Source organism: Argentina silus, assembly GCF_951799395.1.
Source record: "Argentina silus genome assembly, chromosome: 14".
NCBI lineage: Eukaryota > Metazoa > Chordata > Actinopteri > Argentiniformes > Argentinidae > Argentina > Argentina silus.
Genome location: NC_139668.1, coordinates 10,926,979 through 11,029,875, shown reverse-complemented (window position 1 = coordinate 11,029,875; position 102,897 = coordinate 10,926,979). Strand labels below are relative to the sequence as shown.

General features: G+C 43.0%; 10 protein-coding genes across 11 annotated transcripts; 8 read left to right on the top strand and 2 right to left on the bottom strand.

Annotated features, from left to right (window-relative positions):
- Nucleotides 1-599: 599 nt before the first annotated feature.
- On the bottom strand, nt 600-27,274 carry nectin3a (nectin cell adhesion molecule 3a; the record flags this gene model as incomplete). The annotated part of the gene is made up of 6 exons (XM_083685094.1): nt 27,163-27,274; nt 10,070-10,417; nt 6,162-6,461; nt 4,350-4,467; nt 4,037-4,188; nt 600-1,273 (listed from the first exon to the last, which is right to left on the bottom strand). Exons 1-6 carry the CDS (start codon nt 27,257-27,259, stop codon nt 600-602), a joined length of 1,689 nt encoding a protein of 562 aa, XP_083541220.1. The 5' UTR covers nt 27,260-27,274.
- A 4,145-nt stretch (nt 27,275-31,419) lies between these two features.
- On the bottom strand, nt 31,420-35,173 carry diabloa (diablo, IAP-binding mitochondrial protein a; the record flags this gene model as incomplete). Of its 2 annotated transcripts, none has more annotated exons than XM_083684634.1 (6): nt 31,420-32,411; nt 32,895-32,991; nt 33,588-33,698; nt 33,902-34,027; nt 34,399-34,531; nt 35,046-35,173. In XM_083684634.1, the coding sequence occupies 6 exons, from the start codon at nt 35,171-35,173 to the stop codon at nt 32,206-32,208; spliced, it is 801 nt and encodes a 266-aa protein (XP_083540760.1). In that variant the 3' UTR covers nt 31,420-32,205. The 2 variants fall into 2 exon arrangements, with proteins under 2 accessions (XP_083540760.1, XP_083540761.1); XM_083684635.1 differs by having other exon boundaries at nt 33,902-34,024.
- Nucleotides 35,174-40,782: 5,609 nt separating this feature from the next.
- On the top strand, nt 40,783-41,730 carry LOC310815357 (odorant receptor 131-2-like; the record flags this gene model as incomplete). Its single annotated transcript, XM_083685093.1, has 1 exon — nt 40,783-41,730. One exon carries the CDS (start codon nt 40,783-40,785, stop codon nt 41,728-41,730), a length of 948 nt encoding a protein of 315 aa, XP_083541219.1.
- A 10,184-nt stretch (nt 41,731-51,914) lies between these two features.
- LOC310815356 (odorant receptor 131-2-like) lies at nt 51,915-52,934 on the top strand (the record flags this gene model as incomplete). Its single annotated transcript, XM_083685092.1, has 1 exon — nt 51,915-52,934. One exon carries the CDS (start codon nt 51,915-51,917, stop codon nt 52,932-52,934), a length of 1,020 nt encoding a protein of 339 aa, XP_083541218.1.
- A 7,933-nt stretch (nt 52,935-60,867) lies between these two features.
- Nucleotides 60,868-61,884, top strand: LOC310815355 (odorant receptor 131-2-like; the record flags this gene model as incomplete). The annotated part of the gene is made up of 1 exon (XM_083685091.1): nt 60,868-61,884. One exon carries the CDS (start codon nt 60,868-60,870, stop codon nt 61,882-61,884), a length of 1,017 nt encoding a protein of 338 aa, XP_083541217.1.
- A 7,328-nt stretch (nt 61,885-69,212) lies between these two features.
- LOC310815354 (odorant receptor 131-2-like) lies at nt 69,213-70,081 on the top strand (the record flags this gene model as incomplete). Its single annotated transcript, XM_083685090.1, has 2 exons — nt 69,213-69,968; nt 70,076-70,081. 2 exons carry the CDS (start codon nt 69,213-69,215, stop codon nt 70,079-70,081), a joined length of 762 nt encoding a protein of 253 aa, XP_083541216.1.
- Nucleotides 70,082-75,635: 5,554 nt separating this feature from the next.
- LOC310815353 (odorant receptor 131-2-like) lies at nt 75,636-76,595 on the top strand (the record flags this gene model as incomplete). Its single annotated transcript, XM_083685089.1, has 1 exon — nt 75,636-76,595. The coding sequence occupies one exon, from the start codon at nt 75,636-75,638 to the stop codon at nt 76,593-76,595; it is 960 nt and encodes a 319-aa protein (XP_083541215.1).
- Nucleotides 76,596-78,192: 1,597 nt separating this feature from the next.
- On the top strand, nt 78,193-83,947 carry LOC310815352 (prolyl 4-hydroxylase subunit alpha-3-like; the record flags this gene model as incomplete). The annotated part of the gene is made up of 7 exons (XM_083685088.1): nt 78,193-78,380; nt 78,776-78,930; nt 79,242-79,465; nt 81,257-81,302; nt 81,485-81,645; nt 83,300-83,484; nt 83,941-83,947. 7 exons carry the CDS (start codon nt 78,193-78,195, stop codon nt 83,945-83,947), a joined length of 966 nt encoding a protein of 321 aa, XP_083541214.1.
- A 2,782-nt stretch (nt 83,948-86,729) lies between these two features.
- On the top strand, nt 86,730-87,689 carry LOC310815351 (odorant receptor 131-2-like; the record flags this gene model as incomplete). Its single annotated transcript, XM_083685087.1, has 1 exon — nt 86,730-87,689. The coding sequence occupies one exon, from the start codon at nt 86,730-86,732 to the stop codon at nt 87,687-87,689; it is 960 nt and encodes a 319-aa protein (XP_083541213.1).
- A 1,598-nt stretch (nt 87,690-89,287) lies between these two features.
- p4ha3 (prolyl 4-hydroxylase, alpha polypeptide III) lies at nt 89,288-99,576 on the top strand (the record flags this gene model as incomplete). The annotated part of the gene is made up of 13 exons (XM_083685086.1): nt 89,288-89,475; nt 89,871-90,025; nt 90,337-90,560; nt 92,126-92,275; nt 92,527-92,578; nt 92,761-92,921; nt 93,342-93,518; nt 95,288-95,352; nt 96,413-96,572; nt 97,277-97,339; nt 97,728-97,796; nt 98,357-98,453; nt 99,506-99,576. The coding sequence occupies 13 exons, from the start codon at nt 89,288-89,290 to the stop codon at nt 99,574-99,576; spliced, it is 1,632 nt and encodes a 543-aa protein (XP_083541212.1).
- Between the last annotated feature and the right edge of the window lie 3,321 nt (nt 99,577-102,897).

Sequence of the window (102,897 nt, the reverse complement as noted above, 5' to 3'; positions counted from 1 at the left end):
GGGATGAAGGCAGGGAGGATGAAAAAGGACACAAACTCCTAAAATCATATTGTTCCAGCAACGCTTTAGGACATGAATAATCTGAGCCTGAATAGATGAAACTAAGAAAAGATTGAGATTTAGTAATCCTATTTGCTTTGAAGAGGATACTAAGATAGACTCACATAGACTTTATATCTTCTTGCTCAGGTCACAACTTATAATGTTGCTATCTAAACCTATGACCATAAACTTAGCAAAATCACTCCCTTTTTTAATCATATCATTCAATCATTTTCCCTTTCACTTCTGAATGACCGTGGTGAAACCCTTCCCATGTGAAAAAGATACTGACATCAAATGCAATTTCAGCCTGCGATCATTTGTTGAGCTGCTACAACATCGTAACTCGCTCCGTATAGAAGTCCATGGGGGTCAATGGTTGTTATCACAGCACAACAATGAGCTTTCAAAAGTAAATTGCAAGAGCGACCCTGGAAATTCCCATCCTTGTGTAGAACTGTAATTTTATTGAACTGATATAACTCTTTTAAATAATATCTGTAATCTCAACGCCTATCTCAGTCCCTCTCACCAAAGGTAATTTTCCTGCTCCTCTCTCAGACGTACCACTCCCTGCGCGAGATCACAGACCCATCCATGTGGGACACATAGTCGCTGTCCGTGCCATTGTCATAGCAGTCCTCCGGGACATAGGGGGAGCCGTTGGTCACTGTGGGGGTGTGCACAGGTGGCCCGCTGGGGTGCATGGTGTTGTTGTGGGTGTTGTTATGGTGCTCAGGGTAATAGCTGCCTTCCCTTTGCCCTCCCCTGCGGCCGTCGCCCCAGTCCTCTCTTTCCTTGTGGTCGTTGGCGTAGTCGGGGTAGATGATGTCCACTCCACCCTGCTTGGGTTTCAGGTCCTGGCTGCCCTTGCTGCCGCAGTTGTCGTCCCCGTAGACCTCCTGGAGCTCGTGGGGCTGGAGGACGTCCAGCTGGGACTCCTTCTGCATGTCCGAGGGTCCCAGGTACTGCTTGGTATAGTAGTCGCCCCTGAAGGTCCGCCGCTGGCGCATGTAGCAGGCCCCGCCCAGGATCAGCAGGAGCACGAGGAATAGGACCCCACCCACTGCCCCGCCCACTATGGTGCCCAGGCTGCTGTCGGGCAGGGAGGCCAGGGTCGGGGAGGTGAAGTGAGCCTGCCGCTTGTTGGGGGCAGTGCTGGCAGTGTCTCCAGCAGTCTGCTGGAAGGGGGCCGATGAGGTGGTGGGGGCAGCCGTGGTGGGGGGAGGGTCTGAGAGGAGGAGGAGACAAAATAAACAAAAGTTGCTTATAAACTGGAGTTAGAACAGCAGAAGGACATTTTTTTTCTTACATGTATATTTTTATTCAATCACAGTCAATAAAATCTGAATGGAAATTCTGACATTTTTGTTTTCAAAGAGCACACTAATTAAAGCGGTAAAGTGGTTGGACAAAGACCAACGGCTCTGGAAAGGAGTGAGTGGCTCTAGTGAAAGTAGACACGGGGATATAAGAGGGACAAATAAAAGGTATGTGCCAGAGGCCATTGAGTCTGTGTGTGTGTGTGTGTGTGTGTGTGTGTGTGTGTGTGTGTGTGTGTGTGTGTGTGTGTGTGTGTGTGTGTGTGTGTGGTGTGTGGTGTGTGTGTGTGTGTGGTGTGGGTGTGCGTGTGTGTCTACAGTGCTCTGGGAAGTCATGTGAGAAGATGAAATGCTGTGTGATCGATGCTTGGTTCCTGCGTCTGATTGGTCCTTCAGCCTTCTAATGGCCTGTGATGGCACCCAGAGCTAGAGAGAGAGCTCCATGTATCCCCAGGTCAGGATCATCTCGTCTGAATAATGACCTTCAGTCTTCCCGACAAAAAGCAGTCTGACACCAGTAATCTCCAGAGAGGCACACTACTACAAAGCACTATGCTACACACGCCTGACTACAAAGCACCAGGCTAGGCTACAACCTGAACTAAGGGAGCTTTGCTTCGCTTGGCGTCTACACTTAGGACTGCTGCTACTGATCAAACGCACTGGTCTCAGCATAGCTGTAATGACTTCCTGCCCATTTACCTGACTGAATGGGATTCTAACTAACTTGCCATTATATCGCAGCAATGCCTGAGGGACCAGTGATAATGTAAAGGGGTGGGGGACGTGAGCAGGCAGCTCAAGGTCGGTAAGCAGATATATAACATCCCCCAGCTTGTCTCCCGCACCCCCTACCAAGGGCTCCTGCTGTGGAGGGATATGTATAGTATGTACAGTGGTAGGCAGAGCACCACCAGGGACAACAGGCGGCAGCTGGTCAGGAGAAACACCTGCAACCATAGCCCACAAGGGCATAGGGACAACTGGGTATGTGAGGCCACAGATCAAGAATTCATAGAATGGAGTGGACAGTCCCATTCATAATAAACATTCCTTGGAGGGTGTGTCTGTGACCATCTTTGGTATACCATTTGGAAGTTTACGTTTAAATACTGCATAGCTTTATTAACAACCAACTGGATTGACAATAGAATGGTCTGTCAAATAAGGCTTAGATGCCAGAGAGCGGTCCCCTCTTTGATCTCAATGTAAAACAGCCTATTTTCGATTTTCGCCATGATTGCTTTTTTTGTGTTTCAATAAACTTTCTAGTGCAGTACATGCCTGTGGTGTCTTTATTAAAATATGTACTGATCATTGTTGCCCAACAACTGCAAAAGTCATTAAAATACACTTGGCCTGCAACCTCAAAATGCTAGCTGGCTAACTGGTAAACAGTAAACTGTGATTGCGGGTTAGTCAGCTAGCATTGTGTTGTGGCAGGCCAAGTGTCTGGTAATGATTTTGCAGTTGTTGGACAACAATGATCGATAACTATTGTATTAATTGCCATGGTCTGAGGGGCGATGTCCGTTCTATGAATTCTATTCCTAATTCAACTATTGTAGTTGCTACTGTGGCTGCTTGGACATCTTATCTCCACAGGGGACGCGGGCAGCGCATATGCCTGACTCCTTGTGTTGGCGTATTGTAGAGAAGCCAGATAATTGCTCAGTGCAACTCCGTCCTGGACAGGATGTCAGCTATGCTTTAGTTTCAAGCGGGGCGGGACTCCAAACTGGGCCTACAGTATGTAGACAGATGGAGCATGACAGCCTGCTTTGGGGCTCCTCCAGTTTTCTCCTTTCGATGAGAAACTCGAGGAATCGCGTGTGTGTGTGTGTGTGTGTGTGTGTGTGTGTGTGTGTGTATGTTGGGGGGGGAGGGTTGTCAAAGATCAGCAGTCATTATGTTTGTATATGGATTCAAAGAAAAGGGGAAATGAAAACACAAGAGAGTTCAGTTCTCATGCTCTGTACCTAAAGAAGAATGGATCAGCGAAACATGTAAAGAGAGAAGAAGGAGGGAGAGGAGGGGTAGTGGGATGTTGCTGTGTGTTCCCTGCCCAGTGTTTGCTTCAGAATAGCCCAAGTAGAAAAGAAAGATTTTAGAAAAATGTATGTTTTGAAAGCTTTGGGGAAATCCTCTGTCTGTTTGGAGAGTCACACATACATTCTGAACAGATGTGTGTTCGTACTTAACTAAACATCATTAATCATCTCTTGATGAATCAAACACCGGCTACGATTACAGAACTGAGCAGGTCTTACAACATCCCCTTTTGTATCTGGGAATGTAATCCATTGTGTCCGACCCTGACACCTGACCTTGAACAATAAATAAACAGAACAGAAAAGGGTACATTGATACTGGGCTCTCTGTGGAATAGGCAGGAGAAAACCCTCCCTCGCCTGGCCTTGTATCGGAGAGAAATCCAATGTTGCCAAAACCACAACAGATGAACCTTTGGTACTGATACTGTAGCGCGTCTGTGTTACTTCCTCCTCCTGGAGTCTGGAATGTGCGTACGTCGAGTGGGATAGTTTCACCTCATATGGAAGCTTCACTCCGCTCAAAGCGTACACCGGAGAAGCTATCTTGGGCAGGTTTCCCTGAGGAAAAGACGTCCTCAGAACTCAAAGGAAGAACACGGAAGAAGAAAGAAATATCACCTTGTATCCAGATATGCACGTCTTGACTGCGCAGGCCAATGTCGTTCATCACTTCACATCTGTACACACCAGAGTAGTTCCTCTCCAGAGGGCGGGTGAATGTTAAGGTGCTGTTGGCCATGTCCACACCGTCAGGCATCGGTCCATCCATCCTGTGGGAAAATGACATAGTAAACCACAGAGAGAAAATGAATATGAAAATGCTTTGGAATACGGCTTATATATACGCCTTATTCACAGCTTAACTGGGTGAACGTTTTGCCAAAGACTAAAGCCGGTTGCCGTGGCTTTTAAAATAAGGTGGCCACCTCACCTGGTCCAGGAGAAGTGATGGGCAGGTGGGTTGGCTGTTGCTCCGCATTCCAGCTTCACATCATCCTGCCCCACGAACCAGTTCCTCTCATACCCCGTCACCGACACCTCAGGAGCAACTGCAGCACACAGGCAGCATGTGAGATGGTCGTATGAATACAGGAGCCAGCCCAACCAAACACGCAGAAACCACCACAGATCAGAGAATGACATGACAAAGCAGTCATCAAGGTACAAATATAAAACATGTCAAATCACATTTCAGGTTCTCTAGAATCATAATTGTTACCCAGACTACGTAATCCCTAATCCACAAGATATCTGAACCGAGCTGAGCTGAGCTGTACTGTGCTGGCTTGGTGACACATCCACCATAGGTTCTGAAACAGCGCTTGAAGGGACAGTGTGAAAGGAAAATATCCGAGCCAGCAGAGTAGGATTCAGGTGGGCCCTGTATATGTAAAGCCCCCGTGTTACCAGGTAGAATACATAGATTATAATTTCAAACAAAAAAAAAAGCCCACATGCACATGCATCATCACACCAACAGCCAATGTGACCCCTAGCACCATGATGACAAATGAGGCTTTCCTGAGGGAACAAAGCAAAGCAATGTAAGCAAAAAAAAAGAAAAAGAAAAGTGATAATAAAAAATGAAAAAAAAAGCAAGAGGCAAAGGATTCTAGGAGAGGTGAGGTTTTGTTCGCTGGCGGGATGAAGCCTGGACAACAAACAAACAGCGGAGCGAGGGAGAGCTGGAGCGAGCGAGGGAGAGCTGGTAAATGAGAATCTAAATCAGACAAGTCGGAGTTGTGCGTGGGGGGTAATAATCCATTGCTCACTGGACACTAGAGGTGTTACATATGAAGCCAAACAGAAGCCACTGGACTGTAATAAATGTTGTACGCTACACAATGACTCTGATATCCAATTTCTCTCCCCTTTTTAGATTTCTCGGGAGAGCACGAAACACAAGATACACGGGAACAAGCTCTTATGAATGCCTCCCCTTGACCTCAGGTAACTCCTCGTTGTGGTCATGAAACTGTGCTTCTTCCTCTTCGTTTTGCACTGTAATATCCCCCTGCCTCTGCATTTATTGAGCTCTGAAGCCTCTCTCTTCCTGATTTAACCACAGCTTTTTTCTGCACCCCTCCCCCCCCATTGTTATTGCTTCTGCTGAGGCATGATCAATATTTCATAAAAGCACCTTCATTAGCCAGCACTCACGCAGTCCAAACAGTTACTATCCACCACCAGTACAGCTTGCCAAGGAAGCATGCGTCAATGATTATGACATTAAGATGACTCTTAAATGGCCCTTTTATGAGCCAAAGGGGGGAAGATAGGGAGCAGCCTGGTCTGTGCATACATAAATCAAGCTATCAATATGGGTGGAAGTCAGATAATATACACAGTAGCCCTGCCCATCTCTGATAAATGTTAGCGGCGGGCTTTCTGTTTCAGAGAGTACGCTTAAGTGCTGTAGCAACATGAACAACAGCTGTTCTTGACAGGCAACTCAGAGACGACACATATACCAGGAAGTCCACCTAGCAAGCCCAAGCGACATCAGCAAGCAAACAAACTGAAACAAAATGTTTTGCTCTCTTTCATATGTTCATGGCCATGGTAAAGCACAACACCTGAAGCAGGTAAACCTCTGCAGCTCAACTGGCCTGGCTGCGGACCTGGATTGAAACCCAATCAAGCACAGCTAAGTATTTGAAATGTTTTCAAATACTACCTGGTTGGCTGTGTGTGTGTGTGTGTGTGTGTGTGTGTGTGTGTGTGTGTCCCCAACAACACTCACATTGCACGTTGAGTACGTAGGGGATGCGGAACTCCGTCTGCAGGGCCGGGTGGCGCACCACGCAGGTGAGGGTGTGGCCCTGGGCATGGCGTCGTGGCTCCCAGAAATAGCGGACATGGGTGGTGGTCGTGCCATTCAGCTCGTCCTGCGTCTGCACCTCAGAGCGCCCGAATAACTCCGACTCCCAGGAGACGTCGGCAACTGGGCGGCCGCGCTCTGCGATGCACATGGCCACCACGGACTCGCTGCCCCCATCCAGCAGAGCAGTGGAGCCTGCCGATACATACACCTTGGGCTCCACTGTAGAAGGGGAGAGGGACCGGGGGGGGACAGAGAGAGAGACACAGAGAGACAGACACAGAGAGAGAGACACAGAGAGAGAGACACAGAAAGACAGACACAGAGAGAGAGACACAGAGAGACAGACACAGAGAGAGACACAGAGAGACACAGAGAGAGAGACACACAGAGAGAGAGAGACACAGAGAGAGAGAGACACAGAGAGACACAGAGAGAGAGACACAGAGAGACCCATAGAGACAAAGAGAGACACAGAGAGTGAGGGGGAAAGTGGGAGAGAGAAAGAAAGGGGGGGGGGGGGTGAAGAGGAGAGGGAGAGGGTGGGGGGGGCAGAGATTGGGGTGGGGGTGGGGGTGGGGGATGACAAAATGGAAAATAGATTACAAAATGAGTATTGATCTTCTGTATAAGATGAATAAGTAATGCACATCATAAAACAAGGACAGGGATATGGACAGAGGGAAGTGGTTACAGTACACTCAGCTGCCACACAGAGAAGATTGATTTCCTGCATTTCACAGTACATTTCTATTAAAAATTGATGAGCCAAGCATTTTGATAATATAGGGGCACTTCAGAGGAACCTCAACCTTCGTTGTTGTGCTGGAGTTGTCAGATATGTGTGTGTGTGTTCGTTTGTTTGTGAAAGGGTAAAGTTCTGCAACATCGACCGTCACATTCGTACAATTACAAAGAATCTCTATGAACCAGCCTGGTATATGAAAGACTTCCCCTTCCTCCTTGTCCATTGCAATGGTTTACAGTACACACACTGAAACTGTGGTTATCTTTTTTTTTTATTCTCTAAAAAAAGGGTGGAATCCTAAAGTAACTCAAGATCCACCCACGTAACTTTGACATCAATTGACATCAATGCTAGACGTACGTGAACGTCAGAGTTACGCGAGCAGATCTTAAGGAAGGATTCCACCCATAATGACTATTCTAACTACTGGAGGTTTGGAAGACCTGGTTTGATAGGGCCCTGTCAGTCATAACAATGCTGTTCCGTGTGTGATTGTTTTGGGTGTGTCCTGAGCTGAGGGGCTGGGTTGCTGTGCAGTACTATTCACTGTTTTAAAGCTGGGGTCGCGTTACACAACCTTCCTGTAAGAGACTCTATGAATTACAGGGGGTCGAGACGTGACACAGATTCTCTCAACAGGGGAGCATAAACAGATCCATGTGAGAGGGAAGTGGCCAGTGGAACGTAGCCCCTCGACCTGTGCCACCAGGCAATAAAGCAGGACTTACACTTTTTCTAATGCACTGACTGACATCATAAAATAAGATAGAAGGAACCCTTTTATCATTGTAAGCTGTCCTTCTGAGAGACAGAGAGAGAGAGAGAGAGAGAGAGAGAGAGAGAGAGAGATCTCTGGAGTATCTCCCCCTCCTTCTGTGTAGGTCACTAACAGCTGCTTGTCCTCTCTTCCTAGTCTCTTCCTGTCAGACAGTCCAAGCATATGTGTGTGTGTGTGTGTGTGTGTGTGTGTGTGTGTGTGTGTGTGTGTGTGTGTGTGTGCGTGTGTGTGTGTACGTGCGAGGATTGGGGGGTACGCATCACCTTAGTCCCCCAGACAAGGCCGTCATCCTCCATCTGCCTGCCTCCCCCTCCTCACCCACCTCATGGGTGTCTCCTCTCCCAAAGACATATCTACACCAGGCAGGGAAGGGCAGCCTCTCTTTGCTATCCTGCGAAAATTCTTCCTGCGTCCTGCCCACAGTAGTTGTATTATGTTAGGCCAGGGGCATCCTGGTCCCCACCCCCTATCCCCTTCCCCTTCCCCTTGGGGACTCCCAACCTCAGCTCCAACCTACCTCAGAGTTATTATATCCTCAAACCTTCAGCTTTATTCTCCTCTCCTCCGTTGATGTCCGTTTTACTGCCCATGACATGCATTTGATGTGAGCAATAATATCCATATGGTAATATCAATAATATCTTCTCTTTTCAACTACTTTGATAGCCAAGTCAGAGTAAGGTACTTATTTGGAGGAGCTGTTGGGGAAGGAGGTATCTACAGATGTATCTTGGTGTGAGAGGGAGAGGGTAACGATTTCCCATCAGGCAGCCTTGGGAGGACCTGTGTAGCTCTGGCCCCATCCCACCACGCTGGGCTTCGTGTACTCTTACATAGCCGTCTGCCAGACCGGGGGAACTTAGCTACAAGCTGGACATTGGATTAGATCTTGAATTGTCTCACTAAAACAACTCTTAAAAAAACTAACAAAAACATTTGAGTGAATTTTACGCTCAACAAGTAAACAAGTTTCGCAATCTATCTGTAAGTTTATGTTCTCCAGTTTTAATGACTTTGGGAGCTGAATAGAGAAGATATTATTGCTCACATCAAATGCACGTCATGGACAGTAAAACGGACATCAGTGAGGCAGAGAAATCTGAGACTGAGAGGAGAATACAGTTTATGGTTTGAGGGTAATAGTAATAACTCTGAGACAGAGGCTGAGCTAGGGAGTTTGCCGCAATGTCAGGCACAGCTTTCGCTGACATCTTAATGCATTTTTTTTTCTATAGAAACTCTATAGGGCTCTGCAGTAGGTTTCTCACTTCAGTTGCAATTCAAAAGGTCATTCTAATTCCCTCAGTTTCGGTGGTGTATTATTCTCACCCTGCTCCTTCCCCATTGTTTTCAGGTAAGGAGAGGACTGCACCCCCTGCAACTGCATTTGTTTGGATCTTTTGTGTAAGCTTTGGAGAGGGTGAGAAAGAGAGATAAAGCGAGAAAGAGAGAGAGAGAGAGAGAGAGAGAGAGAGAGAGGAAGGGGGAGATCTCATTTCCTCGTTTAAGAAATCTAACGATTTAGATTTGTATCTTTTTTAAGTTTGAAAAGGCAAAGGAGTAGGCTATTGTAAGTAAAGGAACGTTTCATCGACTGCCATATGACTATTTGCTGTGTCTAATGTCTATGACACTAAAAGCAGAGCGCACTGTGTTAAGAAATGAAACACCACACACAAGGAGAGGTGGGCCTAGATGAAATGGAACACTGTGAAGACCCAGACACTGTCACAGCAGCACTAAAAAGGACATTACACTCAGTCAGTGAGTCCATGTTCCTCAGTACTATGACAGAGACTAGCAGAAGAATTCATTGCCTGAGTCTGAATTGCTATCCTATAAGTCAACGGGACACTGGAACAGCATTTCTGAGAAAGAACACGGCGGTTTTTCAAGGTAAAATCGAGCAGCGATACGGCAACATCCTGCAACAATGTCTTCAGGGGTGGCTGCAGCATTTCTCTCAGAGTGAGTGACATGAGGACAAGAGAGGCGAGCGGAAGGAAGGAACACACTGCAGCCAGGCCCGTTATGTACCGAGGCTTCTAAAGTAAATGTAAATGGCTTCCGTCCAGGCAGTAATTCAAGAGGTTGTAGATTGAGGCGCTTCGGAGAGTAATTCATCCCTCCAGGGCAAACGTTTACTAGCGACCCGAGCAATATTGTATCTCACCCAACCAACCAATCATCACCTTGTGATGGGGGGGGGGGGGGGATACACATGGGAAAACAAGCCAATACACAGGTACTATAGGTACAAAAAAGACAGGAGCTACAGAGTTCTCTCTGTACACACATACATACCTAATACGTTGACGGTGGTGGATGCTTGTGTGTTTCCCAGGGGGAAGGTAGCCACCTTGCAGGTGTAGAACCCAATGTCGGCAAAGCCCACCCCTTCCAGGACGATGGTGGCATCATGCACCGAGGGGGACAGGAAGGAGACGCGCTTGGCGTAGTCGGGGGCGATGGAGATGCCGAACTGGGGGTTGAAGACGGCCAGGGTGATGGTGCCCGTGGGCATGCGGCGCTCCCAGGAGCTCTGGGTCAGACTGAGGTTGGTGCCCACCTCCACCCTGCAGCCCAGCGTGATGTTCTTGCCCAGCACAGCACTCACTTTCTCAGGGACCAGCACCTGGTTGCTGCTCACACCTGCAGGGGAGGAGGGTACACCATCAGATCGGTAGGCTAGACATACTGCAGGCATGGGACAGAGTCGAAACATAGTACCTCTAACCCTTGCAATAAACTTTTGGAAGCATGTTAAATAAAAACAGCGCAGATTTATTGAACGTTTCCATCTGGGCTTGTTGGATACGCTCAGGCCTCATCTCTAAACAGAGAACCATGTTGAGACATCCGAGACATTGAAAACAGGAAAGGCAGTCGTCACCACGACTGAACCTTCCAGACAGCTGTCCTGATTAGGTACAGACTACAGTAGATACCAGATACAGCTTCTAGACTGGTACATTATCAACACTGTTGCTCCTGTGGGTATGGGTATACCTTAACAACCCTTCGTATGTGTGACTCTCTGAGACGCTCCGGTGGTATTTGAACTCCGTAGGGAGAGGTACAGTAGGTACAGCTGGTGAGGGAATGTGAGGGGGGTTTCGTAGGGAGAACTGTCTATGTCTGGGCCACCCCTCGATGTGCTGTTTTAACTCTTAATAAGCAGCACACACACAGTCTCCTTGTTCACCACAGGACACTCCGACCATCCTGGTTGCTAATTGCCAGAGCACCTTGCCATATAAAGTTAAAGCTGCCCAAAAAAAAGAATTCTGGAACGAGATTAAACATAACAAGCAATTAGACTTTTTTTTTTCTTTTCTTCTGATTTAAAAGCCCCTTTAATCTGTGTCTTAAGCCCACCGCAGGTTTATTTGAACATGTTGGAGTTATTTTCAGTTTCCTTAGCATGTAAACTTGGCTTTCATGGGGGCTGGCTGTTTGGATGCTGTAATTGAGTAAAGGTGCAGAAAACCAATGGCGGGGAGAGGATGAGTACACGCTTATGGCACTATGCTGTCAACGCTGACCGACTGCTATCGGGCTTTGAATAGACAGAAAGGAGACCAGGCTATTCATGAGTAGCCCAGAAATGAGAGCAAGTATTCATGAGTAGCCTACTGGAAGAACGGAGAGTATGAATGCCAGTCCATACAATCTATTTCCATTTGTTGGGTTAGGTTTATGTGCACAATGAATGCAATGTTACCAGTCCTGAATAAAGAACAGTACTAAGAAGCCTAAAAACTCGATTATGGCCATGTGTTGGATCATGTGATGTTAGCAATGACTAAGTTCTCTGCCCATGTGATGTAGAAGCAACACAACACCAAGCTGAAGGAATAAATCACTGTATAAAAAGGAGGGAAAGTAACTTGAAATAGGCAAAATGTTTAATTACAGGTTGTATCTGTCTAGAATCTTGTGAAATATTTTGGCTAAATCCAAACATAATAATACGAATGAGTCATTGAGACCCACAACATATATTTAAACTTTTTTTAACAAGCATTTCTGTACTTTTACAACCTTCAGGGCAGGATTGTTGGTGGGGTGTCCGTCATTAAAAATGGTTTTTTCTGTCTTAATAAAATGTATTATGAACTAAATTCTAAACATTCAAACTATAGCCTAGGCTACGTCTATTTGTTTCTAAATGCAGTTAGGGTGGCTAACTCGGGGAACATACATTTCCACTTACTTGTGTACAGAGTAGCCTAAGCTTATAAAAGTGGCCTATTGGCTGGTATTTTGGGTCCTTGGCATGGATATGAGTGGTAAACCACAGCTATGCTATCTTGGCTAAAGTTCTATATAGGCTCTCCCTGCTCCCTAGCCTCCCCTGTAATTTCAGGACTCACACAAACAGATTCTCTTTCTCTACCAAAACGAGGAGCGAGTGAGCATGTGTGTATGATTCACTCATTTTGTTTTGGTGCGCGTGCAACGTGCATCATGGCTTCAAGCTTCAAGTTAGCCTACCTACTTCAAGTGACTCATGCATTCGGTCTTCTGCCCATGTATTTCCGTGACAAATGACTGCCATGTGAGTAAAATAAACAAAAGAGTATGAAGAGAGTTCTATATCCATCACATGGAGTGTTGTGTTGCGGTGTGCTATGTTTGTGTCACTGACAGTCAGTGTCCTGCGTGCCGTGTGTGTGGTTGAGAGGGTCAGGGTCAGGCTGGGTGTATGCAGTAGGGTGAGACAACAGCTGCACTCTGGCCCTCTGACCAATGCAATGCACTCATGTTTCTGTAATGGCCCATCTCCCGTTACAACATCATAGACAGACAGACGCACGCATGAACGCACACACACACGCGCGCACACACACTTACAACAAGCTATACGTAGGGGCAGTTCAGTGTAAAAAGAACCCATGTGAAATTCATCAGAGCATATCAAATTGGGTGTCAAATGAAAGCTAAGAGTCTATATTTTTGGGGAAATGAAGTCCTATATTTCTCAACCATCTTCCATCATAAGTATAGGGATAAGCAAAGGCTTTGACATCTGGTCAAGGCTTTTTGTTTGGCATACGTTTGAAAGTGAAAAAATCGAGTCCCAGCAACATCCTGTTGCAGTGGAATTGGCCATATGCTCCTGTACAGGAATACATCAACCTACATGCACAACTGTGTGAGCGGAGAAGCAGCACACTACCATGCGCGGCATGCGTGATTGGCGTGTTGATCCAGGCATGACACACGTCTCAGACTGGGCTGGTCCACAACATGCCCCACATACTGTATCTGCCACGATAAATAGCCTACATCTACAACATTGCACAGTCAATGCAACAAGATAGGGAGTGTGTGTGTGTGTGTGTGTGTGGGTGGGTGTGTGGGGGTGTATGCGTCTTAATCGCTATTTGGGGAGAGCGTGTGTGTTTGTGTCTTAATCGCTATTTGGGGAGAGCGTGTGTGTGTGTGTGTGTGTGTGTGTGTGTGTGTGTGTGTGTGTGTCTCTGGGCCTGTCAAAAGCACACGAGGAAACTAGACTCCATTTATGCTCGTCTCTATTTGTTTAACGGGAGCGAGAACCCACACCACCCCCACCATTTAGGAGCAGGGAGACAGATGGTCTCTGCATGGGACACCTACAGCCAGGAGGGGGGTGGGGGTGGGGGGGGTTCTTGGTGTCCCTCGTTCAGACCGTGTAGGATAGACGCCCACAATTCAAACAAATAAAACCATGAAATAAAAAAAAATGGAGGTAAAGGAGATGAGAGCAGGGCGTTTCAAAACAAAACAAGGCATGTTGCTCCTTCCATCAGGGACGGACGAGAGCCTTGAAAGGATTGTGGCATCGCTCAAGAGTGGAGGTAGGATACGGGATGGAGTCTGTTCAATTCCTTTTCTCTATAAAGACGCAATCACTTCACTGAAAAGTAGCCTACATTTCAGATCTCACCAAAACAAAGACATAACTTTTATAACTGAATTTAATTCTGCACCTCACCAAACGATATCTCTTGATTATCCTTGATGCTGTAGCCAAAGCCTGTAGCCTATCCAAAATTACCATCACTTATAACAAACATACACACTCCCTCAACTAGCTAGAATTGGTTTTAATTGGTTGTTTTGGCATTGAATAGCCTACAGCTTCAGAGGCATGGGAAACAATGAAACCTTGAAACAATTAAGCCGTAATCAATAATGCCAAGAGACAGATGCCAAAATAGTTTTGATCATCTTATTAAAGACAGGAGATCATATGACAGAAAAAGATGATTGACTATTGATATTCAGTCAACACAAGATGTAAAACCCCTGAGAAAACACAGTGAGGAATGAAGTCATGTGGATATGCTCGCCCCTTTGAAACATGCTTTGTGTTTGTATCTCTCCCTCCTGACATCACTAATTGCGACAAGCTGCTGAGACACAGAAGACGCAACGGTAAAATCAAAACCTTCCTCATTGCTCGGCAACCGGCTCAAACATTCCACAGTCACTGGCCAATTGACAAGCCAAAAAACCCCCACCCACCCAGACCTGACCTGGATCCAGCCTCGGCCCTGATCTCCCCCCAGCCACCTGAACGTCCCCTGGCCTCAAGTCCTCTCTCTCAACAGTCTGGAGGAAGCCAGAGAGACTGCAAAGCTCCAAAACATTAGCAAATGGGACAAACACGTGCACATGTCTGTGGGCAAGTTTCATGAATCCATTAGCATACAGTAAGACTCATGGCAGGATAGGCCGGGATCTAAAGACCTCACAACAAAGGAATGCAGACAAATGAGATACGTGCAGGAGGGAGTGTGGTCAGAAGTACTAAAGGAATCTATGAATACAGTAACAGCAAAAAAACTAAAACAAGGACAAATAAGAAGAGAGAGAGAAAGAAAGAGAGAGAGAGAGAGAGAGAGAGAGAACAGGGACAGAGATACATTTATGATAATTATAAATCAGTTTGAGACAGGTAGTGCAACCTTCCTCCTGAAGTAGTCATGTGCACTTTCCCAAATGGATTTCAATTGGAATGGTGTAAGTGTCCATACATATGCCTATCGTATGCTTTTTAATTTATGTGGGAACATGCACAAGTGCATACTTCATTAGAAGGGTGGAGAAATGGGACACAGAAAGGCTAATGTGAGATGTGAGAGGACGTGCAGTCGGGCAGACTCTTGGTACTGTAGGAGAACACAAGGTCATGGCTATTGCATGGAGTCAGAGGCAATGACAGTGAGGTCTTGGCCGACACATAATTGAGTCAGCATTAGAGAACGGGTCAAAGTCAAACAATCACCCCAAATAAAAAGCATTTACACGTACGGACATGCAAGCATGCCCGCACACAGAGAGAATAGTGTCAGCAGCATTACATGATGTGAAGTAGTTAATAATTTAAAATGCAGCCTACAATCTGTCCATAATTTGCATTCGAGCATTTGCCCACACTTGCACAGTGAAAATGAAGCAGACGTTGGTGTTTACTGGGTGAAAGAACATTCCGTGATGCTTTATCAGGTTAGACAGCTTTAACAGGCTCAATGAGAGAACAGAGAACTGAAAACCAGGTGAGCCCGTTTTAAGTAGATTCATATTATGTATGTGTGTGTGTGTGTGTGTGTGTGTGTGTGTGTGTGTGTGTGTGTGTACGCGCACGCAGAAGTGTCACAGCATTACCCTCAACATCTAGGCTGACACTGCCGTCATGCAAGCTGGGACAAACTATCAACTTAGTCAACTGTCATTGTTTCCTGTGGGAGACGCATCCTCTCGTTACTGATAAATGACACCAGCCAATACAGGCGAACACACAGGAGTCACTGATTTAAGGACAACAATTAGCAGCCACTGAGTGGCTGGTGGCCCGCTACCGACTCCAAATTGAATTTGCCTGTATGTCTCTTCACTCACACACACACACCACTCAGCATACGTGGGGACGATGAGAGGGACAGAATGATGGGTGAATACTTAATTTGGGAGTTCTTTTCATTCACATTATCTGGTATAGTATGACGCCCAAGACAGCAAAGGCAACTTGTTCTTTGTTTTGCTCAGACACCTTCAGGTACTATCCAGAGCCAGCAGGCTTTTAGCCCTCCAAATGGAACCAAACTAAACTATACTCCAAAATCTCTGGAACAACAAGAGGGGAAGTGCATGAAAGCACACTTCTGGGTGAAGGGTAGAGGATTGGAGAGGTCATCCTCAGTTAACGGTCTTCATCTGTACATCCAATCACAGGCCACAGGAGCACATCCGTCTGGGTGTGGTCGAATACTGCTCTGGTGCAAGGACACCATGATCTCAGTGAACGCCACGATACCTATTCGACACAGTCAGCGCAAGTTTAAATATGACTGCTGTTGAGGTGTTTAAATATGACTGCTGTTGAGGTGTTTAAATATGACTGCTGTTGAGGTATTTAAATATGACTGTTGTTGAGGTGTTTAAATATGACTGCTGTTGAGGTGTTTAAATATGACTGTTGTTGAGGTGGGACAATGGATGGAGGACAAAGGCAACATCAATGTCTTAGGACAATTTATCGGAATGTGAATTTTGTTCCAAATCTATATTTTTGTTTCTTCTGTCTTCCCCCCAAACATATTTTTCACAAAAAACAATACAGGTTCATTTCAATGAAGGAGGTAAACATGGATGGATTGTCAGACTAGAAGAATGTGGCAGCTCTATTGACCAAAACAATGTGACACCACAGTGAGTTATCAACCATGACACATAGTCTGGTCTAGCCTCTCCCACTTTATCACTGACTCTGTTTCCTGAATGCTCGCTCAATCCTTAAAGTATCAAATTGGCACACAGCTACATTAGATTTACCACTCTGCCAGTTCTTTCAAAAGTCGTCCAACTCACCCTCCATCTCGTCTTTCCCTCTTTTCAATCATTCCCCTAATCATTTTCATCAAATGCATCATAACGTCGACTGCAAAAAGATATAGTGTCCAGAAAAGCTACAGTACAGTAAATGAAGTTCCCAAAGCTGCTGCACTGGCACTGAAACACTTTGTGATCACAAAGCCCCTAACCACAGCAAAGACAGCCTAAATAGTTTTGTCTCTACACTATAGGGAAAGGAAGGAAATGAGACAATGCAGCACACCAGAACTCGTGTTCCAACCAAAAATAGCTGTTAGGTGAGATAGACACGGTAGGATGCATGGGATTCTGAATAGTAACAACCATGTGCTGCAAAGCAAAATATGAAACATAAACAGAGCATCTGTCACCCTTACTCTCCAACGCTATTCACAAGGTGGAAGGCTGTTTTAACGACAGGCCTCGATGTCTGGCATACCAAGATGCATCTGGGAAAACCTTTAACCTTTAACCTTTTACTGTGGTTTCCACCACCCTCGAACCTCTACATGGAGTGAGAGGCAGAGAAGTGGGAGATTATCACTGATCTTTAAGAGGGTGATTTACTGTCATCGGCTCTCTTTGTAATCCTAGGCTCTCCAAACATGTTACACTCAGAGGACACAATAGACACGGGCAGCCATTTGTCAAGTATCGCCATCCTTCAAAGAGTTCACCAAAGTGAGCCGGGTGGGGGGGGGGGTGGGGGGGGGGACACAGACAACACCTATAGGCCCTAGTTTGTTTTTTCATCTTTACATGGTCCATAATTCTGTCTCAATCAGTTTGACACAGTAGCGGGCCAAGACAAGAGCAGTGCAGTCAGTGGTGAACAGCTTTATGGCGGGTCTTTATGGCGGGGGTCATACTTCTACAGTGTGAAAAAGCCATTAGACCCAACGCTGACTGTAATCTGCTTCCTTCCTTCCTTGCATTGTAACTTGTAAGGGTGTAAGAGCGTCTCAGAGTGGCACACACGCACACAGCTCTTCAAGACTGTTTCTACTAGCTCTTCCCCACAGCACCCTCTCATATGTGCCCTCTCATCCTGTAACGCTTGATTCAAGATCAGAGCTTAAAGGAAAACCCATATCAATAGTGGTAGCGTACAGAGTGTCAGGAGGGGTTGCAACCTCTCCACAGAGTGGACTATAACTAGGCCTATACTCAGTCTCTAGGACTTGTGAAGGACGATATCTGACTGCCTGCCATTGTGTCATACCTAAAGCAACACACACATTCCTGCAGTGTCCCTGTATGGGACAATTCAGGGCTTTGCAGTAGTGTGTCATGGTAGGCTGTGAAGAACAGGGTCTTACTGAAAGAACAGCGATATATCCTATAGGATTCGACTAATTCGTCACTGAAAAATGCACAAGCAGTTTTGAAGACAAATTGTTGCCATTTTGTAACTAAAACAACAGGATGGCAGTTGAGAATGAGATGGAACTAAGTGTGACTGGTGTCTGGTGGCTAACACTTGGGTGTTTCTCCACCTCCCGTGTGAATGAGGCTAATTTGGGAGCTGCCATGTCAGAGGTCAGGCGAGGACCCGCGATTTGCTTTATTAGAAGTGTTTGACATGTCCCTGACGTGCTGCTGATAAGAGAGCATCGGACTGTTAAATGCTGTCACTTCCTAGGTGTTGAAAATATGTTGCCACAAACATTACCACGGTTTCCTATATCAGTGTGGTGCAATTGCAGGAAATGTCAAACTAGCGTCCTCACAGGCCATAAGTTGTAAGCCTAGTATGCAAGGTTTACATGGGCTATTTGTAGTGGGGTTTTACTTTGCAAATGATAGGCTCAGAGGTTGAAAACACATACAAACACAAACACAAACTACAGTATACAAATCCCTGAAAACTTTCTCTCGCCCCCACGCCTGACAGCCATGAAATGTTTGTGGTACTTTGTAACAATCAACATTTAAACCAGATAACAAGAAAATTGAATTGCGTCAACACACTCCTCTTGGATACAACCAATGCATTGTGGGCCTGTATTCCATCAATCTAGGATAACTTAACTCGTAGCCTAATCCTAACTGAATCATTCTAAAACATCTCATTCCATGGCCATGGCTAACATTTTCGCAAAGATATCTTCATTTGGTACATGGTACATTTGTTTGGGCTTCTGCTGACCGTATAGGTTTGGGGGACTGTATTTTTACATTGAATAAACAAGCCAGGCTGATAGGGAGACATAGGCCTAAATATGGGAGAAGGGAAGTTGGCATAACAAACCATTTTTTATTGTATGAACCCTTTAATTTGTAAAGACCCATTCACCATCTGTACACAAACAGTGATATTTCTATGTAATAAAGTGACAGGGAAGTAGGTTTCCATACTGCCTGCTGAAGACATGGACTAGACCGACTGTCTTGACACCTCACTGTTGGCTATGTCAACAGTTTGGGTGGAGGAGTAGAACAGAGAGTAGAAGTCCCCTGTTCTTCGGAGCAGTGTGTCTGACAATGCTCAAGTGTAAATCCAGCACTGAACCGTGGCTAGAGACACACACCGCTACGGACGAATGAGACTCCAGGGGACTGTATACTATCTGAGCTAACATGGGCTGGGCACTTGACTTCCTTCCCAAACTCACACACACACAAGAGGTTCCTTTCAAGACTAGAGTGCTTTATTCATACACTCTTAAAAAAAAAAAAGCAAGACTCATATTCTCATAGATGTAGACAGAAATAGATTGAAGGTCGAGGTTAATATACTTACAAAATAAATAAATAAAAAACACTCAACACATCCTTAACTAAATAGTTGCATTAATCTTGTACATAGTTTCCTACATGCCACATTGGAGGACATTTGATTGTTTTGTCTTCAGGTCTTAAAATGAGGTATATTCCCGGGACTTTTCCCACCCATATTTTTTATTACTTTAACAGTCAATGCCTGTACAGTGTATGTTTGTGCAACTCACAAACTCTTTCAACAATCAGTAGTTGTGTTGAATTCTCTAGGTCCTTACTAACTGCCACATGATGATGGATGCAGTCAGTCACATATTCAAACAATAACAACAGAAAGACATAAGGGATGAGCTGTGAGAGGGAGATAGATATCAATTAGGGGAAAATATGATGACACAATCTTGGAAGAAGCAGAGAGAGACATTGTGGTAGAGAGAGACATTTCCTGCGATACTGAATACAGATTTTGTTTAAAATATTGGGGGGTTTCCGTTGTGTACACAGGCTTTTGTAGGCTGGCTAGAGTAACAATGAATAATACTCATGTTCCTTACTTCCCCTCCTTCCTCCTCATCTCTATCTCTATCTTTAGTACATTTGTATTTCGTCTCCAAGCAACTTTATGAACTCAACTCGGCAATCATCTGTATCCATGATATCCATAGAGAAAGCACTTGAAGCACTACACTGTAGCTAATTACACTAATTTACATAGAGTGTGCAAAATGTGGTTGGAGCTGGAATGATATATATACCATAACTGATATAAAAAACTGTTTTTTATCATTCCAATGTGAGGCTGTCTCTAGAGTATGAGAATTCCAGCATCAGGTCCTGGGAGATGGGATGATTGGGATGATCTGTTCCTGGGACCTGTGAAGCAATCAGGCCTAAACTACAATTACCTACCTAAACTACAAAACCTATCAACGGTGTCTGCCCTTGCCCTTGCAGTGGGCTATAATTAGAAAATGGTCTTAAGGAATCTTGGCAATGGAAAGGATGGGTGAGCAAGCAAAAAGCCTGCAGCCGTTCCCCAGCCTCTTCTTTTGGCAAGAGACCGAACAGGCAGAGAAGCTGTTTTTATCTGACCATTGAGCGTGTGTTTAACTGTAGCCTACTGCTCAATATCAAAAGGATGTAATTAGTCGAAATAGAAAAAATAATATAAAGAATAATATATAAATAATATAATATCATAATATCATATTTCTTTATAATAATATAAAGAAATATGAATATATTATTAGCTATATGAATAAACTTGCCTTGCCTTGTTGAACTGAAAGCAAAGGTTAACTGGAGCATTATTTTTCTGAAGCTTGAGAAGCTATCTGTGAACTGGAGTAAAACTGCTGATCCCTAGCCTATTCTGCCATATAATCACTCTGCACATATCTCCATGCAATCATCAGGGGAAAGTGATGACGCTTTACTATCGAGGCCTAATTAGTCCAGCAGTCATCATTTAACCAAAACCCTGAGGCTAATGATGCCTTTTTAGTACATTTTTCCTACTTTAACAACAGTTGGCCTATGAACGGTACACTACAGCACCATTACAGAGTGTCTGTTTCAACCATTTAACAACAAGTCTCCTGGTGCTCTCTCTCTCTGGATGCTTCTCTCAGCGCCTGCATCACTGCTCATGTCAATGAGCAATCACCACAAACAATCAAGGAGGAAGCAAAACTGAACCAACACAACAAAAACAAAGCACATAGCTCTGAACCCTGTGTACTCCAGTGCTCCATAAAAGAGGTGGTTTGGTCAGCGTGGCATGGCATTGTACCAGCATATTCCCTGGTCAAGAGGGAGTTTACTTTCCCGCCACTCCCACTTTCCCTCTCTCGCTCTCAGCCTTTCACTCAGGCAGATTAGTGGCGTAATCTGTCTTGAAACATTGTACCACCCACTTTGAACAGTTAGGAGGGTTTTTCTTTGTTTATTCTGAGTCTTTTTTTTCACAAGAAGGGATAGGCTAGCCATCGCTAAGGACACATGAAAAACAATCAAAGCTGTCTGGACGACAACATGTCCAAAATGACTTTACAGGAAGATAAAAGTGTATTTAACATCCTTCTGGCCCGCCAAACCCTCTTCACTCCTCCCTCCCATTCACAGATGGTATTGTCCCACCGTCCCTTTAGACCCCGTCTCTGTGCTTTGTTTAGGAGGCATGCCGGAGAATTAGAAATATGCCACCATTCCTTTTGAAACGAAATAGGACTGGCCAGCTCTGTTGTTTTCCCTTCCACAATCCAAGTAGTAGAAGCAAAAATAAAAACCACTGACAGCAGAGCAGTAATCTGCCATCTCCACTACGGTTAACAATAGGCTACCCTTGTTGAGAGGTAGGGCCCATTTCATCAACACAGTGACTGTAGCCGCTGTACTCCATGTCACCGTCAAAGGCCTGTCATTATGTTTAATGCGTGACGATCCATCCAGCTTCTCCATCACTGTCATACTGAGAGCTGAGAATGAAAGGAGGAATGAAGGGAGAAAAGAGGTCTGAGATAGAAAGAGGTGAGGTGAAGAACAGAAACTTCAGAGAAAAAGAGAAGGTGTAGCTGGGATAGCTGGAAAATAAGAAGAGATTTGGCAGAGGCCCAGTCTTGGACCTGGTGGTCTGAAATCCCATTAGAACCACAGCTGCTGTATGTCTTAAACAAGTGGCAGGGTCACTCTTCAAGCCAAACCAATTAAGCTACTCCAAGTTAGGGGACAGCCTGGTCTTTTGGCTGGCTCAAGCCAAAAGTTCTGTGTCTGATATAATCTGAGACATGTAAACTAGACAGGAGGATTTAGGTCTAGGCTTTGTGCCTTTCTTATGATCTAACTCATTTTTTTCAAAACCTACATCAATGACAAGTGATAAATTAGGCTTTGGATAAGGTCTTCAGCTGTGAAATTCCACAGCGGTATTGAGGCAGTAGGAAATTGTTATTTCTCAAATTCATCAGTAGGCTATTTTGAGTGGCAGAGCTTTCAATATATATATATAATACAATGACTGCTCATCACAAGCATTGTGCAGTACTGTAGCTTGACCATCAATCACCATAGGTTACTCATCCGAAATAAAAGCTAAATGTAGAATTAAAATTTTGGCACAGGAAGAACAGATTTTCTGAATACTGTGATCCAAGCTCAGGATGTCAAAGAGAGGGCAATGGTAATAGTTTTTTTAATAAGTATTTCCTCAGTAACTTTCTGACAGGCTTTATCATGTAGACCTCGCCAAAAGAGGGATTATACAAGTAATGGTTCAGTTTAAGCTTGTGGTCCTGGGATTTATAAACCACTTGGTGACCCTGCAGCCATAACCAGCCTCATTCCAACTAATTTCCAGTGTTTCATTAACCATTCCCTCCCCAAACCTAGCTCTTGGCTTCTATTGGTTTCCATTGAAAATGTTCATCCAAGAGGGCCTAGATGCTTCTATAAGAGCCTTTGCGCCCTGCCTGGACCATATTCTTGGGGAAACATTACTCCCTTCCAAAATGCAGCACTGAGCATGACCACACTCAAATCTGTACTCGTTCTCTCACCTCAAATGCCTCTACTGTTAGGTCTAGGTCATGAGGAGGACCATGACCTAGTTTCAAGGTCATATAACTAAGAAATTAGCTGGGAAAAAATCATGAAAATGATTGTCAGATTAATTACATGAGTAGTCTACACATTGTAACAAAGGTAACGATATGACAGCACATTTTTGCCGGGCTACTTTTAATCTATCCCGTGAGCATTTGAGAGATACGAGACAAATCAGTGCAGACGGAATCTGATGTGAGACAATGGAGGACCAGGTGAAATGGACCCATAGAATAACCCGTGAAATTGCTCCCCAGGTCCACACAAAAACCCCTCGTTAAAAACTTCCAGGGCATCTAACAACTACAAAGAGAGAGAGAGAGAGAGAGAGAGATAGAAGAGATAGAATGAGAGAGAGAGAGAGAGAGAGAGAGAGAAAGAGAGAGAGAGAGAGAGACAGAGAGAGAGAGAATGAGAGAGGGAGAGACAGAGAGAGAGAGAGAGAAGCGCAGCAAACAAATAAGCTCTTTGTTCCATGCCCTTGGTGCCAGCAGGGACAAAGAGACAGCTCCAAAGTCGTGACGAGTTTTGTTCGATTCACGCAGAGGACACCGGTACCTGTGAGATAGGACTGTGAGGGAACGACAAGAGCAGGATTCATTCACTATCTGTCACGTCTTATTCGTAGCAACTAGCAAAATGCAAAACGGACAGTCAAATGAATCAATACTTTGTGGCATGGTGTCGAAAACATTAAAATACACCAAAAAGTGCAAGCAACAGCAGAGGCCTGAGAGTGAAATGACCTAGACCCTTATCAAATCCAAAGGCCCACATGACAAGTTAGCCTAGCCATGTGTGTGTGTGTGTGTGCGGTCATGACTTTGCCTACCTGACAGTTGAGGGAATGAAAGGTATAGTGAGTGCTGAAAAGGAGCTCCACCTGTTTCCCATAACCCTGGAGCTGACTATCCTAGAAGGATGACACTGCTGACTGTGCACATCCCGCCCCATGCCACTCTTTAATACTTCACTGTTAAAACACAATGCCCCCCCCCTTGCATGCTGTGATCAGCTCTCCCAGTGGAAAAATCTAAATTCCTAGGGTGAAATAGTTTCAAAGGTTGCCTCTATTCATTCACAGTTGGCCATTGAGCATGACGTGGAATATCTGGAAGCCATTTGCCACCCAGTTGTAGTTTTGGAAGACTGACTCAAAGAAGCAAATTGTAGCCTGTAAGAAAACAAGCAATATTTCAAATCCAGGCTAGTTGCCCCTATGCCATGTGGGCTGGTTACGCTACTTGGATACTCATGACATTGATGGCTTATGAAAGGAAACTAAGAAATTTGTTTCAAAATTAGGATAGTGTGGCTTAATTAACTTAATGTGGTAAGTGACTGAAACATTTAGGCTTAAGATCATTCCATGAATAACATGCTTCGGAAAGAAAACAGGTTCTGGCTACTTCCTAAGGCTATATTACAGAGTCACTGGGTTGAAACAGCTCTGAAAGTGCTGTGTCACAGGCAGCATAGCTTTTTGAAATCCCAGTTATAGCGCCATGCTGACATTCCATGTTAGGGCTGGAGGTCACTCCTTTGCATTCACTAATGGACTACTGGGGGTTCAGTACCTCTAACAGTCAACTGTGTGTGTGTGTGCGTGCGTGCGTGCATGCGTGTCTGTGTGTGTGTGTGCGTTTGCGTCTGCGTGGGTGTGTCTGTGTGTGTGTGTGCGTTTGCATCTGCGTGGGTGTGGGTGTGTCTGTGTGTGTGTGTGTGTTTGTGTGCCCACGCTGAGAGGCACATTGGCCACAGCCTGCTCCCCACCACACACACAGCCGCTACTTCCCACAATAAAGCACAACACTCATCTGCTGCCTGCCTTTAAAAGAGCCTTTTAATGTGATTGGTAGATTTCAGTCTGCTGGCTCACAAATGAGATTACTTAGACATCAAGTGAGAGGATCAGATGGATGCAACAGCTGTGTAGATATGTATGCATCCAAACACAACAGCTTCTTTTGAAGCCCTTCCCTACATAGCTTACCAATAGCAATTACAATGTCTCCAAAGCATAGGCCCGCCTAAGCCTACAGTAACAAGGTTTGGGTGGCTCATGACTTTGGCTGACAAGATACAGTAGCCTAAACTAGAGAATTAATGGACATAAAAGAGTAGGCTAGACCATGGCCTAAATAGTTAAATGAAATACATTTTAGACTAATTTCTATTTTGATCATGGAAGAATACAATCTAGTAACCAAAAGTCCAAACTCAGTGCACTGCCAATTTTCCTGACATGGTCTATACGAGGCTAAGACTTCCATTAGACCTGTTCTATGCGTTTCATTTTTAAATCTATTTTAGTCTTGAGCCTGTAATTTAGGTGGCTCCATTACTAGATTATTTATTTATATTGCGAATCACACAGCCCCGAGAGAAAAACCACACAAGTATGCTCTTCAATTACAGACCTCACAGCCCGTAACCACGCCTGTAACTATCCCCTCTCCTCCATCCACAGTCTACACTCCACAGTCTACACTCAAGGCACGCAGAAAAAGACACAGTCAGGGAAATTACACAATCCCCATTAAATATCCTTGCCAATGCAGTCAGAGGGATCCCTCCGTGCACACTGCTCAACATTAGGGTGCACTACATCATATTTTACTACAATAATATGACGGGTGTTTATCTTTGGGTTGACCGTCTTGATTTATGAACCCATAAATATTCTGGTCGCAACAATAGTAAGAGAGATGCAGGTGTGTGTGTGTGTGTGTGTGTGTGTGTGTGTGTGTGTGTGTGTGCGTGTGCGTGTGCGTGTCTGTTTGTGTGTGTGTGTGTGTGTGTGTGTGTGTGTGTGTGTTCACATGATTATGACATAAGGGGGTTGTAACTAATCTAGGGGGTCATACTTTTAATAAACAACAATAACAACCTAAAACAACAACAACTAAAATAACAATAACAACCCAGATCAGTGATTTGTTATTTGCTTTGATTTACGGTTATTTTACGATCTTTGAATGTCCAGTATCATCGGTCCTCTACTCTGTGTGGGGTATGGGGCTTGGCTAGTATCCCTCCCCAGCTGCACTATTTGTGACAGCAAGACTGGAAGGTGCTCTGGCATAAAGCCCAACTGCAGGTCAATACTTCCAGACTCTGCGGCTGCAGTGCCTTTCCTCTCTCAGTCACTGAAATATGTCTTCATTTCCCCAGCCGCTACACACACCCAGCCCTAAGAGGCTCTGCTGCTCTCCTTTTTTTCCTCTCGCCTGACATGTTACACTTCTCTCCCATTTTATAGGCTACTTCTCGTTACAAACTTTGAAAAACTTTCTTAAAGGGCTACTTTTCCTTCTCCTTCACAACTGCCAGTACCTTGACCTTACTGTCGGTGTCAACTACATCTAAGTCTAGATCATTCATTTCTCTTTGTAAGACACTTTACAGACTCTTCCCCTCCCACTGGCACTGTCAGACAGGTGGCAGGGGATTTTGAAAAGGAAAGTCTATCGGCTATTTGGACATTAATGTGAGGTTAAATCAATACAAGTAATTTGGCTTTTCAATGGAATAGCCACTGAAAATTGTCAAAAGTGATCTGCTCGCTGAATACATTTCACTTGAGTCAGTCAAGTAAAATTTCATTCTCATCAAAAACATGTGTATACTTCCCTATTTGCTTGGCTACTCGGTTAATCATTCAATTAGCTTGCTAGGTGAGATTTGGTGGTTGGTGTGGAGAGAAGACGACAGTATTGCATGTGGAACGCCTAAGTAACAACAAGCAAGTAACACAATACCGCAAGCTTTACACTACAGTTACAGTTTCGCTAACCTGCTAAGTACTTGTTGTGGTATTGAATTCATTAGTTGTTGTCAGTTGTACTACTAAAACATATTTGTTGTCAATCGACCGAACCAGAGACAGAAATGACTGTGTAATTAACTTAGTTACAATGATGGAAAATATATTCGAAAGATGCCAGTACAAAGTTAACTTCATTAAATGTGTTAGGAAGCTAGTTCGAGATCCACTATGAATTCATTTCCGTGCGAAACTTTAAAACAGAGATTTCAGATAATGAACTCCGCAAAACCGCTATCTCACAGGAGTGAGGACAGCATCGCCACTCGGGACAGGTCAACGCCGCGCGTTAGCCAAGCTAGCTAATTTACCACGTAGATATCAACTTCATACCAACACTGAAAGTATAGCTACATTGGTAAAAAGAGAAATGAAACGAACAACTTACATGTAAACCCATACATGATGAGAAGGAATACTGTGGCTGTCGGTGCATTGATAGGCAGAGTACTCTTGTGGTAATGGAGTAGCAATCTTTTCGCCATGATTTCCCCGTTCACTTTTGCTTCTTGCCTCTCGCTCCGCTGCTAGCTACCTCTGTTCTACTGCTACTCAACTGAGCTGCTCTCCATAGCGACCGATGTGCGCGTGGGCTGTACCACTTCTGGGAGTAGCATTGACTGAGCTCACGCGCACACGCGCGCGCACACACACACACACACACACACACACACACACACACACACACACACACACACACGTTTGACCTGTTGTTGGTGCACTCATAGTCGTGGTCATTTTAAAAACAATGATTATGCACTGAACCTCTAAACTAATAGAAATCATCCTACATAAACTTTATTGAAATAAAAATAGATAATTGAGACATGAATTCTTGCCTGACTTAGATGGGTGATCTGACTCAATAGCACACATATCTATTTAAAAAGAGAGGTGAAGATCTGAGAGGTCAAGAGTCCTAAGTTTTAATCAAGTCTGAACATCAGTGTTTGAGTGGTTTACAGCCCCTTAAAAAAAAAAAAACAGCAGGTCTGGTTGTAACATTTCCCCAAATACATTGCATGGCCCCGTTGCCAGGTTACCAACTTCCCATTGGATTCCATTCTGAAATCATAATTTCATCTATGAGAATGAAGATTTTATCACTTACATTGCTCCTACAGTATCCAGGCTTCCTTTGTTATCTTTAAACATTACATGACGCATTATAAATAATGTTCCTTTGGTATTTCCTCATCTGTTTCCCTGCAAATTCTTGTGCTGTAAAAAAAGAAAGAAAAAGAAAGAAATAGGAGCAATAAAGTTCACATTAACAACTGTTTATTTGAATACCAGTTTGGTTGTAGTGCTAGATAAGCAAAACAGTAGGAGAAGAGTCAGCAAATATGCGCTTCATTTACAGTCTTGAGAGCAGCAGTGTTTTGTAGCAGTACACATTGGCTTACTGAAATGTTTTTACAAATCAATTCATTAGAAATCTCATTTCTCATCAAATTCCAGACAGACAGCTTATGAAATCAGACAGGCACTGTTATGAAGACAGAAAAACTGAAGCTTGTGTTGCCATGCAGAACCAGACATAAAAATCAGCAAGGGAATGAAAGTGAGAAAGTTAATATTTCCTTGAAGGAGAGTTCAACCTGCCAGGATGCCACAGTACAGTACAATTAGAGCTGTACACTGGTGTGGTGTGTCAAAACGGCAGAGCAGTCACATGATGCTAAGGCATTCCACAGGCTGATGAAGAAACATTGACTCAGGTGTTCACCCTCACAAACCAAACAACAGACACATAGTACAGCTTCTCTGTCTGCCCTAATTAACACTTCAGAGCCCAACCAAACTGAGTCACACTGCGATGGCCTGGTTACACATTCATTGCTGTAACAGTGCTGGAAAGGACAGTAGGAAAAGAGGATATCTAAACCAGCATGGTACCGTGTCTGAGTCAGCACGGTATGTGCTAAAGGACTTTTAATGTATCTATAAATAAAACAGACAAAATGTAGATAACATCGTGGCATGCTGCAAAAAATGCTTCTATACGCACTTGATTGATTAATTCTGACTAGTGAATTAGGGATTGTTTCTATAGGACTACAGCCTCCCAATATGTGTGTCATGAAATAAACAGTGTTATTTCCCTCCTTATTTATGTCTTTTTTTTCAGTCTGGAGTGACATCATCATTAATTGCCTGTGTTGGTTCCAGACCACCTCAGGGGGACACTAACTCTGCAGGGTGCCCCATCTCTTGCAATATTTAACCAGTCCCATAGAGTCTTTAACCACAACTCAACCTTGCTGTGATTAAAGCGTGACCCACACTGTGTCACCACTCTACAGGCTACCACCCTGCCTCCCTCCCTCCCTCCCTCCAGTGTTTTATTTATAACTTCAAAGAGTAATAAATCCCCAGGTGAAAGCGATGCCATTTTCACCAATCAATCACTTTCTCTGGACCACTACAGAAATGAATAGTATGTTTATGAATGTTCCGCGCAATGTTTTAGTGCAATGGAGACTCATGATTTATGAAAATATCTTAAAGAGATTATTAATCTAACCGTTTAATTATATTTTGTGATATACTGTACATAGGATGTGTTAAATGATGATAGTACCATATGTTGTACATCTGTGCTTCTGTTGAAAAACTCAGTTTTTGGCTGCAAAGTCTAATCATGATCCAAAATTCTCTTGTACTGTAGAATCCAATGGTTTATAGTGGTTTGTTTATGGTTGACCTTAGTGGTCACCTCATTGAGAGACTACCCTGCTCCATGTTTCTCACTTTATCTGATTGTGTGATTACAATTCTTCCCTCGCTGGCAGGGTTATGTTGGCACCACCTCTCCTGTGTGACTGGTAGGTATACATTCACACAGCCTTTGTGTCTGTCTGGGGCATTTGGTTTTACAGTCTGTGAAAACAGCCTTTGTTAAACTTGACATTCCTCCCCAGTCACATTAGTGAGGCAGCCCCAATACACCTCAAACCCCCCCCCCCATCCCCCCTGTCCCCCCCCCCCGTTCCTCGCCCTGCACCTCCAACCCCACCCCAGTCCACTCCCGCTGTTTCTTCCCCCTGCCAAGGCTTGGCTAGAATGTGGAGGTCATCCCAGTGCTGACGCTACACACTCCTGTTTACTGCCCTGAGTGGGGCCTCCCCTGTAATGAGCTGTAATACCCCTCTGTGGTTTAATTTGACCTTAGAGGATGAGTGTGAAGACAGTTAGACTAACTCTTTTATACATCTCATGCAAATCATTATCATCACCTACTTTTAAATGTACTGAATTTCTGACTTACCATAGTCTCCTCCTCCAAAATGTATGTGTTACTTAGTTAATTATGGCTATGTAAGACAGCATCAAGTCATATGAAGACATTGGCTCCCTGTCTAGGGCTGTGTGTGTATCTTTCTAATCTACAGGGCTTGAGTGTACGTGACTAGAATATCAGAAGCAAAGGACTGCCTTTACGCCTATTCTCACTGTGACTGTTCATAGCCACAGAAAGTAATTATCAACACTTTCAAGACAGGCTTTTTCCCAGCTCATCTGATATCTCCTTCTCTCACATTTTGTCCAATGTCCTAAATTGCTACACTGCTGACAAAATAAAACATTTTGTAATGGATTTAGATCGCCATCTACAGGTTCAGTTTTACATCAGCAAGATTTCACACATGGATGTCAAACTATAATTAACATTTAACTTTGAATTAAAAGAAACTTTGTGCTGTAAGATTGTCTAAAATCATATACAAAATGTGTCTGCTTGAGATTCACTAATTTAAGAGAGCATTCATGCCAATTCATGCTTCAACCTGTTTTCCAAAGTCATTGACCTTGGCATCCTCGTAACTTCATATTGTTTTAGATTTTGTCAGAGGGCCTGATTTAGGTGACAATGTGGATTGGTGGATGACAGGAGAGGTTAACAAATAGACTAAAGGTTTTGCAAAGGAGAGGAGAAAGAGATGTGTGGATTATTAGCAAAGTGTTGAGTGAAAAGACGGATAGAAATGACAAACACATCCTGGGAAAATATAATGACAGGAGAGATAAAGGGGGATTTTTTAACCTGTTAAAAACCTGAGAGGAAATTGTGAGAATTATGGGCTGAATTGTGGTTCAATTAATGAAAAGAACTGCATTTTGTAATCAATGTGGAGGGCCATAAACCAAACAGTTTTATCAACAACACACATAACATGGTACTTATTGGCATGGAAGTGTTGGAATCCTCAAAAAAATCTGGCACCTCATTTCGGTCAATGAATAGCTCAAAAGACGTAATAGAGGGCGTCACTGTTTTTTCTTACAGAGGGACAAACAGCCCACTGGTGACGATTGTAAACAGGTTATTTCCCAAGAGGTCCACAGTGGTATTTTTTTCATCAGGTTGGCATGGACACGGTTCCCAAGTATGACGTCTGGTCTCACCCTCAAAAAAACTGGAAAAAACTTCCTGCCAAATACCACATTTTTACAAGATCTCACACTCACTCTCAGCAACCTATAACAAGCAGACAAACATTCATTTTCCCTCTTTCTCACTAATAGTTCATTCTCTACAGCTTAATAATGTACATTTCATGACATGTGAATTAAAGCTGAGAAAATGTTATCCAATTAACCAAAGAAAACAAAATACAAATACAAATATCCATATGAAAAATAGTTTATTTATTATAAATGCAGTTGGTTAAGTTCAAACAATATAATAATTCAACGTAATAAAACAACATAAGTAAACAATGCAACTTAATGTACTGCTATGTTGACCATAAAGCCCATACAGTAGCTGTACAATTCACATAGGATAACCATGATAGTCAATTATTCTTTTCAGTTTAGACTTCAAAGTTGACATTGACATCTTCATTCAAATAAATATCTACTCTTAAATAATCAAATCAATTGACTGCATGAAATTGATACAAATGAGGTGATTGATCATTTTGCATTGGGCACAAGGAATAAAACTATTCATATGTTCACTTTGAAAGACACTTTGTTATTCAATTGATCATTGCAATTTCTCAACATGTTTTCGGTTGTGCTAATGTTATTTCATATACACAACCCAGATGTACTGTAACAACTCCTCAACTTCCAACATGGAAGACTTATTTCTGTCTATTTTTAAGATTGAAAACACTCTGCATAGTGAAACATTATTTCTGTAAACCACTCTGCAAAATAAAGCATTGTTCAGTATTGATGTAGCTACATGTGGTAATGTCAATCCTTGCACTACTGCAACCCTTTTTCTGGGGTTTACCCTTATTTCCTAATGACACTACATAGTCAAACTGAGTTGAGCCAATCTAAGCTGTACAGAGCTGGCCTGGTTAAGCATCCACCGTAGTTGCTGTAAAAGTGCTGGAAATGACAACATGAAAAGAAAATATCCAAGCCAGAACAGAGTGGTTTGTGTTGGCCCTGTAGCATATAAAGCCCCTTAGTCCTCTCGTAGGTAAGCCTCTGGGTAAATGTCGTCACCACCCCTCTCTAGCAAAGAGGCATACTCTGCCATCCTCTGTATCTCCTCAGCCTTGGTCTCAGCCAGCTTCCTCTCAGCATCCATAGATAGCTTCCGTAGCTCCTTCACCTGAGACTGGGCCAACTGCAGGTTGGTCTTAGTAGTGATGGATGCATGCTCAGCTCCTGGGAATAAAGACAGTCAAATGTTCAGGGTTCAAATTACCGGGGGCTCTATTATTCGCTTTCATGGGAACCGGTGTACACAGTAACCTGTAGATGAAGTCATCGCATCACAAAGCCCTATTGGCTTACACCTACTGATCCATACACTGGTCTAACAGACAACTGACAGATTTTATAGGAGAGGGGCACAGACAGCAAACTACAAAGTTGTGAGACGAAGGTACACACAACAAACATTGTGGGTCTGAGCCTTCCTCAAAGCTACCTGGTTTATTACTACACTGACAGGTAAACGTGTGTGAGAGAGATACAGTGCTGACTGAAGACTGTTTATGGTCATGGGAAACAGCAGGGACCATCAGGTACCTCACCAGTCACCAAAGAAACACTTGTGATCGTTGTTGTGCATTGTGAGGTAATGGTTCAGTCCCTTCTGAACCAATAGATTCAAAGTGATGATTCAGTGGGGGTATAAATACACACCTGCATTGTACGCTGCCTCGGCGGCCATTTCACATAGCTTGACAGCGTTATTCCAGTTGGACTCAAAGTGACTGGCTTGATCTAGTCTGTCATCAACCTGCCAGGACAAAGAGATGGAGTGAGGGGTGGACAGAAAGAGAGATAGGGGGAGGGAGAAAAAGGTAAATTACTACTCCAACGAATCCAAAAGCTCAAACCTGTTCCGGGGCAGGCTAACAGGTGTCCAAAATCCCCCCCCCCCTTCAAAAACGTGCGTAATTTTATTAAAAGCCATATCAGAGGTTTATTGCACAAAAGACAACTTATATGTATCAAATATTATCATGTGCTAAAACCTCGTCAAAACTATCACTGATACATAAAGGTTGACAGTAAAATAGCATAAGAATGCATTCGCTACTCGCATATAACAGTTTATTCTATAAAAAGTTTATTATCGCATGTTCAAGTTTTAACGGTTGTTTCTAGCCAGCTGAGTTTGTTGTTTTCAGCAAAAATGAAAATGTGGCATGGACTCACTGCTTTCTGCATTGAAATCAAGAGTTTGATTTGCGAAATAAAGATCCGTGTTCGTGATAATGAGGAAGACTTGACGATAACTCAAGCCCCCTAACTTGGGATAATCCTGAATACAGTATGTAAAGCTCCCTTCGTAGTATACCCCTCAGGTCTGGTACCGGAGCCTACACCTACCTCCACACGCTGGCCAATGATCACTTGCCAGATGGAGTCCTCCTCTACAGTGGTGAGCTTTCCAAGCGAGGCCAAATACCTTCTCTGGAGGGCAATGAGTGTGTGTAGAGCCTGTGAGCACAACAAAAACATTAGGAAACATACAGTCACCATTCAACAGTGTAATGGGTCAACTCTTAAAGCCTATTTATGGTCAATCTGGCCTCTGTTCTAGATATAACCTTTTTTTCTGAGTATGTGACTAGTTCATTAGGCATGTATTTCTGATTAACTGATTTCTGATTAATTATTACAAAATAGAAGAACACACTTACTTTAGCATACTGTGTGAGGGAGTCAACAAGAGCCAGAGTGGTCTGCGAAAGGTAGGTGTTTGCGCTGTCTGTAACCATGGAGGATGTCCTTCGGACCAGGGAGTCATAAGACAGGTTCTCCACCTGCTGGATAGGGAGGGAGAGAGGTACAGCATATTTAGATATAAATAGGCCTACTTTATTCTCTCACTGCTAAGTGTCAGCTGGCGGTGCAATGGCTTTAGTGTTCCAGCTCTACCCCTATTATATCTCTATATGTCAGACAAGAGAAACGCTTTTCAAGAGAGCTAGACTAGAGGCAACTGCCTCTATATAGAACATTTATATAACTTTACATGAAGTTATGTGAAGTAAACAGGAATCGGTTCCTTTCTCAATGGATAGGCATATGCATATCTGGCCAATCAAGGAAATTAGGGGCTAATTGCGCATGATAAGAACAGCATTGTTTTTGGGATAGCATATATTCCAGTGAAAAGTCCTCATACAGTACATACCAGCATGAAGGGGAGAGCACTCAGTCCACTGCCGGCACTCAGAGACACCATGTTTATTCGTGTAAAATCAGAGAAACGCATGAGCCGCAGGTGCAAGGGCTTTCTGTTGCTGAGGAAGGCATTTGCTGTAGTCCTGCTAAGGCAAATAAAGAGAACATTCTTTATGACATGGTGGGTGGATGACATCCATGCATTTTCCAATTTCCTTTCACTTCTCATTCATGAACAACAGTCCTATGCTATGAAAAAAGAGGTGGCTAGAAATATTATAAAATGAAATGTAGGCCAAGTTATGATGAACCTAAATACCTTTATCATAACCAATGAAATAAGGGTTGTCAACTAATAATGTATCTTCAAATCATGTTTTTAAAACTAATGCCAATCTAATGGAATGTCTTTGAGCACAATATATATTAGGTCATAAATCAAGTGCTACACTATTTGCATTATAATGCATCCTCGAATGCTTGTTTACGTTTTGTTGGTCGCCCGCGTCCCAGACCCAGTACGTAGATAACTCGCAAATCATTGCTCTCAACATGTTTACAAAGAATTCGTGTTAAGGTCAATACTTTTTCTGTTACATTAAGTATTCAGAAACTTCAGTGAAATTATGCAGTTATTGCATTCAATTAGATATTTACCTGAAGAAACTGAGACATGCGACACCTCTCTGAAGTGCGGCCATGTTGGTCCGTAGCAATAGGAAGTCTGTCCGACTCTGCACAAGTCCCCCTGTAGCGCATCTAGAGCAATGTCGAAGAGCTTGCATTTTGCTTGTGATGTTGTAAATCAGCCTTAAACTTAAATTAATTATATCGGCTGTTATTGTATCAATCTGGATCGATTTCTAATTGTTTTTCCTTTATCAGAAATCTTCAGCACGAGTATCTGTCGCCACCTAGTGCCAGTGGTAAATAATAATAATAATAACCTAACAGTATTGCAGTATTTCCAATAGGTATTCCCTTGCTCAGGCTTGCTCTCTCTTTGTCAACTGAATCCTGTAGAGTCTCGGGGGTGTTTTATAAGGCCGCGGAACAAGCAGCTTTCCACTATACAAATATATTGATCCGTTGACTGTCCCCTGAAAAGTGCGCACTAGGCATTGACTGAAGGTCCAGGAGGAGAACTATTACGCACTCAAAACGTAAGCACAGGTTATGTAAAGCTCACCCACTGTTGTTTTGCTGTATCACTGTATTTCAGGGTCAGCTTTAGCTTTAGACCACCTATCAATTACCTTATTAATTTGTGCCTCAAATAAAATAAAAGTTCTTCTATAAATTGTCCGTGTGTGTGTGCGTGCGTGCGTGCGTGCGTGCGTGCGTGTGTGTGTGTGTGTGTGTGTCTGGGTCTGGGTCTGTGTCTGTGTCTGTGTCTGTGTGCGTGTGTGTTACTAAAATGTCAGATGAAGTGTTTGTATCAAGGGTCTAATTGTATGAAGTTAATAAGGGTTATGGTATTTTTACACACTGAGCTAAATAAATATCTACTGAGCAAACATGTTGCACTACGAGCAACCTGGTGCAAAATTGACATGTTTAACCAGCATTTATTAACCATAACCTACAGTGGATAATGGTTGATAAACTATATTCTGTTATATAAATATATTTGAGTGGTTTTAAAATGATAATGTACATAAAATAAGTAATGAGAAATTATTGTTTACTTTTATCTAACATGTATTAAATTCTAGGACATATGGCTGTCTGGTGGTGAACATGATCTTGCAAGTTCAGTGTATGATTCAGATTGTATTTTGTAGAAGGGGTATGGTTTCCCCCCATTGGTTAACATATGCCACATACCCCCTCAATTCGAGTATTGGTTATATCTAAATTCTCCACAAGATGGACCCACTACCTATGATACTTAGTTATTGAAGACATGCATTGCCACTGGGCACAGAAATAAACAAAGTGAATATCATGCATAAGATGCAAAATAATAAAAGAATGAATGAAATGAAATGTCATTCTTGTTTTCCCCCCTACCTCCTTACAATTGCTTTGATTTGACATGAACAACTCTTAGAAAACAATACATCTCTGATGTATGCCTACAGTTCCGACTGCAGAGAGCTCAAATCTTTTCAGCAATTTGACGAGTGCTATTAAATGTCTTTCTGAAATATGACCCTGTGCACTACGGTACATCTGCTCTGCAGCAATTGTTTTCACAGTTCTGTACCACTTTTATATCACCTGTACTACACATTAAACTGGTTTGTAAAGGCACATCCATGTCCTTTCCTCTATCCACATCATTTGTGTTTACTGGCCTCAATTTTAGGCCCTTCAAACAGTGGACATTTTGATGCAATTATCATTAGGTATTTCCAGATAAGAATGATTTCCATTGCCTTCATACTGGTTATGAGAGAGAGAGAGAGAGAGAGAGAGAGAGAGAGAGAGAGAGAGAGAAAAGAGTGTCTTATTGTTAAAACGAGGGCGTTTCGGCTGTCGACAGATTTGGTGGAGACAGTCATGTGCTATCGTACTATTTACTATTTACTATGTGTTGACATGTGGCTGATACAAAGACAGTGATTGTTTGATCTTCCATTGTGAGTGGTGATCAATGGTGAAATCAGGGGACTATGATTCGGCCTCTGTCTGTTTGTATGTCACAAGCGTTTTCTCCGACACCACTGTGACAAATTACACTGACTGACCCAATTTTGACAAACCTATGGTGAAAGAAGCATCTTGCCATAGAGATTGTTTAGTAGTTCCCAGGAGATGCTGATTCATCATTAAACATGTCATAATAGGGTGCAAAGTAGAGAGCTAGGAGTGTAGCCTAATGCAGTAGGCATATAGCCTTAATAATCTGGGAATAATATGTTGAGAAATCAAGCAATACTGATAAACTGATCAAATAAGCACGACAGGTTCCGGTGACTTTTCTGGCTACGAACGCAGCCGTAGAAGTGTCGCCTAATGTAGTTAGGTAGTCTGTTATGCAGAATAATTTAATACTGACACTTGGTCTATATCAATACCAAAACCAGAGTTGTCTAACATAGGTTTATAGCCAGTTGCATTTGTAACCAAATAATTTGGCTGAGCAAATATTTTGTCTTATTGATGAAATTATTGGACGTCCTGAGGATATTGCGCTTCACCTGTTGATAACACTTCATTGTAAATAGTATAGGCCAATAGGCCTCTTCCATCTATGTTTCTGAAGTTCTATTAGATGATATTTAAGGACCAGAACAGCAATACTTTCTTTGAGTTTTCCGTGTTAAGCATTTACATTTTTCACATTTATGGCATTTAGCAGACACCTTTATCCAAAGCGACTTACAACAATACATTTGTTTAAGTAAGTGAATCATCTATCCAACAGTCATCATAAGACAAAGTAATCAATGCTCACACCAGGGGCCATTGGCAGTCGTAATGCCAGTAGGCTTTTTTTTTTTTTTTTTATGTTTTATTTATTTTATTAGCAAGAGAGAACTTGTACAGGGTGGTAGCAGGGGTGAAGAGGTCTCGGGGTTGGGGTTAGGGTTAGTATAGGGGGGGTAGTGAGGGTGAAGCGGTCTTTAGGAGGGACTGTTAAAATGTAGCCTGAAGAGATGGGTTTTCAATCTACGGCGGAAGATCGGAAGTGACTCTGCAGTCCGGACAGTAGTGGGAAGCTCATTCCACCAGCGGGGCGCCAGGACAGTGAAAAGCCGTGACCGAGCCTATGGGCACCATCTCCTGTGTGTCCTGGACACATATAGCATTAGACTTACAGTAAAACTTCCATTCATTTACTACAGTTTGTTTATTTTGTATGTTTCTTTGAAACTATTAAATTGTTGATACTCTATTCTCATTCTTCGTATGTGCCTCAATGTGATGTTTTGCACTAGATAAAGGTTATGTTAAAACAGCTTTACTAGGAAAACTCTGGTAATACAGACACATATGACAGTGAAGGCTCAGGACTGAACACAAAGTAACAATTGGGCCAGGCTTTTATGCTGGTCAGATAACCTGACACAAAAGGTGTTTTAAGGGAAACAATGAGGAGTCTCTGACGGCCACTGTTGGCCAGTGGAGGAAGCAGCAGGAGTGAGGAGGATTCCTCACAGTACCCCCTCCTCTAGGAACGGCACCTGACGTTCACCCGGGGTGGAGGTGACGGCAGCCTCATAGCGGGCTGGCAGCCAGTCTGGGGCTCGGACTGAAAGCCAGGCTGGGCCTTGGACTGGAAGCCGGTCTGGGGCTCGGGCTGGGGCTGGAAGCCGGTCTGGGGCAAGGCTGGGGCTGGTAGCCAATGTTGTGTTAAGTGTGCTATCATTACATCACTTCTGTGTTTGTCTATTCCATGTCCCCTGTTAAGCAATTACAGTGTAGAGAATAGAGATTGTTGCTACTGTGCTACTGGACAGCTCAGTCAGCCTTGGGGCTCATTAGAACTACTCAGATATCTGTCTAACTCTAGCTGATAGGGCTGATATCAGAAAAACAAACAACACAGACACCTCCTTAATTAAGCGCTATAATTATCAGAACAGTCATTTAAATAATTAATGAACACTTCTACTACCTTCACAAGACTTAATAAACCACACAGGAGTTCTGGCAAGGGACTCATTAACAGGCTCATTATCAGGGACCTGCATAGCAGGAGAAAAACAGATCAATGCTGTAGCAAGGTTAGGCATAGATGTGCACTCACTCACAGACAGTCTGTTGGAGGCAGTGTAGGTCAGGTCAGACATGAAGCCTTGGCAGCATTTTAGCCTGCTTTATTCTCGAAAGAGTTGGCCGAAACCACAACAGACTGGCACCCACCCAGGCAACAGTGAGTCAGACAGTCCAACCATATCAGTTCATTCAGCAAGTCAATAAGCATATTCCACTGAATCCTCAGAAATAATTTAGAATTCATTCATATTCTTTAGGTTAAAATAGTATCTTAATACCCCATGTAAGTGTATAGCAGTGTTCACTAAACCTGGTCCTTGAAAAGCTACAGGTCTGTATTTCAAATACAGCAAACACATTTTTACAGCACCTTATTCAGCTTATCAACTCATCATCATCAAGACCATGATATGTTGAAAGCACTGCTTTAATGCCAGACTTGAACAAAGGCCTGCACATGTGGCACCCTAGGACCAGGTAGGTACAGTATTGAAACAATCTTCCTGGCAAAGTACGCATACAGTACACTGTTAAACAAATGATTGAAATGAGCAAGAAAGCTGCCCCCGGCATATCCGGCTATGCCTCACCATGCATTTTAAGCTGCAATACAGAACATTGACGTATTCTCATGAATGATAATGATAATGAAAAAACACTTCATACTCCATAAAAATAAAGCATATCAATCAAAATCAGTATAACACATTTTTGGGGGGTTTTCTAACATGCCCAAAATGATTGCAGCTAGTTGCAAGAATGTAATACATTTTCTTGTGTTCAAAACACTTCCTTACTTTGCAAGAGCCTTTTGCCTCATAGGCCTGTGTTGCATGTGACCACACAGGCATACTTGCTGGGTCCTCTTCTCACCCAACCTTTTAAGATGACTTCCTGAGAATTATGTAGGACCTCAAAATGTGTATTCTTCAAATAGACCTTTCGTATGGCAATCCACTTAGTACTGTGTGTCACATCAATCAGTGCAACAGTGAATTGAAGTAAGGTATTGAAGAACGTGAAAGAATGTTTGTTACCTTTATTCTATGTATCTAGAGCATGACGGTTTTAGTTTGCTGAACAACTAAACAACAAAACAACAAAAAAATATATATATTGACGTATTCTATATAGGGTAGGCTGCATGATAGTGAAGACTCCATGTGTCTGTAAATGTCTGTCTTCATGTAATGTTTAGGCCTATCTACTACTGCCTCTCCTCAAACATGATTTTATTATAGGTAATCATCATTCTCCAGTATACATGATCACATTTAAAACCTGTGAGATCAGTGTTTCTTAATTACAGGTACCTACCTCCATTATGTAAATATAGATGAGGTGTATGAACCGTTGCAGATGATGCATGATGGAATTCCTTTGAGTAATCCTCAAATTCCAAATAAAAACATCACTTCTTCAGTACAAACTGGCCCGAGGGCTTAGAAGAGAAGACTCACCACTTGGTACTGCATCGCTGCTATGGTATGATTCCTTTTAAAACACTTATCCTACTACCAAAGACTAATAGAGCTTTGAATTATAATTGGGTTTTTTTCTTCTGGAACATAGGTTTTAGATTATAGATCTAAGATCATAACAAATATGTTTAATTGCTAGAACTGTGACACTGTTGCATATTTTATCTCATCCTTTATAATGTTTATGATGAAATACTTCATTCTAAAACATTCTCTTTTCTTATTGGGTTACAGCAGACAGTGATATGGATGAAAACAACACAACAGATGCAGGTGGTGGGAAGCCCCTACTTCGACTGATTAATGACAAGGTTGTAATAGTCCAGGTGCTGATCGTAATCTTTCTCTACATCAACAGCCTTCTTATCTTCACCTTCTTCAAAAAGGACATATTTCACACAAACACACGCTATATATTATTCGCTCACACACTGCTGTGCGACTGCCTGCACTTAACCATGACTAACATCCTGCTCCTCCTGAGCTACTTTAGTATTTTCATTCCCGTTTGGCTGTGTATGATCTGCTGTTTTTGGTTGATGGGGCTGACCTTCCTCACCCCGCTGACACTAACAGCCATGAGCCTGGAGCGCTACGTGGCCATCTGCATGCCCCTGCGCCACGGGGAACTCTCCACAGCACGCCGAGCTATTTACTGCATCTTCATCATCCACAGCCTCAGCTACATACAGGCCATTGTGATGAACTCCATCTTCATTGCAGCCGTCCCACGCAGCTTCTACACGCAATACAACTTGTGTTCAGTCGAGTTACTCATTGTCCACAAGTGGCAGTCTTACGTCCGGGTAGCCATCAGTCAGTTCTATTTCCTGGGTATATCCATCACCATCGTGTTCGTCTATGTTAAAATAGTGGCAGTTGCCAAAGAGGCTTCGGCTGAGAGTAAGAATTCCACTTTCAAAGGCCTCAGGACGGTGATCTTGCATGCATTCCAGCTGCTCCTCTGCCTGATCCAGCTGATATGTCCATTCATTGAAACAGCCATACTGCAGGTTGATTTAAGATTGTACATCAATGTGAGGTACTTTGATTATGTCGCTTTCATTCTTGCCCCAAGATGTCTAAGTCCACTTGTTTATGGCCTGAGGGATAAGAAGTTTTACTGTGTTTTGAGATATTATGCCTTATGTGGGTTGAATAAGAATATTTCCCCCGTTTTAGTTGATATCTAGATTTATTTTGTCTGCTGACAGTATTGACCCTTCTTGCTAAAAACTCACCTGTTCAGGCAGGCTTTCAATGTATAGATTCATATAAGCTCCAAATTAAGATTAAATATAAGGTCCACAATTCTTTTCATGCAATAACTGCCTGAAAACTGGTGATGCTCTGCCAGGCCTGTACTGCAGCCATCTTCAGTTATTGTTTGTTTTTAGGTCTTTTTGCCTAAATTCTTATCATCAGGAAATTAAATACTGCCGTTACATCATCAATTAAGACAAGTTAGCAAGTAGTATTAGCAATACAAGCCCAATATACAGCAATACACCCCCTGCACCATGTTTCACAGATGGGGTGTTATGCTGTAAATAGTTCCCTTTCCACTTGCAATCACTCTGGTACATAATATTCATCTTATCTGTCCACAATACCATTCTTCCAAACCTCTGCATGCTTTTTAGGTATTTTTTAGCAAACTATAACCTGACCATCCTTTTTGAGGATAACTAGTGGTTTGCAACTTGCAGTGAAGCCTCTATAGTTTGGCTGGTGATGTATTCTGCAGATGGTAGTCTCTGACACATTCACGCCTCCTGTAGAGTGTTTCTGATCTGTGGGACAGTTGTTGTTCAGCCTCACCAGTACTTTTTATTCTTTTCAACGATGTTCCAAACTGATCGATTTTGACAAGCCTAAGGTTTTGGCTATGTTTCTGATACTCTGATTTGTCAGCCTAATAATGGCAACAGCAACTCAATGCATTTAGGCATGTAGACATGGTCAAGACGACCTGCTGAAGTTCAAACCGAGCATCAGAATGGGGAAGAAAGGTGATTTAAGTGACGTGGCATGGTTGTTGGTGCCAGACGGGCTGGTCTGAGTATTTCAGAAACTGCTGATCTACTGGGATTTTCACACACAACCACCTCTAGGGTTTACAGAGAATGGTCCGAAAAAGAGAAAATATCCAGTGAGTGGCAGTTCTCTGGGCGAAAATGCCTTGTTGATGCCAGAGGTCAGAGGAGAATGGCCAGACTGGTTTGAGATGATAGAAAGGCAACAGTAACTCAAATAACCACTTGTTACAACCAAGGTATGCAGAAGACCATCTCTGAATGCACAACACATCGAACCTTGAAGCAGACAAAAGGGGGTCCAACCCAGTACTAGCAAGGTGTACCTAATAAAGTGGCCGGTGAGTGTATTTACATTTCTAAATGGTGAAACCAATATGTACACAAATCCCCTCAAATAAAAGCTGAGAATGTCTTCTTTAACCTCATAGTAATTGTTTGATTTCAAATCCAAACTCTTGTAGCATAGAGTATAGAGCCAAAAGAAGAAAAAATGCTTCACTGTCCCATTACTTACGCAGGGCACTGTATACTCATTGACTCTCAAAGAATATGACATGGATAAACTGTTTATGAACATATGCATTGCAGTATGTGTTTTTATTTGAAAATGAAGGTCTCAAATGACATAAACCATATATGAACAATATATGGTTCCTCATCCTTCCTCATCTTATGAAAACCTGAACTTGAACAACTGGCTTTTGATGAATTGCATATTATATTTTTCGGCCAGTAAAGGACTGAATCATATGACCAAATGCTTTATTTGCCATACAATCAGTTAGGAATGTGTTATTTTTGTGTGCATTTAATGCACCCCCCCCCCCCCCCAACAACACAGCACACAACACACACATGCACAGGGAGATCAGAGCACAGGGTCAGCCATAGTTCAGCGCCTCTAGAGCAATTAGGGGTTAAGTGCCTTAATTAAGGGCACAACAGCAGTGGTAGGCACCTTAGATATAATGCCAGTAACCCTCCAGTCACCGGCTCACATCCGCTGACCTTCGACCTACCGATTGCTGTCCGGCCTCTCTAACCTCCATGATTTTTGAAAAGGAAAAAGGTCAAAATGATGTATTGGTAATTCTACCAATGCTGCAGTCTGATTCTCTACTCTTCTGCCAGAAGTGTACACTTGTTCCCCTCATGGATTGAAAAGGACACCACACCAATAATAAACAATACACTAATAAACAAACCAATACAAGACAGTAGACTACAATTGCCTATGAGTCACCAATCCAATGCTTTTAAATGATTGGGTGGGAGTGAGAACGAGTGCACACTTTGTGGGGTAGGCGGGTGAATTAGAAAACAACTATGGCCACTAACTTGACTTGATAAAGAGATGATGATGAGTATAGTTGATGGAGTAGTTGATATTATGAAAACCCCCGCAAGCCAATGCACACACCAATCCATAGTGAACAAGTACACACTTTGGAGGGCAGGCTGTGAAATTAGAACACTCCATGGTCTCCACACACTAATTGATACACACTAGTTGATAAACCTGTTTCTAAACCCATAATTAGAATTAACGTTAGGTTACACAAGTGATCATTTGTATCTCCTATTGAGTATTTTTTTTTTAAGATTTGCACAATTATTTAATTCTCATTATCCCTATTGGTTGTTTGCAGTGTATACAAATGAACACACCTTCAATGGCTGTGATCAGTTCACCAAGACAGGCTTTGGATATTCAGTTCTTTTACTGAGGTACAGTACTTGATAGCCAGATTTGGGTCAACATTAGCCTTGCTTGCCATACCTCCAAATCACATAGTTCTCACACCTCCTTTGGAGGTCTGGAGTTGTTGTTATTATCCAATTCTGTTTAAATGGAGCGCAGGCTGGGAATGGTCTCATTTTGTTTGGCTTTGAGCAGAAGTGATGTTTCACGAACAACAACCCCTTCCCCTTGTTCTTTACTCTTGAAAATAGCAAATACGTCAGTGTAAGCCAATCAATTTAGTGAACGTTGCCAGGAGGCTATATTTTAGAAAATGTACATTGTGGTTTTAATTAAAAATTGTTTTGATTATTGGAACACTACTCACGTGGGGATCAGTGACAATTATTGGCTGCTCCATTTTGAGCTGCCGATTGACTCGTTGGGAGTGTGGCAAGCATGTTACAGGTCTCCACCCCTGACTAACGCACTTCTGCCTTGAATTTCCCATGGCTTTCTGAACTAGGGAAAGCTTGGTCTCAACAAGGTTAGGTCAACATTAACATAGGGCCCCATTCATGCTGTAAATATATCTGAAACATCTTACAAATACACCAATCCAACTCATATCACACTAGTATGGCTCTCTGAATCGCTTGCCTGCTTTAGATTTTTAAAAAGTAATTTAGTTGTGTTGGAATCCACTTTTGAATTTGTATGTTTTGATGACTTTGATGAATCAGAATTAAATTGTAGATTATAGAACAATAAAGTGACATCATGGCCTTTTACAAATGCAATAGACAACTATTGCATAAACTATACATTACTGTATATAATTACCAGACAAAGATGTTACAAAAGTGCTAGTTTGAAAGTATAGCTATAATTGGTCAACTATAGTCGCTAGGTGACGTAACTGTATCCCAAAGTCATTGGAGACTGTAGCTCAGTGTTAATCATGCAACATTACAGTATAAAGCATGAGCACTCTGGTGCTGCTCTCCAAACTATGGACAGGAGGAGGAGGAGGCTAAGCAAAGGTTGTGATCAACATCAATTTATGGAAAAATAAATAATAATAATTATTGGTTAACTTATATTGAATAGTAAGAAGAATTTATCATGTTTATGTCAATATAGGATCCGCTGATACTGACATATGATACTGTATGCTTCTAAGCTGATAATGTTCTCATATTGTGCCTTGTAAAAGACTTATAATTGCTGATATTGCCTTATGGTGGATGCTTGGTTTTATTCAATATTGTTGACAATCTTCCTGATATTCTTATACAATAATTTAATATCTTGTATCTTGTACCAGGAAACACAGCATGAAGAATACAAGCCTGGGCCTTGTTCTTCCTACTGTGCAACAGCTGAGACCCCTGAATCACAAAGTGGTGCTAATACAGGTGTTAATTGGCATATTCCTCTACATAAACTCTCTCATGATCTTCACCTTCTTTAAAAAGGAGGCCTTCTACACCACCACACGATACATCTTCTTCGCACACACACTAATCTGTGACAGTCTGTATCTGGCTTTGACTGATGTATTGCTACTAATGACCTTCTCCAGGTTACCAATGCCAGGTGGTCTGTGTTTGTGTCTGTGTGTGATCGCTGGAAACCTGACCTTCACCACTCCCCTAACACTGACAGCCATGAGCCTAGAGCGCTATGTTGCCATCTGTATGCCCCTGCGTCACAGTGAGCTCTCCACCCCAGTAAGGGCCATGCGCTGCATCCTCCTCATCCAGGCTCTCAGTACCATATACGAGCTTGTTATGCTGTGTATTGTCTTCGCCTCTGCCAGTCTACGTTACTACACTTCCCCCATGGTGTGCAGTATAGAGCAGACTGACTTCTTCACCTGGCAAAAACATGTGCGCTCAGCAGTTTTTCAGATATACGCTCTGGTCATGTCCCTGGTTATAGTCGTCACCTATGTGAAGATCATGGTGGCTGCCAGGGCTTTCTCATCAGAAAGGAAGAAGTCCAGCAATAAGGGTCAGAGGACAGTGATACTCCATGCCATCCAGTTACTCCTCTGCTGGATCCAGTTTTGGTGCCCTATGATAGAAACAGTTATTCTAAAAATTGATTTGTATGCATTTGTACAGATTCGTTTTTTTAACCATATTGTATTCAAGCTTGCCCCTCGATGTTTGAGTCCTCTTGTGTATGGTATGAGGGATAAGGATTTTGCAGTGGTTCTGAGAAACTATGCTCTGTTTGGGTATTCTGAGAAAGTCTTTCAGTTTCTCATTAACAAGGACAAACCCAATCCCAAAAGGAAACCAAAAAATAAGGTGCACGCTGGGCCATGTTTAACATAGTGTTTACTAAGAATATATCTGTAATTTGTAAGTGCTCTTGAAGAGGATCAAGACACATCATTGTTTGGCATTTTGTCATGGGTATGGTCCGGTACAGTAACGTGAGTCTTTATATGACTTACAGGGCCCCAATTTGCTTGAGCAAAACAGTGAGTAAAGTTTCCTGAAAAATAACAGTGATATTTGTAATAGATGAGATGGAACATAATCCAATGGTATTTTCAAATACTGCAGCTACTGTACATGTAGCCATTTCATAGCATGTAATAGACTCCCACACTGATTACTTCAAAATAAGTAATCACTTATTCCTCAAAACATTGTTACAGACATAGAACAATAAAAATAATGCTTTAGAGTATTATGAATGTATGTATTTTTTGCTAAACTCATCTTTTGCAGAAGCAACATATACAGTACTAGTGCTTGCCTGTCACAAATGTGTGTGCCTGGAGATACACCAGCAGGTCATTAGTGCTTCAAACACACTGGTTGAAATACAGCAGCAAGGAACTAGTCTGATTAGTGACAGATTACCGGTACTGGAAGATAAGATGATTCTCCACAGTCAGCAGTAACAGGAGCCAAATCTGGCCTACTTACACCTGGTGAATATGGAATAATTTACCTCATGGAATTACAGCCTAAAAGTGGACCAGATCTGTTGTCCTTGCCCAAGTCAAAACTTTGCCACAAATAGGCCATACCTGGCCGACACCAAAATGCAGCCCAGTTATCACTTGTAAGTACGGTCCAGAAATTAAATTGGCCAGATCTGGTGTGGCAATTGCAATTGGCCCATTTCTTGAACATAATTCAGAGTGATGACTGGACCATATCCACGTACTATCACTGGTCAAAGCCTTTCAGGGGCCTGATTATGGAATGCAGATATGGCCCATTAATGCCCCTATTGTGGCATATGTATGACATAACATAACATAACATAACACGTTGCCAACCCCAACTCAGTCCAGATATTCCGTGACTGATCCAAAAGTGACCAGTCTACTATATGCACATATTTGAGCCACATACAGTTAGGGTTAGGGTTAGGGTTAGGGTTAGCTCCCGGTTGCCCACGTCATAGTTCCTCTCCGCTGGGGACAGACGTTGGGAGAAGTACGCGCAGGGGTGGATCCTCTGGTCCTCCGCAGACACCTGGGAGAGGACGGCCACGAGGCCAGTGTCGGATCCACCTCCACGAAGGTCCAGGGCGGAGCGGAGGCAGTTAGCATGACACCCCACACTCCATCCCAGGATCCTCCCAGAGGTCACAAGGTAAACAAGACACTAGGAACACATAGGGAGGGCTGAAGCGTATGTGGGTCACGTGGGAAGATTACCATTAGACACAGTACGTTCTGGCACCGTAGTGGAGTTCAGGCAGGGTTTAAGTAGGGAGATGATTGCCTATGGATTGCAGGTGTGCTGATAGGTGATATGGAACAGGTGTGCTGCCGACTAGGGGCTGGGCGCTCCAGAGATGATCGCCGGGGCCTCAAGGTGGTGCCAGAGGGTTGATTAGGGGGAGGGACCATAACAGTATGCCAGTGTGTCCTTTTTTCTCAGAATGTACCAAACTGTTGATTTGGCCACTCCTAATGTTGCCGCTATCTCTCTGATGGATTTTTTGTTTGTTTTTGCAGCCTAAGAATGGCCTGTTTCACTTGCATTGAGAGCTCCTTTGACCGCATGTTGTGCGTTCACAGCAACAGCTTCAAAATGCAAATGCCACACTTGGAATCAACTCAGACCTGTTACCTGCTTAATTGATAAAGAAATAACCAAGGAATAGCCCACACCTGTCCATGAAACAGCTTTTGAGTCCATTGTCCAATTACTTTTCGTCCCTTGAAAAAGAGGGGGCTGCATATTAAAGAGCTGTAATTCCTAAACCCTTCCTCCAATTTGGATGTGAATACCCTCAAATTAAAGCTGAGATTCAGTCTGCACTTTAAACCCATATTCATTATGTGACTGTAAAAATAATAAAAATAACAAAAAATGTGTCAGAGTCCAAATATATATGGACCTAATTGTACCTCATGCCAGAACTGGCCCATAAGCAAATTGCCAAACCTCCCCCAGTGTGCCTTCCCCTCATTCAGAGCAGATCTGGCCCATACAGTATGCCTCTTCACGTTGCCAGCTCTGAGCCGATTGCCGAGTGCCACTGAACTAAATAGCTATTGCATTTCAACCAGGTCTTTTGCTAGTTTCAAGGATGCTAGTTTCAAGGTCATGTAACTAAGACATTTGCTCAATGAAACATTTGAAAAGGATTGACAGATTCATTGTTTCAGTTAGAGGTAGTTTGCAACAAGCAAGGGGAGGGAAAGGGGAGGAGACATTCTGAATTGTCATTGCAATTCCCACTGCAGGGAAAAAAAGGCACAATCATGCATATCTTGCCTTTAAATTATAAGCTTGTAATATTTAATGTTATAATCAGATTAATCCTTATTTGGAAAGCAGTCTTTGGGCCAAGAGAAACTTATGCTGCATTCATGACATGTCCGAACTAGGAAACTCTGATATTTCCAACTTGGAAACTCGTTGATACCAGAGTTTTCCACTTCAAGAGTATCAGAAACAACCGATAGGAAGCTCTATGCAAATAATTTATATTAATATTAACTCTGGTTCTGACTTTCCAACTTGTCATGAATGCAGCATTATCCATAGATTTGAATTTGTTTCAACAAACTACTGCTAACATCAGCTAATTTTAGCTCCTGCTAACAAAAACTAAATGTGCTAGGGGCATTCAACCATCTATAAATGAGCCTGTTATGGTTGCCATAAGTAAACCAAATCTTGGCCACAATACAACCATAAGTGCTTGCAGTACATTTGCTAGATCTTGACCACAATTTGAATAGAACAGGTCCAGATCTGGTTGCCATAACTAAGTCTGTACTGTTATCTGTACTGTCAACCTGTCATTGCCATTGTATATAGCCATTCCATTGTGTACATTGCTTGACCGCTGTTTATACTGCTTATACTGCTTATACTGTTTATACTGTTTATACTGGTTATATTTTTTATTATTTCTATTTTATTTCTATTTTATTTTAAAACGTATTGTTGCACTACTCTGTGGCATTGTCACTTTTGCATTTCACTGTATACTTGTATGCACGTGACAAATAAAGAATCTTGAATCTTGAATCTTGTCTAGCCATTGCCACAAAAAGGCCAAGCCTGGCTCAGAATGTTTGTTCTATGGGCCAGAAGTGGCTCTCGTGGCTGTCCCTAAGCCAAATCATCACCATGAAAAGGCCACATTTTGTCCGGTATGTGGATACCCAGTAACGACTTGGAATGATGGTCCAGAAGTGGGCCAGGTCTGGCTTTTCATGGCAAAGATCAGGCTTAAGGCCTCTACATGCTTCTGCCTAACTTGTGCGACTAGTATGCGGTGAACCTCTTCTACAACAGTTGCGGATCTTTGCAAACCTACGCAGACCCCTGGTTGTGTTGTTGTCGATGAAGCATGAATCGGCCTTTAGGTATGTCGGCCAGAGTCTGTCCACTTTTGTCCTGTGCAACAAAGTAGTATCTATGTCACATCCACATCCAGCCAGGGTCTGACCTTTTCAAAGATAAGGCAATAGGAATGGCAGTCAGAGCTAGCCTGCCCACTTCTAGCTCGGGGAAGAAAGTGGTACTCCAGCCACATCCAGATGACGGTAGAAAACAGATGTGGGCCACATCTGGCCCACCGTTTCTCTGCTGAGGGGGTAGTGTAGGCAAGTAACAAGGCAGGAGGACTACATCAGGACACCATGCAAGGCAAGGCAGTGCAAAGGCTACTAGTAGGCCTATAGGCAACTAACAAGACAGGAGGACTGCATCTGGAGACCAGTCTCCAAAGAGGGGATTTTTGATTTAGTTAGTCTGATTTAGCTTGATTTCATTATTTTTATGATCACTGCCGGGTGCTGAAATTACAACATGTAGGCCTATGGATATGCTATAAGATTCTGTGGTGCTGAAATTAGAGCTTGTATGCTTTAATGGAAAAATATTTATTGTTCTAAATGTTCTTATGTTTAGCCAAAGGTTAGGTTTGATGTAGCTAGTACATGATGTTCCAATACTGCCAGTGAGGCTGTTGGTTGGCTGCAATAATGTATTCAGTTGTTCACTAAAGTAGGAAATTCAAACTTTACAAATTGCGAAGCAACAGCATAGCCAACTAATCAGCAAACAAAGGATCTTGTATACCTAAGTCCTGTTTACCTAAGCTTGCACAATGAGCCATCTTCATGACTCATGCTCTCTCCTAGCTTGGACAGAAAGTTTAGTGTAGAGCGTAAAACCAGTCTATTAATGCCTAGCTAGCTTACTCGGGATTGTTTCATTGTGCAGTGTACTGTCCATTCAGTAGCTATACAATCTTTCCCTGGTATTTATAAACTTTTAAATGATACTTACATTATGATTGAGAGGCTGACCCATTCGATTTTATTTAATATTTAGATTTCAACCTTGCAGGGGGGCGCAGAGAAACACCAGTGGCTAGCTAGAGCTCTTTTTCAACACTCGTCCCTTGATGGCTTTTACAAATGCAAAATCAATAAAAAACTATATAAACTATAATTTATCTTATATAATTATCAAATAAAGGTGTTACTATAGTGCTAGTTTGGAAGTATTACCATAGCTCTAGTTTGTCAAGTTTTGTTGCCACAGTAGATGATGCAACTCCACCCCATAGCCCTTGGAGAGCTTGGCTTATTGTTGATTGTGCAATAATACAGTATATAGGATGAGCACTTTGGTGCTGCTGTCCAAACTAGGGACAGGAGGAGGCTGAGCAAAGTCAGTTCTCCACAATAACATAGAGAAAAACATACAACGCTAAGATAAAACTTAATTGTTGATATATGGATTTTGAATGATTACATGCAATAATCATACAATAATATAATACAAAGGATGACCACTTTTGTGCTGCTCAGCAAAGGTTGTTCTCCACATAAATATAAAAAAAAACATGCAACACTGAGTTAAAAAATAGTTATTATTGGTTAACTAATATTGAATGTTTAAAGTAAGAAGAACTTATTTTCCTTTTCAATTTAGGTTCCGCTGGCATACTATGCTTATAAGTTGGTTATATTATCATATTGCTTTGTGAAACACTTATGCCTTATAATTGCTGATATTGCCTTCATAGGTGTTACTTAGAAATGGTTTAAAGAAATAGGCTGTGTGGTTTTATTTGACAACCTTCCTGATATTCTTATACAACATTATTTTACATTGATCTCCTTTCTTCTTTCAAAACAGGAAACACCATGGTGAATACAAGCCTGGGCCTTGTTCTTCCTACTGTGCAACAGCTGAGACCCCTGAGTGACAAAGCGGTGCTAATACAGGTGTTAATTGGCATATTCCTCTACATAAACTCTCTCATGATCTTCACCGTCTTTAAAAAGGAGGCCTTCTACACCACCACACGATACATCTTCTTCGCACACACACTAATCTGTGACAGTCTGTATCTGGCTTTGACTGATGCATTGCTACTAATGACCTTCTCCAGGTTACCAATGCCAGGTGGTCTGTGTTTGTGTCTGTGTGTGATGGCTGGAAACCTGACCTTCGCCACTCCCCTAACACTGACAGCCATGAGCCTAGAGCGCTATGTTGCCATCTGCATGCCCCTGCGTCACAGTGAGCTCTCCACCCCAGTAAGGGCCATGCACTGCATCCTCCTCATCCAGGCTCTCAGTACCATATACCAGCTTGTTATGCTGTGTGTTGTCTTCTTATCTGCCAGTCTACGTTTCTACACTTCCCCCATGGTGTGCAGTATAGAGCAGACTGACTTCTTCCCCTGGCAAAAACATGTGCGCTCAGCAGTTTTTCAGATATGCTTCCTGATCATGTCTCTGGTCATAGCCGTCACCTATGTGAAGATCATGGTGGCTGCCAGGGCTTTCTCATCGGAAAGGAAGCACTCCAGCAATAAGAGTCAGAGGACAGTGATACTCCATGCCATCCAGTTACTCCTCTGCTTGACCCAGTTTTGGTGCCCCATGATAGAAACAGTTATTATAAAAATTGATTTGTATGCATATGTACAGATTCGGTACTTCAACTATCTTGTATTCATGCTTGCCCCTCGATGTCTGAGTCCTCTTGTGTATGGTGTGAGGGATAAAGATTTTGCAGTGGTTCTGAGAAACTATGCTCTGTTTGGGTATTCTGAGAAAGTCTTTCAGTTTCTGTTTAAAAAAGAAAAAGCCAATCGCAAAGGGAAACAAAAAAAATTGCACACTGGTAAGGTGCATGCTGGGACATGTTTAACATAGTGTTTACTGAGAATATATAACTCTTAAAGAGGATCAAGATGCATCAGTGTTTGGCATTTAGTCATGATTATAGTCCACCAGCGGTGTCAATAAATTACAACCTGCAAACCAATTTGCAGACCACAGTTGTTTTTCTAGCATACAGTTTGTTCATGCAAATTATGTTTTGATTATTTTTTCACAGAAATATGTTTCCTGCTTGAGGTGTGCATTAACTGCAATGACTTATCATATTGAGTGAAATGTGGACACTGTTCCATTCATTTTCAAATACAGTATGACTGTACTATCTTGTCATGGTCTTGTGACCCATAAAAATAAAATCTGTAAAAGAGCTTTTATCGCCTCTGTCTTCTTCTGGACATGTGATGCTTTAAACACAAGTGTATTGTATGTTGTAGTGGCCTATGTTTATGAGATGCTTGACTGGGACAGTACTACAGTGTTAGTTTGTATATGACTTACAGGGCCCCATTTTGCTTGAGCAAAACAGTGAGCAAAGTTTTCCAAAACAGCTGGAATATGTTTAATAGACTGGATGGAACATAATGAACAGACTGGTGCTAGCACACGTGAGGCCCCTGGTGAAGACATCCTTGGACCCCCTGCAGTTTGCCTACAGGCAGACATTTGTGGGGAAGATGCCATCATCTACCTGCTACACAGAGCTCACTCCCATTCAGATAAGGTTGGCAGCACTATAGGAGATCTTTTCTCCCTGCCTGCCGCAATTAGACTGTACAACTCCTCCTCCAGCTGGCTCGATCAGAGTGATCAGAGTCAGGCTGGGGGTTGTTAAATCATACTGGACTGTTCTTACTGCATATAATGTTCAGATGTCTATTTTATGTTATTCTATTATTCTATTGTCACTTTATTTTGTTGTTGTTGTTGTTTGTGATGTGGGCTGCTGTAACGCCTTAATTACCCATCGGGGATCAATAAAGTATCTATCTATCTATCTATCTATCTATCTATCTATCTATCTATCTATCTATCTATCTAATCAAATGGTATGTTCAAATACTGCAGCTACTGTACATGTAGCCATTTCATGGCAAGTAATACACTCCCATTATTTTAAATAACACTTGTTTCTCAAAAACATTATTATAGACACAGCACCATAAAAATCATGCTGTAGAGTATAATGCGTTTTTGGCTATTTTTTGCTAACCTCTGTGCTGTTTTGACCAAGCAACATATACTAGTGTGCTTATCTCTGTCATGAATGTGTGTGCCTGGAGTAACACCAGCAGGTCATTAGTGCTTCAAACACACTGGTTGAAATCCAGCAGCAAGGAACTAGACTGATTAGTGACAGATTACCAGTAGTGGAACATAAGGTGATTCTCCCAAGTCAGCAGTAACAGGTGCCAAATCTGGCCTGCGTATTTACACATTTACATTTTTCTTTTTACATTTAAGTCATTTAGCAAATCATTTGATCCAAAAGACCCTTTTATCCTAAGTGGTATATTAGAAGAGTGGTGCCAATGAAATTACTGGAGGCTTCAAATAGTTAAAAAAAATAATCTTTTTTTGACTCCCCTAACATTGACAGCCATGAGCCTAGAGCGTTATGTTGCCATCTGCATGCCCCTGCGTCACAGTGAGCTCTCCACCCCAGTTAGGGCCATGCACTGCATCCTCCTCATCCAGGCTCTCAGCACCATATACCAGCTTGTTATGCTGTGTGTTGTTATTGCCTCTGCCAGTCTACATTTCTACACTCCCCCCATGGTGTGCAGTAGGGAGGTGATGGTCTTGCTGCCCTGGCAAGGTCACCTGCGTTCTGCTGTCGCTCAGCTGTCCTTCCTGGTCATGTTTGTGGTCATAGCCGTCACCTATGTGAAAATCATGGTGGCTCCCAGGGCTTTCTCATCGGACAACAATGAGTCCAGCAATAAGGGTCTGAGGACAGTGATACTCCATGCCAACCAGTTACTCTGTTTGATTCAGTTCTGGGGTCCTATGTTAATAATGGCTGTTTTGAAGGTTGATTTGATTTCGTTTATACAGCTTCGGTATATTGACTATGTTGTATTGTAACAATGTCCGTTTATACACAGAGGCAGACGCAGCGTTACGGTAAGGGAATCTCTCCCGTTTATTCATAAAGTTCGTAGTCACACTGTTTGGGGCTTTCCAGCCTCGTCAGATAGTCTCTCTCTCTCTCGTCTTGCTGTTCCCAGCTCTCCTCGCCTCCCGAAATGGCAGAAGCACACACATCTTAAACATTCGCAGACGAGACTTAATTCGCAGCAGGTGTGCAACAAAAGTCTCGCCGACACAACCCCGGCCACGGTCCTGTAGCTCCCTCTACAGGCCGAACGCTGCATGTCCCCCCACATACCCCCACCGCCCGACACAGGCCGGGGACCCGACGGCCGACGACCTACTCCCCCCCCCCCTGCACGGGAGAGGAAGTCTGCCACGACCATCTGTGCCCCCGGTCTGTGCACGACGGAAAAGTTGAAGGGCTGCAACGCGAGGTACCACCGGGTGATCCTCGCGTTTACATCCTTCATGCGGTGGAGCCACTGGAGGGGGGCATGGTCGGAATAGAGGGTGAAGGCGCGATCCAGCAGGTAGTAGCGGAGGGTGCCGACCGCCCACTTGATGGCCAGGCACTCCTTCTCCACGGTGCTGTACCGGCCCTCCCTCTCCGACAGCTTGCGGCTCAGGTACAGCACCAGTCGGTCGGCCCCCTCCACGCGCTGGGTCAGTACTGCTCCCAGCCCTCTATCCGACGCGTCTGTCTGTAGGGAGAAAGGGAGGTTAAAATCAGGCGCATACAGGACCGTTTCTCCACAAAGAGCCCCCTTAAGGGCCTCGAACGACCCCTGGCACTGGCCCGACCATTGGACCGGATCCGGGGCACCCTTCCGGGTGAGGTCCGTCAAGGGACTGGCCAGCTCGGAAAACCCTGGTACGAACTGTCGGTAATATCCCGCCAGCCCCAGGAAGGCCCTCACCTCCTTCTTTGTCTTGGGCCGGGGAGAGGCGGCGATGGCCGCAGTCTTTTCAATCTGCGGTCGCACCTCCCCCCGTCCCAAGTGGTACCCCAGATACCGGATCTCCCTCCGCCCGATCACGCACTTTTTCGGGTTGGCCGTCAGCCCCGCCTGCCTCAGGGACCGCAGAACAGCAGCCACACTCCGCACATGCTGCGGCCAAGTGTCACTGTGAATGACAATGTCATCTAGGTAGGCCGCAGCATAGGCGGCGTGCGGCCGCAGAATACGGTCCATGAGGCGCTGAAAAGTGGCTGGGGCTCCGAACAACCCGAAAGGGAGCACGGTGAACTGGAATAACCCGAGCGGAGTGGAGAATGCCGTTTTCTCCCGGGACACCGGCGAGAGTGGAATCTGCCAGTATCCCTTCGTGCAATCCAATGTCGTGAAGTACCTGGCCGTACCAAGCCGGTCCAAGAGCTCGTCGACCCGGAGCATCGGATATGCATCGAATTTGGAGACCGCATTAACCCGTCTATAATCCACACAGAACCGTATAGCCCCATCTGGCTTGTTGACAAGCACGATGGGGCTACGCCAATCACTGCAGGACTCCTCGACCACACCCAGCTCCAGCATGGCTTCCAACTCCCGGCACACAACGTCTCGTTTGTGCACCGGCAACCTATAGGGACGCGTGCGCACCGTTAAACCCAGCTGCGTTTCTATATGGTGGTCGATGAGCGTAGTCCGACCGGGCAGGGGAGAGAACACGTCGGCGAACTTAAGCTGCAAATCTGCAACGTCCGCGGCCTGGCTAGCAGAGAGATGGTTATCAATATCGACCGGAGTGCTACCTTTCGATTTTGGGACTTCCGGACCGAACTCCTCTCTCTCTGGAACTATCGTAGCCAGAGCAACAGTGACCACGTCGTTCCATTTTTTTAGGAGATTGACGTGATACACCTGCAAGCTATCCCCCCGGTCCGAGCGTATAACCTCATAATCCACGTCCCCCATGCGACGTGTGACCACAAACGGCCCTTGCCACTTCGCGAGTAATTTCGTGCTGGAGGTGGGTAACAGTACGAGCACCTTGTCTCCCGGTGTAAACTCTCGTAGGGTAGTCCCCCTGTCATACAGGCGTTTCTGACGCTCCTGGGCTTGCAGCAAATGCTCACGTGAGATAGCCCCTAGGGCGTGGAGCTTTGTGCGCAAGTCGAGGACGTACTGGATCTCACTCTTACTGTCGCTAGACCCTTCCTCCCAATTTTCTTTAAGCAGGTCTAGGACACCCCGGGGCTTACGCCCGTAGAGTAATTCAAACGGGGAAAACCCGGTGGAAGCTTGGGGAACTTCCCGCACCGCAAACAACAGGGGATCTAGCCATTTATGCCAATTCCGACTATCCTCGTGGACAAACTTCCGGATCATTGACTTCAAGGTCCGATTGAACCGCTCACAAAGGCCGTCAGTGGCCGGGTGGTAAACACTGGTTCGAATCGCCTTGATGTTCAACAAGCCATACAGTTCCTTGAGGGTGCGTGACATAAAATTAGTGCCCTGATCGGTGAGAATCTCTTTCGGGATTCCCACGCGGGAGATGACTTGAAACAATGCTTGCGCTACACTCCTGGCAGAGATATTGCGCAGAGGTATTGCCTCGGGGTATCGGGTGGCGTAATCTATCAAGACCAACACAAATCGATAACCCTGTGTGCTCCGGTCAAATGGCCCGATAATATCCATCGCAATGCGGTCGAACGGGTTCTCGACCAATGGTAAGGGCCGCAAGGGGGCCCGTGGAATGGCCGGGGGATTTACTAACTGACATTCCCGACAGGAAGCGCACCACCTACGCACCTCTGCCCGAATCCCCGGCCAATAAAATCGAGCCATTATACGGTGCAGTGTTTTGTCATACCCTAGATGGCCCGCCATGGGGTTGAAATGAGCCGCCTGGAAGACCATTTCGCGGCGGCTGCGGGGAACCAGCAACTGGGTTACTTCCTCCTGACTATGTGAGTCACGACTTACTCGATATAACCTGTCGCTGATAATCGCAAAATAGGGGTGGGCGCGCACCGTGTCTGGCCGTATCAAAGTACCATCAATTGCTATCACTTGGTCAAAGGCTGATCTTAGGGTCTCGTCACGAGACTGCTCGAGGGGGAAGTCGCCTAGCAGCGGATAGTTCGGCGGGGAAGTCTCGGGGTGAGGCGCCCCCGCCGGCTCCGGCTCCCCGGCAGTGTCACGAGGCGCCGCCTCGGCACAGAGCACATTACACGCCACACACCTCCCTAGCTGTCGTGCACGCATCCCGGTAGCCCTCTTTACCGCTTGAGGAAACCCCTCCCAATCCACACCTAGAATCAGGGGATGCGTGAGGCGTGGGCTAACCGCCGCCTGTACACTATGGTTTTTCCCCTCAAAATGAATTTCGATAGCGACCACCGGATATTCGTGAATGTCCCCATGCACACACCTCACCCGCACCCTCGATGCCTTCAACAATGCCCCCGGCCGAACCAGGCGCTCCTGGATCATGGACTGCATGCAGCCCGAATCCAAGAATGCCTGGTGCGTATCATGTTGTATCCTTACCGGAATACGATACGCCGCTCCTGGTCCGGGGGGAGGGCCCGGTATGTCGCCGATGCGGACGACCTGTCCCACGTCCATCGCCCGACACTCGGCCTGCACGTGGCCCGGCCGTCCGCACCGCCAACACACCCCCCCTGTCGCTCGAGGTGCTCCCTGTGGGGCCGGGCTCGGTTCCGGATAGGTGCGCCCCTGCCATCTCGTCCTCGGGGCGGGCGCCGGCCTCTCTCCTTCGGCTCCCCCGGCTCCTCCTGGGTGTTGGCCCCCCCCCCCTTGCCGCGGGGCCGGGGTTGGTCGTTGTGGCCCCCGCGGTGGGAGGGAGAGATGGTCCTCGGCCTGTCCGACGGCGGTCTGGAGGTCCTGGGGGTGGTGGTACTGGACCCAGGCGGCGGTACGGGCCGGGAGCCCCGCGATGAACTGCTCCATTACCACCCGGTTCCCGACCTCCACCGCCGAGTTGTTCTCGGGGTCCAGCCACCGCCATGCGCTGTCCCCCAGCCGCTGGGCGAAGGTGAAGGGCCGGCACCCCTCCTCCAATGTCAGGGCCCGAAACCGGCGCCGGTGTTCCTCCGGTGTCAGGCCCAGGCGGTCCCGAATCGCCCGGGCCAGGGACGTGTAATCCCGTTGGGCGGCCGCCGGCAAACTGTGGGCTGCGAGCTGCGCCTCCCCTGACAGGAGGGGCAGCAGATGGTAGGCCCACTCTCGGACCGGCCACCCCGAGATCCTTGCCGTCCCCTCGAACACCGCGAGGAACGCCTCTGGGTCGTCCTCCGGTCCCCGGCGCCGGCCCGCCGGCCCTGGTGAAGTCTTGGAGGAGGGCACTGTCCGCGACCCTCGCCGCCGTCAGCTCCTCCAGCGTCGCCTGCTGGGTCTGCTGCAGGGCCGTCTGTTGCTCGAGGACGAGCGTTATCCTCGATATTGCTGCTGTTAGCGTCTCCATCTTCCGCCTTTACTCTGTGTCCCAGGTTGGGCGCCAATTGTAACAATGTCCGTTTATACACAGAGGCAGATGCAGCGTTACGGTAAGGGAATCTCTCCCGTTTATTCATAAAGTTCGTAGTCACACTGTTTGGGGCTTTCCAGCCTCGTCAGATAGTCTCTCTCTCTCGTCTTGCCGTTCCCAGCTCTCCTCGCCTCCCGAAATGGCAGAAGCACACACATCTTAAACATTCGCCGACGAGACTTAATTCGCAGCAGGTGTGCAACAAAAGTCTCGCCGACACAACCCCGGCCACGGTCCTGTAGCTCCCTCTACAGGCCGAACGATGCATGTCCCCCCACATGTATTCATTATTGTCCCTCGATGTTTGAGTCCACTTGTGTATGGTGTGAGGGATAAAGATTTTGCAGTGGTTCTGAGAAAGTATGCTCTGTTTGGTTATTCTGAGAAAATCCAGTCTCAAAAGAAAAGAAAACACCATACATGCCAGTAAGGTACATCCTGGGCCATGTTTAACATAATGTTTATAGAAAATATGTTCTGTAACTTGTAAGTGCTCTTGAAGAAGATCAAGATGCGTCAGTGTTGGAGAAGTCAGATTCAGAATTTTGTAATGGTTATTTATTTTGTAAAGGGATGTCAATCATTTCCTGTCTGCAAACTGATTTAGGGATGCCCTCGATTTTCCAGCATACAGTACAGTATGTCCTGTAGGCATACACAGTACATACTGTAGAGGTGAGTGTTTGTTCATACAGAATGTCTTTAGATGATGTAACTCCACCCCATAGCCCTTGGAGAGCTTGGCTTATTGTTGATTGTGCAATAATACAGTATATAGGATGAGCACTTTGGTGCTGCTGTCCAAACAAGGGACAGGAGGAGGCTGAGCAAAGTTAGTTCTCCACAATAACATAGAGAAAAACATACAACGCTGAGATAAAACTTAATTGTTGATCTATGGATTTTGAATGATTACATACAATAATCATACAATAATATTAGATTAGATTAGATGATTAGATTCAACTTTATTGTCATTGTGCAGAGTACAAGTACAAAGGATGACCACTTTTGTGCTGCTCAGTAAAGGTTGTTCTTCACATCAATATAGAGAAAAACATGCCACACTGAGTTAAAAAATAGTTATTATTGGTTAATCAATATTGAATGTTTTAAGTAAGAAGAACTTTCTTTTTCAATTTAGGTTCCGCTGGCATACTATGCTTATAAGTTGATTATATTATTATATTGCTTTGTGAAACACTTATACCTTATAATTGCTGATATTGCCTTTATAGGTGGTACTTATAAATGGTTTAAAGAAATAGGCTGTGTAGTTTTAATTAATATCACTGACAACCTTTCCTGATATTCTTATACAACATTATTTTACATTGATCTCATTTCTTCTTTCAAACAGGATAACACCATCATGAATACAAGCCAGGGCCTTAATCTTCCTACTGTGCAACAGCTGAGACCCATGGGTGAAAAAACGGTACTAGTACAGGTGTTGATTGGCATATTCCTCTACATAAACTTTCTCATGATCTTCACCTTCTTTAAAAAGGAGGCCTTCTACACCACCACACGATACATCTTCTTCGCACACACACTAATCTGTGACAGTCTGTATCTGGCTTTGACTGATGCATTGCTACTAATGACCTTCCCCAGGTTACCAATACCAGGCGGTCTGTGTTTGTGTCTGTGTGTGATGGCTGGAAACCTGACCTTCGCCACTCCCCTAACACTGACAGCCATGAGCCTAGAGCGCTATGTTGCCATCTGCATGCCCCTGCGTCACAGTGAGCTCTCCACCCCAGTTAGGGCCATGCGCTGCATCCTCCTCATCCAGGCTCTCAGCACCATATACCAGCTTGTTATGCTGTGTGTTGTCTTCGCCTCTGCCAGTCTACGTTTCTACACTTCCCCCATGGTGTGCAGTATAGAGCAGACTGACTTGTTACCCTGGCAAAAACATATGCGCTCAGCAGTTTTTCAGATATGCTTCCTGGTCATGTCTCTGGTCATAGCCGTCACCTATGTGAAGATCATGGTGGCTGCCAGGGCTTTCTCATCAGACAGGAAGAAGTCCAGCAATAAGGGTCAGAGGACAGTGATACTCCATGCCATCCAGTTACTCCTCTGCTTGACCCAGTTTTGGTGCCCCATGATAGAAACAGTAATTATAAAAATTGATTTGTATGCATTTGTACAGATTCAGTACTTCAACTATATTGTATTCATGCTTGCCCCTCGATGTCTGAGTCCTCTTGTGTATGGTGTGAGGGATAAAGATTTTGCAGTGGTTCTGAGAAACTATGTTCTGTTTGGGTATTCTGAGAAAGTCTTTCAGTTTCTGTTTAAAAAAGAAAAAGCCAATCGCAAAGGGAAACAAAAAAAATTGCACACTGGTAAGGTGCATGCTGGGACATGTTTAACATAGTGTTTACTGAGAATATATAACTCTTAAAGAGGATGAAGATGCATCAGTGTTTGGCATTTTGTCATGATTATAGTCCACCAGCGGTGTCAATGAATTACAACCTGCAAATCAATTTGCAGACCCCAGTTGTTTTTCTAGCATACAGTTTGTTCATGAAAATTATGTTTTCATTATTTGCTCACAAAAATGTGTGTCCTGCTTGAGGTGTGCATTAACTGCAATGACTTATCATATTGAGTGAAATGTGGACACTGTTCCATTCATTTTCAACTACAGTATGACTGTACTATCTTGTCATGGTCCTGTGACCCATAAAAATAAAATCTGTAAAAGAGCTTTAATCGCCTCTGTCTTCTTCTGGACATGTGATGCTTTAAACACAAGTGTATTGTATGTTGTAGTGGCCTATGTTTATGATATGCTTGACTGGGACAGTACTACAGTGTTAGTTTGTATATGACTTAGAGGGCCCCATTTTGCTTGAGCAAAACAGTGAGCAAAGTTTCCCAAAACAGCTGGAATATGTTTAATAGACTGGATGGAACATAATGAACAGACTGGTGCTAGCACACGTGAGGCCCCTGGTGAAGACATCCTTGGACCCCCTGCAGTTTGCCTACAGGCAGACATTTGTGGGGATGATGCCATCATCTACCTGCTACACAGAGCTCACTCCCATTTAGATAAGGTTGGCAGCACTATAGGAGATCTTTTCTCCCTGCCTGCCGCAATTAGACTGTACAACTCCTCCTCCAGCTGGCTCGATCAGAGTGATCAGTGTCAGGCTGGGGGTTGTTAAATCATACTGGACTGTTCTTACTGCATATAATGTTCAGATTTCTATTTTATGTTATTCTATTATTCTATTGTCACTTTATTTTGTTGTTGTTGTTGTTTGTGATGTGGGCTGCTGTAACGCCTTCATTTCCCATCGGGGATCAATAAAGTATCTATCTATCGATCTATCTATCTATCTATCTATCTATCTATCTAATCAAATGGTATGTTCAAATACTGCAGCTACTGTACATGTAGCCATTTCATGGCAAGTAATACACTCCCATTATTTTAAATAATCACTTGTTTCTCAAAAACATTATTATAGACACAGTACCATAAAAATCATGCTGTAGAGTATAATGCGTTTGTGGCTATTTTTTGCTAACCTCTGTGCTGTTTTGCACAAGCAACATATACTAGTGTGCTTATCTCTGTCATGAATGTGTGTGCCTGGAGATACACCAGCAGGTCATTAGTGCTTCAAACACACTGGTTGAAATCCAGCAGCAAGGAACTAGACTGATTAGTGACAGATTACCGGTAGTGGAAGATAAGGTGATTCTCCCCAGTCAGCAGTAACAGGAGCCAAATCTGGCCTGCGTATTTACACATTTACATTTTTCTTTTTACATTTAAGTCATTTAGCAAATCATTTGATCCAAAAGACCCTTTTATCCTAAGTGGTATATTAGAAGAGTGGCGCAAATGAAATTACTGGAGGCTTCAAATAGTATTTAAAAAAAATCATTTTTTGACTCCCCTAACATTGACAGCCATGAGCCTAGAGCGCTATGTTGCCATCTGCATGCCCCTGCGTCACAGTGAGCTCTCCACCCCAGTTAGGGCCATGCACTGCATCCTCCTCATCCAGGCTCTCAGCACCATATACCAGCTTGTTATGCTGTGTGTTGTTATTACCTCTGCCAGTCTACATTTCTACACTTCCCCCATGGTGTGCAGTAGGGAGGTGATGGTCTTGCTGCCCTGGCAAGGTCACCTGCGTTCTGCTGTCGCTCAGCTGTCCTTCCTGGTCATGTTTCTGGTCATAGCCGTCACCTATGTGAAAATCATGGTGGCTCCCAGGGCTTTCTCATCGGACAACAATGAGTCCAGCAATAAGGGTCTGAGGACAGTGATACTCCATGCCAACCAGTTACTCTGTTTGATTCAGTTCTGGGGTCCTATGTTAATAATGGCTGTTTTGAAGGTTGATTTGATTTCGTTTATACAGCTTCGGTATATTGACTATGTTCTATTCATTATTGTCCCTCGATGTCTGAGTCCACTTGTGTATGGTGTGAGGGATAAAGATTTTGCAGTGGTTCTGAGAAAGTATGCTCTGTTTGGTTATTCTGAGAAAATCTTTCTCTCTAATAAGAACAACCCCAGTCTCAAAAGAAAAGAAAACACCATACATGCCAGTAAGGTACATCCTGGGCCATGTTTAACATAATGTTTACAGAAAATATGTTCTGTAACTTGTAAGTGCTCTTGAAGAAGATCAAGATGCGTCAGTGTTGGAGAAGTCAGATTCAGAATTTTGTAATGGTTATTTATTTTGTAAAGGGATGTCAATCATTTCCTGTCTGCAAACTGATTTAGGGATGCCCTCGATTTTCCAGCATACAGTACAGTATGTCCTGTTGGCATACACAGTTCATGCTGTAGAGGTGAGTGTTTGTTCATACAGAATGTCTTTAGATGATGTAACTCCACCTCATAGCCCTTGGAGAGCTTGGCTTATTGTTGATTGTGCAATAATACAGTATATAGGATGAGCACTTTGGTGCTGCTGTCCAAACAAGGGACAGGAGGAGGCTGAGCAAAGTTAGTTCTCCACAATAACATAGAGAAAAACATACAACGCTAAGATAAAACTTAATTGTTGATATATGGATTATGAATGATTACATACAATAATCATACAATAATATTAGATTAGATTAGATGATTAGATTCAACTTTATTGTCATTGTGCAGAGTACAAGTACAAAGGATGACCACTTTTGTCCTGCTCAGCAAAGGTTGTTCTTCACATCAATATAGAGAAAAACATGCCACACTGAGTTAAAAAATAGTTATTATTTGTGAACTAATATTGAATGTTTTAAGTAAGAAGAACTTTCTTTTTCAATTTAGGTTCCGCTGACATACTATGCTTATAAGTTGATTATATTATCATATTGCTTTGTGAAACACTTATACCTTATAATTGCTGATATTGCCTTTATAGGTGGTACTTATAAATGGTTTAAAGAAATAGGCTGTGTGGTTTTATTTAATATCGCTGACAACCTTCCTGATATTCTTATACAACATTATTTTACATTGATCTCCTTTCTTCTTTCAAAACAGGAAACACCATCATGAATACAAGCCTGGGCCTTAATCTTCCAACTGTGCAACGGCTGAGACCCCTGAGTGACAAAGCGGTGCTAATACAGGTGTTAATTGGCATATTCCTCTACATAAACTCTCTCATGATCTTTACCATCTTTAAAAAGGAGGGTTTCTACACCACCACACGATACATCTTCTTCGCACACACACTAATCTGTGACAGTCTGTATCTGGCTTTGACTGATGCATTGTTATTGATGAGCTACTCCAGGTTACCAATGCCAGGTGGTCTGTGTTTGTGTCTGTGTGTGATCACTGTAAACCTGACCTTCGCCACTCCCCTAACACTGACAGCCATGAGCCTAGAGCGCTATGTTGCCATCTGCATGCCCCTGCGTCACAGTGAGCTCTCCACCCCAATTAGGGCCATGCGCTGCATCCTCCTCATCCAGGCTCTCAGTACCATATACCAGCTTGTTATGCTGTGTGTTGTCTTCGCCTCTGCCAGTCTACGTTTCTACACTTCCCCCATGGTGTGCAGTATAGAGCAGACTGACTTCTTCCCCTGGCAAAAACATGTGCGCTCAGCAGTTTTTCAGATATGCTTCCTGATCATGTCTCTGGTCATAGTCGTCACCTATGTGAAGATCATGGTGGCTGCCAGGGCTTTCTCATCGGAAAGGAAGAACTCCAGCAATAAGAGTCAGAGGACAGTGATACTCCATGCCATCCAGTTACTCCTCTGCTTGACCCAGTTTTGGTGCCCCATGATAGAAACAGTAATTATAAAAGTTGATTTGTATGCATATGTACAGATTCGGTACTTCAACTATCTTGTATTCAGGCTTGCCCCTCGATGTCTGAGTCCTCTTGTGTATGGTGTGAGGGATAAAGATTTTGCAGTGGTTCTGAGAAACTATGCTCTGTTTGGGTATTCTGAGAAAGTCTTTCAGTTTCTGTTTAAAAAAGAAAAAGCCAATCGCAAAGGGAAACAAAAAAAATTGCACACTGGTAAGGTGCATGCTGGGACATGTTTAACATAGTGTTTACTGAGAATATATAACTCTTAAAGAGGATCAAGATGCATCAGTGTTTGGCATTTAGTCATGATTATAGTCCACCAGCGGTGTCAATAAATTACAACCTGCAAACCAATTTGCAGACCCCAGTTGTTTTTCTAGCATACAGTTTGTTCATGTAAATTATGTTTTCATTATTTGCTCACAAAAATGTGTGTCCTGCTTGAGGTGTGCATTAACTGCAATGACTTATCATATTGAGTGAAATGTGGGCACTGTTCCATTCATTTTCAACTATAGTATGACTGTACTATCTTGTCATGGTCCTGTGACCCATAAAAATAAAATAAAATAAAAAAAATATTTAAAAAATAAAAGCTTTTATCACCTCTGTCTTCTTCTGGACATGTGATGCTTTAAACACAAGTGTATTGTATGTTGTAGTGGCCTATGTTTATGAGATGCTTGACTGGGACAGTACTACAGTGTTAGTTTGTATATGACTTACAGGGCCCCATTTTGCTTGAGCAAAACAGTGAGCAAAGTTTCCCAAAACAGCTGGAATATGTTTAATAGACTGGATGGAACATAATGAACAGACTGGTGCTAGCACACGTGAGGCCCCTGGTGAAGACATCCTTGGACCCCTTGCAGTTTGCCTACAGGCAGACATTTGTGGGGATGATGACATCATCTACCTGCTACACAGAGCTCACTCCCATTTAGATAAGGTTGGCAGCACTATAGGAGATCTTTTCTCCCTGCCTGCCGCAATTAGACTGTACAACTCCTCCTCCAGCTGGCTCGATCAGAGTGATCAGAGTCAGGCTGGGGGTTGTTAAATCAAACTGGACTGTTCTTACTGCATATAATGTTCAGATGTCTATTTTATGTTATTCTATTATTCTATTGTCACTTTATTTTGTTGTTGTTGTTGTTTGTGATGTGGGCTGCTGTAACGCCGTAATTACCCATCGGGGATCAATAAAGTATCTATCTATCTATCTATCTATCTATCTATCTATCTATCTATCTATCTATCTATCTATCTAATCAAATGGTATGTTCAAATACTGCAGCTACTGTACATGTAGCCATTTCATGGCAAGTAATACACTCCCATTATTTTAAATAATCACTTGTTTCTCAAAAACATTATTATAGACACAGCAACTTAAAAATCATGCTGTAGAGTATAATGCATTTTTGGCTATTTTTTGCTAACCTCTGTGCTGTTTTGCACAAGCAACATATACTAGTGTGCTTATCTCTGTCATGAATGTGTGTGCCTGGAGATACACCAGCAGGTCATTAGTGCTTCAAACACACTGGTTGAAATCCAGCAGCAAGGAACTAGACTGATTAGTGACAGATTACCGGTAGTGGAAGATAAGGTGATTCTCCCCAGTCAGCAGTAACAGGAGCCAAATCTGGCCTGCGTATTTACACATTTACATTTTTCTTTTTACATTTAAGTCATTTAGCAAATCATTTGATCCAAAAGACCCTTTTATCCTAAGTGGTATATTAGAAGAGTGGTGCCAATGAAATTACTGGAGGCTTCAAATAGTTAAAAAAAATAATCATTTTTTGACTCCCCTAACATTGACAGCCATGAGCCTAGAGCGTTATGTTGCCATCTGCATGCCCCTGCGTCACAGTGAGCTCTCCACCCCAGTTAGGGCCATGCACTGCATCCTCCTCATCCAGGCTCTCAGCACCATATACCAGCTTGTTATGCTGTGTGTTGTTATTGCCTCTGCCAGTCTACGTTTCTACACTCCCCCCATGGTGTGCAGTAGGGAGGTGATGGTCTTGCTGCCCTGGCAAGGTCACCTGCGTTCTGCTGTCGCTCAACTGTCCTTCCTGGTCATGTTTGTAATCATAGCCGTCACCTATGTGAAAATCATGGTTGCTCCCAGGGCTTTCTCATCGGACAACAATGAGTCCAGCAATAAGGGTCTGAGGACAGTGATACTCCATGCCAACCAGTTACTCTGTTTGATTCAGTTCTGGGGTCTTATGTTAATAATGGCTGTTTTGAAGGTTGATTTGGTTTCGTGTATACAGCTTCGGTATATTGACTATGTTGTATTCATTATTGTCCCTCGATGTTTGAGTCCTCTTGTGTATGGTGTGAGGGATAAAGATTTTGCAGTGGTTCTGAGAAAGTATGCTCTGTTTGGTTATTCTGAGAAAATGTTTCTCTCTAATAAGAACAACCTCAGTCTCAAAAGAAAAGAAAACACCATACATGCCAGTAAGGTACATCCTGGGCCATGTTTAACATAATGTTTATAGAAAATATGTTCTGTAACTTGTAAGTGCTCTTGAAGAAGATCAAGATGCGTCAGTGTTGGAGAAGTCAGATTCAGAATTTTGTAATGGTTATTTATTTTGTAAAGGGATGTCAATCATTTCCTGTCTGCAAACTGATTTAGGGATGCCCTCGATTTTCCAGCATACAGTACAGTATGTCCTGTAGGCATACACAGTACATACTGTAGAGGTGTGTTTGTTCATACAGAATGTCTTTAGATGATGTAACTCCACCCCATAGCCCTTGGAGAGCTTGGCTTACTGTTGATTGTGCAATAATACAGTATATAGGATGAGCACTTTGGTGCTGCTGTCCAAACTAGGGACAGGAGGAGGCTGAGCAAAGTTAGTTCTCCACAATAACATAGAGAAAAACATACAACGCTAAGATAAAACTTAATTGTTGATATATGGATTATGAATGATTACATACAATAATATTAGATTAGATTAGATGATTAGATTCAACTTTATTGTCATTGTGACGAGTACAAGTACAAAGGATGACCACTTTTGTGCTGCTCAGTAAAGGTTGTTCTCCACATCAATATAGAGAAAAACATGCCACACTGAGTTAAAAAATATTTATTATTGGTTAATCAATATTGAATGTTTTAAGTTAGAAGAACTTTCTTTTTCAATTTAGGTTCCGCTGGCATACTATGCTTATAAGTTGATTATATTATCATATTGCTTTGAGAAACACTTATACCTTATAATTGCTGATATTGCCTTTATAGGTGGTACTTATAAATGGTTTAAAGAAATAGGCTGTGTAGTTTTATTTAATATCGCTGACAACCTTCCTGATATTCTTATACAACATTATTTTACATTGATCTCCTTTCTTCTTTCAAAACAGGAAACACCATGGTGAATACAAGCCTGGGCCTTGTTCTTCCTACTGTGCAACAGCTGAGACCCCTGAGTGACAAAGCGGTGCTAATACAGGTGTTAATTGGCATATTCCTCTACATAAACTCTCTCATGATCTTCACCTTCTTTAAAAAGGAGGCCTTCTACACCACCACACGATACATCTTCTTCGCACACACACTAATCTGCGACAGTCTGTATCTGGCTTTGACTGATGTATTGTTATTGATGAGCTACTCCAGGTTACCAATGCCAGGTGGTCTGTGTTTGTGTCTGTGTGTGATCGCTGGAAACCTGAACTTCGCCACTCCCCTAACACTGACAGCCATGAGCCTAGAGCGCTATGTTGCCATCTGCATGCCCCTGCGTCACAGTGAGCTCTCCACCCCAGTTAGGGCCATGCGCTGCATCCTCCTCATCCAGGCTCTCAGTACCATATACCAGCTTGTTATGCTGTGTGTTGTCTTCGCCTCTGCCAGTCTACGTTTCTACACTTCCCCCATGGTGTGCAGTATAGAGCAGACTGACTTCTTCCCCTGGCAAAAACATTTGCGCTCAGCAGTTTTTCAGATATGCTTCCTGGTCATGTCTCTGGTCATAGCCGTCACCTATGTGAAGATCATGGTGGCTGCCAGGGCTTTCTCATCGGAAAGGAAGAACTCCAGCAATAAGAGTCAGAGGACAGTGATACTCCATGCCATCCAGTTACTCCTCTGCTTGACCCAGTTTTGGTGCCCCATGATAGAAACAGTAATTATAAAAATTGATTTGTATGCATATGTACAGATTCGGTACTTCAACTATCTTGTATTCATGCTTGCCCCTCGATGTCTGAGTCCTCTTGTGTATGGTGTGAGGGATAAAGATTTTGCAGTGGTTCTGAGAAAATATGTTCTGTTTGGGTATTCTGAGAAAGTCTTTCAGTTTCTGTTTAAAAAAGAAAAAGCCAATCGCAAAGGGAAACAAAAAAAATGGCACACTGGTAAGGTGCATGCTGGGACATGTTTAACATAGTGTTAATGAGAATATATAACTCTTAAAGAGGATCAAGATGCATCAGTGTTTGGCATTTAGTCATGATTATAGTCCACCAGCGGTGTCAATGAATTACAACCTGCAAATCAATTTGCAGACCCCAGTTGTTTTTCTAGCATACAGTTTGTTCATGTAAATTATGTTTTCATTATTTGCTCACAAAAATGTGTGTCCTGCTTGAGGTGTGCATTAACTGCAATGACTTATCATATTGAGTGAAATGTGGGCACTGTTCCATTCATTTTCAACTACAGTATGACTGTACTATCTTGTCATGGTCCTGTGACCCATAAAAATAAAATCTGTAAAAGAGCTTTAATCGCCTCTGTCTTCTTCTGGACATGTGATGCTTTAAACACAAGTGTATTGTATGTTGTAGTGGCCTATGTTTATGAGATGCTTGACTGGGACAGTACTACAGTGTTAGTTTGTATATGACTTACAGGGCCCCATTTTGCTTGAGCAAAACAGTGAGCAAAGTTTCCCAAAACAACTGGAATATGTTTAATAGACTGGATGGAACATAATTAACAGACTGGTGCTAACACACGTGAGGCCCCTGGTGAAGACATCCTTTCATGGCAAGTAATACACTCCCAATATTTTAAATAATCACTTGTTTCTCAAAAACATTATTATAGACACAGCACCATAAAAATCATGCTGTAGAGTATAATGTGTTTGTGGCTATTTTTTGCTAACCTCTGTGCTGTTTTGCACAAGCAACATATACTTGTGTGCTTATCTCTGTCATGAATGTGTGTGCCTGGAGATACACCAGCAGGTCATTTGTGCTTCAAACACACTGGTTGAAATCCAGCATCAAGGAACTAGACTGATTAGTGACAGTCCAGCAATAAGGGTCAGAGGACAGTGATACTCCATGCCATCCAGTTACTCTGTTTGATTCAGTTAGAAATGGCTGTTTTGAAGGTTGATTTGATTTCGTTTATACAGCTTCGGTATATTGACTATGTTGTATTCATTATTGTCCCTCGATGTTTGAGTCCACTTGTGTATGGTGTGAGGGATAAAGATTTTGCAGTGGTTCTGAGAAAGTATGCTCTGTTTGGTTGTTCTGAGAAAATCTTTCTCTTTAATAAGAACAACCTCAGTCTCAAAAGAAAAGAAAACAACATACATACTAGTAACGTACATCCTGGGCCATGTTTAACATAATGTTTACAGGAAATATGTTCTGTAATTTGTAAGTGCTCTTGAAGAAGATCAAGATGTGTCAGTGTTGGAGAAGTCAGATTCAGAATTTTGTAATGGTTATTCATTTTGTAAAGAGATGTCAATCATTTCCTGTCTGCAAACTGATTCAGGGACCCCCTCGTGTTTCCAGCATACCGTACAGTATGTCCTGTTGGCATACACAGTACATACTGTAGAGGTGAGTGTTTGTTCATACAGAATGTCTTTTTACGCACGACCCACTTTGGACCACAGTAACAGCAATGACCCCAGCAACCCCTTAAATAAAATTACTTTGCCACCCCTGTGTAACCTGACCATATTGAGTGACAGTTGGGCATTGTTCCATTAAACTTAAACTATGACTGTCCTATTCTGTCATAGTCCCTTGACTTCTTTTTATGAAAATAAAATCTGCAAAAGTGCTCCAAAGCCTCCCTATTGTTTTGGACATTGATGCTTTTAACACTAATGTAGATTAGGTCTTAGGGGTTGTAATTTATTTTCTTTATCCCTACCAATGCCACATCACCAAAGCGTTTGATTTAGTTTTATATCTAAAGACTCAATACTATTGTTCCAGTCAAACCTCTCATAAATATAGTCTGAATTGTGCCTATAGGCCTATATTTAGCAGAAGTTTGACTGAAACAAAAGAATGAGTCTCTTACGACTTGATATCAAACTAATTCAAATGTTTTGCTGAGATGGCATTGGTAGGAATTAAAGAGCAGCACGTCTGGATCGGCCTGTCTGGCTCAGGGAAAACACACTGTTTGGTCTGTCCCCAGCAGTCTTCGTTACTGACGCAATCATACGTCAAGCACAGATGAAGCCCCAATGAGCTGCTCTCAACAGAGCCACCGTGTTTGCCAAACAAAAGAAAACATAAGGTTGCACAATTAAGCCAGGCATAAGCTCTCTGTTAATAATCAACCATTCTGTTAATTAGCTCCTAAGCAGGGGACAAGGGACCATGCTCTCTAACTGTACCCCTGGAGATATCCGACAACACCTCCCTCTTCAGCCAATGCAATCCCACACAAGTCCCGAGCCAAAACAAACAATCCCTGGCACTGAGGCCTTTAGGGTTTCGTCATTCTCTCTAAAAACAATAACAAACTGGTGGAGGGTTAGGCCTTTTACTGGCCTTACATAGGCCTACATTTCACCCATAACATCACATCCTCATAACAGAAACGTTGCCTCAGTTAAAGTTCTTACATGGCAGGTCTCCTGTTTTGCCTACATCAGCGGGATGCTGAAAAACTGATTCATGCTTTAATTTCAAGTAGACTTGACTACTTTAATGCACTTTTTACTGGCCTCCCCAAGAAGTCTATAGACAGGCTCCAACTTATTCGAGAGAGCATATCACTCCAGTCTTAACTGCTCTGCACTGGCTCCCTGTATCGTTTAGAATTGACTTCAAAGTCCTTCTACTCATATTTAAAGCACTAAATGAGCCGGGACCATCCTACCTTACTGATTCGCAGACAATCTATACGCTCTCAAAAGCACTCAGATCCTCAACTGCTGGCTTATTGAAGGTTAATATCAAAACCCTAAAGAAAGTTGGTGATGCGGCAATTATTAACTATGTCCCTAAACTGTGGAATACGGTACCTCAAGAAATCAGGGAAGCAAGCTCAGTAAACATCTTTAAGCGCCAGTTAAAAACCTCTCTCTTCAATTTAGCTTTCAATTAGCATTTTATCTATGCTGCTATCTCTGCTGATTTTATTGCATTGATCAACTATCTATGCAATTAGATTGAGTGATGCTGCTTTTATTGTATCGATTCATTATGTTATAGTTGTTCTTGTTTTTAATCTGCTCTTGCACTGTACAGCACTTTGTACAGTACTTTGCTGATGTTTTGGTTGTTCTCGTTTTTTAATCTGTTCCTTTTTCTTTCTTTTGCGCAGTATTGTACAGCACTTTGAGCTGCATTCTTATGTATGAAAGGTGCTATATGAATAAAATCGTATTATTATTATTATTATTAGATGTCAGTATCAAATCATAGAGCTATATTCGATCAAATCCATGAACTAACTAGCTTCCAAGATACGTTTAAAAAACACACAAACAAAACAGCATCCTTCTAATGTGGCGTTGTGGGGTTTGAACCTCAACCGTCAACCAGTTGGCCAAAATGACATGCTCAAGGTCAACATTAGAGTATACATGCCTCAAATTCCAATTCAACTCTGCTACATTCACCCCCCTTTGACCTTCCCCTCCACAGGAAGACCAATCTGAGTCACGGCACTGTTTGTGACTGTTTTTTGAAACCCCATGTTTCCCGTGTAGAAGAGAGATGTGTGTAACATGAGGCCAAGAGGACATCCTGAAGGACCAAGGGCGACATTTGAGTTAACCAATGTTTCCTCTAAGCTGCAGAAACTTCATGATAAACTAGTCATGCTGTTATTTTGCTGATTTAACTCTCCAATAGGCTTATATAGCTTAGCCAATGTGGTCAGTTTTGTCATCATTATTTTATGACGCTCTAGTCAAGTGTCATCTCATAAGCAGTTATATACACACTATGACAAAGTGTTGTCATGGCCTGATAAATTTCACCTGGGCAAAATGTGCAGGAGTGGCTACTCCCAACATGCCTTATTAGCTCTTGCTCCGCAAAAAAAAGTGTGAATGCACACTCTCAAGCACGAAAACCTGTTCACAGGAAATTCGACATAGTCAATGGCACGTCTTAAAATCAAATGCGGGCAACGAGTCAACTAAAAACAAATATTTCAAATATGCAAACATTGCTTTGTTGGATATTGCTCTATTGCCATAAACCCATAGGGATACATTTCAACTATTGATGGTACTTCATAGTAACAAGTCTAAATGTTTGGTTTATATCCTAGTAGCCTACCAATGGGTTCTCAGCAGCATTAGGTCCATGATTATGTGCAGTTCAGGAAGCATTGCTAAGGTACATTTGGTATCTAATTTGCTTGAAAGATTACTTTTCACATGTTTATCTCCCTGAACAGAGAAAATACCCTCTAAAACATTTACAGAGGTCCATATTGACCCCCCTCAAAATCCAATGAACTTGCAAGAACATGTTTACCACCTGACAGCCATATATAGAATTCAATAAATGTTGTATAAAAGTGAACAAGAATTTCTCATTACTATTTGTTTTATGTTCATACATCATTTTTAAACCACTCAAATCAATTGATATCACAAAATATAGTTCATCAACCATCATCAACTGTCGGTTATGGTTCATAAATGCGTGTTATGGTAAATTAGTCAGTCCCCCACCAGGTTGCTCATACTGTAGTGCAACATTTTTGCTCAGTAAATATTTATTTTGCTCAGCGTGGAAAAAAATAAGAAGGAACATCGGAGTTAATGTATCTGAGGCAGGGCTACCTCATCATGAGAATGGTACATTATTGATCATGATAGCAAAGCACTAGGTCAATTAGACATCATAATTCATTTTTCTGAAGAGTTCCTAATCCTATAAAAATGTAAATATCAACAACCTATTAAACATTTTCCCTGATGAGGAACTCGGTAATTGCAAACATGATGCATTATGGCAATGGCTTGAAATTAATCTATCCCTTGAGAAATCGAGAAACTGTCTGACAGATTTGGAATAAAGAAATCACTTTTCCCAGAGATGTTTTGCATCAAGGCGGTGTTATGGGGAATGTGTATAAAAATCCACAACCCATCACCTCCAAACCACTAGAATGTCTTCCACCGACAACACACTCAGGTAAGTTCATAGATGTCTTAATTTGAACAGAGAAACAGAGTGAACATTTTCACTTGCTTTGTCCAAAGTGTTTGATAATATTATTATTGATACAGTAGTCAGTTCAGGTGATGACTTGAATTTACAACAAAATATTGGAAAGCTTTTGAAAAGCTTCTCACTCTCAGTTTACTGAAAAAAAATTTTTTTATAGAAAATAAATGCACTATATGCAATCTGTGAATTGTAAATTGAATTTGCTTCCTGGATTGACTGAACTGAAATGTACCCTGAAGAAGACATTGAGCTTTGGGGAAATGTACTGAAAATACAGTACTTTGTTAAGTGTTGCTCCTCTGTGTGCATTAAGAACTTTGACTTTTTATTTCTGTAAACATTTCAGATTTGTATTTGACAATTCTTCAGGCAACAGGCCATATTGAAACATGCAGAACCTGACAGAGCCTCCAGGCAATGTTACCTCTCAGAAGAGCCTGTCCGTAATCATCAAGGTGTGTGTTGTCATCCCGTTCTTCATCATCTTCCTCTACTGCATTGTGATCATGCTGCACACCTTCGCATCTCACAGGCAGTTCCTGGAGAACTCACGCTACATCCTCTTTGCTTGCATGCTGATCAACGACACCCTGCAGCTCCTCTCCTCCGTCCTTCTCTTCCTCTTCATCATGGGCCAGGTGCGCGTTGCCATCGTCTATTGCACCCCTCTGCTCTTCTTCTCCACGGTCACCTTCCAGAACACTCCTTTAATCCTGGCCGCCATGTCACTGGAGCGTTACGTGGCCATATTGTACCCCCTCAGGTGCCCGGCAGCCTGGCAAGCCGACCGCATCTGGGCCATCATCCTGAGCTTGTGGCTGATCAGCTGTGTCCTCCCCATTGTGGACTTCTCTCTGGGAGAACCTCAGCCTGGGGTGGACGTCCTCTCCACCCCTGTGTTGTGCAAGACGTCCGTCCTCAATGCCTCGCCAGTCCAGACAATGTTCAAGGTCTCCCTCAACGTGTTGTTCTTCACTGTGGTGGCAGCCATCATCCTGTTCACCTACATTAGGATCCTGCTGGAGACCAGGAAGATGCGGCAGGACCGTGCTTCGGCGGGCAAGGCCATGCACACGGTGCTGCTGCACGGCTTCCAGCTGCTGCTATGCATGATGTCTTTCACCCACAACATCACTGAGAACGTAATCAGGCTGCACGTCGACTGGCTGCAGGAGCACATTTCCTTCTTCAACTACTTCTGCTTCATCCTGCTGCCTAGCTTCCTCAGCCCGCTCATCTACGGCCTGCGGGACGAGGGCCTCAGAGGTCACATAAGGAGGGCCTTCCTGTGCTGCTCCTCACAAAGCAGGGTCAGGCCTAGAGCCACGGACAAGCCTGGGGGCAAATGAACCTGTCCAAACACCTGAGCTGCACAGACAACTTTCAATCTGTACAGAAAACGTAATATCTAATGTACATACCAACCTCCGTTATATGCATTACATATTAGTCAGTTGCAATACATCAAAATAATGTAAGCAAGGTGGACAGCCATAGAAATTATGTTTGCAACAAAACAGAAACACGCAGCAGTTCGCAAGTCCTAAAACACCAGTTTCAACATTGTGTCTTATCAATTCCATGGTGATGCTGCCCTCTAGGTGTGAGTTTAAATGTTGCACTTTTATGAATATGTAGCATTGTACTGTATATACGCCTAATATTGCCATCTTAGAATATTGCATTACAGATATTTTGAAATGTTCACATGTTTGGCAATTAAGTGAAATTGCAACAAAGTTAGGTGCAATGCATTACAACATTTTGCATGTTATTCATAAAAAAGACTGGTGTGTGACCAAGGACAATATCTTCTCTTATTCCTCTGAAAACGTAATCTCTGGTGTTGTTTTACTAGCCTACCACTGCCATTGTAGCCTGCAGGGCATCTGGAGTTTTTTAAACCTTCCTTTTAATAGTGGAATTAATTGATTTATATTGTTCACATTGGTTCTTTGAATAACGTGTTATGTCAGCTATAAGCATGTGGTAACTTTGATCATAAATAAGATTTATCATGAATAATATCCAATAGATAATAGAATGATAATATTCATCATGCGTAATCAATAAATACGTTCTCATTGTAGGTTTTATGTGGCAATCGTAATCATAATAGCCTATTAGTCTGTGTATAGGATGGCTAATAATGAATAATGCAAGTGGGATACTTAAAGTAAAAAATAAACTGTTTTGTATTTTTACCAAGCTGTGCGTTTACGTTGGTCTACAAACACATCGTTTTTCATTGACAGAAAGGTGTCCACTGTCAACCATAAATATGAAATTAACTAAGCTAAAACTTGGAGGAGGAATAGTAAACCAATACAGTAGGTGTCACTGTAATTCCAAACTTGTGAATGACGCACGATTCTGCGCTCAAAGTAACAATGTGCGCTCACAGGAATAACACTTCTGTTTTGTAAAATAATCAGATGTATGCAAAGGGGAATTAGGGTTGTTTTTGTAAAACGAACTAATCAGTTTGTGAGATGGTAATTTCAGCAGGCATATGTAGCCCAATTTCCATTCATTGTGTTGCAATATGCAATGTGTTTAAACTGTTGCTAATAGCTCAGTCACTGAGTTTATTTAGCATCTGTTAACTGAACCCTCATGCAACATTTGCCATATATTTAGCAAAATATTAATTAGTAATAAGTTATAACATTCTGATGAACCCATGTCTCTCCCACCCGGTGACAGTTGAAGTGAAAGCTGATCTCTTAGCTGTAAAAGCGGTGCCGTCTGTTGAGATAGAACATTACAAAGATTCACGAACGCGACAAGCAGCGTCGGGAGGATTATGATTTTGAGTGGGTTTTTAACCAGACAAAGATCTACCTTGAATTTCATCCCAGTGAGAGGCATTGATGGAGATTATAGTTGACACAAAATCTAGTCTAAGAGTAGGTAACCATTTAAACCAGAGGACATCATCGCAAAATGAGTTATTTCAAATCTATTTACTTAGTCTTGGGTGGAATTTATTTGATTGCGATTCATTTATCTTTTGGTGAAATGTATACGTCGGTATTGAACGTTAAGGAAGCCATAAATGTCGAAAGAAAACTTATCGATCATTTACAAGCTTACATTGAGCAGGAATCGGAGAGGCTTAAAGACATCAAAAGGTGAGTCAGTGACAGGTATGTTTTTCAGGAATATTGCACGCGTGCGAAAGTATCCTAAAGAGGATAAATTGCTGCACCATAACCATTATCTGTTATATTTGTATTTATAACAGTTTTTCTCTTCACCCAAGGGCTTTTGCATTTAGTCTCTTGAACACTTTGCATACAGCCTATAGCTTAAACTAGACTAGTCTTTGTCATAACTTGTTTTGAGTCATTTTTTGATTTAGTTGTAGTAGTTGAGTACTATGGAAGATCTCATGCAAAACACCATTGCATCATTGTCTCTGCAGCTTCCACTGTCCACATACAGAGTGATGGCATCTGACCTCTAATTTTCAAGTTAAGACCTCTGATGTCAGCTAAGATGCACACTAGCCTGTCTCTTCACACAGGTTCTATGCAAAGGTTTCTGACATGCACAGTGAAGTGTACAATGGACCGGCTGCTGCAATGGCAAACCCTTTGGTGGCGTTCACTTTGATCAAACGCTTGCAATCTGAGTGGGTGAATGTGGTCTACAGTGATGAAGCCAAAGAGAACACCCAAGGTTTGTTGCTTTTTTACCCTCTTAAAAACCACATCTGGTCCTGATAACTAACATTGCCACCTGGGACAGAAGTTTTTACGAAGGTTCATCCCCCTCCTCTTCTGTCCTGTCACCTCCTCCACCCCCAACCTCACCCTACCCCCACCCACTACACTCAGCTGTGCCTTTGAAGAACCCTTTTTAGTGCCATATGGAACCCTTTGGTGCCACGGAAACCTCTGTGGAAAGGGTTCTAAAAGGTTCTTCAAATGGTTCTCCTACAGGAACAGCCGAAGAAACCTTTTTTCTAAGGGTGTATGGTTGTGTTTCAGCCCTCAGGGCTGGTTACAAAGAGGAGGAGGGCAACTTACCCAAACTGGAGGACCTCCAGGGGGCAGCGAAGGGGCTGATGAGGCTGCAGGACGTATACGCCCTTCAAGTGGGGGGGCTTGTGAGAGGCCACTTCCAGAGCGTCACTAATGGCAACCCCATCAACATCTACAGTCCTACAGTATCCACCCCCCTGTCTGGTGATGACTGTTTTCTGGTTGGAAAGGTACAGTCAACTACCAGTAACTCACCACCAAGTCAAGGCATTTTGATTAATTTGTGTTTATTAACTTATGCTGTTGTTTTTACCTCTCTTACCTCCTCACTACCTCCTCACTATTGAATTTCCTTCACAGTGGGGGGTGTGGGGGTGGGGTGTGGGGGATGGGAATGCGGGGGGGGGGGGGGGGGGGGGGGTGACCAAAAGGGATCCATGAACTCATTGCCCTCTGACTTCTCTGCTGGAGATGTGGGATACAGTATATTACATGTAGGAGGTAGTAGCTTTGAGGCAGATGGTGCTGTGAAAACTAGTCTTGGAATAGTCATGTAATAAAGAAGTTAAAGGTATATAGTATACCCAGATTCAGGTTCCTTACCCTGAAAGGAGTACACTGAAAAGGACAGACTTCAATCCACACTTTGGTTCTGTTTATCTGGGTACTGTCACTAACTTGAAAATCTCTGAAAAGACTCAATGACTTGATTTTAATTACTTTTAAGATGATTCAGGCATGATATTTCAAACAGTGCCCAGATAAACAGAACCAAAGTGCGGATTGAAGTCTTTCCTTGACCATAGAGTTCTTTCAGGGTTAGGAACACCAATTTGGGTAAACCATCCCTTTAACAAAATAAAATGGTATTATTCTAGAGTAAAAACCATGTTTTGGCCATCCTAGACCTTTATCAGAATAGATAAAACATGGACAAGACTAGACAATAGTGTAGCTGATTGGAGAAGTGTGTGCATCTGGTGGTAGGGGGGTTTGTATTAGCATCCCATACCAGAGGACTATAAAACAGTTTTGTTCCAAGCCTGTCATACCCTGTGGTGAGAGATTGGAGAGATACTTTAATTCATTGCATTGTTTCTGGTCTAGGGATTCATACTGGGGAGACCAGAGTGTTCCCTCACTCTGACAAATATGATAATCTCTACAATGAGTTCTTCTGTACAAGTACAGTGGCAGTTCACAAGGGCGCTGTGTGGGAGGGACATCATCATCTGCACACCAACCTACAGCACCAATCACATGGTGAAGTTTGCGGACGACACAACTCTGGTGGGTCTCATCTCCAAGAACGACGAGACCCACTACAGGAAGGAGGTCAACCTTCTGACCGCGTGGTGCAGAGACAACAACCTCCTGCTGAATGTCAGCAAAACGAAGGAGATTGTGGTCGACTTCCGGAGAGGGCACACCGAACACCCACCACTGACCATCGATGGTGCTGCTGTGGAGAGAGTGAGCAGCACCAAATTCCTGGGGGTGCACATCAGCGAGGACCTCTCCTGGACCACCAACACTGCATCACTGGCGAAGACAGCCCAGTGGCGCCTCTACTTCCTCCGCAAGCTGAAGCGAGCGAAAGCTCCCACACCTATCCTGACAACATTCTACCAAGGCACCATTGAAAGCATCCTGTCCAGCTGCATCACTGTGTGGGGCGGTAGCTGCACCGAACACAGCAGGAAAGCACTGCAACGCATAGTGAACACAGCTGTTAAGATCATTGGTGCCCCACTCCCTTCCCTGCAAGAGACTTACTCCACCCGCCTCACCCGCAAAGCTACCTCGATTGTGAGCGACGCAAGCCACCCCGCACACAGTCTGTTCAGCCTCCTGCCTTCTGGAAGAAGGTATAGGAGCCTCCGTGCCCACACCACCAGACTCACGAAAAGCTTCATACCCCAAGCTGTCAGGAAGCTAAATTCTCTCCCCTCACTCCCCCCAGCCACATTCTCCAAGCTGCCAGGAAGCTGAAACCACCCCCCCCCCTCCCAACCCTTCAGCCCCCCCCCCCCCTAAAAACACTCTCTCAGGAGTTGCTGAACCATGGTGAGCCTTTCCCAGTTAAAACATCCCACAACTGTCCCATAGCAGGAGAAAGACAGAGGCAAACTGGTCAACATCTGCAGGCATATACGCCCCCTAAAAAATAATGATGTTGTCAAATTGTCGCCCCGAAAGTACTGTATATGGTCCTTACTTTTTTACGTGCATGGTTTCCTTCCTTTAAGATCCCCTGAACGGAAGAGTTTTGCAGAATGTAGAGAAGTACGAGAGGCTGCTTGTGGAGAGCCCATCCTTACCTAGCAATAGTGGGTTGAAGAGGCCCAACACCACCTATCTCAGGACCAGGAACACCTATGAAAGACTCTGTCGGACTCAGGGCACTCAGGTATAATGATGATGATGACGATGATGATGATTAATCAGCATGCAGTTACACATATCACAGACTTACACTCAACTGAGCAGGACAGTACAGAATTCACACGCAACATACATATATGAATTAGTTATGACTAGAAACCTGGAACGTTTTAGAGCAATGCACCAAATAGCTACATAAACCATTCATTGCTGTCCCCCAACAGCTTCAAGTTTCTGGGTGTCCACATCTCTGAGGACCTCTCCTGGACCCTCAACACCTCCACCCTGATAAAGAAGGCTCACCAGCGTCTCTTCTTCCTGAGGAGACTAAAGAAGGTCCACCTGTCTCCTCAGATCCTGGTGAACTTCTACCGCTGCACCATCGAGAGCATCCTCACCAATTGTGTCACCGTTTGGTATGGCAACTGCTCGGCATCTGACCGGAAAGCTCTGCAGAGGGTGGTGAAAACTGCCCAACGCATCACCGGTTCCTCACTCCCCTCCATTGAGGCTGTCCAGAGCAAACGATGCTTGCGTAAGGCACGCAGCATCGTCAAGGACACTTCTCACCCCAACCACAGACTGTTCACCCCACTCCCATCCGGGAGGCGCTACAGGTCTCTCCGCACCCGAACCAGCAGGTTCAGAGGCAGCTTCTTCCCTGCGGCTGTCACCCTACTGAACTCGAACACTGCACCTACGTGACAACCTACCTACCCCTGCAACCCCTGCAACCCCCCCCCCCCCCACCCGGACAATTGCACTATTACTCCCCTCCCCTGCTCTTACTCAATACCACTGCTCTCTGTACATATCTGTCCATACTGTTCATAATGCACATAATGCACATATCCCTATATTTTCTTTAATACTACTGTTAATACACTGCACATACTGTACATACCTGTTTATTCGGTTCATACTGCACATAATGCACATATCCCTATATTTTCTTTAATACTACTGTTAATACACTGCACATACTGTACATACCTGTTTATTCGGTTCATACTGCACATAATGCACATATCCCTATATTTTCTTTAATACTACTGTTAATACACTGCACATACTGTACATACCTGTTTATACTGTTCATACGGCATTCCATATTTATATGTATGTTTATTCTGCTATCTACCTTATGTTACTGTTAATACATATATACTGCTAGACTGCATTACCTATACAGCTCATATGCTGCTACACTGTTCATACTGTAACTTATTTATTCTGCTTATAATGCTACTGCTACTCATATACTGTTTACACTGCACTACTTATATTATACTGCACTACTTACTGCTCATATATTGCACTACCTGTAGATACTGTTCATTGCACTTTCTGCTATTTTGCACTTCTGGTTAGACGCTAACTGCATTTCGTTTTCTCTGTACTTGTACTCTGCACAATGACAATAAAGTTGAATCTAATCTAATCTAATCTAATCTTAATGACAATGATTACATTTGAGTCAAACATTATGATTCACCACCGCTTTATGTTCAAAACAGTTGTGGTTTTCAATAACGTGCAGAGACTTGGCCAGTCTTGCAGAGAGAGAATAGTTTTAAAAAAACACGTTTTTAGGAGAAAAAGAACACATGCTTGCTTTCCTCTTGTTTTGATGCCAGTAAAGGACTTCAGATGGACTACTTCTTCTCTGCTCCTCACAGCCAAAGCATTATGAAAAACCCTGGCTGTTCTGTGACTACTTCACCAACGACAGGCCTGGCCTGCTGCTGCAGCCAATCAGACGAGAGGTGCTGAGCCTGCAGCCCTTTGTAGTCCTCTACCACAGTTTCATCACAGACACAGAGGCAGAGAGCATCAGGGATCTTGCCCAGACAGGGATGAGTCGGTTAGTGTCTGGCGCCATGGTATCGTACCTGGATCAAAATATATCATTTTGCGTTTGCTTGAGTGTGTCTGGAGTGTCAGATGGATGGGGTTCACACTTTTTAAGACTATTCCATTGGGTCCATTCTGCCAGGCAAACTCTGTCAAGTACATCTTGAACCCAGGACTGTATGGTATTACCCCCTTCACTAGTTTCTTACTATATACTCTTGCCCCCTAATTTACATTGCCAGCCCATTTAGCCCACTGAAAATCCATTGATACAAACGATTCACCTCACCCCACTGTATAACATTGCCTTACTGGAACAGATCTGTGTCTAGATTATTATTATTTTTGCACACTGTAAGGATTATTACAGTAAGCCACCGTGTTTGCCAAACAAAAGAAAACATAAGGTTGCACAATTAAGCCAGGCATAAGCTCTCTGTTAATAATTAACCATTCTGTTAATTAGCTCCTAAGCAGGGGAAAAGGGACCATGCTCTCTAACTGTACCCCTGGAGATATCCGACAACACCTCCCTCTTCAGCCAATGCAATCCCATGCAAGTCCCGAGCCAAAACAAACAATCCCTGGCACTGAGGCCTTTAGGGTTTCGTCATTCTCTCTAAAAACAATAACAAACTGGTGGAGGGTTAGGCCTTTTACTGGCCTTACATAGGCCTACATTTCACCCATAACATCACATCCTCATAACAGAAACGTTGCCTCAGTTAAAGTTCTTACATGGCAGGTCTCCTGTTTTGCCTACATCAGCGGGATGCTGAAAAACTGATTCATGCTTTAATTTCAAGTAGACTTGACTACTTTAATGCACTTTTTACTGGCCTCCCCAAGAAGTCTATAGACAGGCTCCAACTTATTCAAAACTCTGTGAGGCTACTGACAAAAACGAAGAGGAGAGAGCATATCACTCCAGTCTTAACTGCTCTGCACTGGCTCCCTATATCGTTTAGAATTGACTTCAAAGTCCTTCTACTCATATTTAAAGCACTAAATGAGCCGGGACCATCCTACCTTACTGATTCGCAGACAATCTATACGCTCTCAAAAGCACTCAGATCCTCAACTGCTGGCTTATTGAAGGTTAATATCAAAACCCTAAAGAAAGTTGGTGATGCGGCAATTATTAACTATGTCCCTAAACTGTGGAATACGGTACCTCAAGAAATCAGGGAAGCAAGCTCAGTAAACATCTTTAAGCGCCAGTTAAAAACCTCTCTCTTCAATTTAGCTTTCAATTAGCATTTTATCTATGGTGCTATCTCTGCTGATTTTATTGCATTGATCAACTATCTATGCAACTAGATTGAGTGATGCTGCTTTTATTGTATCGATTCATTATGTTATAGTTGTTCTTGTTTTTAATCTGCTCTTGCACTGTACAGCACTTTGTACAGTACTTTGCTGATGTTTTGGTTGTTCTCGTTTTTTAATCCGTTCCTTTTTCTTTCTTTTGCGCAGTATTGTACAGCACTTTGAGCTGCATTCTTATGTATGAAAGGTGCTATATGAATAAAATCGTATTATTAGATGTCAGTATCAAATCATAGAGCTATATTCGATCAAATCCATGAACTAACTAGCTTCCAAGATATGTTTAAAAAACACACAAACAAAACAGCATCCTTCGAATGTGGCGTTGTGGGGTTTGAACCTCAACCGTCAACCAGTTGGCCAAAAGGACATGCTCAAGGTCAACATTAGAGTATACATGCCTCAAATTCCAATTCAACTCTGCTACATTCACCCCCCTTTGACCTTCCCCTCCACAGGAAGACCAATCTGAGTCACGGCACTGTTTGTGACTGTTTTTTGAAACCCCATGTTTCCCGTGTAGAAGAGAGATGTGTGTAACATGAGGCCAAGAGGACATCCTGAAGGACCAAGGGCGACATTTGAGTTAACCAATGTTTCCTCTAAGCTGCAGAAACTTCATGATAAACTAGTCATGCTGTTATTTTGCTGATTTAACTCTCCAATAGGCTTATATAGCTTAGCCAATGTGGTCAGTTTTGTCATCATTATTTTATGACGCTCTAGTCAAGTGTCATCTCATAAGCAGTTATATACACACTATGACAAAGTGTTGTCATGGCCTGATAAATTTCACCTGGGCAAAATGTGCAGGAGTGGCTACTCCCAACATGCCTTATTAGCTCTTGCTCCGCAAAAAAAAGTGTGAATGCACACTCTCAAGCACGAAAACCTGTTCACAGGAAATTCTACATAGTCAATGGCACGTCTTAAAATCAAATGCGGGCAACGAGTCAACTAAAAACAAATATATTTTGTTTTATATTATATATTTTGGATATTGCTCTATTGCCATAAACCCATAGGGATACATTTCAACTATTGATGGTACTTCATAGTAACAAGTCTAAATGTTTGGTTTATATCCTAGTAGCCTACCAATGGGTTCTCAGCAGCATTAGGTCCATGATTATGTGCAGTTCAGGAAGCATTGCTAAGGTACATTTGGTATCTAATTTGCTTGAAAGATTACTTTTCAAAGCAAAGCACTAGGTCAATTAGACATAAATATCAATATACGTAAATATCAACAACCTAATTAAACATTTTCCCTGATGAGGAACTCGGTAATTGCAAACAAGATGCATTATGGCAATGGCTTGAAATTAATCTATCCCTTGAGAAATCGAGAAACTGTCTGACAGATTTGGAATAAAGAAATCACTTTTCCCAGAGATGTTTTGCATCAAGGCGGTGTTATGGGGAATGTGTATAAAAATCCACAACCCATCACCTCCAAACCACTAGAATGTCTTCCACCGACAACACACTCAGGTAAGTTCATAGATGTCTTAATTTGAACAGAGAAACAGAGTGAACATTTTCACTTGCTTTGTCCAAAGTGTTTGATAATATTATTATTGATACAGTAGTCAGTTCAGGTGATGACTTGAATTTACAACAAAATATTGGAAAGCTTTTGAAAAGCTTCTCACTCTCAGTTTACTGAAATAAAAAATAAAAAGAAATTATAGAAAATAAATGCACTATATGCAATCTGTGAATTGTAAATTGAATTTGCTTCCTGGATTGACTGAACTGAAATGTACCCTGAAGAAGACATTGAGCTTTGGGGAAATGTACTGAAAATACAGTACTTTGTTAAGTGTTGCTCCTCTGTGTGCATTAAGAACTTTGACTTTTCATTTCTGTCAACATTTCAGATTTGTATTTGACAATTCTTCAGGCAACAGGCCATATTGAAACATGCAGAACCTGACAGAGCCTCCAGGCAATGTTACCTCTCAGAAGAGCCTGTCCGTAATCATCAAGGTGTGTGTTGTCATCCCGTTCTTCATCATCTTCCTCTACTGCATTGTGATCATGCTGCACACCTTCGCATCTCACAGGCAGTTCCTGGAGAACTCACGCTACATCCTCTTTGCTTGCATGCTGATCAACGACACCCTGCAGCTCCTCTCCTCCGTCCTTCTCTTCCTCTTCATCATGGGCCAGGTGCGCGTTGCCATCGTCTATTGCACCCCTCTGCTCTTCTTCTCCACGGTCACCTTCCAGAACACTCCTTTAATCCTGGCCGCCATGTCACTGGAGCGTTACGTGGCCATATTGTACCCCCTCAGGTGCCCGGCAGCCTGGCAAGCCGACCGCATCTGGGCCATCATCCTGAGCTTGTGGCTGATCAGCTGTGTCCTCCCCATTGTGGACTTCTCTCTGGGAGAACCTCAGCCTGGGGTGGACGTCCTCTCCACCCCTGTGTTGTGCAAGACGTCCGTCCTCAATGCCTCGCCAGTCCAGACAATGTTCAAGGTCTCCCTCAACGGGTTGTTCTTCACTGTGGTGGCAGCCATCATCCTGTTCACCTACATTAGGATCCTGCTGGAGACCAGGAAGATGCGGCAGGACCGTGCTTCGGCGGGCAGGGCCATGCACACGGTGCTGCTGCACGGCTTCCAGCTGCTGCTATGCATGATGTCTTTCACCCACAACATCACTGAGAACGTAATCAGGCTGCACGTCGACTGGCTGCAGGAGCACATTTCCTTCTTCAACTACTTCTGCTTCATCCTGCTGCCTCGCTTCCTCAGCCCGCTCATCTACGGCCTGCGGGACGAGGGCCTCAGAGGTCACATAAGGAGGGCCTTCCTGTGCTGCTCCTCACAAAGCAGGGTCAGGCCTAGAGCCACGGACAAGCCTGGGGGCAAATGAACCTGTCCAAACACCTGAGCTGCACAGACAACTTTCAATCTGTACAGAAAACGTAATATCTAATGTACATACCAACCTCCGTTATATGCATTACATATTAGTCAGTTGCAATACATCAAAATAATGTAAGCAAGGTAGACAGCCATAGAAATTATGTTTGCAACAAAACAGAAACACGCAGCAGTTCGCAAGTCCTAAAACACCAGTTTCAACATTGTGTCTTATCAATTCCATGGTGATGCTGCCCTCTAGGTGTGAGTTTAAATGTTGCACTTTTATGAATATGTAGCATTGTACTGTATATACGCCTAATATTGCCATCTTAGAATATTGCATTACAGATATTTTGAAATGTTCACATGTTTGGCAATTAAGTGAAATTGCATCAAAGTTAGGTGCAATGCATTACAACATTTTGCATGTTATTCATAAAAAAGACTGGTGTGTGACCAAGGACAATATCTTCTCTTATTCCTCTGAAAACGTAATCTCTGGTGTTGTTTTACTAGCCTACCACTGCCATTGTAGCCTGCAGGGCATCTGGAGTTTTTTAAACCTTCCTTTTAATAGTGGAATTAATTGATTTATATTGTTCACATTGGTTCTTTGAATAACGTGTTATGTCAGCTATAAGCATGTGGTAACTTTGATCATAAATAAGATTTATCATGAATAATATCCAATAGATAATAGAATGATAATATTCATCATGCGTAATCAATAAATACGTTCTCATTGTAAGTTTTATGTGGCAATCGTAATCATAATAGCCTATTAGTCTGTGTATAGGATGGCTAATAATGAATAATGCAAGTGGGATACTTAAAGTAAAAAATAAACTGTTTTGTATTTTTACCAAGCTGTGCGTTTACGTTGGTCTACAAACACATCGTTTTTCATTGACAGAAAGGTGTCCACTGTCAACCATAAATATGAAATTAACTAAGCTAAAACTTGGAGGAGGAATAGTAAACCAATACAGTAGGTGTCACTGTAATTCCAAACTTGTGAATGACGCACGATTCTGCGCTCAAAGTAATAATGTGCGCTCACAGGAATAACACTTCTGTTTTGTAAAATAATCAGATGTATGCAAAGAGGAATTAGGGTTGTTTTTGTAAAACGAACTAATCAGTTTGTGAGATGGTAATTTCAGCAGGCATATGTAGCCCAATTTCCATTCATTGTGTTGCAATATGCAATGTGTTTAAACTGTTGCTAATAGCTCAGTCACTGAGTTTAGTTTAGCATCTGTTAACTGAATACTCGTGCAACATTTGCCATATATTTAGCCAAATATTAATTAGTAATAAGTTATAACATTCTGATGAACCCATGTCTCTCCCACCCGGTGACAGTTGAAGTGAAAGCTGATCTCTTAGCTGTAAAAGCGGTGCCGTCTGTTGAGATAGAACATTACGAAGATTCACGAACGCGACAAGCAGCGTCGGGAGGATTATGATTTTGAGTGGGTTTTTAACCAGACAAAGATCTACCTTGAATTTCATCCCAGTGAGAGGCATTGATGGAGATTATAGTTGACACAAAATCTAGTCTAAGAGTAGGTAACCATTTAAACCAGAGGACATCATCGCAAAATGAGTTATTTCAAATCTATTTTCTTAGTCTTGGGTGGAATTTATTTGATTGCGATTCATTTATCTTTTGGTGAAATGTATACGTCGGTATTGAACGTTAAGGAAGCCATAAATGTCGAAAGAAAACTTATCGATCATTTACAAGCTTACATTGAGCAGGAATCGGAGAGGCTTAAAGACATCAAAAGGTGAGTCAGTGACAGGTATGTTTTTCAGGAATATTGCACGCGTGCGAAAGTATCCTAAAGAGGATAAATTGCTGCACCATAACCATTATCTGTTATATTTGTATTTATAACAGTTTTTCTCTTCACCCAAGGGCTTTTGCATTTAGTCTCTTGAACACTTTGCATACAGCCTATAGCTTAAACTAGACTAGTCTTTGTCATAACTTGTTTTGAGTCATTTTTTGATTTAGTTGTAGTAGTTGAGTACTATGGAAGATCTCATGCAAAACACCATTGCATCATTGTCTCTGCAGCTTCCACTGTCCACATACAGAGTGATGGCATCTGACCTCTAATTTTCAAGTTAAGACCTCTGATGTCAGCTAAGATGCACACTAGCCTGTCTCTTCACACAGGTTCTATGCAAAGGTTTCTGACATGCACAGTGAAGTGTACAATGGACCGGCTGCTGCAATGGCAAACCCTTTGGTGGCGTTCACTTTGATCAAACGCTTGCAATCTGAGTGGGTGAATGTGGTCTACAGTGATGAAGCCAAAGAGAACACCCAAGGTTTGTTGCTTTTTTACCCTCTTAAAAACCACATCTGGTCCTGATAACTAACATTGCCACCTGGGACAGAAGTTTTTACGAAGGTTCATCCCCCTCCTCTTCTGTCCTGTCACCTCCTCCACCCCCAACCTCACCCTACCCCCACCCACTACACTCAGCTGTGCCTTTGAAGAACCCTTTTTAGTGCCATATGGAACCCTTTGGTGCCACGGAAACCTCTGTGGAAAGGGTTCTAAAAGGTTCTTCAAATGGTTCTCCTACAGGAACAGCCGAAGAAACCTTTTTTCTAAGGGTGTATGGTTGTGTTTCAGCCCTCAGGGCTGGTTACAAAGAGGAGGAGGGCAACTTACCCAAACTGGAGGACCTCCAGGGGGCAGCGAAGGGGCTGATGAGGCTGCAGGACGTATACGCCCTTCAAGTGGGGGGGCTTGTGAGAGGCCACTTCCAGAGCGTCACTAATGGCAACCCCATCAACATCTACAGTCCTACAGTATCCACCCCCCTGTCTGGTGATGACTGTTTTCTGGTTGGAAAGGTACAGTCAACTACCAGTAACTCACCACCAAGTCAAGGCATTTTGATTAATTTGTGTTTATTAACTTATGCTGTTGTTTTTACCTCTCTTACCTCCTCACTACCTCTTCACTATTGAATTTCCTTCACAGTGGGGGGTGTGGGGGAGTGGGGGTGGGGTGTGGGGGATGGGAATGCGGGGGGGGGTGACCAAAAGGGATCCATGAACTCATTGCCCTCTGACTTCTCTGCTGGAGATGTGGGATACAGTATATTACATGTAGGAGGTAGTAGCTTTGAGGCAGATGGTGCTGTGAAAACTAGTCTTGGAATAGTCATGTAATAAAGAAGTTAAAGGTATATAGTATACCCAGATTCAGGTTCCTTACCCTGAAAGGAGTACACTGAAAAGGACAGACTTCAATCCACACTTTGGTTCTGTTTATCTGGGTACTGTCACTAACTTGAAAATCTCTGAAAAGACTCAATGACTTGATTTTAATTACTTTTAAGATGATTCAGGCATGATATTTCAAACAGTGCCCAGATAAACAGAACCAAAGTGCGGATTGAAGTCTTTCCTTGACCATAGAGTTCTTTCAGGGTTAGGAACACCAATTTGGGTAAACCATCCCTTTAACAAAATAAAATGGTATTATTCTAGAGTAAAAACCATGTTTTGGCCATCCTAGACCTTTATCAGAATAGATAAAACATGGACAAGACTAGACAATAGTGTAGCTGATTGGAGAAGTGTGTGCATCTGGTGGTAGGGGGGTTTGTATTAGCATCCCATACCAGAGGACTATAAAACAGTTTTGTTCCAAGCCTGTCATACCCTGTGGTGAGAGATTGGAGAGATACTTTAATTCATTGCATTGTTTCTGGTCTAGGGATTCATACTGGGGAGACCAGAGTGTTGCCTCACTCTGACAAATATGATAATCTCTACAATGAGTTCTTCTGTACAAGTACAGTGGCAGTTCACAAGGGCGCTGTGTGGGAGGGACATCATCTTGTGTGGAAAAGACATCATCTTTCCCTAAAAAAAGTTGTTGAGAATGTGGAGTAGAGCAGAGAGTTTGCCTTCATTTGAGCTGAGACTAAGATCATGTGCAGCCATGTAAACAGATGCTGAGTTTAGGGTGTTGTCAGCATGGCACAGAGTAATAGTTTGGTCCAACTGCTTTTTAATGCTGGGTATAACCCAGTGGTTAAAGTTAACAGGGTTAGTTTGTTTGTTTATTGCTCACGTTTCCTGCTCACATTTCCTCTGTCACGGTGTACTTTATGTGATTTTCTATTCTCAGCTTTAGATTTGGGAGAATAATATTTCAGTGCTTTAAAAAGTACACATTTTCAAGTATGACTCATGTTCCAATTAAGCGTAAGTCATTCTCATCTTTTCTCATCGTTTCAAATGACAGGGGTGCTCGGGGGTACCCCTAAGAGTCGTTGTGTAATTTGAACCCTGTGTTTAAATTTATGACTGTTCAAGCCTATGGCCCACTGCCTTATGACAGAGCTCAGTACTATACATACAGTGATGCCCACTGAAGATCCTTATATCCCCTGGTGGTGTTTCAGGTAGCCTATGAGCTGGAGGATTACTACCACTCAGTGCAGTGGCTGGAGGAGTCAGTGAGACTGTTCCGAGGGCCAGGGGGAGAATGGAGCCCAGAGAATGAAGGCACTCTGGAGGATGCTCTGGACCACCTTGCCTTCTCTCACTTCAAGGTGTATTTGAAGATTCATCTTTTTGGTCATGCAAATTCATTATACGCAGTACACCCATTGAGAAATGTGACTTATGAGCTTAGTACAACTTTCTAACCTTATCATAACCCAAAATATACATTTTTTTATTAATTGTTGCAAACCATGAACCATGATGTCAGTTGTTAGACCCTACTGTACTATTCAAAGTAAATACTGCTTGAAAAGAATTTGATCCTATTTGACTTACATTTTTCACGTTGTTGTTTCAGACAGGAAATGTCTCCTATGCACTGAGTCTCTCTCAGGAGTTGCTGAACCATGGTGAGCGTTTCCCAGTTAAAACATCCCACAACTGTCCCATAGCAGGAGAAAGACAGAGGCAAACTGGTCAACATCTGCAGGCATATACGCCCCCTAAAAAATAATGATGTTGTCAAATTGTCGCCCCGAAAGTACTGTATACTGTCCTTACTTTTTTACGTGCATGGTTTCCTTCCTTTAAGATCCCCTGAACGGAAGAGTTTTGCAGAATGTAGAGAAGTACGAGAGGCTGCTTGTGGAGAGCCCATCCTTACCTAGCAATAGTGGGTTGAAGAGGCCCAACACCACCTATCTCAGGACCAGGAACACCTATGAAAGACTCTGTCGGACTCAGGGCACTCAGGTATAATGATGATGATGACGATGATGATGATTAATCAGCATGCAGTTACACATATCACAGACTTACACTCAACTGAGCAGGACAGTACAGAATTCACACGCAACATACATATATGAATTAGTTATGACTAGAAACCTGGAACGTTTTAGAGCAATGCACCAAAGAGCTACATAAACCATTCATTGCTGTCCCTTTAATGACAATGATTACATTTGAGTCAAACATTATGATTCACCACCGCTTTATGTTCAAAACAGTTGTGGTTTTCAATAACGTGCAGAGACTTGGACAGTCTTGCAGAGAGAGAATAGTTTTAAAAAAAACTAGTTTTTAGGAGAAAAAGAACACACGCTTGCTTTCCTCTTGTTTTGATGCCAGTAAAGGACTTCAGATGGACTGCTTCTTCTCTGCTCCTCACAGCCAAAGCATTATGAAAAACCCTGGCTGTTCTGTGACTACTTCACCAACGACAGTCCTGGCCTGCTGCTGCAGCCAATCAGACGAGAGGTGCTGAGCCTGCAGCCGTTTGTAGTCCTCTACCACAGCTTCATCACAGACACAGAGGCAGAGAGCATCAGGGATCTTGCCCAGACAGGGGTGAGTCGGTTAGTGTCTGGCGCCATGGTATCGTACCTGGATCAAAATATATCATTTTGCGTTTGCTTGAGTGTGTCTGGAGTGTCAGATGGATGGGGTTCACACTTTTTAAGACTATTCCATTGGGTCCATTCTGCCAAGCAAACTCTGTCAAGTACATCTTGAACCCAGGACTGTATGGTATTACCCCCTTCACTAGTTTCTTACTATATACTCTTGCCCCCTAATTTACATTGCCAGCCCATTCAGCCCACTGAAAATCTATTGATACAAACGATTCACCTCACCCCACTGTATAACATTGCCTTACTGGAACAGATCTGTGTCTAGATTATTATTATTTTTGCACACTGTAAGGATTATTACAGTAAGTGCTGTACTTTGTGGATAAGCATAAATCTATCACCAGTCTATTTCATTTATTTTATGACTCCTTTGGAGATTGTGCAGGAGAGTGACTGAACACATTGATCGTTTTAGCCCCACTGTGATTAGAGTTATTTTAGGATGTTTCCCATCTCCATTTTTTTCTCCTGTGGTCTGGCCTCTAAGACCGCTGCTCAGGTGTTTTTGCTCATTTGTTTTGCTCAAGTGAAACTTTGAACTACATCGGCACTCAATGACAGTTTATTGAAGGCATCTTTCTATCCTCACTGTTGTGAGAATGTTGTGATCTCAAATACTTTATGTAGCAATGTGTTTAGCATCACTCTGTCTCTGTCCTGTGACTTGGTCAGAAGCCAACACAAATATTTATAGTCTGATTAAACATGCCAAAAAGACTGTATGTCCATCAAGACTTTTTTGCTTGCATCTGCATCGACTTTGCTTTGCAGTGATTTCAATCTGGGAAGTGGAACAATATTGAGAGGATAAGGGATCTCGCAAAAACCCCTTTGGATGAATAGTTGACATGGTTCCAACCATTTAGCGAGAAATACGGGGTCCATTACATCTAATCCTTGACATTGCTCCAGACTGTCCAAATACCCTGGGCTCAATGGGTAAAAACTCTTCTAGGATTTGTCTTCTCACCTCAACAGCCAATGGAAAATATGATCTGGTCGTTGTTGGCAGTATTGAAAGATCTATTATACTTATATAGTAAGCATTTGTACTGACTCAGTTATTCTGGCAAGATGCGGCAACTCTTTAAATTATGTCCTATAGCTTGTGTGAGGTTTTGGCACTGTTCAATGAATTTTCCAGCCCCTTCTTCGGATGGAAATCCCTCCACTTATTTCGATATTATGTCAACATTTGACTGCGTTCTGGTGGGTTGATTAAAACCAGGCTTGGGGTATTTGGTGTGTGTGTGTGTGTGTGTGTGTGTGTGTGTGTGTGTGTGTGTGTGTGTGTGTGTGTGTGTGTGTGTGTGTGTGTGTGTGTGTGTGCGCACGTGCGTATTAATCATCAAGTGTGGAGCAGCACTCCATGCCCTGTGCATGGTATTCATGCTGTTCTTGCTTGGCTTAGTATTAGCTGTCTGGTCTCAAGTCTCAAGAGAGCGGGGTTGAAGAAGATAGAAGTGCCAGTCAAGTATTTCCATCATGGCTCCCTCTGCAATTGCATGCTCTTTCGAGCTAGTTGTTGAGTTATTTCACACTTGTATTTGTCATATTCATTTGGAATGTTCTCTTTCCTCGCTCACATCACTCATGTTTCGCTGTCATATGGTGAAGTCCTGCAGATGGTCATATGGTAAATTTTACTGCAGAATGAATGGATTGAAATATTGACAAATGTTTTCTTTCCTTTCGTGCCATCAGTTAAGGAGATCTGTGGTGGCATCTGGTGAGAAACAGGCCACTGCAGAGTATCGCATCAGCAAGAGGTAGGATGGGATACATGTCCTATTTGTTACTATGTACTCTCTACCAGACAGGGTTGAAATAGTATTTGAACATTTTCAAAACACTTTGAGCGCTTGCTTTAGCTTCTTTGGAGTGCCAGATGGGCAGGGTTTGCACTGTTCAGACTACTCCATTGGTTCCATTGCGCCAGACAAACTCAATCATGTACAGCTTGAACCCAGCTTTGCATGGCATCATCCCCTTCACTCAGAGGGGTCTCTCAGATCCCATAGTTATATTCTTTCCCCCTCATTCACATTGCCAGCTGATTTAGCCCAACTGAATAACAATACCTTATCTGTGTCTAGATTGTCTATTATTTTGCGTACCATAAGGATTATTACAGTAGGTGCTGTACTTTGCGGATTAGCATACATTTCACTGCTCTATTTGACATTGTTCATGACTCATGATTGTGCAGGAGATTTCAAAATGTCTAAATACTGTTTGAACCCACGTCTGCTACTATCTACTGTACAGTAAATGTTACAATTTCATTTTATTTCAAGGTTTATGCTGTCATACTTTATGCCTGTGTCATCCTCTTTCACGATAAACATCAGCAAACTGAAATTGGTGTTTTATAGTTCCCTCTCGTAACACTTAAAGTGGTGATAAAATCTCAACCACAGAACAATGCATCCATACAGCTAACACTGAATATATACACAGTAAAATGCTTGGGCTAATTTTATAGGCTTCACATGATTTCACGCCCGTTAGCTATAACCTGAAACCTATAGTACGCTGTAGTTTACTGTGTAATGCACTTTGACATGGCTTTTTAATAAAAGGAGAAGGGGCATGACAGTACATTTATCGATATTATGAGGGGGATTCTGGCTTACATTCTCAGAATAAAGGTTTCCAAGAGGGTTCTTCAGCTGTTCCTGTGGAAGAACCCTTTGCAGAACCTTTTTGGGGTTCCATTTAGAACCGTCTGTGGAAAGGGTTCTCCTACACTGATTTGCCAAAGAACGCTTATTACACATTATTAGGAAGAAACTTTTTTCTAAGAGTGTGTTGTGGCTTGTTTTTCAGTGCATGGCTGAAGGAGACAGCACACCCCGTAGTTGGGTGTCTGGACCAGCGCATCACCATGGTCACTGGTCTAAATGTCCAACCTCCATATGCCGAGTACCTCCAAGTGGTGAATTATGGGATTGGAGGTCATTACGAACCCCATTTTGATCATGCAACGGTGTGTGAGTTTGTCTTTATCAAAATGTCTTTTGAACATTTATGTTTTTGTGCTCTTAGATAAACCTTTATACATGTATAATTGTCCACCTAACTATGGGCCTACAGTACCTTCATTTACTGTATTCATCTGTTATGGAAATCTTTCAGTGAACAACAATTAACGATGTTTGGTCTCAGTTGAGAGTTTTAATGCATATAGAAAGTATTATACAACGTTGGTCAGCTGGATCAGCATTCCTTCACCAACAGTGTGGATTCAGATACTGATGCTGTGAATGAGGAGAAGACCATCCTTAACTCCAATGCTCATACGTCATAGGTCTAGGGGTAAACATATCTTGCACCTATTTGCTAATAAAGAAGCTGGGAAAGAAGCGTAGGCGTTGTGAGCCACTATCTCTAACCTCAGCCTGCAGTTAGGAGTGTTCCAAGGTCACATAACATCTTTGATGCAAGGAGAAGGAGCAGTCGGTTTTGGTTCTTCCTCAGTCACATAATTAAAAATAACAAAGTACATTGGGTCACAGAAAGGTCAATACATTTCAGTATAAAACTAAAACAAAATAGTACAAATATATTTTTTGCCATTACACATCTTGAGTGATGTGACATGATATGATTGTTGGAATGTCCCTCAAATCTAAAATGGATTAATGATATGTTATCCCCTGTGTCACGATTACTTTTCCTTCATGTAACCAGTCGGCATCGAGCCCCCTGTTTAGGCTTAACACTGGGAATCGAGTGGCAACCTTTATGATATACGTAAGTATATAAGAATGCGTACCGGTATAAGTATAATATATCATATGATACTACTTCATGTTATCATATACATAGACTATAAGTATTAGGTGTCTTTGGTTATCCTCCATGTTACTGTACTCTCATTTGTAGAAATAATTAAATGCATATTTGCAGTAGGCTTATGCTAGATTGCCTCAGTGCCTGCAATTGAATACAGTATTTTCCTCTAGAAATTGTTAGTTATTCTTCAGCCTAAGTTTAACATTCCTGTCAAGGCGGAAGGCAATAGAGTAGAAGGACAGCTTGTGAACTTTGGACAAACTCCAGAGTATCCCGGATGGCTTTTAATGACACGTGCACAGAGTGGCTAGACACAACTCATGGAGAATGTTGTCATCATCTGCAGCTCAGCTCTGTCGAGGCAGGTGGGTCCACAGCCTTCATCCACGCTAACTTCAGCGTTCCTGTTGTGGAGGTAAGTGCACCGTCTGCACATGTCATGTAGCTAACCTTAATCTTCTTTTGTTTTCACAACCAAATTAATTCAAGCCAGAACACGCTGTTAAAGCCTTCACTCAGTGCGGCTGTCAAAATGGCATCAGGAATAAGAAGAGATTCCTTCCTCTGACAGGCCAAATCATTCATTAACATGGTGATGTTTTGAGTGGTGTCTGCCGCAAGGTATCTAATGACAGAAGGGCTGTTGTGTCAAGAGGAGGTAGAGAGTGTGTTTGGACTAATAAACGAGCTGCTGTTGAAATGGCCTCACCGGGGTTTAACCTTTCAACCTTGGTTTAATTGGGGTTTCACTTCCTGCCTTGCAAGTATTGGAAAAATAATGAGGCACTCACTGGGTCCCCTGTCTTCGTTATCTATGTCGAGCTGTTGTATTTGGAACACAGCCATGCACAGTTATGCATAGGCCTTTGGCGTTAGGATTGGTAGGTGGACCACACAAATTCTAGACACGGTTTTAAGACTTTTTCTTTCTCCATTGTTTTTGGTGACACATTTCCAATGTCTTTTGTGTTCCAGAATGCTGCCCTCTTCTGGTGGAACCTCCATAGGAATGGCCGAGGGGATGGGGACACTCTGCATGCTGGTTGCCCTGTTCTAGTTGGGGACAAATGGGGTGAGACGTGAGAGGCTTTACTAAGGCAAAATTAAAATCTCTCAGTTCCCGATGAACACAATTCCCGATGAACACAATTCTTCAAAAAAAGGATTCTTCACCTTCTTTAACAGAGAGAGTTCTACATGGCACCTAAAAGGGTTATTCAAAAGGTTCTCCAAGCCGAAAACCTCTTTTTGGTTCTAAGAGTGTACAGGCAGTGACAGCTGGTGAAGCACCTGTATTACTGTACTGTACCTTCATTCTTAAATATTACATTAATTCTGAATTTTAATCTGAATGATCTTTTCCAATAGTCACTATACAGCATTGTCGTTGCCTCATATACAGTAAGTGGTCGGTGAGTGGTTAACAGTCTGAGGGACCAGTAGCTAATCCCTGTCTGTTATATTGGAGTTACTGCACAACTGCTGGGCAACATCTGTGCTACGTTAGAGAGATACAGTGAGGCACAATGCAGAGCACAGGTCAGACACTGAGCACTGCTCTGGGATGTTAAACATGTGCAACCTCCATTCCACATAACTTAACTCCATCCTGGATACTACTGTCATGGATAATGCTCAAGGAAACTCACACAGAGAGAGGTGTTAATAGTAATTACTGTAAGGGTCTGTATGCGAGAGAAATTTACTGCTGAAAGTGTCAGTCCCTTTTTTTTCAAAATATTTGTTCATCAGTTACTGGCCTGACAAGGGTTCTGACAATGATTCCCTTCATAATATACATCTTCATAGGTTAATGAAGGTTTTGGAAAATGGGCCCAGGTTAGTTGTGAACTGTGCAGTTTTATTCATACAGCATTATTGTATTAGGTAATGCTTCTTTGAGAGATGTTATAATTTGGTTAGGAGCAATGGCGGTTTTTTGATACATTTAGTTGTTATCTACCAGTTTAGAAGTAGAACAGTTTTCATTTGTCATGTTTTTAAGATGCATCCCTCTGTTGTGTTGATCTGTTTTCTACTGTTTATCTGCTTAAACCTACTGTATATCTTTGACAACTGGTTGAACATACAGTAACACATACTCACTGTTGGCTCTGCTTCTAGTGGCCAACAAATGGATCCATGAGTACGGTCAGGAGTTCCAGCGGCGCTGCAGCCCCAATCCTGAGGAGTGAGAGGGAAGAGTGAGAGACCAGCGTCTGGGACCGCTTGGAGTACAAGAGCCAGCCTCCACAATGGAGCCGCAGCGCGCAGGCAGAGAGGGAGGGAGGGAGGGAGGGAGGGAGGGAGGGAGGGAGGGAAGGAAGGAGAGAGCAGCAGGGGGAGGGGAAGGAAGGCAACCAGCAGTCAGGCAGAAGTCTGCTGCATCTTTGATTGGAGGAGCTCCAGGCCCAGGGGAATATGGAGCATGGACACTTCTGCCTGGAGGGGGCTGGAATGGCAGGAGGCTCGCTGAGTTGGTTTTGGGAAGGAGGGGGGCCTTGGAGCAGGGGGTGGCGTGGGGGTGGGGGTGGGGGTGGGGGTGGGGGGGGTGGGTCATTTTGGCAATCGGCCCCAAAGGCAGAGCGGCCTCTTTCTCCTATGTACTTCCCAGTGCAGTCCCTGCAGAGGGAGAGAGGCCTCTACCCACTACCCTCACACACTGGGCTGGTTTCAGTTAACTCTGCGAGGCTGTTTGCCTCCGGTGTCAGTTTGTTTGAGAGAAAAAAAACTTGACTTATAATGCAGCCCCTTGAAAATTGATGCACTGAATCAGCAGGATACTCTCCTTAACACATGGGCTGATATGATAAGCAACCACATGACTGATCTTAATCCGGTTTTTCTTCTACTTCTGTAACCATCTCACAAGCATTGACTGTATTATATTAAGCGCTCACTGCTTAAGAATGTAGTTGAGGCGAGTGTTGTGAATAATTCAGAGGGAGACTCTGTGTAGTCTGTGCGGCTGGTGAGGAATAGTTGCCATTTGTTCATTCATTCTCAGGAAACCAAAGGAGATGAGGTAGTCATGTCTCCCACTGAGAGGCACAGTGTTCAGAACACTCTGTGTTGCTCATCGCCTTGTAACTAATGGGATAGTTATTATGAGTCAAACCTGTTTAGCCTTCTTCTTCAGCTTTAGAGGCATCATTAGTCATGCTCTGTAACCCCAATGATTGGCAAAACATCTGCTTCAATGCTGGTTTCGGACCCTGGTTTGTGTCTGTCTGCATACCATTCAAGCATTTGTCTCTTTGTAGGTCAAAACTCATTGGTGAAGAGTGAGTGTGTGCCAGCTTTCACACTTTGTCCATGAGAAGAGAGTGAGGAGTAAAATACTCTGAAATGTACTGTAGGGGCTGGAGGCTCCAAGGGGATTCTCTGTGTGAGTGTGATTCTTTGGGGCGGGCTGCTCCTTGAGTGACTGGGAGTGTGGAGAAATGGGAGAGAGGGATAATATCTCACCACTCCCCCGCCGTCCTACACCCCCCCCGCCTCCATGTATACACACACACACACACACACACACACACACACACACACACACACACACACACAGGTCATATACTGCAGGAATGCTGCATGCTCCCAGCTGCATTCCTAAGCAGTAGGACCTGATTGTTCCCTCTGGAGTCGATGGACAGGAGGCCCCTGTTTGACAGAATGCAAAGGTGGATGCAAGTTCTGCAGTTCCCTATAAAAATGGGTTCAAAGACATTCTTTGTAATTTGCTAAATTAATCAATAAATACGAATTTTTGAAATGTTATTGTGTTGTTGTATGATTTTATGCAGCACTTCCTTCACCAAAGGCCTGTTTTTTTTACATGCGTATAGACTCAGCTGATCATTACATAGTGAGCATATCTTATTTCAGCAATCAACTACTGTACTTTTTTGACTTCATGTCAAGTGCAATAAATTAGCTAGCTAAAATGTATATATATTTATATTTATAATATTTTGCATTTATATTAATGATATTTTGTCTTATGGATATCAGTGTACAGTCTGATTTTAGGCAACTGACTATCATATGAGCAAAGTATACTGTACATATGGTGCATTTATTTAATATATTCAAAAGTAGTGACAGTGATTTCTGCATGCATGGCCACCAACAAAAAGTATGGAGCAAATGCATAACATGCAAATATCACTTGATTTCAATGGCGTATATTTTGTGCTCAAGAAATAGCGTTACATGTTTTGAGGTTACACATAATTTATTTACAATGTCTGCTATGACCACAAAAGCGTATGCAATTTTGCTGTGGTTTAAGATGAGATACAGTTGTTCCACTCTCATTACAGTATCTAGAAGCCATTCTCATTATTATCAAGAGCTGTATTTCATTATTAGAGCATACTGAACATACTTACTGATCATCTGATAGTAGAGTCGTTTTTTACACTGGACTGTAAAATTTGACATTTCCTCAGAGTTCACAGGGCACAGGCCTTTCCTTTGCACTGTGGCAATTCCTATTGGACCTAGGCACTCACTGTTGCTCTGATCACCACAACACACACACGGCTGCTGAATGTGTTGCTAAGCACCAAGAGTTTTTTCCTCTGTGTCCAAACAGTCTCTATTTGGAACATAAGACACTATCAGGAGATTCTATCATCATATTTCAAGAGTAGGCCTACACAAGTAAAAAGAACACACTGTATTGTACTGAAGTAAAAGAAGACATGTAAAGGATGTAAAAGCATCTCATTAAAGATGTTAGTTAGTAAAAAAAAAAAAAAAGTAAAATACTAATTAGAGATTAGTTAGTGAAACCACTTCGGAAATAAAAGAAAACAACTTACGCTGTAGGGCACATAAGTGAAACAAGAATGTAAGGCAGGGGAGGCTGGTGGAGGTAGAAATCGGAGGATGGGCTCATTGTAATACATGTAATGAAATGAGGAATATTTGATACCATTACTCATTCCATTCCATGCATTACAATGAACCATCCTCTAATTTCTACCTCCATCATCCTCCACTGGTGTAAAATGATATGACAATTGAGTTGTGGCAACTGAGATTACCAGTGTATTCAGAGTCTACTAAAGGCCAATAGTGTTTGTGAGTTTAGTCAAGTCGGTTGCATAAACGAGAACTCTTGAATGGAAGAATGATCTGAAATAGGTCAGAAATAATTGAAAGACTAGGGTTCGTTGACATTAGCCTACTTTTAATTGAATAATGTATGAGTGGTTCAAGGCTTATGCATTGCTCCCTGACACTGTTGTGAAGATCATTGCTGCGCTCTGCTGGTGATGAGATAGCATCAGGCATGGATTTGGCATTTGTGTTGAGTTCAACCTACTGTGGAAGTTATTAGCCACTATGTATGAAGATGCTCAAGAATAAAACAATAATTTTACCAAAGAAAATAATACATTACTCTCTTTAACAATCTCCTCAGTCTTGAACCAATTTTATTTGCACGATAGATACATCCTAATTTACAACATGGAAAACTATCCTGAATTAAAACGATTCGATTTCTGCATACA